Here is a 138,049-nt window from a genome sequence, read left to right as displayed (position 1 = left end):
TTTTTGGAGAAGAGACAGGGATCTTAATGTGGGCTGTCAAGTCAAGTATGGGCTAGAACTCTGGTGGACTTAGTGTCCACTAAGTGTCCACTTACTGCTGAGTTGTTTGGTGACATCAGAGACAAGTGGTCTATGACGATTGTTCCTGGTCCCCAATGAGCTCCATTGGTGTTTAGCGTTGGAAATCAAAGAGGGTCTTACAGAGTTAAAGAAAGCATATGCTGGTTATTGCTCACCCTCCTACTGTGACTACAGATAGAACACTATCTGGTGAGTAAGGGCAGTCTGCCACTCAGAAATGGGCTGAGATCCACTCTTACAATGAGTAAGAAAGGTGGGAAATTAGAGACAGACTTGGGCAAAAGTCCAATGAAACCATAGAAGCATGGCTTATCCGACTAGCAAAGGCGAGTGCTATGCAAATTCTGATGTAAGATGACAAGGAATGGAAGTCATTTGGGTGTTAACAACTGACCCCGTGCTCCAAGCCACTTTGGCCACAACCCTTCTGGTCAGTGAAGTGGATACGGAGGAGGAAAATATACGGACAAATCAGGGCTTGTTGCAGTGGGTCTTTACAGCTATAATGAAACCATGACCTGTCCAAGATAAATTCCTGTCCTCTGATAGGCACCCTTGGACAATAATGGGAGAGTCTATCACTTCCTTTTAGTCCCCTGTGACCTCAGTCTGGATTCATATAGAGATCATGCATGCCCAGATGATGAAACAGTCACCCAAAGTCAGACTGAACATTTGCTCGACACCAACAGCCTATGGCTGAAACCAAATCTTCTCTTGCTCTTCGGGGATGTCTCTGGGAAACTCTTCAGCTACCGCGCAATCATTTCCCCAGAATGGAAACCTTGGCAAAGGTCAAGGTAATGCACTACAGGCCAAGGTAGGGGAAGAAACCAGCCATAAGGCCGTGTGGGCTTGGCTACTATGCCAGGGGTCCCAAAAGAAGAAAGTGATAGTCTTTCCATGAAGAAAAATTGTCTCTTGTTATTGGGCTCTGGGAAGGCCATGGGGCTTAAGAGATTTGGGCTTTAACTGGGTTATTTTTGGCATTTCCTGGGGACCAAAAAGAGGAGCACCAAGAGAGCCCCAAACTCCTATAGAAGCATGGGGTTTGTTCTGTTTACTCTTTGACCCAACACTTTCAGCGCTACCCCTGAACCCCTTCAGAGAAAAACTGGACAAACTAGGTTAGAGGCCAAGGTCCCTCCATCCCCAGGGGAGACTAGAGGCCCTATGCAGTGTGCTGGGAACTAACAGCAACCATGGTTGCCAAACCTCAGCCCTCCTGAACACCGTGGCATAGGCCACTGGGATACTGGGATGTGCCCAGAGACATGGCTGAAAACTCACTCTTACTAGATTTGGAAATAGCTCTCAAATTGGACAACAGACTGAGGTAGTTTGGGGGTGGGACCTTTTAATTTTTTTTTTTTTTTTTTTTGGCCACACCATGTGGCATGTGGGATCTTAGTTCCCCGACCAGGGATTGAACCCATGCCCCATGCAGTGGAAGTGTAGAGTCCTAACCACTGGACTGCCAGGGAAGTCTCCAGGTGAGACTTTTTAAGCTAATACACACCCAAGTGGTTGTAAATAACATTGTTGAATGTATTGTGGGAATAGATGTTTGAAGTATGTTTAAGACTTCTTTTGATTGTAAGGGATGTTCCCAACGGAGAAGTGTCATGATTAGGATGGTGGTAATTAGGACAGGGACAACTGGTCACCTCTCCTGACCTAGCCAAGTGGTTACCAAGAAGCAGAGGGCTATGGATGGGGAAGTGGGGGGGGGTGCCACAGTCTTGATCAAGGAACTAGTGGATTTAGGGGTGCTCAAGGAAATGAGATCTTTTTTTTTATAAAGGAAATGTAATATTTAAATTAATTAATTTATTTATTTTTGGCTGCCTTGGGTCTTTGTTGCTGCACGTGGGCTTTCTCTAGCTGCGAAGAGCAGGGCTATTCTTCATTCTGGTGCACAGGCTTCTCATTGCGGTGGCTTCTCTTGTTGCAGAGCACGGGCTCTAGGCACGCGGGCTTCAGTAGTTGTGGCACTCGGGCTCAGTAGTTGTGACTCGCGGGCTCTAGAGCGCAGGCTCAGTAGTTGTGGCGCACGGGCTTAGTCGCTCCGCAGCATGTGGGATCCTCCCGGAGCAGGGCTCAAACCCGTGTTCCCTGCATTGGCAGGTGGATTCTTATCTACTGTGCCACCAGGGAAGCCCCACAAGGCCACTTCTCATCTGTCTTCCTAGTTTCAGTTAAGTGTAGTCCTTTCCACCTTGCCCCACCCTCCTCCCCCCCACTTAGAGTGTAGCTGCAGGTCATAAAATTGTCTGACTGCAGTTGAGTTGGCTTCTCAGCCACAGACAGACCTACCATCGTGCTGCCTGTCATCTGGTCCCTCTGGTTCAGTGCTGTCCTGTGACGAGGGAAAGCCGACACCATGCTGGTCTTGCATTTGCTGTCTGTGTGAGTAATAGCCGTCTGGATCCACTGGGGCTTGTCATCCTCTTACTGGCTGGGTCTCATGGAAGTGTGGTAGGCACACCTGGCAGCTGCACAGTGATTTGTGCAAAAGGATTTCTGGCCTTGTTAGCTACCAGGCTGCACTTAGGGAATGCTTGACCCCTTGACAGAGGGGAACGTTTTGGAGTGATGAGAAAGTGATATTTTGATCTGAGTGGTGATTATACTTGTATATCCATTTATATACATGAGCAGCACATTTAAGACTTGTGCCATATACTGTAAGTTGTATCTCAGTTAAAAAAAAAAAAAAGAACCACCAGAGAGGGCTTCCCTGGTGGCACAGTGGTTGGGAGTCCGCCTGCCAATGCAGGGGACACGGGTTCGATCCCTGGCCCGGAGAGATCCCACATTACGCGGAGCGGCTGGGCCTGTGCGCCACAGCTACTGAGCCTGCACTCTGGAGCCCATGCTCTGCAACAGGAGAGGCCATGACAATGAGAAGCCCGCGCACCACAAGGAAGGGTAACCCCCACTTGATGCAACTGGAGAAAGCCCGTGAGCAGCAACGAAGACCCAACACAGACAAAGATAAAAACAAATAAATAAATTATTAAAAAAAAAAAAAAAAAAAGAACCACCAGAGAATCAATAAGAGCTCTTGAAAATAAGATTATGATTGCCAAAATGGAAAATTCAGTAGACAGGTCGGAAGATAAATTTCCCAGAACACAGGACAAAACACAGAGACACAGAGGATGACGAACCCAGCCTAGGTCTACCACCTTAGTAACAAGCATGCTAGTTGGCAAATAAACCTAGAAAAATGTTTCTGATGGTGATAAAAGAAATGGGAGTTAAAACAATGAGATGGGTTTGTAAATCTGATTAATCAACCAAAAAGTTGCTTAAGCAATTTTCAACAGTTTGTAATTGACGGTGGAAACTGGCACAACCCTTTTGGGGAGCAACAGAATGCCAAGTATCATCAGTCATATCAGCCCTTAGCTTTGGCCCAGGTAACCTCACCGCTGAAAGTTTGTCCTAAGGTAATAGTTTAAAAAGAAGACATGTGGAATTCATGGAGATGTTCACTAGCGTGGTTTATTATGCTGCAAAATTATAAACAACCTGGATGTCCAGTAAAAGAACAAGCAAGAAAATTATAGGCCTTACAGGAGGCAAGCACGGAAAGGGGCCGTGATTAACGCACGGTACCAACAGGAGGCAGCACCCCTTTGCCTGAGGAGCGTAACTGCATCTAATTAAGGATACCTACACCAGAACCGGGAGGGAGCTGGAAAATGTACTTCACCGTTCGGTTGGTGAAATGGAGGAGGAATGTTTCTACTACTGCTAATTAATGAGCTTAACTCTAGGAAGACTCAGTAAAACCTCATGTTGCGCGCCCCTCCTCGCGGACCCGCAGCTCTCCCAGGCCGGGTCCGGGCTGCGGCTGCGGCTGCGCACTGCGGACCCTCTGCCGGCGGCTGGGGCCACGGCGCAGACCGCACCGGAAGCGCCGGGCCGGCCCGCCGGAGCTGAGATAGGGACGCTAGTGGCCCGACTCGCCCGGCTCGGCGGGGCGCACCGCAGGCGGAGGCGGGGCCGAGGCGAGGAGGCGGGGCTGGGGTGGCGCGGGGGCGCGGCGAGGCTGTCCCCGCCCCGCACGCCGCTCTGCCCGGCGGCCTCCAGCGTGGGGAACCGGCGCCGGCGGCCTGGCCTCTGTGGGAGCGACTGGTGGGCGGACGTCCGCCTTCGCCTGCGTCGCTGCCTCCGCGCGGGCAGCCCTACCCGGGGATGTGAGGGGCGCAGCTCGGCCGGCGGGGCCCGGAGCGGCGCGGAAGCCGGCCGCAGACGGTAACGCGCTGGGCGGGCGCGGGCAGGGCTCCGGTTGCCCCGGCCGAGGCCGGGCTTGAGCGGCAGGAGCGCGTGCGGCGCTTTGGAGTCGGAGGCGGTCCGAGCTCCCGCATGGGTCAGTTGCCGTTGCGGTCCCGGGGCCCGGCAGAGCCGGGGAGGGTCGAGGGCCGGGAGGGGGCTGGGCCGGCGAGCGGGCGAGTAGCCGAAGACCCGGCGGCAGGTGCCGGCCCCCCTCTGAGATCCAACTCTCTCTCCCCAGCTCCACCTACTTTGGCCTGGACTCAGCCTCCCAGGGCTAAAAATATTGCCCGGAGGCTCCTGAGCGGAATAAGATCGCGCTAAATAGGGCACAACCCTGCAGAGGCGACAGAGCTCCTCAGCCCGAGGGCTGGAGGAAGACTCCTGAGCTGCCGCTCCCGCCGCCGCTCAGCCGGCAGCTAGCTGTCTCCCTCCGCCCAGCAGGCAAGTGCGGGCCGCGGGCGGTGGCGGAGGACACTGATTCTCTGAAGTTGCCCCACAGCCGAACAGTTGTGCCTAGCTTTTCCCTACTCAGGTTATCTTTGACATCAATCACTGGTGGCTTCCAGGGGCCCCCTTAAATGCTCTGTAAGCAGAGGCTGAAAGTTACCCACTGCAGGAGTCAGAGCTAACAGGGAGAGGACTCTTTATGTTAGAAACATAAGCTGTGGCTTCTTTTTTTATTCATTCTGCATTTCTGAATAAGAGACCAGCTGTGCCAGTCACTGTTTCTGGTGAGTACCAGTCTGATGCAAGCGGGCAGGGAGAAAGGCTTTCTTGTTAGTCTCTTGGGGCTTTGTCTATATTCTTTAAATCAAAATAGATACCAGTATATTCCTCTGAAATTAGAGGCACATGGCCAGGGAGCTTGGACACCCACGTCCTTTAACTGGCTGTGTCTTTCTTGTAGGCAAGCTCTGTGGGCAGCTGGTTATAATCAGGAAGTTGTATGGCGAACTCAGGAGTCACAGCTGGGAAGTTTTGTTTTCCGGGCGTGTTTTTTAATAGCATCTGCCTGGGAGAGAGCATCATCTCCACCCTAGGGGCAAAGCTGCTACGAGGACCAGGCAGGACCGGCCTCACATGTGCCTCTTACTAGTGCTTTCTGTGTCTCAGCCAAGAGAATACGATCCAGGTTGGGTCAGGATCCATAGCCAGTGTCGGGATTCGGTGCTTAGAAGCTTTCTTTTCTTTGGTGTTCTTCGGGAGCAGCCCTCAGGAACTCCTTGGGGCATTTGGTGGAAAGGCCACCAAAGGGATTTTTGCCTGCTGGAGCTACATGTGGTGTCCCTCCGGCCAGGTGTGTGTGGAGGCCATTATGAAGCTGAAAAAGCAGGTGACAGTGTGTGGGGCTGCCATCTTCTGTGTGGCTGTCTTCTCACTCTACCTCATGCTGGATCGAGTGCAGCATGATCCCACCCGACACCAGAACGGTGGGAACTTCCCCCGGGTGAGTCATGCCTGATTGCTGATCTCTTCATACACAAATCATCTGGGATCGGGTTATTGCCCCAGCTGGAGAGTCATGTCAGCCCAGGGCAAGAACATTCCTTCCCAATAGGCAGATTTTCTAGAAACTCAAAGCTGAAAGCACTGATGGCAAAAAGAAAGGAGGGAGGGAAAATGGCAATATGTACTGCTGCTCCGTCCTCCTGAATTATTGGCAGACATTGCTAATGGATTGCAGCATCCCTTCCCACTAAGCCCCAGTGCAGTCCTTGTCAGCACAATGCTCCTGAGAGGCAACGCCAATTGTTGAGAATAGGCATGGGAGGTGAAATCTTTGCCATCCATAAGCTAGAGAGTGAGGTTACTCCCAACCCAAGTGGACTGCAGTCTTCAGTAGTGATTCACACCTCTTCCCTTATCTGACCAGAGCAATCCAGCCCTGTAGGCTCATGGTCCTGCCTTTGACTGGGGAGGGAAGGATCATAGTCAGGCCTCAGGTGGTGGGCCCCATGCAGAGATCCTTCTTGTGACATAAGGAGCTGGGAGTGATTGCTTTTTGGTTTTTTTGGCAGAGTCAGATTTCTGTGCTCCAGAACCGCATTGAACAGCTGGAGCAGCTGTTGGAGGAGAATCATGAGATCATCAGCCACATCAAGGACTCTGTGCTGGAGCTGACGGCCAACGTGGAGGGCCCACCTGCCCTGCTGCCGTACTATATGTCCAATGGCTCCTGGGTGGTACCACCAGAGCCCCGACCCAGCTTCTTCTCCATCTCCCCTCAAGACTGCCAATTTGCTTTGGGGGTCCGGGGCCAGAAACCAGAGCTGCAGGTAAGAGTCAGAGCTGGCAGGGACCCACAGTGGCCATGGCTGGGGCACTGAGCTGCTCTCCTGCCTGGCAGATGCTGACTGTATCAGAGGAGTTACCATTTGACAACGTGGATGGCGGCGTGTGGAAGCAAGGCTTTGAGATCTCTTATAGCCCGCACGACTGGGACACTGAAGACCTGCAGGTGTTTGTGGTCCCTCACTCTCACAATGACCCAGGTGAGGGCCCAGCAGACCCTGGGAGCCAGGGTGTGGAGTGGGCTTTCTTTTTTACTTCTTTAAATTTTTGTTGGAGTATAGTTGATTTAAAATGTTGTATTAGTTTCTGCTGTACAGCAAAGTGAATCAGTTATACGTACACACATATACATTCTCTTTTAGATTCTTTTCCCATATAGGTGTTCTCAGAGTATTGAGTAGAGTTCCGTGTGCTGTACAGCACGTCCTTATTAGTTATCTGTTTTATGTATAGTAGTGTGTATATGTCAGTCCCAATCTCCCAATTTATCCCTCCCCCCTCTCCCCCCGGTAACCATAAGTTTGTTTTCTATATCTGTGACTCTATTTCAGTTTTGTAAGTAAGTTCATTTGTACCATTTTTTTAGATTCCACATGTAAGTGATATCATATGGTATTTGTCTTTCTCTGTCTGACTTACTTCACTCAGTATGACAATCTCTAGGTCCATCCAAGTTGCTGCAAATGGGATTTCTTTTTTTATGGCTGAGTAATATTCCTTTGTATATATGTACCACATCTTCTTTATCCACTCCTCTGCTGATGGACATTTAGGTTGCTTCCATGTCTTGGCTATTGTGAATAGTGCTGCAGTGAACATTGGGGTGCATGTATCTTTTTGAATTATGGTTTTCCCCGGATATATGCCTGGGAGTGGGATTGCTGGATCATATGGTAGTTCTATATTTAGTGTGGTTTTTTTTGCGGTACGTGGGCCTCTCACTGTTGTGGCCTCTCCCGTTGCGGGGCACAGGCTCCGGACGCGCAGGCTCAGCGGCCATGGCTCACGGGCCCAGCCGCTCCACGGCATGTGGGATCTCCCCGGACCAGGGCACGAACCTGCGTCCCCTGCATCGGCAGGCGGACTCCCAACCACTGCGCCACCAGGGAAGCCCTATATTTAGTTTTTTAAGGCACCTCCATACTGTTCTCCATAATGGTTGTACCAGTTTACATTCCCACTAACAGTGTAGGAGAGTTCCCTTTTTTCCACACCCTCTCCAGCATTTATTATTTGTAGATTTTTTGATGATGGCCATTCTTACCGGTGTGAGGTGTTACCTCATTGTAGTTTTGATTTGCGTTTCTCTACTAATTAACGATGTCGAGCATCTTTCATGTGCTTTTTGGCCATCTGTATGTCTTCTTTGGAGAAATGGCTATTTAGGTCTTCCGCCCATTTTTTCATTGGGTTCTTTTTTGATATTGAGCTCCATGAGCTGTTTGTATATTTTGGAGATTAATCCTTTGTCCGTTGCTTCATTTGCAAATATTTTCTCCCATTCTGAGGGTTGTCTTTTCGTCTTGTTTATGGTTTCCTTTGCTGTGCAAAAGCTTTTAAGTTTAATTAGGTCCCATTTGTTTATTTTTACTTTCATTACTCTAAGAGGTGGATCAAAAAAGATATTGTTGTGATTTATGTCAGAGTGTTCTGCCTATGTTTTACTCTGAGAGTTTTATAGTATCCAGCCTTACATTTAGGTCTTTAATCCATTTTGAGTTTATTTTTGTGTATGGTATTAAGAGTGTTTTAATTTCATTCTTTTACATGTAGTTGTCCAGTTTTCCCAGCACCACTTATTGAAGGGACTGTCTTTTCTCCATTGTATATTCTTGCTTTCTTTGTCGTAGATTAGTTGACCATAGGTACATGGGTTTATCTTCGGACTTTCTATCCTGTTTTATTGATCTATATTTCTGGTTTTGTGCCAGTGCCATACTGTTTTGATTACTGTAGCTTTGTAATATAGTCAGAAGTCAGGGAGCCTGATTCCTCCAGGTCTGTTTTTCTTAAGATTGCTTTGTCTGGGGTGGGCTTCCTGATGGCAAAGGTAAGGGAGGGACAGTTGAAGAAGATGGTGGCATCCTCAGGGGACCCTATGTTGGCTTCCCAGGCTGGCTCAAGACCTTTGACAAGTACTACACAGAGCAGACACAGCACATTCTCAACAACATGGTGTCCAAGCTGCAAGAGGACCCCCGGCGGCGCTTCATCTGGGCGGAAGTCTCCTTCTTCGCCAAGTGGTGGGACAACATCAATGCCCAAAAGAGAGCAGCAGTACGAAGGCCAGTGCCAGTCGGGGAGGCAGGAGGGCTATCCTCTGGGCCCTAGGATGGGTGTGAAGTCCTCTCCTGGAGCTGCAGGTGCCAAGGTGTCAGGGAGAGGCAGGGGGAACCTTGGCAGAGATGAGGAGTGATGGTAGAGGGGCCAGGAATGAGAAGGCAAGAACTGATTTGAGGGTCACTAGTGTTAGGAGAAATCAAAGTCGTGTGAGCACAGGGAAGAGAAAGCATAGGGCCTGGCCCCTGGAAGCACAGAGATCCAGGAATAAGCAGAGCCAGGACAGCATGGAGGTTGGCTGGAGAGAGAGGAGGGCGCATGTCTGTTGTCTTGGTCCTGGGTTTGGGTGAACTGGCTCAGTGAGGCCAGTACACACAGGTCCTGGCATCTGGTTGGCAGGACTGAGCAGAGGGTCTCTGCCCCAGGCTGAGTGTGAGTCCTTAACTCCAGGCTGGTGGGAAACGGGCAGCTGGAGATTGCAACAGGAGGCTGGGTAATGCCGGATGAGGCCAACTCCCACTACTTTGCATTGGTTGACCAGCTCATTGAGGGACACCAGTGGCTGGAGAAAAACCTCGGTGAGTCCGGGCTCAGCAGTGGGAGTCTGCCCCCATAGCTGGGCCCAGAGGACAGCAGGGGGCTCTAAGGCACAAGGATTGGCAGGGAGTGCTTCTTTTCTAGGCTAATTCCACCAGCGTGGGTGTGGTGTGATGGCAAGACGGGCTCTGGGGCCCCTGTGCCGGGAGACCAGGCCCTGAGGCATTCAGGCCTCTGGCTTCCATGCCCCTGCCCAGGTGCAGCCCCGCGCTCAGGCTGGGCAGTGGACCCCTTTGGATACAGCCCCACCATGCCTTACCTGCTGCGCCGTGCCAACCTGACCAGCATGCTGATTCAGAGGGTACATTATGCTATCAAGAAGCACTTTGCTGCCACCCACAGCCTGGAGTTCATGTGGAGGCAGACCTGGGGTAAGGCCAGGTAGGGTGGAGGGGGGTCACAGCAGTGGTTCCCACTGGGAAAGGGCAGGGATATCAGAAATAAGACCCATCTGTCCTTTAGAGCAGACCAACAAACACTGGTGCAGACCGTCAGAAGCTCTCCCCTTCAGGTTAGGTGGGGATCACATTGATCTCTGGCCTCTGTGGAGCCTGCTGTCTGTCTCCTGGAGGAGCTATGGGCTCCAGAGCCCTCCCTGTGTCCTGACCATTGGCCTGCATGTCCTCTGCAGCCGAAAGTCTAGTTCACGCCTTTAGCTGGAGCAGATCCCCTCCCACCCCCGGCATCCCTGTGCCCAGCTCCAGGGGCTGACTGCTTGGTGTGTTTTTTATAGATTCGGACTCCAGCACAGACATCTTCTGCCACATGATGCCTTTCTACAGCTATGACGTCCCCCATACATGTGGCCCGGATCCCAAGATCTGCTGCCAGTTTGATTTCAAGCGCTTGCCTGGGGGGCGCATCAACTGCCCTTGGAAGGTGCCACCCCGGGCTATCACAGAGACAAATGTGGCCGAGAGGTACTTGCTCCCAGACCTGGACTAGGTGTGGTGGTGTCATTTTCACTCTGCAGAGGAGTCAGGAGACCTGGCTTCTGGTCTGGGCTCTGCTGCATGGGGGCTTCGGGTTCCACATTCATAAAATGGGGGTGGGCTCGGTTGGTGAGTTCAGGCCCACAGCCCTTGCAGTGACAGTTCCTTTACTGTGTTTTCCTGGAAAACTAGAGTGAGTGGCTCTAAGGAACCACCTTTTCCAGAATGTTTTTATTTTCCCAAATGAGTATGTTTTCCAGTGTCCTAACAAACTGTCGGAGCCAGTAGACTGACTGAGCCAAGTAATTCTCAGATTAGATCCAGTGCCTTACAACCTTCAGTCTGGTATGCCTGCATTAAGCTCGGGCCTCCTGCCTTGACTTGAAGTCACCCGGGATCCTCAGTGCTCTGTGCACCCAGAATCCCATTCAGATGCACATTCTGTCCCGCCCAACAGCCTCCAGCCTCTGAGAAAACAGACCTGTTCCCTTTGAGAGAATCCTTAGGGACCCCAAAAGATGTTGCTGAAATCAGCTCCCCTGGGAAAAGGTGGATTAAGAGAGAGCTAAACAATTGTTTAGCCAGAACTGGACTGGCCTTAAGAATATAACAAGTTGAACGGGTTTTCATGTTGCAATCCTCCGATTTCCATGATGTCCAAGAGGTGAAACATGTGACCAGAAGGGAAAGAAAGTGGTCTTTTGTTTCCAGAATCCAGAAATCTAAATGCTGATTCCAAGCAAGAATCTAGGGCTTTTAAGGCATGCTTTTTCTGAAAGCAGCAGCTGTGATCTACAGATGCCAGGCCAGGTTTACAGAGAGCAAGTCATGGGAGATAACCTCATTTTCTCCTTTAAATTTGTTTTATTTATTTTATTTTTGGCTGTGTTGGGTCTTCCTTGCTGTGCGCGGGCTTTTCTCTGGTTGTGGTGAGCAGGGGCTACTCTTCGTTGCGATGCGCGGGCTTTTCGCTGCGGTGACTTCTCTTGTCACAGAGCACGGGCTCTAGGTGTGCAGGCTTCAGTAGTTGTGGCTCACGGGCTCTAGAGCACAGGCTCAGTAGTTGTGGCGCACGGGCTTAGTTGCTCCACAGCATGTGGGATCTTCCCGGACCAGGGATTGAACCCGTGTCCCCTGCATTGGCAGGTGGATTCTTAACCACTGCGCCACCAGGGAAGCTCTCGTTTTCTCCTTTAAAGGGCTTACAAGGATGATAAATTAGGGGAAGGTGGTATTTGAGGAGTCCTTTCTTGAGAGCAAAGTGGAACAGAACAAGCTGCACCAGCATGGCTAAGTACATTAGTGGCTGGTTGAACTGTAACACCCATAACATGCCAATTACCAGGCTGGTCTAAAAAGAGAAAGAGGCTTTAATGCCACAGGTCTCTGTTTTTCTGTTGATTACATTAATGACTTGGATGAAAAAGGAAATAATAAATGTTTATGTAGAACAGTGCCAGGCACTGTTCTAAGTGTTTAACAAATATTAATTCACTCAGTTCATTGTAATTCTCATAATACTATGACAGTAGGTACTGATGTTTTTCTCATTTTATAGAAACTGAGGCCCAGAGAGGTTAAGTAAGTTGTCCAAGGTCACACAGCTAGTGCATACAGAGCTAGTGTTGGTGTAGTCCGGTCCCCAAGTCCAGGCTCTTCAGTCTAGGGCTGTGCTGCATCACTAACTGGTGGCAAACAAAGCTGGAGTGTCAGAGTCAGGATCCCAAAAGATCTCAGTAGGTTGGGACGTGGGTTGAACCTAACCAGATAAGATTAGATAAATGTAAGGTTCTACCCTTAGCTTCAGCAGACAGAATAGGAAAGTTCAGGATGAGAAAATATCTTGCTGGGCCGCATGCACAGAAAACATGATCACTGATGTCAGCATGGTGGGGTGACAGTGGGGGCCGCCAGACATGCCTGTATAAGCACACACGACAGCTCTGGCCAGACTAGGGGGTGTGGCCTGCCTTCCCCCGAACTCCCATATTCAGCGCTGGGCCCCGCACTCTGGGATCCTGGCAGACGGGCTACTCAAGAGAACTGCTGGTGACTGGATTCTCACCTGCTATGTAGGGACCAAATAGGGGGGCTGGGATTGCAGAGGCTGACGAGAAAGCACAGGGGAATGCTTACACATCTTGGATATGTCTGAGGGACCATGATGGGGAAGGAGGACTGGTTTGTTCTTTGTGGTATCCAAGGGCAGAACTGGGGCCAGGGAATTGAAGCCATGCATCAGGAAGAACTCTCTAGTTGTTTGGAGAACACTGGGCTCCCTGGGACTGGGTTTCACCCCATGAGGTATCTACCCCCAAGCCGAGTGACTCTGTGACGAGGATGTATCAGAGGGCTCCTCTCAGGCTGGCTCTGCTCAGGATCCTATAATGTGAGACTCCATGTGGGGCCCGTCCCCCTTCCCACCTGCAGGGCAGGCCTGCTCCTGGACCAGTACAGGAAGAAGTCCCGGCTCTTCCGAAGCAACGTCCTCCTGGTGCCGCTGGGCGATGACTTCCGATATGACAAGCCCCAGGAGTGGGATGCCCAGTTCTTCAACTACCAGCGGCTCTTCGACTTCCTTAACAGCAAGCCTGATCTCCACGTGCAGGTGTGAAGGGACACTCATCGGGGAGGGGGCCTCGGTGGTGCTGCAGCCCAGCCCTTCCTGTGAGGTTTCATGCTCCCCAATACTGCTCCAAAGCAGGGGTTCATTCCCAACTCTGGGCACGGTTTCCCTTTTATGTCACAGTTCTTTCCCAGGTTCCTCAGCTTCTCGAGGCCCAGAAGGTAGGACATGGTGACTACTCTCTGCATAGGCAAACATCCTTGCCCCTAGTCTCCACTGCAGCACTGGGGGGCTGCAATTCCCAGAAGACTCTGGAACTGATGGAAGCGGTTTTTGGTGGTCCCCACAGGCCCAGTTTGGCACCCTCTCCGACTATTTTGATGCTCTATATAAGAGGACAGGGGTGGAGCCAGGGGCCCAGCCTCCAGGGTTTCCTGTGCTGAGCGGGGATTTCTTCTCCTACGCGGACCGGGAGGACCATTACTGGACAGGCTATTACACTTCACGGCCTTTCTACAAGAGCTTGGACCGTGTCCTGGAAGCGCACCTGCGGTGAGACCTGCCCCCACTTCCAGGCTGGAGGGATAGAGTAAGCCTTTGAGGTTTAAGGAGGGGCTGGATTGGCTCAGAAGGGACTAGAAGGGCATGGAGACCAAGACAAGTGGAGAAAGGGTGAAAGAAAAAGGAATGGGTCTTGCAGAGTGAGGGTGGGCCCTAGGGAGCTGTATGGCAGGAGGCTGACTTCTCTCTCTGGGCAGGGGGGCAGAGATTCTGTACAGCCTGGCTGTGGCTCATGCCCGGCGCTCTGGAGTGGCCAGCCAGTACCCGCTCTCAAACTTTGCCCTTCTGACGGAAGCTCGGCGCACACTGGGACTCTTCCAGCACCACGACGCTATCACTGGCACTGCCAAGGAGGCAGTTGTTGTGGACTATGGGATCAGGTGGGAGCCCTCTCCTCTTCCCCATCAGCTCCACGCCTTGACCCGCTGTTCCAAAAGGGAGGATGCACTGGGCAGTCAGTGGACAGGCCTGCCAAGGGCTCGCCCTGTTGGCAGGTGGACAGTATCTCGGTGGTCACCTCTCCCATGGTCCCTCTCCTGCCCGCCCTCCCAGGCTTCTGCGCTCCCTTGTCAACCTGAAGCAGGTCATCATTAACGCAGCTCACTATCTGGTGCTGGGGGACAAGAAAAGCTACCACTTTGACCCTGAGTCACCCTTCCTGCAAATGGTGAGCCCCGCTCCCGCACCTGCTCAGGGGGACCCTCTGGTGTGCAGTCCTGTGCCGAGAACTGTGGTGCGAGGGCATTGTCCTTTTCCTTCCCGGTCCTGGAGTGAAAGCTCTGTGCCTGGCGCAGCTGCTGGTCCCCATCTGGGACACGTTTGCGGGGTGGGGGGAGGCAAGACTCCGAGTAGGCCAAGCCCCGTGATAGTTCTTTCTTCCCACCCACTTCATTCCAGGATGACACCCGCTTAAATCACGATGCCCTACCAGAGCGCACAGTGATCCAGCTGGATTCCTCACCCAGGTGAGCCGGGCTGGGCCAGGCGCAGAGGCAAAGCCCCTTCCTGGCTCTGGGCACCCTCCCACCCCCACCCTGCCGAACCACTGAGGGATTCTTGGCCTGGCCACTGTTCCTGCTTCCACTGCCGCCAGAGCAGTGGCCTCCTGGATGAGCCTTCTTTCTGCTCACAGGTACGTGGTGCTGTTCAACCCACTGGAGCAGGAACGGCTCAGCGTGGTGTCCCTTCTGGTCAGCTCACCCCGGGTGCGGGTCCTTACAGAGGAGGGTCAGCCCCTGGCTGTGCAGGTCAGCGCGCATTGGAGCTCTGCCACTGACATGGTCCCTGACGTCTACCAGGTGAGGCGGGGGCTTGGCAGGTGGGGCCCGGCCTTGGCCCTCTGTGCTGATCCTTGGCCCCTCTCCGGAGCCTCACACTGCCCATGGACACTGGCTTCCCACCCTCCTGCTTGCAGCCCTCTTACTCCCCAGGTTGGGGACCAGAGTCTTGGGGAGGGGGGTTGCCCAGAGGACAGTCACTCCTGGGCTTTGAGTCTGTCCTTGAAAGGAAGGGGAAGTTTGGTATAGTATGATAATAGTAAAAATGGCAGTTATGCTGCCCCATCGTTTGTTCATTCAACAAATATTTATTGAAAGCTTAACGTGTGTTTACCATCTCATAGTTTTCCAGATATCATTTGAGACTCATGAAAGTCTGACGAGGGGCAAGTAACATCACCTGTGCTTTGGGCAGAGGGCACCGAGGCCCCAGTGGGTGCAGGGACTTGCTCAGGCTCTCAGGGCCAGAACCCCAGGCATCCAAGACTGACACCCATGCCGTGGCCCACGCTTCCTCACCCTTCCCGTGCCCGCAGGTGTCTGTGCCCGTCCGCCTGCCGGCGCTGGGCCTGGGCGTGCTGCAGCTGCAGCTGGGTCTGGACGGGCCCCGCACCCTGCCCTCCTCCGTGCGTGTCTACCTGCATGGGCGGCAGCTGTCCGTCAGCAGGCACGAGGCGTTCCCTCTACGCGTCATTGACTCTGGCACCAGCGACTTCGCCCTCAGCAACCGCTATATGCAGGTCTGGTTCTCAGGCCTCACTGGGCTCCTCAAGGTAAAGTGCCAGGGGCTGGGAGCCGGAGGAGGGCGCGCATGTCGGGGGGGTCGTGCAAGCTGCCTCCGGACCATGAGTGCGCTGCCACCTGACTCATGGTGGACCCGGGAGCGGGCCGTCTGGGCCCTGAGCTGACAGCACAGGGAAGCAGGGCTGGGCTCCCTCCCGGGGGCGGGCCTGACACGCGGGTGTGGGGCCAGGGGTCAGGGCTGTGTCTCTCGGCAGAGCATCCGAAGGGTGGACGAGGAGCAGGAGCAACGGGTGGGCATGGAGTTCCTCATCTATGGCACCCGCTCGTCCAAAGACAAGAGTGGAGCCTACCTCTTCCTGCCTGATGGCGAGGCCAAGGTAACTAGAGGCACCTTGCAAACCCCAGCAGGCCCTGGAGGCCTCAGGAGCGGAGGGCAGGAAGAAGGGTACAGGCCTTCGTCCAGGGCGACCCTGCCTGCCAGGGTGCCTCGCCTGCACTGCCCCTGCGGGGAGTGGGAGACTGAGGAACGTTGCCTGGGAGCCTGGGCCCGGCTCGGCCAGGGGTCTCAGCCCAGAGCCTGCTGGAAACAAGTCCTCCTGCCTGACCGTGGGCCAGCATCTCCCTGCTTTGCTCTCTGTGCCGTGGGTTCAGCGGCCACCTGCTCTTTCCCCAGCCCTACATCCCCAAGGACCCTCCCGTGCTGCGCATCACGGAAGGCCCTTTCTTCTCAGAGGTGGTGGCCTACTATGAGCACGTTCACCAGGTAGTCCGGCTTTATAACCTGCCAGGTGAGCCCTGCAGACGAGGAAGGTAGGGAAGGAGGTGCGGGCTCCGTGGGCTGTGATGTGCTCGCTCTTCTGCCTGTTGTCTAGTCATGCATCTGTTCCCAACAGACGTATCATTTGAGATGGGTCTGATTCTTAACTCTCTTGGAGTAGAGCTTGGCCAGAAATGCTGGGAATTGCCTGGGGCTTGGGCACAGCCTCTCCCAGCCCAGTCTCCCAGGCTGTGGCTCACGCCGCTCAGCCTCTCCCTTTGTCCTGTGCCCAGGGGTGGAGGGGCTGTCTCTGGACGTGTCATCCCTGGTGGACATCCGGGACTGCGTCAACAAGGAGCTGGCCCTGCGCCTCCACACAGACATTGACAGCCAGGGCACCTTCTTCACGGACCTCAATGGCTTTCAGGTGATGCCTCAGGCCTGGGGCCCCAGAGACCCCATGGAACAGAACTTGGACTGTGTTTACTGCCTGCATCACAGGCCCTGGCAGGTGATCTGCTCTGACAGAGCAGGAGGAATAGGAGGCAAGACTGATCGGGGCCCAAATGGTGCGCGGATTCTCTTGATCTGCTGGCCTTGCCCCCGCAGGTGCAGCCCCGGCGGTATCGGAAGAAGCTGCCCCTGCAGGCCAACTTCTACCCCATGCCGGTCATGGCCTGCCTCCAGGACGCACAGAGCCGCCTCACACTGCACGCTGCCCAGGCCCTGGGCGTCTCCAGCCTCCACGATGGTGAGGGGAGCAGGCGCTGTTCGGGGGGAGAGGGCAAGCTCGAGAAGCCCATCCCCGCCACCGAGGCCTATCCTCTCTGTGGGCCTCTTCGTCCTTCCTGTCCATCAGTCACACACCAGCGGGAGATGAAAGGAAGGCAGACACATGCTGTCACCCTCTCCCCTGGTGGAGGCAGCTGTGGAGGTGACTGGGGGTGGGTGGCCTGTTGGATCCCCTCAAGAAGCATCAGGGTATTGAACGGTGATTCTTAGCTGAGGTGAGCAGCCACCTTCTCCTGACAGGGATGGCAGTAGGGACAGTTGGAAAAGTGTAGTCAGTGTTAAATGAAATATTTAGCGAAGGAGAAAGATACATCCTGCCTTCCTACCAATGGTCATTAAAAGAGAGAATGACAAAAAAAAAAAGAGAGAATGACATTCTTAAGAATCAAAACGAGGGCTTCCCTGGTGGTGCAGTGGTTAAGAATCCACCTGGCAATGCAGGGGACACGGGTTCGAGCCCCGGTCTGGGAAGATCCCACATGCTGCGGAGCAGCTAAGCCCGTGTGCTACAACTGCTGAGCCTGTGCTCTAGAGCCCGTGAGCCACGGCTACTGAGCCTGTGCTCTAGAGCCCGTGAGCCAGAACTGCTGAAGCCCGTGTGCACAGCTACTGAAGCCCGCGTGCCTGGAGCCCGTGCTCCCAACAAGAGAAGCCACCACAATGAGAAGCCCGCGCACCGCAACAAAGAGTAGCCCCCACTCGATGCAACTAGAGAAAACCCATGCGCAGCAACGAACACCCAACGCAGCCAAACATAAATAAATAAATTAAAAAAATAAAAAGAATCAAAACGAGGACATGAGGAGACTGACCTGGAGCTGGTCACACTGGGCCAGCCCAGGTGGCTCCCGTAGTCTCAGGGTAAAGTGAACAGTTTGCACTTAGTGGCCTCTGAGGCCTTCAGGTCATCTGTCCTTGGGGCAGAGCCTTTGTGCAGGACTGAGCCAAGAGTGCCCAGTCTAGGCTCTGCGGGGCCGGTGGCAAGCACAGTGGGGACCTGACTCCCTGCTGGAAGGCGTGAGGCTCTGCTGCCCCTTTGCCCAGTACCACTCTGGTTGTAAAACTCTTAACCCAGCCCAGCATCCTCCCTTGGTCTCTGCCCTTCTGGAAAACAGTGCGCTAACAGGCGATTGTTTTACATGCAAGGGGTCCATTTTAGGATTTCGTGTGCCTTTCTGTGGTTGCTCAGGGTAAAGACTGAGGAACTACGTAAGTCAGAATCTGGGCTGGGGTGATGGGAGTGCAGATAGAGCCGTCTGTACGGGCTCCTCTCAAGAGATTCTTGAAAAAAACATGCTGGGAAAAATCCTCATTCCAACATATGTCAGCTTTGAGTGAGCCCCTTCCCCAGGCATATTTTTATTTTATTTTATTTTTTAATTTGGCTGTGTTGGGTCTTCGTTGCTGCACGCGGGCTTTCTCTAGCTGCAGCTAGCAGGGGCTACTCTTCGTTGCGGTGCACGGGCTTCTTATTGGGTGGCTTCTCGTTGCAGAGCACGGGCTCTAGGCACGCCAGTTTCAGTAGTTGTGGCACACGGGCTCAGTAGTTGTGGCACACGGGCTCAGTAGCTCCGCAGCCTGTGGGACCTTCCTGGACCAGGGCTCAAACCCATGTCCCCTGCATTGGCAGGCAGATTCTTAACCACTGTGCCATGAGGAATGTCCCCTCAGACATATTTTTAAAAGAAAGGAAAGGTTGGGGACTTCCCTGGAGGTACAGTGGTTAAGACTCTGTGCTTCCAATGCAGGGGGCCTGGGTTCAATTCCTGGTGGAGTAACTAAGATCCCACATGCTGTGTGTGGTGCAGCCAAAAAAAAAAGCAAAGGATCCTCTGCTATCTCTCGTCTGCAGGGCAACCCCAAATAACACCTAATCTGAGCCTTTGCCTGATATGCCATCTGGCTGCCCTCTTGCTCCCTCCTTTTGACAGACGCGGCAGGCAGACCTGGAGTCTGCCCCCACGTAGAACCAGGGCCGGAAGCGTGTGTTCCAGTCACAACAAAATCCGCCCCACCTGAGAAAACCTGCCCCGGGTCAGGGCCTCTGCAGCAGCTGCTGATGGCTGTTGTGTTTGCTGTTCACTTTGTTGTATGTGGCCAGCCTAGAGACGGTTCTCTGCCTGGGCACCCGGGCCAGCCCCCACTCCTGAGCCGCGGAGCACGGGCAGTGAACTGCCAGGGTCACAGTCCTTCACTCAGCCCCTTCCAGCTCTAGGTTCCACGGTGGCTTTGTGCCCTGAGTGACTCAGCTTCCAGCCAGTTCCCTGGGCTCTTCCCTTGGGGCTTTGGTGGGCTGTTGCTTCTAGAGGTCGGTGTCTGCTTGGGGGTGAGACAGGCAGGCTGGGGGCTCACAGCTAACTTCCCTAGGCCAGCTGGAGGTGATCTTGGACCGGCGACTAATGCAGGACGACAACCGAGGCCTGGGCCAAGGGCTCAAGGACAACAAGAGAACCTGCAACCATTTCCGTCTCCTGTTGGAACGGCGAACCCTGGGCAGGGAGGTAAGTTCTGGGCCTCCCCCTAGGGAGCCAGGTCAGGCTAGGCCCCGTGGGTGGCCCTGGGGTTCCAGCCTAGGGCTTGGGGAGCGTACTAGAGGTGGGCAAGGGTAGCAAGAGTAGGGCCTGATTCCCGGGTTGGCGGGGAAGCGAGTCTGATGCTTTGCTGCTCCATCTCATGCAGCCTGGCACCTCCCTCTCCACGGCACCCTGTCGCCTGTGCCCTCCTTGTGCTCATCTCCCACCTTCCCACCCCCGCCCCTGTGTCCTCTAACCTGCTCTGCTCCTGCCCTGCTCATCTCATGGCTTTCTTTGCCCCCACCAGCCTGGCTTTTTCTCCAAACTGGCAGCCATGTTTAGGGGCTTGATCTTTCACAGCAGCAGGAACGGGCACCGAGAGGTAAGGGCCAGCAATGGGGTGTTGAACTAGTGTTAGTTATTTGGAGCTGGAGTTGGAGCTGGCGGATGGCAGAGCCCGCTGCTCCATCTCCCTGTCTGGGGCTCAGTCACTCACTCATCAAATAGCTGCTGGGCACCCGCTATGCTGTAAGGACTGAGAGGGCCGCAAATGCATAAGATACTGCCTCAGAGCTCTAGGAATTGACTCGTGAGTATGGGTGGGGGCCAAGTTATGTGTGTGAAAATATAAGGTCGAAAAGGGGTATGTCCACTGGTCCTGAGGAGTGAGAGAACATAGTAGGCCAAGGGGATCAAGGACAGCTTCCTGGAGGAGATGTCATCCACGCACGTCTTTGATGAATGGGGGTTTGCCCTACACACTTGAACCGAGGCACAGGGTGGGAGGCAGGAAGGAACGTGAATGGGAAGAGCCGTGAGTTCACTCAGCTAGACCAGAACCGCCTGTGCAGTGTGATAGCCACTAGCCACCTGTGGCCACTTAAACGTATTAAGACAAAACACAATAACCAATTTGATTCTTCATTCAAACTGGCCACATTTCAAGTGGCTCAGTGGCCACAAGTGGTTAGTAGCTGCTGTGCTAGTGCAGATATAGCATATTGCCTTGATTGCAGAAAGTTCTAGTGGCCAGTGCTAGGCTGCCATGGAGGTAGGTTGGGGCAGACTGTAGTGGGCCTTCAGTGCCTGGCGAAGAGTCTGGACTTCCTCCTGGAGGCCAGTGAGGGATCTGAGCTGGGAGAACACTGTTGGGACTTTGCCCTAAGCATGTCACTGCCACAGCAGGGACTCAGGGGGATCTTCAGGGAGACCGGAGGCAGGGGTGACAGCTTAAAGGCTGTTCAAGCAGGACATTTTGGTGGCTTGAAATGAGCCACGGGAGGGAGAAGCCGGCGATGGGCGTGAGGACGCTGCCAAGGTGGGAACGGAGATCGTGGCTGAGGGAAGTGCGAGATTCTGGACAGTAGGAAGGCGGGTGGTGCTAAGAGCAGAAATCCAGAATATGGAAGAGTAGCCGCCGTGGAGGAAAGTCCAGCTTAGGCCCGTGAGTGTGACGTCTAGGTCAGCCATCTAAGGAGTAGTCCTCAGTCAGCACAGCTGTGGGGACTGCCGGGCCCGAGCATCAGGGCTGGTGCTGTGGATACGGGGTCGAGCTTGAAGCTGCAGGGTTGCCCCAGAGACTTTCTCCATCAGAGGCCCATCCTCCATGGTGAAGCATCCGTCTGTCTGTCTTCCCTTCTTCTCGCTGCACTGAGAATCTCTATGTGACAGGAGATGTTGCTGATGGGAGTGTGTGACTCACGATGGTGTTGTGGGAGCAGAAAGCCTCCATAGTTAGAGGAGCGCTGGCCTGGTGAGGTAGCCCTTCCTAAGCTGTGTGAGGTGGGAAGTGACCGCATTTGAAGAGTCCTGGAGTCAGGCATCCCTTGTATCCAGACACATCAGGGAAGCTCTCTCCAAAGAAACGGACCTGGACGTGCTGTTACCCTCCTGCTCCCCCTGCTCCACTTCCTCACCCACGTCTCGGGCCAATCTTCCAGGTCCAAGATGGCCCCTCTACCAGCTACCCGTCCCTCCTCAGTCACCTGACTTCCATGTACCTGAACACCCCTGTGCTCGCCCTGCCCGTGGCCAAGAGGCAGCCCCCAGGCCCTGCTCTGTGCTCATTTCGTCCTCTGGCTTCCTCTCTGCCCTGTGACTTCCACCTGCTCAACCTGCGGACGCTCCAGGCAGAGGTGAGTGTCCGCTCAGTGCTGACCCTCGGGGCGGACCCTGCCCTCCTCGCCCAGATTCCTCCCCGTCCCAGCCCTGCCTGCCGGGCAGAGGCGCTGCTACACCTGTGAGCCCTGCAGAGACCCGCCCCCTCCCCGCTGCCCTGTGGTCTGTCACCAGGATGATAGCTTGCCCTCAGCCGAAACTGCGCTCCTCTTACACCGCAAGGGTTTTGACTGTGGCCTCGAGGCCAAGAACTTGGGCTTCAACTGCACCACAAGCCAAGGCAAGGTGAGCAGGGCCCAGGTGTGGGAAGGGAGAGGAGGGCAGGGAAACAGAGCACTGGGGATGGCAAGCTAAGAGCTTGGTGAGGCGGCAGTGAGGCTGAGCAGCAAGGCGGGAGGTGGCAGGGTTATTCTGGGGCTTTACGGAGAGCAAGGGAGAAGCTGTTGACATGTGTTTTCAAAGCCTCTGAGGCCTGGCAGGGGCCAGTTCAGACAAGGTGTCCAGGTGGAGAACTTCTGTTTCATGTGTACGGACCTCTATCAAACAAATGGAAACACCAGGAATTAAAAACTAAAAGCCATCATACTCTGTTCATTGTTTAAGCCAGCAAAGGCTGGCACTGATAAATGCCTCCGTGTGCTGGGCACCAGTGATTCAGAGGTGAATCAAGACATGATCCCTGCTGGGAGTTCCCTGGCGGTCCAGTGGTTAGGACTCAGTGACTTCACTGCCTTGGGCCAGGTTCAATCCCTGGTCGGGGAACTAGGATCCCGTAAACCGCATGGCACGGCCAAAAAAAAAAAAAAAGACATGGTCCCTCTCCTCAAAGAGCTCACAGCTCAGTGCAGCAGTTCCTACCCTAGGGTCTGTGGACAGGCTTCAAGGTTGCACAGGCTCACCTGTGTATGTAGGCACCTTGCTGCAGAGAGGCCCATAGCTTCTGTGAGATTCATACAAGTTACATAGAAGAAGAGCAGCAGCATCTGGTGTGTCAGCCCCCAGCACTGCCCTGTGCCTTCTCTCCTCCCCACAGGTGGCCCTGGGAAGCCTCTTCCGTGGCTTGGATGTGGTTTTCCTGCAGCCAACCTCCTTGACATTGCTGTACCCCTTGGCCTCGCCCTCCAACAGCACTGACATCTATTTGGAGCCCATGGAGATCGCCACCTTTCGCCTCCGCCTGGGCTAGGGCTTCTTGTGGCCTGAAGAGAAAGTTCATCCACAGAGACGGCCTTTTCACATAAGATCGGGTTGGACATGCCACCCTGGGTCTCCTGTCCTGATCTACCTCTCAGAACTGTGACAGACTGGGCTCTGCCCTCATTTTCTCTTTATCGTTGCTTCTGTGTTCGGGGGCAACCCACAGCCCAGTGTTGGGTGGTTAGGGCAGGCGCCAGTGAGTTGTAGGAGAGAAGGCCCTTGGTCAGAGTGGGTGGTGCCAGCCTCTGCTTTGGGTTGTGCGTGCCCACCTAGTTGGGTGCAGGCTCAAGCACCCATCCTTTCCCCTGAATGGGATGGAGGAGAAGCAGGGGAGCCTGAGTGGGTAATAGCCCAGCGTCAGGGTCACAGTAGTCAAGAGCTGGCTCTCGGGGAGTCCTGTGGTTGTGTAAGGGCTACATGTCCTGGTGTGACAGGCAGGAGCAGAGCACTGCCAGGAGGAGGGGGCTGGGGACCGCGAGTTAGCAGTGGGGTGGAGGAGTAGCAGGAATCGCTGCTTTCTGTGACGGCTCCACTCTTAGTGCTCCCTGACCCTCACGCCCTGGCCAGGCGCTGCAGTGTGGCAGGAAGGACTCATGAAGCCTGTCATGACCGGAGCTCATGGGACACTTCAGGTACCAAAACCCCATCTCAGACTGGGCACTTGGTCTGTGTGTTGATTTGTGGAATGGTGGCAGAGGCCACCCTACTTGACTCCTCTTTGGTTCCTGCACTCTGTACACCACTGTCCCGAAGAGCTGCTTCCCATCATGGGGGCGTTTGATCGGGCTTGTTTCCTTTCCCTGGAAAGAAAGTGAAGCCTCCAGCTTGCGGTGGGCAACTCGAGAAAGCTTTCGTCATCATTCCTACAGTCAGCCCTGAAGCTTCGCCTTGTTCATCCTTCCACAGAAGTATTCACTTCCTGGTGCGGGGACTAGGGAGATGTACACTAAATTAGGAGGCACCGTGGCTGCTCATTAGCCTTCACTGCAGCTTCGATTATTAGAAAAAAATTTATGATAGTCTCTAGAGATGCTGAAACCATATTTGGTAAAATTTAAAATCTATCCCTTATTAAACTCTTAGTAAGTTAAGATTACAAAGAAACATCCTAACCTAGATAAAGGTGTCTCTATCTGAAACCAACAGTCAGTGGCATTCTAAAGTGTCAGATACCACCGGCATTCCCAGTAAAGTCAGAAATGAGTCAAGGACATACTATTATTTAGCTGTGTTCTGGCACTACTAAACCCCTGCAGTGTGGCAGATGAGAGCGATGAGGGAGGGTTACAGAACGCCCAACCTGTACAATCCAGCAGGATCAGCTGAAGACCTTAACAGAGCAAACAAGGCACATCACGTTTCTATAAAGATTCTGGTTCTCTCCAGATCAGCTCATAAATTCAATGTATTCCAGTGAGATTGGATACTTTTTGGAATTTAATGGGTTCTAACGTTCATTTGGAAGACTAAGTGTGTGAGAATACCAAGAAAATTCTGAATGACAGTGAGTCCGGGGCGGTGGTGCTCAGGTGGGTAAAAGACACTTGTCCTACGAGATTTCCCAGGGTACTCTCGACCGACCATGAGTTCAGTCAGTGTGACCTGGAGTGGGATCAGACTGCTGGACCCAAAGGGAGAGCCTAGCATCAGACCCAGGTGTGAGGGGATTTGGTACAGGACCCAAGGAGTATTTTAAGTGGGAAAAAGATGGACTATTTAATAAAGAGTACTTTAAGATAACTGCCTATCTATTAAAGTAAGAGTTCTCTACCTCACAGTTTCCACAAAAATTAGCTCTAGAGAGAAAAAACAAAAATATTACAGAATTACTGAGGAAAATATAGGATATTTTTATACCTTTGGTGTGGGAAGGTCTTTTCTAAACAACATGAAACCTAAAAGATATAATAAGGGAGAAGATAAACAGATTTTACCACCAAAAATATATTGAAAGTTTGCATATGATGGAAACCACCAAGGTTAAAACACAAATGACAGATTTGGGAGAAAATATTTGCAGCACTTCAAAAATTGGTGAGTACAGTTACTTTAGGAGAATAGCTTGCTTTGGGCTCCTTGGAGCAAGTCACTGGGGCCTGCTAAGCAGCGACCTAAAGATTCAGCAGTGACCAGCTGAGTTCTTCCAGGTCATCCAAGGGCGTTGCTGCCGGCACCAGGCCAGGGCGCGTGGAATCCTGTCTACATCTTAGTGAAAGCATGAAGTTTATCAGTGTGAAGTGCTTAGCACAGTGCCTGGTACGTATAAGAGCTCAGTGAATATGAACTATAATCGTATTAGTAAAGGATTCTGAGCGGTTATACTATAGCAGGCGTTATTTGCAAGTATAATGTAATTTGTAATCAAATGATAAGGGAGAATCTGTGAACCCCCGAGGAAATTAGCAGAATAAAGGCTGTTCTCTCTGGAGGTCTTAGATGTGCAGTGAAGTTATTCATCTGCCAGGAACTGAAATGTTTACTCCTACACACTGGCCTTTTAGAACTCCGTAAGGCAGCATTGCTCAAGGTGTGGTCCAGAATCACCAGAATTCCTTGTTGAAAGTCCAGCTTCCTGGCCTGCCCTGACTGGGGCTCCTCCTTAAGCCCGCAGGCTGAAATGGGCATCTGTGCGGCAGAGCCACGGATCCCGGAGACCGACCTGTAACAAGAGCAAAACCCAAAGCCCTTCCTTAGTGCACGAGAGGAGAGACGGATCCCTCAGCAGAACCTATTGGACCAGTCTCTGGGAGGAGGGGCCAAAGAATCTGCATTCTTAACAAGCTCCCAGGTGAGTCTTCTGCACACGTAATTTGGAAAGGGGCCTACTATTTTAAGGCTAGCGGCAACACTTTCCCACGGGGCTCTGGCCCTGAGGCCTCACAGTTCTGAGGGTTACATCAAAACCAGAACGGGATCCCTTATATATACTTGAGAAAGTGTTTGCAGTTCAGGAAAGTGGATTACTTGTGCTTGATTGAAATTTTTTGAATATACTTTTCAGCTTCCATTTCTTAAAGGACATTCAATTTTACAGTTATTTAGATCCCATTTGTTGCAAGTATTATTGTCTTATGAACTCTGATAACTGTACCATCTCCATTCTGACAGACTTCCCTTTATGGTATCAAGTAGGAAAAAAGATATCTCTTTTGCCTTTTGTAGAAAAATGCACCTTTCCAGTTCAAAAGTGTTTAAAAATTAAATTATGTGTATATGTAATTCAGTTTATAAAATGTGATGTGCAGAAAACTACAGCCTTTGTAGAGACCATAGGCTAAAGTGTTGGTCTGTTTCTTAGATCAATGCCTGGAGTTAAGAATATAAGTAAATTAACCTATAAACCATACTCTGGAATTGGAAAGAACTTAAAAACCATTGTGTCAATGTAATTTGATAATCTGACACACACAATTTCTAATAAGCTATTTTTGAGTGTTTCTTAAAAAAAAAAAAAATCAACCAGGGACCTTAGGAGTAAGGGAGAACTCAGGCGGAAAGAGTGAGCCCAGGAGGCAGACACCCTTTTCCCCAAGAGGGCCTGCTTTCAATGCAAGATCCTCTGTTATGTAATACGGAATTTCTCTTCAATTACAAACATGTATGATGTCAGTTCTAGAAGGGCACATAGAGGCCATTTAGTCCAACCCTCTCATTTTACTAATGAGGAACTGAGACCCACAGAGGTTACATGAACTCACCTATGTCAGTGGCAAAGCCAATTAAATGTTCTTTCCAGTATGCAATCTCGATACAAGGTTATTGAACAAATCAATTTTCAGTGACATAAAACACATTAAAAAAAAAAAAAAGGAACCAGGACATAACAGAAGCAACTTCAGCCACTGGAAATGGATAGGATTCTGTTCCTCTCTGCAACTCTCCATCCATAGAATCATACTGTTTCCATGAAGAAGGGAGGGCTGTATGGCCAGCTGGAACCATGAAGAGAAAGGCAGACTCAAACTGTAAGAGCTGAGTCCCCCCAAGCAGAGTGGGCCAGGCCCACACAGTGCTCTGATTTGGCTTGCCTAGGGGATGGGTATGAGCTGTGTGGAGAGAGTGGCATCTTTACCTGAAATTGACCTGCTTACCACACTGTCTTGTCACTGTGGTTAGCTAATGACACTCATGCCCTCACAGAGAAAGGAGATCATAGTCTGGGTGGTAGGAATGAGGCTAACCATCCAAAAGAGATCTCTGAACTAAATTTTTGTTTCTCCGTAACAAAAATGCGTACAAACACTTCAAGGAGCAATTCTCGTAGAAAAAAAAATAAAGATAAATGAGAGACCAGATCCTTCACAGCAAACCTCAGTTTTACTTAGGGTCAGTGGGAAATCTTATTTGATGATAATAGTTGCCAGGACCAAGTGCTGCAGAGTGTCCATCCATTTTGGCTCCTGACTTAGACCTCCCTAGTTGAGAATAAATCTGGAAGGAAAGAACTCTGAAATTAGGTAGCCTAGGCACAGGAAGCCTATGTGGGGTTGGGGATGAGGCCTCCTTGGCATTTGGAACATGACAGGGATGAAGATGTAAGACACAGCATTGGGTGTGGAGGCCTGAGAAGCTCAGTAGGGGAAAGACAGGTTTTCTTGTCAGAATGCCTGGGGACTTGTATTCAAACTAGATGAGTAAGCACACCTGTACTGCTGCCCCCTCAACTCCTAATGCCTAAGAATGCTAAACAAAATATGAAACATGGAAAAGCAAGGGACTTCCCTGGTGGTCCAGTGGTTAAGACTCTGTGCTCCCAATGCAGGGGGCCTGGGTTTGATCCCTGGTTGGGGAACTGGATCCCCATCGCATGCCGCAACTAAGACCCGGAGCGGCCAAAATAAATATATATTTTTTTAAAATGTAAAAGCAATGGTCATACTCAAAACAAGAGGAAATCTCCTTTGACTAAGAATGGAGAGAAGAGCTACAGCCATGAACAGAAGACGAGGCCATGCAGCTCCAGAGAAATGGAGACCAGTTGAGGACAGATCCTCAGAGTGGCCAGGAATCTCTTTGTTGTCATTCTAATTCTAGGCTGGAAGTAAACCTTTTGATTCCCAGCCCAGCAAAAGCCAAACTAAGCATACAATTGTGAAGCCCCCTATAATCAGAGAGTTAGGGTAGTAAGGTATTAACATTAATTTCCTGATGTTGATGGTTGTAGTTTGGTTTATGCAGGAGAATTTCTTTGTCCAAATACTAAAGTACTTAGGGGTGATAGTCCATCAGGTCAGCAAGTTAATCTCAAATGGTTCAGGTGAAAAAGTTACTTATGTTGTACTTCCAACTTTTCCAAAAGTCTCTAATTATTTTTAAAAATTATTGAATTAAAAAAAAAATCCACTCTATTGGCTCAGATCAAACAGGTTATCTAGGGAGGCCAGACTCATAATCCAGATCCACTAGCCTCTTCAGATTTGATCTTTACTATGTCCAGCGTGGTTGGAGCTAACCTCAATTGTGGTCATTTTTGTCTGGTTAAAAAGGCCCAGCAGTGTGGCAAAAAGAGAGAGGGATTCTGGTCTTGTTGATCATTAACAAGTCTTCTCACCTCCGAGAGCTTCATATTTCATCTCAGTAAAATGAGAACAATAATCCCTACCCTGCCTATCTCATCTGGTTATTATAAAAAACAGATGAGGTAACACCTGTGAAAAGGTTTTGTAAAACATCAAGCACCTCATGACCACGAAGTGGCCTTTGACCTAACAACCTCCTCATCCTCACAGATGTACCCTTTTCAAGTGTGCTAATAGGCCTCAGCTGCTCAGCACCGACCAAAAAACCGATCAGTTGGGGATCCCTTCAGGCGGACACCTTGAAAAGCTCCGCCTCCTCGCCCAGATCCCGCCCACCGCCGGGCTCTAAGCGTGGGTCAGTTCCCGGGCCACTTCCCGAAGCGCCCGGAAGTTCCTGTCGCTTAGCAACCAAGGGAACCCGAAATGTGATGAAGGGGAAACTGGGGGTGGGATGCAAACTTCGGCAAGTTTCCGTTGCAACCCGGGGTTTGAGGGACCCGCGGTCCCCCACCGGCCCTATCGTGTTGCTTCTGGGGACTCTCCCGTGCTCAGCAAGAGCTGCCAGTAAGCAGGTTGGCACTCCTTTCCAATGTATCTGTCAACCCATCCAACTTTCTTAATGAGGAAGCCTGCCAATTTTTGAATACCTGTGTGTCAGGCACGTCACATAATCCAGCCCTGATAATTACACAACCTATCTTACTGATAAGGAAGCCAGTCTCCGAGGGGTTGAGGCCCTCAACCTGAGGGATCTGTCCCAGGGGCACACAGTTGGAACCCTGCCCTACTGAAGGGCAGGTATCCCCCCTCCCCCCATCGGTTCCCCAATGGGGAGGCTGGAGAAGGAGCAGCAGCAGCTCAAACCTTTATCCAAATGTTTTATTTTGCATAATGACTTTTGAACTAGCGTTTATATATAAGCCCAAGTCCCTGAGGGGCCAGAGATCCCACCATGCAATCAGACCCAAGGCCTGGAGAAGGGCAGTGAATGCATTAGAAATGGGTGGGGCGCATCATCCCACAATCTGGGGCTCAGCTTAGTTGGCAGATCTTCAGAGTGAGAAAGGACACGTGTATTTGGTCTCTAATACCTGGGCTGAGTGAACCAGGGAGGAAGCTCGGGAGGCACCGAAAGGCTGAAGTATGAATCTTCTCTGGCCTGGGCAAGGATGGAGTCTGTGCCACTGGATGGCTCCAAATACTGCTCAGAGTGTCAGCCCCCGCTCCTTAAACAGCTGCTTTAGGGCGTCTTCCAGCTGTTGGTTTGTCCCCTGAAGCCCCTTCACCACCTGTGCTGCCCACTCGAAGTATTCCTGGACTCGGTGTTCGGACCATCCTGCATAAGAATGGACAGGAAACTGCTCACGTTGACGTCCAGGAAGGCACTGGATTTTGCCCACTTCCTGGAGGGCTTGGTGCAGGGCTGTGAGATGAGTTCCTGATGGACGGATTTGTTCTGAAAACTTCCCCCTTGCCCAGCTACTGCATTTCTAGTGTATGAAAGAAGATCAGAGTGGTCTACTAAGATTAGTCTAGGGAATTAACAAGAACACCCGGGCTTTTTTTCAGGGGAAGTGACCAAGCTGTGCCTTCAGAAGGTGGATACCCCTCCCCTTGCCCTCAGAGCAGGTGGAGGAGCATACCCTCTGGGGTGCAGCGATTCAGGTCCCTCAGATTGTACAGTTTGTCTGCCAGCTTCACCAGTTTAGCCCCGGGGCTGCTGTGGGGTGCCTGCTCCACCTGCAGCCGCTTTCTCTCCAGCTTGGGCAGAGTCTTGTCATCTGTTACCTCCTCCACCAGACGCCGCACTTGTGCCCCGAAGTGCAGCTCCACCTCATCCAGGGTGGTGTCTGTGTCCTCCACCGTGTCATGGAGCAGGGCTGCCTGGGGACAGGCTCTCACTCAGTCCTGTGACGCCTGCCAAGGGGAACCCAGAGCTGAATGGGGCCCCTGACCCGCACCCCAGCCTCCTAGCAGAGGAGGAAAGTTACCTGTAACACCACAATGTCAGAGATTCCTGCCTCGTGGGTCAGGATACGAGCCACACCTGACGGGGCAAAGCAGGAAGTCAGACAGGAGGGAGTCCCAGGGCGGCGTGTTGTGGGTTTTGTAGAGCCAGATGTGGCCCCTCACTAGCTGGGTGACCTTGGGGAAGTCCTTTACTCTTTTTTGGATGTTCACTCTACAAAGGGAACAATCATGCCTACCGCCCCAGGTTGTGGTGCGTCACGAACAGTGCCTGGCACAAGGACTGGTACGGACTAGGTGCTCGATGAGGTGCACGCCCCCCGGTTCCCTTCCCGGTCCCCACCCCCTAGATGCTACAGCCGTTGCTCCCCTGGCGGCGCGCCCACCGATAGGGTGATTGATGTAGGGGGTCCCTTCGGGGTCCTTCCGCCGCTGCCATTGGTGCTTGCGAGCCGCGAAGTCAGCCGCCTCCAACAGCTGGGCCGCCTCGGAGCCCATCGCGCGGGTGGCGCGGGGACCTCGGTCCCAGGATCCCGGGGAGCGTGGACCGAGCTTCCACAGCGCCCCCTAGCGCCGCGGAGGCCTGAGGATTGTGGAGTCTGGCCCAGAAGAGTTTCTCTGGGGTTGACGTGAGGGCCCTGGGTGTGGGAAGCTGCCCTCAAGATCGCAGCCCCTGGTTAAGTGGGCTTTGCTGATGGTGCAAGAAGAATATGGCCTGGCTCTGGGAACCCACATCCTGGCGGAAGGAGGAAAATACACAAGACATAAGACAGCAGCCTCACAGTGTGTCCAGGGCAGGAAGGCACAGGGGACTGGTAACTTGGAGGAAGGGCAATTCACCTAGCCTCTGGACCAGAGACAGCTTCTCCCAGGAGGGTCCTCTCCCGCCATGGCAAAACAATTTTCAAGCTGTCAATGCTCTGAAAATTCTCAAAGCGCTCTAAAAATAGTTCTTGTGCTTCCCTGGTGGCCGCAGTTGTTAAGAATCTGCCTGCCAATGCAGGGGACATGGGTTCGAGCCCTGGTCCGGGAAGATCCCACATGCCGCGGAGCAACTAAAGCCCATGTGCCACAGCTGCTGAGCCTGCACTCTATAGTCTGCGAGCCACAACTACTGAGCCTGTGTGCTACAACTACTGAAGCCTGCGTTCCTAGAGCCTGTGCTCCGGAACAAGAGAAGCCACCGCAAGGAGAAGCCCATGCACTGCAACAAAGAGTAGCCCCCGCTTGCTGCAACTAAAGAAAGCCCGCGCGCAGCAACGAAGATCCAACGCAGCCAAAATTAAAATAAAATAAAATAAATAAATTTATAAAAATAGTTCTCCCTGCAAGAATGGCCTGGTTGCTATGGGCATGGGAGCCTCACCTTTGGGGCCAGAAGACCCTAGTGCTTAACCTTCTGGAAATTGGAGCCTGCACTGGGAGCCCTCCCTAACTGTTTCAGACTTAGGCTCCCAGGCAGCAGTGTTGTTTCTGCAGGAACTGTCTTCTTTGCTGTCAGGCGCTGGGAACAAAATCTGCATTTCTTTCTTGTGCCGTGAGGGTTCCTGCTTCAGTTCCCAGGCACTGCTGTGGGCCCCTTATGAGTGTTGTCACTGCTGTTCTGGGAGCATGACGTTGTTAGGCCTCAGTAGACACTGGAACAACACAACACTGCTGGCTGGTGGCCTCTGGCCTTCTCGAGAAATGCCCTGTCTCAGCAGACAGCATCTATGAAGTATGAGGTTTGGTAAGAGAGACCTGGAGACCCTGGAAGAGATTTTCTTGTGAAATGGGGTTGGCTGGTTGCTAAGTATACTCCAGTCAGATTGGTAGATTTTATACTTTGGTTGGTAGCTGGGGTCAATGAGGGCTCAGGGGAAAAGTTAATGAGAACACTCACACTTGCTTTTCAGCTAGTCTTGGTGGTTGCCATGACGCAGAAGTTAGAGAGGGAAGCTCCAAACGCTGGAACTGAGGTCTCTGGGGCCTGAAGTGGAACAATCAGAATTCCCATGGCTTCCACGGCAGCCTGAAAGTTTAGAGTGTATAGAGAGAAACATATTTGGTTCTTAATGCTTGTCTGTTCTTCAGGCTAGTGGCTCAACTTCTCTCTCATTCCTCATTCGGTGTTCTAGCCTTCTGAGCCTTTTCCCCTTCAGCTTAGAGAACCTTAGGCAGCCTGGAGCCACAATCCTCCCATTTTCCAATAGAAGATAGAAACTCAGTCACTTTCAGCTCTCTCTAGAGGTCTGTGACAGAGAAGCTTCAGGTTTGTGTTAATGGTGCTTTGGGGCTTTGATTTTATTTCCTTACTGCCTGCAGCCATGGCTTAGAAATAGAGATGTTGGGATTTCTAGGACCAGGGCTGAGGTGGAGGTGACCTCTCATGGGCTTCCAGAGGAGGCCAGGCCCTTTGCTGACAGGCCTGTCTGTGGGGTACTGCTGCTCTTCAGCTGGATGACGTTTGCCCAGCCGACCTCTCTCTCAGGTACAGCGTTCTCCTCTTCCCAGCCCCGCCTCCAGTACCCTACTCTTTTAGCAAGGTATAGGCTACTCTGGGGAGCTTGTGGGGAGGAAGGAAGCCTGCCCTTCTGATAATGGTTGATCCCTTTTATTCTCCAAAAGGGGTGGAGTGGGGTGTGGGTAGATCATTCCTGCCTGTCTCCAGCTCTCTTGCCCCTCCTTTCAGCTTTGGCCCACCATCCCCACTTGTGCCAGACCGCCTGGGATGCTGATGGCCATCACTACCCCGGTTTCTTCTGTCCTCGGCTCTCTGATACCCCGGAGGAAGCCTACTGCTGCCACCTGCAGGCTTTAGGGGGCTCCTGCTGCACTCGGTCTGAATTTGAGGCCTTGCACCAGGTCAATCTCTCTTGCCCTTCCGCCTCCTCACGTCTTCAGGTGAGAACTCCAACCCCAGAGCCACTGGCACACTGATGGGGTGTTCCAGTACCTGAGGCTCTGTTCCTAATTTCTGGAGTGGGAGGCTTGTAGCTTACAGACCAGTGGAGGGACAGATCTCAAACATAAAATCGCGTAAATACATGATTACAAACAAATCTGTGAAGGAAAAGTTCAGGGGGCTGTGAAAGCAGGTGACAGGAAGTCATTGTAGGTGTTGTGTGGTGGGTGGGGTGGGACGGGTGTCAATACTGAGAGGATCTTGTATTCTGGATTACACGTATTATAGTTGGGGTTTTCAATCCTGAATCTGTCCACAGATGGCTTCAGGGTACCTGTGAGCTCCTTGAATTTGTATTTTCAAATTCTACACTTTTCTGGGTAGGGAGTTCTGGGCTTTCTCCAGACTCTCAGGGGCTCTAACCCACAGGCTGCAGTAGCAAGAGCGCGGCTTGGGCCAGCATCCTGATACCCTCCCCTCTCCCATAGGGCCCCGGGCCCGCTTCTAGCACTGGGCCTTTACAGACTGCTGCTCGTGGCCCTGATGACTGCAGACCTCGTGCATTTCTGCCGCGGTCGGGGCCGGGGCCGAGATCTGGGCCGGGACCTGGGCCGGGACCAGACCTGAGCAGCCACGGGCGCCCCTCTCGGCCTTCCGCCGCGCGCCCCCTGCCGGTCTCAGCGGGAACAGACTAAGCGCGCCTGGGGCTTCTCTGCGCCTGCGGACCCGGGCCGAGCGCCCTGCCCCTCTTCCCGGCGTGCTCTCCCCTTGGCCCCGCCCCTTCTCTACCACCGCCTCTGACGCAAGACTGGGGCGGGGCAGCCGACAGCGGATTCCCGAGTCTAGACCCACCCCTCTCCACAGACTGCGCCTGCGCGCGCGCTTGGGACGTCCTCTGCGCGATGACCGTGAGTGGTCCAGGGACCCCCGAGCCCCGGCCCGCCGACCCCGGGGTGCGTACCCATCTCCCTGCGCCATCACCACTTCGCACCTGCTCTGACCATTCTCGGCCCTCCTCCCTCAATCTTGGCCCTCCATGGGACCCACCCGCGACCCCCAGGCTCCTCTGCCCCTAGCTCCCCGGCTCACCCTGAGCCCACCTCGGACGTTTCCACCCCTTCCCTCCACAGGCCAGCTCAGTGGAACAGTTGAGGAAGGATGGCAACGAGCTGTTCAAATGCGGGGACTACGAAGGCGCTTTGACGGCCTACACCCAAGCCCTGGGTCTGGGCGCAACGCCCCAGAACCAGGCCATTCTGCACCGGAACCGGGCCGCCTGCCACCTCAAGCTGGTGAGCGAGCCGGCTGCTCTTCCCCTGGCCTACCCGGACCCCTGTCGGCGCACCTCGCCGCTCCTTGGGCCCCGACTGGACATTCGCCTTCTCAGGCCACCCACACTTGTTACACGTCTTTTGGGTCTCTAGGTGGTGGGGGAACCTGGTGACTAAGGAAAACAACTTTGTTGCCCAGTTGTGCCCGAAAAAGGAGATGACCAGCCTCTCAGGCCTGTTCTTCTCTTACAGGAAGATTACGACAAAGCAGAAACCGAGGCATCCAAAGGTAGGGGAATGTGGCCCTTGTGTGGAGCTGTGGGACTTCTGGGATGGGCAAGGATTCTGGGACCACTGCACCGTCACTTTCTCCTCCTCCTTTCACCCCTGAAACACATCTGCCTTTTTTCTTTCCCACTTCCTGGGGCATTTCCTTTTCCGCAGCTACCCTCACCTTTTCTGAGGCTGAAGCCCCACATCCGTCCCCCCACCTTCCTCTGCCCCTCGAGATCTTTCCCTCCTGCTCTTGCCTGGAGATGGTGGCCTCATGGGTGCTGACAGAGCTCCTGTTTGTGCTCAGCCATTGAAAAGGACGGTGGGGATGTCAAAGCACTTTACCGACGGAGCCAAGCCCTAGAGAAGCTAGGCCGCCTCGACCAGGCTGTCCTTGACCTGCAGAGATGTGTGAGCCTGGAGCCCAAGAACAAAGTTTTCCAGGAGGCCCTGCGGAACATTGCGGGCCAGATTCAGGAGAAGGTGTGTGAGTAATTGAGAGAGCGAGGCATTGACCAGTGGTAGAAGGGCACTGATAAATGGATCTGGATCAAGTGTGTAAACACAGTTCTCTGGAAGGGGGATGCTGATGGCAAATGACCTTATAGAATGATGCTCAACCTTGCCAGTGGTTACGGAAAAGCAAATTAAAAGAACAGCAAGGTGCTGTTCTTTTTGGTGGTCTGTTTGGCAAACATTTAAAGTTTGTACACATTGCTAGAAGGAGGGAGACACTTTAAGGGGTGAGGTTGTGGGAGGACGTGGGCTCGTTCATGACAGCTGGAGGGGGTGTAAATTGGTACAGCTCCTTTGCAGAGTACTTTAGCATATTTTTGGAGTATAATTGCTTTACAATGCTGTGTTAGTTTATGCTTTATAACAAAGTGAATCAATTATACATATATTCCTATATCTCTTCCCTCTTGCGTCTCCCTAGCATATCTCTTAAATTTTTAAGTGAGCATGTCCTGTGATTCAGTATGTTTACTTCTTGCTATCTCCCCTAGAGAAGACTTGCCTGTGTACACAAGCAGGTGTGTGTATGTTTGTTTCAGCCTTGTTTGTAGTAATGAAAAATTGGAACTTGCCTAAATGCCCAGCAGTAGGGGAATGGCTAAATAAACTGAGCGACATCCTTACTACAGACTCCTATGCAGTAGTTACTAAGAATAGGCAGATCAACACATATGGACGTGGAAAGCTGACACTTAAGTGGAAAAAAAAGCAAAACATATAATAACGTATAGTATGATACCGTTTATGTTAAAATGATCCCCCCCCACCAAATGCACTCAAAATAATACCATGTTTTTTCCACGGGTACAGTTGGGTATGTAAACACAAAGAAAAATATTTTAAAAGACATGCATCAAAATGATGACTGTGACTGCTAGGGAAAGGAATAGGATCGAGAGGGCTTTTCAAAAGAGATTTTGCTTCATCTGGTTGTTTTTTTAAATAGACATTGTGTGATACACATTTAAAAATTAATTTAGGAGAAAATAATCTAAAGATTGTCATGAACTATTATCAAGCTTGAATTAGCCAGATAATTTGGTGTTAAAATTCTGACTCAGTGAAAGCAAGTAATACGATGGCAAACACCTTATCAAAAGGTTGAGACCTGGGAAAGCAGACTATTTTACTCTCAGTGTCAGCTCTGTCTGATCAGCTGGGGCTCCTTAGAATCCTGTGTTGAGAAGGATTAGGAAGCAGGTTGCCTGGGCCTAGGAGAACGTGTTGTGACATGAACCACGTCTGCCATGACTGCAGGAGGGGAAGCGGGGAGCGGCACACATGCTAGGCATGTGCTGCTATCCACGCCCAGGAACCTAGGGAGGGAGAGGGCCTAGGATGAGCTTGGTCATTCAGATTATTTTTAAACAAACATCAAAAAGAGAATCCTTGACTTAAAAGGCGTGTCAGCAGCTACCTCGTGACTTGCTGGCTCCCTTGCAGGAGGTATAAATGCTGGTTCAGCGCCACGGGCAGTGCACCCAGGCTGCCACAACGTACATGGCCCCCCTGGGAGTGGGTTGCCTCATGGCTAACAGGACGCCACCCCTTCTGAATGGCCCTGCCTTCAGCATCAGTGCTGCCCCCGCTGCCCAAGTGGGAAATAGCTCAGAGAAGAAAGCTGCGGGGAGTTTGGGAGAAGCTGCCAGGCAAGTCTCTTCCTGCCCAAGGTAGCTTGGTGCGAGGCCTAAGCCCAGGCATCCTTCTGTGCCTCCCAGAGTCAGGAGCCAGGCCCTGGGAGGAGCCAGAGAGAACAAAGAGGGAATGTGTTGTCTCCGGTCAAGAGAGGCAGTTCCTCCCATGCTTTGCTGATTTGTCGTAGGTGGGTTACATGTCTTCGACGGATTCCAAAGTGGAGCAGATGTTTCAGATATTATTGGACCCGCAAGAAAAAGGCACTGAGAAAAAGCAAAAGGTATGGAACTGTGTGAGTGGGAGCTGAACTCCCCCAGCGCTGCCCACCCGTCCCTGTATGCTGATGTTGGCCCTGGGAGCCCCTGCTGGCCTGGCCTGCTGCACGTCGCTCCTTAGATCGGGCAGCTGGGCTCACAGAGCCTGGGTGGGAGCTCAGAGGGCCTGGGGCCTAAGTGTGAGCGAGGGAGAGGGAACCAGTGTTCCCGAAGCACCTTGTTGGTGCTTAGGTCCTGTGCTAGGAGTTGGGTGTACAGAGGTGACTGAGGCACTATTTCTGCCCTTCAAGCTTTGCCAGGGACTCAGGACTCCATTTATTCTAACCCTCAATGCCAAGAGCAAGCTCTTTTCTCTACTTACAGAAGAGGAAGCTGAAGTTCACAGAGGTTAAGTTTATGGCCAAGGTCACTCAGCTGCTAAGTGGAAGCAGTGAGGTCCAGAGCTCAGGGCATCTACTTGCCCTGCCCCGTGCCGTGTACAGTGTTCATGTTATGTGCACTTCCTTTGACGCAGGCATCTCAGAACCTGGTGGTGCTGGCCCGGGAGGATGCTGGAGCTGAGAAGATCTTCCGGAGCAACGGCGTTCAGCTTTTGCAGCGCCTGCTGGACACAGGAGAGCCCGACCTGATGCTGGCAGCCCTGCGCACACTAGTCGGCATTTGCTCTGAACACCAGTCACGGGTGGGTGGGGCGAAGGGTCTAGTTACTGCCCCAGTCAGTCTGTCTGTCCATCTACTCTTCCACCTCTCATCTTATAAGGTAAAATATAAGGAGATATGTAACGAGAGGCAAAATTAAAATGACACAAAAAGACCAACGTGGTTTGGGACAAAGTGCGGCCAGGAAAGAGCGAAAGCAGCCCACTGACACCCTGAGCACTTTGTTTTTTCATTTATTTTATTTTTGGCTGCGTTGGGTCTTTGTTGCTGCGCATGGGCTTTCTCTAGGTGCGGCGAGCGGGGGCTACTCTTCATTGTGGTACACGGGCTTCTCATTGCAGTGGCTTCTCTTGTTGCGGAGCACGGACTCTAGGCGTGCGGGCTTCGGTAGTTGTGGCTCGTGGACTCTAGAGCTCAGGCTCAGTAGTTGTGGCGCACAAGCTTAACTGCTCTGCGGCATGTGGGATCTTCCCGGACCAGGGAACTCTCCTGCGGCAGATCGCAGAGACACCTGGTCATTGATCCCCTCATTGTCCGTGTGGTAAAAGCAAGCTGCACGGGAAGAACAGGGTACCTGTCCCTCCCTCACCATCAAGCTGGCATTTCCCTTGGACAGGGGTCCTCACAGTGCTTGATGTGGTCAGTGATGTGACCCACAGCATCTTTACCATCGAGACCAGGTATGTAGGGCAGGACCCTGAGATGGTTCTCAGTGTAGACTGTGGGTGTCCTACACAGAAGGTTCAACAAGAACAGCCCTGCCCCAGGCCAGTGTCACAAAGTCCATGCTCTGGCTCTTGCCTGAACTGACTGGACCTAGGGAACAGGGACTTGACCCTTGGTTGCTTTTAGAGGAGCCCACAGTTCCTAGATCAGGGGTGGAAATGTGAAACATTCTATGAGCACTTCAGGCCAAAATCGGGCTCTATTTCTGGGTCTCCCAGGACTAGGAACGGTGAAGCCACGTGAATTCCACCTGCCTCCTCTAGCCTTCCTGCCCATCCCTGTTGTGAATGAGGATGGACCCAAGTAGACCTTCGGGGTTTTTCCAGCTCAGAAATGGGCATAGAGGCCTTGTGGTTCGTTCCGTGTATGTCCACATCCCCAGGATGTAGACAGAACCTCAGGGTTGGTATCAGGGAGGAATGAGGTGTCCCTGGGCCAGGTAGTCAGGTAGCTTTGTCCAGGCTTATGTTTCTCCTTCCTGGGGAGACACGAACCAAAGCAGCTGCCTTCAGAGCCACAGTATTCCTTGTCTTTTCTGATTGGAGCCGAGGAGAGAGAGAGTGGGGGAATCCCCTGGAATGTTTCTTTAGGAAGCCCTTCCAACAAGATAATCCTGGCATTGCCCCGGCCTCACCCTCAGCAGGCCCACTTCGCTTTCATGGGGAGCTGCTCTTTCACCCACGTTTTCTCCCCTCTGGCCACCCTCTCTGACCCCCAGTTAGGGATCTCCACGGCTGCCCTTCACCAACTGGAAGCTCTGCCCACTTCTCTCCCACCCAGACAGTGGCGACCCTGAGTGTGCTGGGAACTCGGAGGGTGGTCTCCATCCTGGGCGTGGAAAACCAGGCCGTGTCCCTGGCTGCCTGCCACCTGTTGCAGGTTATGTTTGATGCCCTCAAGGAAGGCGTCAAGAAGGGCTTCCGTGGCAAAGAAGGCGCCATCATCGTGGGTGAGTGGAAGCAAGTCTATGTCCTGTGGTGTGGCTCTCGTGGAGAGGAAGGGGCTGAGCCAGCCAGGCCAGCTGCAGCCGCAGGTTGTTCAGGAATACGGCTTGTTGACAGTATCTTACTCGAGGTTCTAAGTAGCCAGGGCGCCTCGGGGAAGGCTGGAAACCAGTGCTCAGGCTGCAGGTCCCCTCTCTCTACTGGGGAAGTTGGGGCTAGGCCACTGGAGAGCCCACTAATGTCTTCTTGTTGCCAGATCCCGCCCGGGAGCTGAAGGTCCTCATCAGTAATCTCTTGGAGCTACTGACTGAGGTGGGGGTCTCAGGCCAAGGCCGAGACAGTGCCCTGACCCTCCTGATTAAAGTGGTGCCCCGAAAGTCTCCTAAGGACCCCAACAACAGCCTCACCCTCTGGGTTATCGACCAAGGTAGGTGATAGAGTCTTAAAAAGAGAGAGAAAGGGAATTCCCTGGTGGTCCAGCGGTTAGGACTCTGTGCTTTCACTGCCGAGGGCCTGCGTTTGATCCCTGCTCCGGGAGCTAAGATCCTGCAAGCCGTTGTGGCGTGGCATATAAGTAAATAAATAGGTAGGTAGATAGATAAATAAATACAGAGAGACAGAGAAAGATCAAGTGTGTGTTGCATCTTGCTCGGGTAGCTGGGCCTGCTCGTCTCCGGGAGGGACTGCACCCAGCGTGTGTCTGCACTGAGGTGCATGCGGCCTGCACTGTGCCCTTAGGGAACGTTGGCCCCTTCAGCCGCGTTCATGTGCACGCACATTGAGCGGGCCCACGAGCAGGTTAACAGGGAGGCCGGGTCAGCTTTCTGTGTCTGAAGTTTTTTCAATGAGTGTGTGTTACTTCTATATGCAGGGCGAATATTCTTCAAGTTTAATATATAAGTCCATACTGCTCTTTTCCCTTAAAAGGTAAATTAGGAAGGGTTGGCAAAGTCCCAGCCTGAGTACATCTGTCGGGTACTCATCTTTTCTTGTTATCCCAATTATCCTATGAGGCGTGGATGTTGTTTTCCCCTTCAGTTTTACAGATGAGGAACCTCCAGACCCTACAGCATTCACCCCCACGGGCAGCGCCTGCATGCAGACCTTACTTCTGAGGTCCTTGCCTGCCCCCACGCCTGCCCCCAGCCCACCGGCTTCTGTGAGCCTGTCTGCACTCTGACCTCGTGCCAGAGTGATCCTGCCTTTGCATGCATCTCCCAGGAAACCTCTTCCCTTTGCTTATAGGGGTTGGAACTCATGTTCTGCTGTCTAAATAGGGTGTCTTTTCAGGTCTGAAAAAGATTCTGGAAGTGGGGGGCTCCGTGCAGGACCCTCCCGGGGAGCTCACAGTGACAGCAAACAGCCGTATGAGCGCCTCCATTCTCCTCAGCAAGCTCTTCGATGACCTGAAGTGTGATGCCGAGAGGGAGAACTTCCACCGACTCTGTGAAAACTACATCAAGTAAGGGAAGCCTCCTATTGCCAGGGTTCCTGCGAGAGTTCTCACTCTTTGGGGAGGGACAGCAGTGAAAGGTTTCCCACAAGGAGAGCAGCCTTGAGGAAGACTAGCTGGGGCCAGACAGGGTGGTTCCAAGGGCCACATCTTGTTCCAGAGTGACCTCCCCAGGGACATTCTTTCTCAAATCAGTTCTCTAGTGCAACAGATGTCCTCAAGCACATAGCGTTCACTGAGCACTTACTGTGTGTCCGTTCTGACACAGCAGTGCAGCATGACAGTCCTTAAGGAGCTCACAGCTAGGAGAAGACAAGTCAGGAAATAAGCAGCACAAGTTCAGATCTTAGTGAGTGCAGGGAAGGAGACAACAGGGTGGTGTGAGTGAGAGTGACCTACATTAGGTGGCGTGTCATCAGGGGAGGCTCGAATGAAAGCCTCGATAAAGAACGCCAGCGACTGCCATCTAGAGGATGTCCTCGTCTTCCCATTGGCAGTTTTTCTTTTCTTCTTCTTCTTTTTTTGACTGCTCCATGCAGCTTATGGAATCTTAGTTCCCCGACCAGGGATCAAACCCGGGCCCCCTCGGCAGTGAAAGCCCAGAATCCTAACCACTGGACCACCAGGGAATGCCAGCAGCTTTTCTTGCTGTTGCTGCCCAAGTAGTGCAGATGCCCAGCCAGTGGAGGGGAAGGGAGGGAAGGAGAGTCCCCTTATGCTGGCTTTGATGTGACAGCTGCCACCCTGTACCCCTCAGGAGCTGGTTTGAGGGCCAAGGGCTGGCTGGGAAGCTGCGGGCCCTCCAGACGGTGTCCTGCCTCCTGCAGGGCCCGTGTGATGCCGGCAACCGGGCCCTGGAGCTGAGTGGCGTCATGGAGAGTGTGATCGCTCTATGTGCCTCGGAGCAGGAGCAGGAGCAGCTGGTGGCCGTGGAGGCCCTGATCCACGCGGCCGGCAAGGCCAGGCGGGCCTCGTTTATCACGGCCAATGGCGTCTCGCTGCTGAAGGACCTGTACAGGCGCGGCGAGAAGGACAGCATCCGCATCCGGGCGCTGGTGGTGAGACGGGTGGGCCTGGGCTGGGCAAGCGGGCAGCCAGGCAGGGGCCCCGGGCTGGCTGGTGTCTCAGGGTGCAGCATCAGCACACGCTGGGTGACAGTATGGGACGTGCAGGGCCTTGTCGAGGCCGGAGGCAGGGGCCCTGGCTCCTACTACCACAGGGCTCATGGTCGGGTCAGAGAGATGAGCCTCGTACAGAGAGGACACCTGAGAATGCAGGGCGGCCCGGGCTGCCCGCTGTGGGCAGTGGGAGCGGCTCCAGGAGGAGACGATGGAGGACACGCTGGGCAGGCAGGTCAGAGGGCTGTGTGGACAGGCTGGGCCAGCAGGCAGCCCCAGGAGCAGGTGGTGTGGGGACTGCCTGGCCTCCCTGAGCCTGTTGCAGCCCTGCACCTTGAGGAAGCTGGTCCTCCTCCTCGGAGCACTTAGTCCTGGGTTTCTCCATTCCGTGAGGATCCTGGCCTGGGCCAAGGTACCCATCTTCTCCCCACACGGATCTTAGCTCCATCTGTAAAGAGCTTCCTTCTATGACATGGAAAGGAACAGCAAATCCCAGTGTGATTGGGCGGGGTTGGGGCCCAGGCCAGCACGGTGGTCAATATGTCAGTTTCTACCAGATGCCATGTCACGTGGCCACCCCAGTAGGTGATTTTGCTGCCCAGTGCTCCAGGTGGTAACCTGGTGGCGGTGTGCATGGCCTCCAGAGAGCCTGGCAGAGTGCCCGGCGGGGAGCCCACGCCAGCTGTGGAGGAGCCCTGCTCTGCCTCCGTCCCTCGGCCAACAGCTGGTTCTCACCTCTTCCACCAGGGACTCTGTAAGCTCGGCTCGGCCGGGGGGACCGACTTTAGCATGAAGCAGTTTGCTGAAGGCTCCACGCTCAAACTGGCCAAGCAGTGTCGAAAGTGAGTCATTTAGCACTGTTGTGGCTCCCGGCCTGTCAGCCAGACCTCAAAAGAGGAGGGTGGGGCCTCCTCACTGCCCTGTCCTCCCCCAGGCAGACCCTCCTGCGCTGCTGCGTGAACTGCTTCTGTCTGTGGCGGGGATGCCCCAGCCCCTGGCTTTTCCCCCTTGGTCCTGGCGTACCCCTCCTGTCCCTCCACCTTTCTGATGGTCATCTGTGCCCTGCATGCCCCCAGGTGGCTGTGCAATGACCAGATCGATGCGGGCACTCGGCGCTGGGCGGTGGAGGGTCTGGCCTACCTTACCTTCGATGCCGATGTGAAGGAGGAGTTTGTGGAGGATGAGGCTGCGCTGAAGGCTCTGTTCCAGCTCAGCAAGGTAGCTCCATGGGTTCCTGCAGCCGTCCGGGGACACTGTCTAGGATTAGAGCTTACGGGGCTTTCTTGGCAGGTCTTGGCCAGTGGCTTTTGTGACCCCACAGAGAGGGGGGCTGGTAGCCCGAGTGGCCGCTCTGTGTGGCCTGGGTGTACTGGCCTGCACTAGCAGGGTCGGAAAGGACGATCTCTTAGGAGGAGTTGGGGTGGTCAAGTGTGTGAGCTCCTGAAGTCTGGGGCCACCCTCGGGCCTTGGCAGTGCCCAGATTCATCCTGGTGCCCACGTGGTCCAGCTGAGGGTAGAACTGGGAGCCTGGGCAGCGCTTATCCCGGTGCTGCTCTTCCCCCCGGGATGGCCGCTGATGGCCCCTCTGCCCCCGGCAGTCCGAGGAGAGGTCGGTGCTCTTTGCAGTGGCCTCGGCGCTGGTGAACTGCACCAATAGCTACGACTACGAGGAGCCGGACCCCAAGATGGTGGAGCTGGCCAAGTACGCCAAGCAGCACGTGCCCGAGCAGCACCCCAAGGTGAGGGGGCTGCTAGGAGGGGTTTGGGGGCCTCCGTGTCACTGGGGCCAGTTGACCCGCGACATCCACAGCAGATGAGCCTTCTGTTTAAGCGGGTTCCTTCCCTTTGTTTTCATGCTCATCATTTTGTGCCGTGAGGAGGGTTCCCCTTTCCCTGCCTGATCAGACGGGGCCCCTGTGCTCAGCTGCCTCCTCCCCCAGGACAAACCGAGTTTCGTGCGGGCTCGGGTTAAGAAGCTGCTGGCGGCTGGTGTGGTGTCGGCCATGACGTGCATGGTGAAGACCGAGAGCCCTGTGCTGACCAGTTCCTGCAGGGAGCTGCTCTCCAGGTGAGCCTGCCCCAGCTACACCAGACCTGCTGCAGCCCGTCAGCCTCCAGGCTGCTGATGGAACTACAGCGGGAGCAGGTCCTGGTGCCGTGGGCCCCTCAGAGCAGGGGGCCACCTGCATGGCGCCCTTCTTTTGCTGAGCCCAGGAGTGGAGGGTCTGCCTGCCAGAGCCAGCACAGCCTTCTCCCCACAGGGTCTTCCTGGCTTTGGTGGAGGAGTTCGAGGACCGCGGCACCGTGGTTGCTCAGGGAGGGGGCAAGGTAAGCGGGCTTACAGACTCCTTCTCGATGGCATATAAAACATCACTGAGTGGCTGCTACACCAGAGATCAGTGTTGGGTGTGGGACGGAGAAGTGTTATTAGCGACCAGCAGGAATGTCTTCCTGCTGAGTGAGAGATGCTGGGGGCCGGGGGGTGGTGGTGGGGCTCTTTAGAGCCCCGGACTTTGTGCCTATTAGGGTCCTGAGCTCTCCTCCTTTCCCTTGTGTCATTGACCTCCATGGCTCTGGTGCCGGGCACAATCCACATCTGTCCCTTAATAGTTGTTTCGGGAAGTGTTTGGGTAGCTTACTGGGAGGCCTCAGAGAGATGAGAGGGTGGGAGTGGGAGTATCATTGTCAAGCCTGGGGAGAGAATGGCGGGGAAAGGTGAGGGCAGCACAGTCAGGGCCTCAGAGCCTCGTGGTTTGGGCCTTATGTTCCCGGGCACATCTTGGACACTGATGGGCTTGTCCCTACAGGCTCTGCTCCCGCTGGCCCTGGAAGGCACTGACGTGGGGCAGACGAAGGCAGCCCAGGCTCTTGCCAAGCTCACCATCACCTCCAACCCAGAGATGACCTTTCCTGGTGAGCGGGTGCGTGTCTTTCTGCCCCAGCGCTGGCCTGTCCTCCACGCCCTCACAGGGCCCTGATGGCCTTTGACCCGAGCTGCGGCTCCTTCTTGGGGAAGTGTCAGCTTTGCTGAGCCCTGGGGGTGGGAAGGGCAGGCTTCTTTTTGGGGCTGGACTCCCTCCCATCTGCAGGGCCGGTGGGGTTGGGGGGGCTGGGGCGCATAGCCCTGACAGGTGGGTGCGTATCGCAGATCTACGAGGTGGTGCGGCCCCTCGTCTCTCTCCTGCACCTCAACTGCTCCGGCCTGCAGAACTTTGAGGCACTCATGGCTCTAACAAACCTGGCAGGGATCAGCGAGAGGCTCCGGTAAGGTCCCTTGGGATGTGGGGCCTGGGCAGGGCATCATGGTTTGGACCATCCCCAGGAAAGCACTTCACAGCGTGGAAAGCACTCCCCAGTCACTCACTTATTTGCTCCTCATGGTGACTCCTCTGTATCTTACAGCAGAGGAGACAGGCTGAGAGACGTGACTTGTGCAGTGTCCCGTGAGATAGCAAGGGACTGGGCGATGACAGCGCAGGCCCTGGAGTCAGGCTGCCTGGGTTCAAATCTTGGGTTCACTGTTTATTAGTGTATAACCTCACAAGTAACTTAATCCCTCTGTGCCTCAGTTTCCCCCTCTGTGAAATAGGATGGCTACAGTACCTAGCTCGTGGAGGAGCAGCGAGGAGGACTAAATGAGAAAATACGTGTAAAAGCATTTACTACATAGGTGCCTGGTTCCTGGCAATGTGCCCAAGCAGTACAGATTAGCTATTACTGCTGATTGTGACCTTGGGCCACTCAGTCTCCTCTTCTGCAAAATAGTAATAATGATAATCACACCTGCACCTTCACTGTAGGGCTGTAGCGCGGATTAAGTAAGGTAGTCCGAGTGCTGGGTCAGGGTGAGGGCTCGAAAGTTAGGTGTTAGCATTGCCATCATCACCACCTGGGTCTCCTAACTCCTACTTTAGAGCATTTCCCAAGGTCCTGTGCTATTTCCTAGGCCCAGTTAGAAGGCTGGAAACCACTGCCTGGTGGTTTCATCCCTGGTGCAGGAGGGTCTTTGGATATTGCCCAAGGAAATCCTTGGCCCCGGGTTTGATTGTGTGGGGAAACAGGGGTGGGGGTGATGGATGCCAGCGCTCTGGTGATGCCGACCCTCCACCCTTGGCCCCACAGGCAGAAGATCCTGAAGGAAAGGGCTGTGCCCATGATTGAGGGCTACATGTTTGAGGAGCATGAGATGATCCGCCGGGCAGCCACCGAGTGCATGTGTAACTTGGCCATGAGCACGGAGGTGAGGGTTGGTCCAGGAGGCGGTCATGGCAGGCAGGCACGCAGAAGTACCTGTCCCTGGCTGGCCTTTGCCCCAGCTAACCTGGTGCACTCCCCGCTTCCGGCCACAGGTGCAGGATCTCTTTGAAGCCACGGGCAGTGACCGGCTGAAGCTGCTGGTGCTGTACAGTGGAGAGGACGACGAGCTGCTACGGCGGGCAGCTGCTGGGGGCCTGGCCATGCTCACCTCCACGCGGCCCTCGCTCTGCAGCCGCATCCCCCAAGTGGTCAGTGCCCCTTTTGGGTGGGGCAGGGGAGGTGGGCCAGGAGCCCCCAGCCAGGGTGTGTGAGTGAGTGCCCTGCCAGGGTTCCCTGATGCTCGGTGGTCACGCTGCCCTGTTTCCTGCAGACCACACACTGGCTGGAGATCCTGCAGGCCCTGCTTCTGAGCCCCAACCAGGAGCTACAGCACCGGGGCGCTGTGGTGGTGTTGAACATGGTGGAGGCCTCGAGTGAGATTGCCAGCACCCTGATGGAGAGCGAGATGCTGGAGATCCTGTCAGTGCTGGCTAAGGGCAAGGAGAGCCCAGTCATGAGGGCTGCCGCCGCTTGTCTGGGGAAAGCAGTGGAATATGGGCTTATCAGACCCAGCCAGGATGGAAAGTGAGGACCTGCCTCTCACACACGCTACCTTTCGCAGCACAGGGAGCGAGGACAGACATGGCCTTGGCTGGTGGGTGCTGGGGTGTCTCCTGCCCAGCTGCCCTTTGATGTCCTCTGTTCTGAGTCAGGGGCCACGTTCACAGCTCTGCTCTGCCAGCACTGCCTCCAGCCTCACGCAGCAGGCAACTTTTCCTGTACTACTTAGCTGGGAACAGGGAAGGTGCGTCCTAACTCAGCCTGTGGATTTCCTGCACTGGGAAGGACCCAGCTGTGAGCCTCACCAGCTGTGAGCCTCACCTGAGCCTGCTGGCAGGACCACCCCTCATCCTCTAATAAAAAGTGTGTGGAACTTAAGTATGTGCCCAGTCAGTGGGCAGGGATGGCTGGCTGTGGGCCAGAGCGTGGAGCAGGATCTGGGCATGGCTGAGCGTGTGTGGGCAGCTTTTCAGCAGCACAGCCACCTCTGTGGAAGGAATCCAATGAATTCCCACCTCAGGGCCCGCTGAATTGCCTTTTAATCCTTGTAGAGGGCTAAAGGGTAAATGTAAGCAAATCAATAAAGTATCCAGTCGCATGGAAACACAAGCATTAGGCTTTTCAATACTTCTGCCTTTATTTATTTACGGCTGCTTTGGGGTCTTCCTTGCTGTGTAGGCTTTCTCTAGTTGTAGTGAACGAGGGCTAACGGGGGCTACTCTTCGTTGCGGGGGCTACTCTTCGTTGCGGTGCGCGGGCTTCTCATTGCGGTGGCTTTTCTTGTGTTGGAGCACAGGCTCCAGGCACGCGGGCTCAGTAGTTGTGACTCGGGGGCTGTAGAGCGCAGTCTTAGTAGTTGTGGCGCACGGGCTTAGTTGCTCCGCCGCATGTGGGATCTTCCTGGACCAGGGCTTGAACCCGCGTCCCCCTTATTGGCAGGTGGATTCTTTAACCACTGTGCCACCATGGAAGCCCACTTCTGCCTTTGTATTGAGAGTTTTCAGTGACCTCCAGTCAGGCAGAGCTCGGGATATGGGGGTGGGAAAGCCCTGAGGGAAGCTCCAGTAGCTGAGCGGGGTTGGAGGTAAGCTTGGACCGCTGCGGGCATCCCCACCTGCTTGGGCGGGTGGTCCCTTGAGAGCCTGCTTCCGCTCTCTGCAGAGCGGACTAAGCCCAGCTTGACTCTCATTGGCTTAACGGAGGTAAGTGACAGATCCCGAGCCAATGGAAGGTAAAAACTGCTCAGCACCCGCCTAATTCGGGTGATGCTTCTAGGGCCTCAGGCACGCGCGTGTCTAGTAGCTAGCTGCCGCCATCCCAGACAGAGAGGACTGACAGGCGGCGCCCGTCACTGGGGTCGCTTGTCGCCAACCCTTCTTTCTGATCGTCCCCGAAGTGTTTCTAATACTGACTCCGCGGCCCCGCGCGTGCCTGCGGAGGACGGGACCATCTGGCCCAACGAGCCCACGCCCACCGAAGGTTTCGCCTACTCCCCGCCGGAGGCCGCAGCGGCCTAGCGTAGGCCTTGGGACCGGTTTGATCGAGCTAGGACTGGACAGGCCGCGGCGGGGATCGCCGGAACCGAGGTGAGCTTGTCCCAAGGCTGTCCTCCCCGCGCGGTGACATCACCCCTCTCTGTGGTGATTGGCCCCGGGGAGGCGGCGGCAGCCAATGGGCGCCTCGCTCAGGGCGCGGCTCTTCAAACCTTTCCTTCTTTCGGCTGCCAGCCAGGTCCTGGGCTGGGTGGTGACTCGTTCCTGGGTGACCGCCCTGCGCCCCGGCCTTTCCTCCTCCCTCAAGACTGCCCATCGGAAGGAGCTGCCTGAGGGGGTGGAGGGCACAGGGTCAAGATTAAGGTCAGAGGCCTCCTAGGGCTGGGATTTGACCCAGAAGGGGTAGGAGCCCAGGCCCGGGTCAAGGAGAGACCCAGGACCTGACCTCACAGGCTTGAAAATGCCAATGAAATTCTGATCAAGCCGAACATGCTGTACGGAAAAAGTGGCCTTACCGTGCCACTCGACTGTGCGTTTGTCTCCCCATTTATGCGTGAGCTCCTTGGAAGTAGACATCGGTCCTTCTCAATGACTTAGCCTAAGGGATCAATAAATGCATGTGGAACGAATAAATGACTAGATAAGGTCCAGTTGAAATTGTGTTTATATAGGTCCCTGAAAATCCAGTGGTCATTTTTATTAATTCTAAATACTGGACTTAATAAGCTGATACCGTGTGCTTGCCATGGTAGGTGCCAACACTTGAACCCTTTATTTGCATCTGTTCCAAATAATTCTACAAGGTAGGTACAAACATCACCTCTCCTACTCCCCAGCTTTGTGAAACTGAAGAAATTGAATTGGATTGAGAGAGCTTAAGTAAACTGGCTGAGGACACAGGCACTGGTAGCTGCAGAGGCAAACATGTGAACCCTGGAACTGGTCCTAACCCGTACAAGGTCATTGTCTCTCAAATGCTCTGCCTTCCACTGGTGGGAAGAGCACTGTATGTGGAAATGATGAGCCTTGAGTTCAGCCTTCTGCCCCTCTCGGTCCTAAGCTATGTGATTGTGTAAGGGTTACTTTCTCTGGGAGTCTCCGCTGTCAAATGGGGGCAATTCTAGTTCCCAAGATTACATGGGATAATGTGCCTGGCATTGGGAATTTGGAGGGGGAGGGACTCAGATCCTAGTCCAACGCCTAAGAGAGAAGCCATTTAAATACCTCGTGACCAATCTGTGGGACAGCGAACTTGCTTGAGTCAAAAGGGAAGGCAGGAAAAGTGCCCCACTCTAGACAGCTCAGAATCTTCCTAAATCTGGCAGGACTTTAGCCAAGGCTCCCGCTCAGCGAATATTGGTGGAACGCACATCGTCTGCCTCTGTGGTTAGGAGGATGGCATTTCCCCCATTTTACAGGTGAGGCAGCTTCAGTGTACCGCAAGGGCTCATCTGGAAGAATCTCTTCGAGTTCTAGCCTTAACCCTCCGTCCCGCCGGCCGCCGCAGCCAGGTCGCAGCCAGCAGAGGGCGCTGCCGGGCATGGCCGAGGAGCGTCGCGGGGCCTGGTTCGGCTTCGGCTTCTGCGGCTTCGGGCAGGCGCTGGGCTCGGGGCGCGGGCGCCAGGTACACAGCCCCGAGCCTCTGAGGGCGCCAGGCGCGGGCCTCGATGTCCGCCGCGTGAGCGCGAGCTGGAGCTACACCGCCCTCGTGACCCGTGAGCACCTCCTTCCGGCCCCATCCCGACCCCAGCCCCGGGTGCGTGTCCCGCCCCCTCCCTAGCCAGCTCTCCGCCCCCCGCAGGTGGAGGAGGCCGGGTGGAGCTGTCTGGCTTCGCGGTCGGAGCGGCGGGCGGCTGCAGGGACGCGTGGGCGTCGGAGGAGCTCCTGGTGGTGCTGCGCGCGGGGCCGGGACCCGGGGCCGGGACGGAGCTGCAGGCCTGGACGCCTGGTTCGGCGCTGCGCGGGGAGCCCCTCTGGGCCCAGACCGTGCCGGAGGCCGAGCGGGAAGACGGACCGGGCGGCGATGAGACCCAGGCTGGGCCGCTGCCGCTGCTGCCCTGCGCTCGCGCCTACGTAAGCCCGCGGCCGCCCTTCTACCGGCCTCTGGCCCCGACACTGCGGGCGCGCCGGCTGGAGCTGGGCGCTGAGCACGCGTTGCTGCTGGACGCGGCGGGCCAGGTGTTCTCCTGGGGCGGGGGCAGGTGAGGTGGGCCGGCTGGGCTTTTGCGGCGGTGACGGGGTGGGGGTGGGGGGTGCGGGTACATGTGGCTCGGAGTGGGAGGTGAGCATACAGGGGGCAGGAGAGAGCGATTGGGGAGGGAAGGGGAGGGAAGGGGAAGGAGACCCCTTGGTGTAGTTGACTAGGGTCTCCCTTGCTCAGGCACGGACAGCTGGGCCACGGGACTCTGGAGGCAGAGCCGGAGCCGAGGCTGCTGCAGGCGCTGCAGGGCCTAACCATGGCTGAGGTGGCCGCAGGTGGCTGGCACTCTCTGTGTGTGAGTGGTGAGTGACCTAGTGCTTTTCCAAAACCAGCTCAAGGTCTCGTAGGCTCCAAACCTTTCTCCTCTCGCAAACTGATGGGTGCCCTAGCCTGGCCTCCTCCCAAGCTCCTCCCACATCAGCCAGCCCAGTCATTCATGACTCCCTAACGCCTCTCAGATTCAGCCCCTCTGCCGCCACCATCACCCACTCGCACCCGGACTGTCACAATTGTTTCCTGTCTTCTGTTACTGGTCTCACTACCCCTCCCCTCCGTCTGCCTCCAGCCAGGGCTGTCTTTCTAAAATACTCCCCAAGGGAGAATGAAGGGGTGAGGGGCAACCGAGCTAAGGAGAAAAAAAAGGCAGCAGTTGCCCGGGTGGCCGTGATGTGTGGCACACAGTGGACACTTGGATGCCCACCGGGAGGATGATGATGGTGAGTGTGAGCTCTGGTGGTGCCATGGCTGGTGACCCAGGACCAGAATGAGGAGTTTCACTTTAGATTGTGTTCACCACTCTGGCAGGTGATCCAGGTGTAGCTGATCTCTAGGCTGTTAGGTGCAGCTGGGAGCGAATGATCTTTCCAAGGATCTGCATTTGGGGCTCTGGCCTCCACTTATATCATTACCGACCAGGTCCTGATACGCAGCAAGCTAGACGCTGAGATGCCAAGTTTACAGCCAAGAAACACTTTGTTCACAAGGTAGCCAAGCGAGGAAATGGGAGAATAATAAGTCTCAGATCTGCCTCCCTGAAGGGAGTTGGGGTATTTATGGGATAAGCAGGGTGGTCTTAGGCATGGGGAAAGGTGATTGGAGGTAGGGAAGAAGGTGAGGTAATCAGTGTTCTGAGCAGGCATATCTGGGTCACATGCGTCTGCATATTCAAAATGGAGGCGCTTTGGGAATTCCCTGGCGGTCCAGTGGTTAGGACTCGGCGCTTTCACTTCAGGGGCCCTGGTTCAGTCCCTGGTTGGGGAACTAAGATCCCACAAGCCGCGCAGTGTAGCCAAAACAAAAAAGTGGAGGCGCTTAGCATGATCTGAGGGTGGAGTTTTCCAGCCCTCTGACATCAAAAGGCCATCCACTGGACGTCTGCACAGGCCCAGTTTTAGGGTCAGTGGCCCCAACTAGTCCCCAGCTGGCTTTCGCTGGGCAGGAGCTGACTCCACATTCCTGTGAAACAACTGAGTTGCATGAAGCTGGGAAGGTATGCAATTAAAGAGAAAAAAAGAAAAATAATGAAAGTGAACTTAATCAATGAAGGCACTTAACAAGCAAAGGGGTTTTAACAGGCTGTTCCCTCATCTGTTGTTCTGTAAGAGAAGTTCAAGAATTTCTGTTAGTTATCAGCTTCTGTTAACTCTATGGGGCATGGTTTCACCAAGGGTCTTTAAAAACTACCTATGCCTATACTGTCCTGTCCATATTCACATGTAATGGGCCTGGGTTGGCAGCCAGGCTTGAGAATGAGTGGGCTGGAGGGAAGAGAAGAGAGGGCTGGAAGGTGAGCCCAATGGGAAGTCTCGCACTAAGGTCCAAAAGGCATTTGAGGCCTTGGTGTCGCATGGTTGGAGCACGGATGCTTCGGACCAGACCTCCCAGGTTCAAATCATCACCCTGCCCCTCGTGATCTTGGGCAGAGCACCTAACCTCTCTGTGCCTCAAGTTTTCTCTTGAATAAAATGGGGATATTGTGCTTGAAACAGTGGCACAGAATAAGCACTTGATAAAAATTAGCCACTGCTGTTAGTGAATTTTTAGCATAGAGCTGTTGCTCCAATCACCCAACTCCAGTGTTGTGAGAGCTTCCAGAGGCCTCCGGGGGAGGGGGAGGGTGCAATGGGTAAAGGGGGTTGGCTGGCTGGTGACAGATGAAAACTAACCTCTTGGTGATAAGCACACTGTAGTGCATACAGAAGTCAAAATATAATGCTGTACACATGAAACTTATATAATGTTATAAACCAATACCACCTCAGTTAAAACAACAGTTTTTTAAAAGGCCTTCAGTAGGACCGGTGGCAGGTAGGGCTGATGAAAGGGGCCTGGGCTCAGTGGATGTGAAAAAAAGACCACTGGGGAACTTCCACATTTCCAAACTGCACGTGGGGGGAGTGGGGGGTGCAATTTAACAAAAAAGGAAAAAATGAAAGTGGAGAGGAAGAGCCAGCAAGAGACTTCCTTTAAGAATAGGGTGACCTGGGGCTTCCCTGGTGGCGCAGTGGTTGAGAGTCCGCCTGCCGATGCAGGGGACACGGGTTTGTGCCCCGGTCCGGGAAGATCCCACATGCCGCGGAGCGGCTGGGCCCGTGAACCACGGCCGCTGAGCCTGCGCGTCCGGAGCCTGTGCTCCTCAACGGGAGAGGCCACAACAGTGAGAGGCCCATGTACCGCAAAAAAAAAAAAAAAAAAAAAAAAAGAATAGGGTGACCTGAAGGCACTTAAGGGGGAAGGGGCCCTGTTGAGACAAGGAAACTGCTGGGCCCTGAGGAAAGCACTCTGCCTGGAGTGCTGACTTGGGCAGGGCAGGCAGGAGTTGTCTTTAGGGAACTAGTGGGGTGTAGTGGAGTCTGGATGGATGCACATGCTTAGGAGGTGGAGGGGGCAAACACAGTCTGTTAATGGGGCCCCTTTATCTCTCTTTCAGAGGCTGGGGATATTTATATCTGGGGCTGGAATGAATCAGGGCAGCTGGCCCTGCCCACCAGGAGCCTGGCAGAGGATGGAAAGACAACCGCAGAAGGTGAGAGTCAATTCTTTTTTTTGATATATTTTATTGAAGTATAGTTGATTTATGTTGTGTTAATTTCTGCTGTATGGCAAAATGATTCAGTTATACATATATGTATACATATTCTTTTCCATTATGGTTTATCACAGCATATTGAATACAGTTCCCTGTGCTACACAGTAGAACCTTGTTGTTTATCCATTTATATATAATAGTTGACATCTGCTAATCCCAAACTCCCAATCCATCCCTCCCCCACCCCCCCTCCTCCTTGGCAACCACAAGTCTGTTGGTGAGGGTCAATTCTTGATTTCCACACGTTTCTGTCATTCCTGACTCCTGGCCATATTGTTGGCCTGAGAGCTACAGTGCTCAAAAGGGTACGAGACATCCTTGGGACCCCAGGACACAATGAAGGACTCTGAGCCCCTTATGAGAGGGAGCATGGCAAGGCTGATGCCAGTGTCAGCACTACATGCCCCACAAACCTGTCAACTCCAGCACTTCCCAGGGAATGTGGGGTTGGGAGCGATGGCTCTGGAGCTAGAGCAAGTGTGTCAGCTGTTGTAGTGAGTGAGTCAGTATATGAATGAGGTTTAGATCAGCGCTCAGTGAGTGTTCAGCATCATTATCATCACCACTCTTATTACTTCTCTGAAGCCTCAGGACTGAATGAAGATGGTTCTGAAGTGAAGACAGTAGCCGGGGGTGAGGATGGAGCCCCCGCCCCCTTCATAGCTGTCCAGCCCTTCCCAGCTTTACTGGACCTCCCCCTGGGCTCAGATGCAGTCAAGGCCAGCTGTGGATCCCGGCACACAGCGGTGGTGACAAGTGAGTGGGGCTGGGTAGGCTGGTTCAGGATGGAGCGGGAGGTCCCTCCACCCCGCTCTCTAGCTGGTGGCTGCAGAAAAGGGTGTAGTCACCTAAAAAACTACCATTTTAATTAAGCATCTTTGACATGTACTGAGTAGCTGCCCCACTCAGTACACTCCCACGGGGCTTTAACAGTGGCTCCCCAGCCTGTCAGGCCCCGAAGGTTCTTCCTTCTGGAGGGGGGCTAGTGTTGCCAGCCTTTCATCTGACAGCAGGGCTGTCCTAAACTCAGCAGCTGTGAGTTGCAGGCCAATCAGTCCGCATATAGGGAGGTGAACTTTTTCAGTTTGGATCCTTTATCACCCCAAATGTGACTAGACAGTTGTTAAAAAGAGAGAGAGGATATGTTTTGCTATGCCAAGTAAGTCTCGTGGTGACCAGAACATGCTGGCAGGCCGAGCTGGACAAATGCGTAGTCAAAGAGCAGTGGTGTCAGCCCCTTACTGTCCTTTTGCTGTCCTTTGGTTGCAGGAACGGGGGAGCTCTACACCTGGGGCTGGGGTAAGTAAAAGGTTTGCTTTTGTGATGCTTAAACCAAGGGGAGGAAAGACCTGGGAGTAGAGGGCAGGTGACAACAGCCATGCAGAGAAGTGGAAGCAGGGGACTCGGCCTGACCATTGGGACTGAAAAGCTGTCTACTCCCTTCTCTGGAACAGATCTAGGCACACTAAGAGGGGCAGAGACCAGACAAGAGAGAAATAGGACAACATGTCAGTATTTCCCATCTACCTTTCTGAAAAGGTATTTGTCTTAAGGGAATATTTAGCCAGCAGTCATGAAACATCTTTTGGTCTGGCACTGGGTAGAGAAAAAGATAAAATAAAAATCTCTGCTCTGAACATCTGAGCTTAGGAGTGGGAAGCCTGGAGGAGCATCTTGCCTCTTGGGGACCTGTGGAATTGCCTGGTCCTGGAGGCTCTGTGGTGCTGGTCTCCTGAATTCACAGAGCAGACACCAGCAGACTGGTGGCTTAAGCCCAGCACTTCAGTCAATGGGCTGTTTTTCCTTCCTGGAGGGGAAAAGCCACAAGGCCCAGTGGAGAGGATGGCAAAGCAGCTCATTTCACTTTAGGTAAATATGGACAGCTTGGCCACAAAGACACGACCAGCTTGGATCGGCCCTGCCGTGTGAAGTACTTTGTAGATAAGCAACTCCAAGTAAGGACCGTGAGCTGTGGGCCCTGGAACACCTATGTGTATGCTGTGGAAAAAGAGAAGAGCTGACATGTATAGATAAGGGCATAAAATAAATGTAGAGTGAAAAATTATGAAGCTAACACCTGTGAAACTCCCCCCAATGGCAAGGAAAACCATTGCCAGTACCCCAGAGGCCCCACATTTGGCCTTCCCTATCACAGCCCTCTTGCTCCACCTTAGAGCAGGCAGCATCCTCAACTTTGTCTTCACATTAGAAACACCTGGAGGGAACTCCCTGGCGGTCCAGTGGTTAGGACTCTGCGCTTTCACTGCCTAGGGCACGGGTTCAATCCCCGGTCTGGGAACTAAGATCACACAAGCCGCGTGGCACAGTGTGGCCCAAAAAAAAAAAGGAAAAGAAAGAAACACTTGGAGATTTGAAACTGGATGCCTAAAGCCAGCATCGCAGACACAATGAAATCAGAACTTAGGGGTGTGGAACCTAGATGTGGGTAGATTTTTTAGGCTGCCCCACCCCCGGTGATTTGGAGGTAGTGCTAAGATTGGGAACCACTAGAGGTCATCTTCTTTTGTTGTTCATATACCTGTTTTCATTTTGACTCATACCATTCCTTGTATGCATCTTTATACAATATAATTTGTCTGCTTTTGAACTTTAGGTAAATAGAATCATTCTGTGTATGTTCTTTTGTGTCTTGTTTTTTCATCAGCATTGTATGATTCATCTGTGGTGTCGTGCAGTGGATTCATTTTTTATTGTTATATGGTATTCCATTGTATGAATTATACCTCAAGTTATATATTCTCTTACTGATAGTAATTTGTTTCTTTTTTCTTATTGAGTTAAAATACACATAACAAAAAGTTTACTATCTTAATCATTTTTAAGTGGCATTAAATACGTTCACATTGTTGTGTAGCCATCACCACCATCCATTCCCATCTCTTTTCATCTTGTAAATCTGAAACTCTACAGCTATTAAACAATAACTCCCTGTTCTCCCCAGCCCCTGGCAACCATCATTATACCTTGTGTCTGTCCTGTGCTCTTGACTACTCTACATACCTAATATAAGTGGAATCATACAGTATTTATCTTTTAATAAGATAAATATTGGCTTATTTCACTTAGCATAATGTTCTCAAGGTTCATCTATGTTATAGCATATTGCAGAATTTCCTTCCTTTTTAGGTCTGAATAATATTCCATTGTATGTATATACCACATTTTGTTTATCCATTCATTGGTTGATGGACACTTGGGTTGCTTTCATGTTTTAGCTATTGTGAATACTGCTCCTATGAACATGGGTTTACAAACATCTTTGAGACTCTGCTTTTAATTTTTTTGGATATATACCCTAAAGTGGAATTGCTGGGTCATATGGTAATTCTATTTTTATTTTTTGGGGAGCCTACATACTGTTTTCCACAGTGGCTTTCCCATTTTACAATCCCACCAATAGTGTACAAGTGTTCCAACTTCTCCACATCCTCACCGAACACTGTTTTCTGTTTTTTTGACAGTTACCATCCTGATAGGTGTGAGGTGGTATCTCATTGTAACTTTGATTTGCGTTTCCCTAATAATTAGTGATGTTAAGCATCTTTTCATGTGCTTATTGGCCATTCACATATCTTTTTTGGAGAAATGTCTATTCAAGTCCTTTGCCCATTTTTGAATCTGATTTTGTGTGTGTGTGTGTGTGTGTGTGTGTGTGTGTGTGTGTTGTTTTAGGAGTTCTCTATATATTCTAGATACTAATCCCTTATCAAATAAGTGATTTGGAAATATTTTCTCCCATTCTATTGGTTGCCTTTTTACTTTGTTGATACTGTCTCAATGTAAAAAGTTTAATTTTCATGAAGTCCAATTTGTCTATTTTTTCTTTTGTTGCCTATGCCTTTGTTGTCATATCTGAGAAATCATCACCAAATCCAGTGTCATGAAGCTTTTGTCCTATGTTCTTCCAAGAATTTTATTGTTTTAGGTTTTATATTTTGGTCCTTGATCCATTTTGAGTTACTTTTGTATATAGTGTTAGGTAAGAGTCCAACTTCATTCTTTTGCATGTGGTTATCCAGTTTTCCCAGTACCATTTGTTGAAAAGGCTGTCCTTTCCTCATTGAATGGCCTTGGCACCCTTCTCAAAAATCATTTGATTGTATATTCGAGGGTTTATTTCTGGGCTCTCTATTCTATTTCATTGATCTATATGTCTGTCTCTTTTTATGTCAATACTGTTGTGATTACTATAGCTTTGTATTAGGTTTTGAAACCAAGAAGTGTGATTCCTCCAGTTTTAGTCTTTTTCAAAATTGTTTTGTCTGTTGGGGTCCCTTGAGATCCCATATGAGTTTTAGTGTTTTTCTATTTCTGTGTAAAGGTCCTTGATATTTTAAGAATTGCACTGAATCTATAGATTGCTTTGGGTACTACTAACATTTTAACAATTTTTTTTTTAATTTATTTTTTTTGGCCACGTCAGGTCTCAGTTGAGGCACATGGGGTCTTCACTGAGGCGTGCGGTATCCTCCGTTGTGGCCCGGGCTCCTCATTGTGGCGCTCGGGCTTCTCTCTAGTTGCAGTGTGCGGGTTTTCTCTCTCTAGTTCTGGCATGCAGGCTCCAGAGCGCGTGGGCTCTGTAGTTTGCGGCACGTGGCCTGTCTTGTTGAGGCGCGTGAGCTCCGTGGTTGTGGTACACGGGTTTAGTTTCCCCGCGGCATGTGAGATCTTTGTTCCCTAACCAGGGATCGAACCTCTGTCCCCTGCATTGAAAGGCAGGTTCTTTACCACTGGACCACCAGGGAAATACACTTTTAACAACATTAAGTCTTCCAGTCCATGATCGTGGGATGTGTTTCCATTTATTTATGTCTATAATTTCTTTCAGGAGTGTTTTGTAGTTTTCATTGTACATGTCTTTCACCTCCTTGGTTAATTCCTAAGTATTTTATTCTTTTTGATGCTACTATATATGGAATCATTTTTTAAAATTAATTTATTTATTTTTGGCTGCGTTGGGTCCTTGCTGCACGCGGGCTTTCTCTAGTTTCGATGAGCCAGGGCTACTCTTCGTTGTAGTGCGCAGGTTTCTCATTGCAGTGGCTTCTCTTGTTGCGGAGCTCTAGGCACGCAGGTTTCAATAGTTGTGGCTTGCAGGCTCTAGAGCGCAGGCTCAGTAGTTGTGGCGCACGGGCTTAGTTGCTCCGCGGCATGTGGGATCTTCCCAGCCCAGGGCTCGAACCCAGGTCCCCTGCACTGGCAGGTGGATTCTTAACCACTGTGCCACCAGGGAAGCCCTGGAATCATTTTTATAATTTCCTTTTTGGATTATTCATTGTGTATAGAAATACAACTGATTTTTGTGTGTTGACTTTGTATCTTGCTACTTTGCTGAAGTCATTTATTAGTTCTAACAGCTTTTTTGTAGTCTTTAGGATTTTCTACATATAAGATCATTCATCTGTAGAGATACTTTTACTTCTTCCTTTCTAATTTGGATGCCTTTTATTTCTTTTATAACCTAATGGCTCTGACGAGAACTTCCATTACTATGTTGAATAAAAGTGGTGAAAGTGGGCATCCTTGCCTTGTTCCTGATCTTGGAGGAAAAGCCATTTAGTATTATGTTTGCTGTGGAATTTTCATATACGGATTTTATTGTGTGGAAGTAGTTCCCCTCTTTTCCTATTTTATTGAGTGTTTTTAATCATGAAAGGGTGCAGAATCTTGCTTTTTCTACATCAGTTGAGATGATCATGTGTTTTTTTTCCTTCCTTTTTTTGATGTAGCATGTTACATTGATCATCCTTGTATTCCAGGAATAAATCTTACTTGGTCATGATGTATAATCCTTTTCAAGTGTTGCTGAATTCTGTCTGCTAGTATTTTGCTGAAGGTATTTTTCATCTGTGTTCAAAAGGGATATTGGTCTATCGTTTTCCTGTAGTGTCTTCTGGATTTGGTATCAAAGTTTTGCTGGCCTCACAGAATGAGTTAGGAAGTGTTTCTTCCTCTGAAATATTTTGGAAAAATTTGAGAAGGATTGGTGTTAGTTCTTTAAATATTTGGTAGAATTCACAGTGAAGCCATTAGGTCCAAGGCTTTTCTTTCTTGGGAAATTTTTTTAAAAAATTGTTTATTTTTGGCTGTGTTGGGTCTTCATTGCTGCATGCGGGCTTTGTCTAGTTGCGGTGAGCAGGGGCTACTCTTTGTTGCGGTGCATGGGCTTCTCATTGTGGTAGTTTCATCTTGTTGCGGATCACGGGCTCTAGGCACGTGGGCTCGGTAGTTGTGGCTTGCAGGCTCTACAATGCCCGCTTAGCAGTTGTGGCGCATGGGCTTAGTTGCTCCGCGGCCTGTGGGATCTTCCCGGACCAGGGCTCAAACCCATGTCCCCTGCATTGGCAGGCAGATTCTTAATCACTGTGCCACCAGGGAAGCCCTTTCCTGGGAAATTGTTGAGTAGTGATTCAATCTCCTTACTAGTTATAGGTCTATGCAGATTGTTTATTTCTTTGTGATTTAGTCTTGATAGGTTTTGTGTTTCTAGGAACATGTCCATTTCACCCAGGTAATCTGATTTGTTGGTGTACAATTAATTGCTCATAGTACTCTTTTAAAAAAAATTTTTATTTATTTGGCTGCACCAGGTCATAGTTGCAGCATGTGGGATCTAGTTTGCTGACCAGGGATTGAACCCAGACCCCCTGCCCTGGGAGCAAGGAGTCCTAACTGCTGTACTACCAGGGAAGTCCCCATAGTACTCTTTTAAAACCCATTTTTCTTTCTGTAGAATTAGTAGCAATGTCCCTGCTTTCATTTTTTTTAATATACAAATTTGTTTATTTTTATTTTTGGCTGCGTTGGGTCTTCCATTACCACAAAGGGGCTTTCTCTATTTGAGGCAAGGGGGCTACTCTTTGTTGTGGTGGTGGGCTTCTCATTGCAGTGGCTTCTCTTGTTGGGGAGTAAAGGCTCTAGGTGCGCAGGCTTAGTTGCTCCATGGCATGTAGGATCTTCCTGGACTAGGGATCGAACCTGGGTCCCCTGCACTGGCAGACGGATTCTTAACCACTGCGGCACCAGGGAAGTCCTCTTGCTTTCATTTCTGATTTTAATGACTTGTGTCTTTTTTCCTTAGTCCATCTAGCTAAAATTTCATCCATTTCATTGATCTTTTTAAAGAACCAACTTTTGGTTTCACTGATTTTCTCTATTGTTTTTCTATACTGAATTTTTTATCTTTGCTGTAATCTTTATTTCCTTCCTTCTGCTAGCTTTTGGTTTAGTTTGTTCTTTTTCTAGTTTTTAAGTTGAAAGTTAGATGGCTGACAAGATCTTTCTTGTTTTTTTAACGTGAACATTTACAGCTATAATTTTCCCTTAGCACTGCTTTTGCTGCATCCCATAAGTTTTGGTATGCTTTGTCTTTTTCATTCATTCTAAGTATTTTCTAATTTCCCCTGTGATTTCCTCTTTGATCCACTGGTTATTTTAATTAATATTAAATATTAATATTTATATAAAATATAAATATTAATATAAAATAAATATTAAGCCCTGGCGAGCAGGGGCTACTCTTCATTGTGGTGTGTGCACTGCAGTGGCTTCTCTTTGTTGCAGAGCACAGGCTCTAGGTGCGTGGGCTTCAGTAGTTGTAGCACACAGGCTCAGTAGTTATGTATGGGCTGTAGAGCTCAGGCTCAGTAGTTGTGGCATACGGGCTTAGCTGCTCTGCGGCATGTGGGATCTTCCCAGACCAGGGCTTGAACCCATGTCCCCTGCATTGGCAGGTGGATTCTTCACCACTGCATCATCAGGGAAGTCCCCAGGACCATTATTTTCAAGTCTTTGTCTTATATAGCTGCCATTAAGTCTTTTTCAGGGACAAGATTCTGGTGATTTATTTTCTTTTGAATGGGCCATACTCTCATGTTTCTTTGCATGTCTTGTGACTTTTTTGTTGAATACTGGACATTTGAATCTGGTAATATGGTAACTCTGGGAATCAGATTCTCCCCCTTCCCCGGGGCTTGCCATTGTTTTGTTTTTCTGAATTGTCATAGGCTGTCTCTGTACCAAGGATCAGCCTGAGGTGTAAACATAATATCGTCTTTTCTGAGCCTTTCCTTAGGTATTGTGGTTACTTTCTAATTTTCCCCATATATACAGATACTTTTGAATGTCCTAGTCTTTAACATCTGACTCCCAAAAGGGAAAAAGTGAAAAATGAAGGGGGAACATAAAGACACTGATCTGTTAAATTTCCTGGAAGTCACCTGGGTGGGTTGCTAGTACCAGAGGGAGGAAAACAGTTCTCACAGAATGGTGGTTGTGGGTTACTGGCTACCTGGCGGCTCCCTGGAGGACCAGTGCAAGAGCTCACCTTTGTTTTGCCAGACTTAGTGTTCCCAGGGCTGGGCAACTTTTGCTGAAAGTATTTTAAGGCACAAGTATTGCCTGCAATAACCTGGGCAAGGGAAAGATCTGGGAAGAAAGAGGTTGGGAAAGGAGATGATAGGGAGAAAGGCCTTTTAAAAGGTCCCACAGTATACTGGGGAATCAAAACATAACACATGCCCAGGGCTGGATATTTGCTCAGAAATGCCTGAGAAAACAATAAGCTTTCATGTCTAGCATTCAGGCTGTACACAAGCAGGACTGAAAGCTAAGGCAGAGTTGTAAACAGCCTGGCTAAGCATTAAAGGCTTGCTCCAACACAAAGCCAATCATCTGTAAAGAGTGTATTTTTTTTTCCTCACTTTTCTTTTAATAAGTGAATTTTGCAAGGTTGCAGGATACAAGAGCAATATACAAAAATCAACTGCTATATGTAGCCAAGCAACAACCAGAAATTCTAATTTAAAAATACCATTTACAATAGCATCAAGAAACCTGAAATACTTAGGGATAAATCTGACAAAGATGTGAAAGATCTGTAAACATGACCTACAAAATACTGAGAGAAATTAAAGAAAACCTAAATAAATGGAGAGATATGCCTTGTTCGGGGGTTGTCAGTTCTCCCTCAGTTGGTCTACAGATTCAATGCAATGCCAATCAAAATCCTACCAGATTTTTGGGTAGAAATTGACAAGCTTTTTACCTAAAACTCATACAGAAATGCACAGTAACCAGAACAGACAAAATAATGTTTAAAAGCACCAAGTTGGAAAGCTAACATTACCTGATTTCAAGAATTCGTATAAATCCTCAGTAATTAAGACAGGGTGGTACTGTCATTTGGACAAATAGATCAGTGGAACAGAAATGTACAGTGGAGAAGGTTTAGCTTTTCAGCTAATGGTGCTGGACAACTGGCTACCTGTATGCAAAAAGAATGAACTTAAAGCCATACCTGGAGCAATACAGATAGATGACACACACAGAGCCAAAATGAATCAGATGTAAATGTAAAACAGAAAACTTTAAACTTCTAGGAGAAAACCTTTATCATCTGGGGTTAGGTAAAGATTTCTTAGAGCAACAGCAGTACAATCCAAAGAACAAATGGACTTCATCAAAATTAAACCTCTGCTCTTCAGTGACACTGTTAAAAGAATTAAAGCAGCCTGAAATATGTCAATTATACTTCAAGAAAACAAAAAGAAGCCACAGATGGGGACAAGATATTTGCAAAACAGACACCTGATAAAAGAACTTGTATGCAGGATATATAGAGAGCTCTCAAAACTCAACAATAAGAACATAGCTCTGGAATTCCCTGGCAGTCCAGTGGTTAGGACTCCACACTTCCACTGCTGAGGGCCTGGGTTCGATCCCTGGTTGAGGATCTAAGATCCCATAAGCCATGTGGGCACAGCCAAAAAAATAAAAAATACAATTCAATTTTTAAAATGGCCAAAAATAGTAAACAGGTACTTCGTCAAACAAGATAAGAATGATGGCAAAAAAGTATACAAAAAGATGTTAAACATCATTAGTCATTAGGGAAGTGAAAATTCCAACCACAATGAGATACCATTTCACAGCCACTAAAATGGCTAAAATTATAAAGACTGACCATACAAAGTGTTGGAAAAGATTGAAGAAATTGGAAACTTCAGGGACTTCCCTGGTGGCACAGTGGTTAAGAATCCACCTGCCAATGCAGGGGACATGGGTTCGATCCCTGATCTGGGAAGATCCCACATGCCATGGAGCAACTAAGCCTGTGAGCCACAGCTACTGAGCCTGCACTCTAGAGCCCACGAGCCACAACTACTGAGCCCACGTGCTGCAACTACTGAAGCCCACACACCTACAGCCCATGCTCCACAGCAAGAGAAGCCACCACAATGAGAAGGCCATGCACTGCAATGAAGAGTAGTCCCCATTCACAACTAGAGAAAGGCTGTGTACAGCAACAAGGACCCAACACAGCCAAAAATAAATGATTAAAAAAAAAAAAAGAAATTGGAACCCTTATACATTACTGATGAGAATATAAAATAGTCCAACTGCTTTGGAAAACCATTTGGCAGTTTTTTTTTAAAGTTAAACATACACCTACCATATGTATGATGCAGGCATTCCACTCTTAGGTATTTAGCCAAAAGAAAATATATCTCCATACAAAGACTTGTACATAGCAATGAAACCAGAAGTTTCCTAATAGTACCTCAGCCTCTTTTATTTTTTTCATTTTAACATCTTTATTGGAGTATAATTGCTCTACAATGGTATGTTAGTTTCAGCTTCACAACAAAAAGAATCAGTTATATATATACATATGTTCCCATATCTCTTCCCGCTTGCGTATCCCTCCCTCCCACCCTCCCTATCGCACCCCTCCAGGCGGTCACAAAGCACTGAGCTGATCTCCCTGTGCTATGCGGCTGCTTCCCACTAGCTATCTACCTTACGTTTGGTAGTGTATATATGTCCATGCCTCTCTCTCTGTCACAGTTTACCCTTCCCCCGCCCCATATCCTCAAGTCCATTCTCTAGTAAGTCTGTGTCTTTATTCCTGTTTCACCCCTAGGTTTTTCATGACATTTTTTTCCTTAAATTCCATATATATGTGTTAGCATATGGTATTTGTCTCTCTTTCTGACTTACTTCACTCTGTATGACAGACTCTAGGTCTATCCACCTCATTACAAATAGCTCAATTTCATTTCTTTTTATGGCTGAGTAATATTCCATTGTATATATGTGCCACATCTTCTTTATCCATTCATCCGATGATGGACACTTAGGTTGTTTCCATCTCCGGGCTATTGTATATAGAGCTGCAATGAACATTTTGGTACATGACTCTTTTTGAATTTTGGTTTTCTCAGGGTATATGCCCAGTAGTGGGATTGCTGCATCATATGGTAGTTCTATTTGTAGTTTTATAAGGAACCTCCATACCGTTCTCCATAGTGGCTGAACCAATCAATTCACATTCCCACCAGCAGTGCAAGAGTGTTCCCTTTTCTCCACACCCTCTCCAGCATTTATTGTTTCTAGATTTTTTGATGATGGCCATTCTGACTGGTGTGAGATGATATCTCATTGTAGTTTTGATTTGCATTTCTCTAATGATTAGTGATGTTGAGCATTCTTTCATGTGTTTGTTGGCAGTCTGTACTTCTTTGGAGAAATATCTATTTAGGTCTTCTGCCCATTTTTGGATTGTGTTGTTTGTTTTTTTGTTATTAAGCTGCATGAGCTGCTTATAGATTTTGGAGATTAATCCTTTGTCAGTTGCTTCATTTGCAAATATTTTCTCCCATTCTGAGGGTTGTCTTTTGGTCTTGTTTATGGTTTCCTTTGCTGCGCAAAAGCTTTTAAGTTTCATTAGGTCCCATTTGTTTATTTTTGTTTTTATTTCCATTTCTCTAGGAGGTGGGTCAAAAAGGAGCTTGCTGTGATTTATGTCATAGAGTGTCCTGCCTATGTTTTCCTCTAAGAGTTTGATAGTTTCTGGCCTTACATTTAGGTCTTTATTCCATTTTGAGCTTATTTTTGTGTATGGTGTTAGGGAGTGATCTAATCTCATACTTTTACATGTAGCTGTCCAGTTTTCCCAGCACCACTTATTGAAGAGGCTGTCCTTTCTCCACTGTACATTCCTGCCTCCTTTATCAAAGATTAGTTGACCATAGATGCGTGGGTTTATCTCTGGGCTTTCTATCCTGTTCCATTGATCTATATTTCTGTTTTTGTGCCAGTACCATACTGTCTTGATTACTGTAGCTTTGTAGTATAGTCTGAAGTCAGGAAGCCTGATTCCTCCAGCTCCGTTTTTCGTTCTCAAGACTGCTTTGGCTATTCGGGGTCTTTTGTGTTTCCATACAAATTGTGAAATTTTTTGTTCTAGTTCTGTGAAAAATGCCAGTGGTAGTTTGATAGGGATTGCAGTGAATATGTAGATTGCTTTGGGTAGTAGAGTCATTTTCACAATGTTGATTCTCCCAATCCAAGAACATGGTATATCTCCATCTGTTTGTATCATCTTTAATTTCTTTCATCAGTGTCTTATAATTTTCTGCATACAGGTCTTTTGTCTCCTTAGGTAGGTTTATTCCTAGATAGCTTATTCTTTTTGTTGCAATGGTAAATGGGAGTGTTTTCTTGATTTCACTTTCAGATTTTTCATCCTTAGTGTATAGGAATGCCAGAGATTTCTGTGCATTAATTTTGTATCCTGCTACTTTACCAAATTCATTGATTAGCTCTAGTAGTTTTCTGGTAGCATCTTTAGGATTCTCTATGTATAGTATCATGTCATCTGCAAATAGTGACAGCTTTACTTCTTTTCCGATTTGGATTCCTTTTATTTCCTTTTCTTCTCTGATTGCTGTGGCTAAAACTTCCAAAACTATGTTGAATAAGAGTGGTGAGAGTGGGCAACCTTGTCTTGTTCCTGATCTTAGTGGAAATGCTTTCAGTTTTTCACCATTGAGGACGATGTTGGCTGTGGGTTTCTCATATATGGCCTTTATTATGTTGAGGAAAGTTCCCTCTATGCCTACTTTCTGCAGGGTTTTTATCATAAATGGGTGTTGAATTTTGTCAAAAGCTTTCTCTGCATCTATTGAGATGATCATATGGTTTTTCTCCTTCAGTTTGTTAATATGGTGTATCACGTTGATTGATTTGCGTATATTGAAGAACCCTTGCATTCCTGGAATAAACCCCACTTGATCATGGTGTATGATCCGTTTAATGTGCTGTTGGATTCTGTTTACTAGTATTTTGTTGAGGATTTTTGCATCTATGTTCATCAGTGATATTGGCCTGTAGTTTTCTTTCTTTGTGACATCCTTGTCTGGTTTTGGTATCAGGGTGATGGTGGCCTTGTAGAATGAGTTGGGGAGTGTTCCTCCCTCGGCTATATTTTGGAAGACTTTGAGGATAGGTGATAGCTCTTCTCTAAATGTTTGATAGAATTCGCCTGTGAGGCCATCTAGTCCTGGGCTTTTGCTTGTTGGAAGATTTTTTAATCACAGTTTCAATTTCAGTGCTTGTGATTGGTCTGTTCATATTTTCTATTTCTTCCTGATTCAGTCTTGGCAGGTTGTGCCTTTCTAAGAATTTGTCCGTTTCTTCCAGGTTGTCCATTTTATTGGCATAGAGTTGCTTGTAGTAATCTCTCATGATCTTTTGTATTTCTGCAGTGTCAGTTGTTACTTCTCCTTTTTCATTTCTAATTCTATTGATTTGAGTCTTCTCCCTTTTTTTCTTGATGAGTCTGGCTAATGGTTTATCAATTTTGTTTATCCTTTCAGAGAACCAGCTTTTAGTTTTATTGATCTTTGCTATCGTTTCCTTCATTTCTTTTTCATTTATTTCTGATCTGATTTTTATGATTTCTTTCCTTCTGCTACCTTTGGGGTTTTTTTGTTCTTCTTTCTCTAATTGCTTTAGGTGCAAGGTTAGGTTTTTTATTCGAGATGTTTCCTGTTTCTTAAGGTAGGATTGTATTGCTATAAACTTCCCTCTTAGAACTGCTTTTGCTGCATCCCATAGATTTTGAGTCGTCATGTCTCCATTGTCATTTGTTTCTAGGTATTTTTTGATTTCCTCTTTGATTTCTTCAGTGATCACTTCATTATTAAGTAGTGTATTGTTTAGCCTCCATGTGTTTGTATTTTTTACAGATCTCTTCCTGTAATTGATACCTAGTCTCATAGTGTTGTGGTCAGAAAAGATACTTGATACAATTTCAATTTTCTTAAATTTACCAAGACTTGATTTGTGACCCAAGATATGATCTATCCTGGAGAATGTTCCATGAGCACTTGAGAAAAATGTGTATTCTGTTGTTTTTGGATGGAATGTCCTATAAATATCAATTAAGTCCATCTTGTTTAATGTATCATTTAAAGCTTGTGTTTCCTTATTTATTTTCATTTTGGATGATCTGTCCATTGGTGAAAGTGGGGTGTTAAAGTCCCCTATTATGAATGTGTTACTGTTGATTTCCCCTTTTATGGCTGTTAGTATTTGTCTTATGTATTGAGGTGCTCCTATGCTGGGTGCATAAATATTTACAAGTGTTATATCTTCTTCTTGGATCGATCCCTTGATCATTATGTAGTGTCCTCCTTTGTCTCTTCTAATAGTCTTTATTTTAGTCTATTTTGTCTGATATGAGAATTGCTACTCCAGCTTTCTTTTGCTTTCCATTTGCATGAAATACCTTTTTCCATCCCCTTACTTTCAGTCTGTATGTGTCTCTAGGTCTGAAGTGGGTCTCTTGTAGACAGCAAATATTATGTGTCTTGTTTTTGTATCCATTCAGCCAATCTGTGTCTTTTGGTGGGAGCATTTAGTCCATTTACATTTAAGGTAATTATTGATATGTATGTTCCCATTCCTATTTTCTTAATTATTTTGGGTTCGTTATTTTAGGTCTTTTCCTCCTCTTGTGTTTCTTGCCTAGAGAAGTTCCTTTAGCAATTGTTGTAGAGCTGGTTTGGTGGTGCTGAATTCTCTCAGCTTTTGTCTGTAAAGGTTTTAATTTCTCCATCAAATCTGAATGAGATCCTTGCTGGGTAGAGTAATCTTGGTTGCAGGTTTTTCTCCTTCATCACTTTCAATATGTCCTGCCACTCCCTTCTGGCTTGCAGAGTTTCTGCTGAAACATCAGCTGTCAACCTTATGGGGATTCCCTTGTGTGTTATTTGTTGTTTTTCCCGTGCTTTTAATATGCTTTCTTTGTATTTAATTTTTGACAGTTTGATTAATATGTGTCTTGGTGTATTTCTCCTTGGATTTATCCTGTATGGGACTCTCTGTGCTTCCTGGACTTGATTAACTATTTCCTTTCCCATATTAGGGAAGTTTTCAACTATAATCTCTTCAAATATTTTCTCAGTCCCTTTCTTTTTCTCTTCTTCTTCTGGAACCCCTAATTCGAATGTTGGTGCGTTTAATGTTGTCCCAGAGGTCTCTGAGACTGTCCTCAGTTCTTTTCATTCTTTTTTCTTTATTCTGCTCTGCATTAGTTACTTCCACTATTTTATCTTCCAGGTTACTTATCCGTTCTTCTGCCTCAGTTATTTTGCTATTGATCCCACCTAGAGTATTTTTCATTTCATTTATTGTGTTGTTCATCATTGTTTGTTTCACCTTTAGTTCTTCTAGGTCCTTGTTAAATGTTTCTTGCATTTTGTTTATTCTATTTCCAAGATTTTGGATCATCTTTACTATTATTCTGAATTCTTTTTCAGGTAGACTGCCTATTTCCTCTTCATTTGTTAGGTCTGGTGGGTTTATATCTTGCTCCTTCATCTGCTGTGTTTTTCTGTCTTTTCATTTTGCTTATCTTACTGTGTTTGGGGTCTCCTTTTTGCAGGCTGAAGGTTCGTAGTTCCTGTTGTTTTTAGTGTCTGTCCCCAGTGGCTAAGGTTGGTTCAGTGGGTTGTGTAGGCTTCCTGGTGGAGGGTACTAGTGCCTGTGTTCTGGTGGATGAGGCTGGATCTTGTCTTTCTGGTGGGCAGGTCCACGTCTGGTGGTGTGTTTTGGGGTGTCTGTAGACTTATTATGATTTTGGGCAGCCTCTCTGCTAATGGGTGGGGTTGTGTTCCTGTCTTGCTAGTTGTTTGGCATAGGATGTCCAGCACTGTAGCTTGCTGGTCGTTGAGTGAAGCTGGGTGCTGGCGTTGAGATGGAGATCTCTGGGAGATTTTCGCCGTTTGCTATTATGTGCAGCTGGGAGGCCTCTTGTGGACCAGTGTCCTGAAGTTGGCTCTCCCACCTCAGAGGCACAGCACTAACTCCTGGCTGCAGCACCAAGAGCCTTTCATCCACACGGCTCCTTAATTTGGGATGATTTGTTGTCTATTCAGGTATTCCACAGATGCAGGGTACATCAAGTTGATTGTGGAGCTTTAATCCGCTGCTTCTGAGGCTGCTGGGAGAGATTTCCCTTTTTCTTCTTTGTTCTCACAGCTCCCAGGGGCTCAGCTTTGGATTTGGCCCTGCCTGTGCGTGTAGGTCACCAGAGGGTGTCTGTTCTTTGCTCAGACAGGACGGGGTTAAAGGAGCCGCTGATTCGGAGGCTCTGGCTCACTCAGGCTGGGGGAGGGAGGGGCACGGAGTGCAGGGCAGGCCTGCGGCAGCAGAGGCTGGCATGACGTTGCACCAGCCTGAGGCGTGCCGTGCGTTCTCCTGGGGGAGTTGTCCCTGGATCCTGGGACCCTGGCAGTGGCGGGCTGCACAGGCTCCCTGGAAGGGGAGGTGTGGGTAGAGCCCTGTGCTTGCACACAGGCTTCTTGGTGGCGGCAGCAGCGGCCTTAGCGTCTCATGTCTGTCTCTGGGGTCCGCACTTTTAGCCGCGGCTCACGCCCATCTCTGGAGCGGAGCTCCTTTAAGCAGCGTTCTTAATCCCCTCTCCTCGCGCACCAGCAAATAAAGAGGGAAGAAAAAGTCTCTTTTCCCTGGACTCCCTCCTGGCTAGCCGCGGTGCACTAACGCCCTGCAGGCTGTGTTCACGCCGCCAACCCCAGTCCTCTCCCAGCACTCTGACTGAAGCCTGAGCCTCAGCTCCCAGCCCCACCTGCCCTGGCAGGTGAGCAGACAAGCCTCTCGGCAGTGCTGGTCGGCCCTGATCCTCTGTGCTGGAATCTCTCTGCTTTGCCCTCCACACCCCTGTTGCTGTGCTCTCCTCTGCGCTCCGCAGCTCCCTCCCTCTGCCACCTGCAGTCTCCGCCCGCGAAGGGGCTTCCTAGTGTGTGGCCACTTTTCCTCTTCACAGCTCCCTCCCGCTGGTGCAGGACCCATCCCTATCCTTTTGTCTCTGTTTATTTTTTTCTTTTGCCCTACCCAGGTACGTGGGGGGGTTTCTTGCCTTTTGGGAGGTCTGAGGTCTTCTGCCAGCGTTCAGTAGGTGTTCTGTAGGAGTTGTTCCACGTGTAGATGTATTTCTGGTGTATCTGTGGGGAGGAAGGTAATCTCTGTGTCTTACTCTTCTGCCATCTTCCCGGAAGTCCGTGAATTCCCTCAGCCTCTTTATACATCAGGATTTAGGCTTTTTATTCCTCTCAAAAAACCTTTTTTCTCAGAATAAGAGATGTTCTTAATTTAGAAACACTCAGAAGAATGTGAAAATCATACTCCCGACTAAAAATTTCTTGTATGTTCTTTCTTTTAGTCTTTTTTTCCACAGACAAAAACCAACCAAAAAGTGACATGGGGAACAACGAAAACACACACCGCAGTATATATCTTTGAAATATAAGTATACACATTTTAATTTATTTTTAAGAGTATTTATATTTTAAAATCAGGACATTTATACGTATGCCTAAACAGCATGGCTGACACAGACCAAATCCACACTGGTAAGCTTCCAAGAACCATTTACTGTGCTGACAGTAGTACTGGTGCAGGCAGACGGAGAATAAATAATAGTGCTTTGGGGAGCACAGTAGTGATTGATACATAGGGTAGGTAAAGAAGGAGCCTCATCGTGGACGCTACAGCATGTGGCTCCCAGTACTGATATGTGCAAAGTTCCAGATCGCCACGACAGAAACAGCCCAACCCATCCAAACAAACAGCCTCCCAACTTGGCTGGCAAGTGCAGAGGGTGGAGGAACTCAGGCACAGGGGGCACAGGGATGGGGAACTGGACCCAGAGAAAAACTGAAGAAGCAGAGTTCAGACAAGTACGTGTGTTCACACACATACCCCCACAGCAGTGGCCTATATAACAAAACTGTACACAATTTAACAAAGGTGCTCCCAGCCTCCCTGTCACCTCTTTGGCAGCGAGTCAGGCCATCCCAACTTCTGACACACAGACATCTTCATCAGGAGGAAGGCTGTCCTGTGTGGTGGGGACAGGCCTTTAGGTGAGAGCAAAGCTACTGAAGCTATAGCATTAACTGAATATCCCTAAACAAAAAAAGGTGTTAAATGCTAATTATAAGTGTACAAGCCCAAAACTGCTTCATGTCCCATACCCCAAGCTTGGGCATAGCCAATCATTTAACTACACAATGGTGAAGTAAAACAAGCCCTTGATCGTGCTTTAGCAAGTACAATTACGGGGTAGGGAAAGAAATTAGGTTCCATATGCTAAAATTTACGCTTACTGCTATGAACTATGTTTTAATGTATTTCTTGAGTCAAAATAAAACCAAGTGTCTAAGGACATACTAAGCTTATGATGGATTCTCATCTGTAACTCACTCACTTCTGTAAGTTAGGCCCATGGTAATGGAACCTGTCCAGGCTTTCAAGCGCATCTAAACTGAAGAAACATTAAAGCCACCCCTGTATAATTAGGCACAGGGCATAGGAAACCTCAGCTGGATGACTGATCAGGGCTTCTCAGGACTGGATGTTGGTTGAATTGAGGATTCGAGAAGTAGCATCAGATTTGGAAGCCTTTGAAAGTTCTCGCTGTTGAAAAATAAATAACATCAGTGGCGTTACTGTCCCCTCTCATGCATGCCCTGCCCTTGTAAGCACAGGTGAGTGTCAGCATACAGCCCAGCACAGGCTGTGTTAGGAACAAAAAGGGAGGGACTCTGAACACCTTAGTCACAGATTAAGCATGTGCACATATGCCCCTTGATTCCTTTCCTCAGCCAGTCCATTCTATTAAAACCTCACAGAAGAGAAATCCCTTATACTTCACAAAGTATTCTCTGAGTTGTCAAGCTAGGTAGGCAACAAGCTTTGGTCTTTTGAGCCCTTTAGGAAACAATGGGCCAGAACATATATCTACCAATCCCTGGGGCTGAGGGCCTTGTAACCTGCTGGTGATTTGATCTCATGCTGGAGCACATGGTATAGAAGCAGAAGACAGAGCACGAATGACCACTGAGAAAGGACAGATGTTAGTAGAGGTTAGTCTACTGGCTTCAGTGCTGCCTGGTGGAGTCTACCAGCCATAGCAACCAAAACCAGAAGAATCTCCCTCGGCCTAGCCAGAGAGAAACAGATATTTGTAAGCAGCAAGTGGATGAAGTGGGCTTGGCTGAGCAAACAAAAGAGAAAGCTGGACTCTGTCCAGCAATCAGCTAGCCAGAGTGACAAATACCCACCTTCTATAGGTAGAACCACCCCTGTCAAGTAACTTGACAAAAGTAAAAGAATATAAAGCTAGCTTCAGTGCTCAAAATGAACAATAGCCTTGGGCAGCCGTCACATTCTCCATCACTGCAGCAAGAGAGTCGATGCCCTATGCTTTAACTTAGTATCCCCCCACAAAGGTGAGGGGCAGGCTCACCTCTCAACAGCTAGATACTGAGGGAAGACAGAACACATTGTTAAGGAAAGCGCACTGCAGTTAAGTGTTGGTAAATGTGGAGTACGTTACTAGGAGCTGAAGAGCATTGTGGGAAAAAATTACTTTCTTCCAGTGCCTCATATATGCTTTAGCAGCTCAATGTGGTAGAAAATAGGCAAAGGCGAAGAAATGAGCATTGGCTAGCTCAGAGTAGACAGAAAGGTGGCAATTCAGCTCTGAGGGGTTAGTAAGACAGATACTCCAGGAAGTAATCAGCACGCAGGCCAAGAACCTCATAGGCAGCACACAGCTGGGGCTCCCCTCCCCACGTGGTGGGGCCTCTATTCCTTGCAGCACATTGGAGGCCTTTAATGTCACAACTGGGGAGGGTGAAAGTTTTCTGTTGTGAAATAACATGATAAAAAAACCTTGCCTGACTTTAGATGGGGCTGAGAATCCAATTCAAGTCTGAACAAGTTAATCGGCAGGTTAGTCAGTCTGTTGGGAACTTAAGCCAGATATTTATTATTTCTGAAGTCCGTATTAGGAATTCCTGCTTCCTTTGTTAAAAAAAGGTTTTATGATAGCACAGCTGAGATAATTGGTTAGTGTAGCCCTGTGCCCAGATGGGAATGAAGCCAGCAGATGACAGATCAGTCTGGAAAAGGGACATGGGACATGCAGGGGTTGCCATACAGACCTGAAGCCCAAGAGTGGAGCTGTCAGAGAGGGATGGATCCTTTTAAGAACAAAGAATTGAGACAATTACCAAGAACTCCACCAAGAGAGCACCAGGGCAGTGATGAGAAGGTTCACCTCCTGCAGCCAGGGAGTGGTATTTCTTAAGCAGAAGGATCCAGGTTAAATGTCTGCTTGCTGCTGCCATCTTTCTTCCTATACACCACCCTTAAACCACCCCCACCTCATGCCACAGTCAAGTCAGGAAAGGGATTCTCAGCCTCCAAAGAACTGTCCTAACTAATAGCCTGGGTGCCCTTGGGAAGATACCCACTCTGCCCCAACTGTGTGCTCCCCAGGGACTGGTAGATATTAGAAAAGGTGAATTACCGCAAACTCAGAATAGGTGCTGGCAACAGAATTAATGCTGAAGTTGCGCCGTGGGGGGGCCGAGGCAGGGTACCCACCGCTGAGGATGCTGCCATTGAGCTCCAGGTTCTCCTTGTTGGCTCCATGCTTGAGGCCACGTGGTGTTTTTTTCCCCGAACAGGTGGAAGTGGTGACTGGCTGTAGAGAAAAGAAAGATCGACCAATGTATCATCCTTATAATGACCACACACACAAATTATCAAAGGCTTATACCACCTTTATATTATTCGTGTGTCTGTAATCCTATACTTCTGGCTTTTTTTTTTTTTTTTTTTTTTTTTTTTTGCGGTACGCGGGCCTCTCACTGTTGTGGTCTCTCCCGTTGCAGAGCACAGGCTCTGGACGCGCAGGCTCAGCAGCCATGGCTCACGGGCCCAGCTGCTCCACGGCATGTGGGATCTTCCCGGACCGGGGCACAAACCCATGTCCCCTGCATCGGCAGGCGCACTCTCAACCACTGCACCACCAGGGAAGCCCTGGCTTATTTTATTTTTAAAATTTTTATCTTTTGGCCACGCCGTGTGGCATGCGGGATCTTATTCCCCAGCCAGGGATCAAACCCACGCTCCATGCATTGGAAGCATGGAGTCCCAACCACTGGACCACCAGGGAAGTCCCTACTTTTGGTTTAAAAACATACAAATTCTTAATGATCTGCAGAACCCTTATCTTGAGCATAGTCTGTAAAATACCGGAAAGACTGAACACATTTTAGCACACACTCCTCACTCCCTCCTTGGGTGAGAGTACCTATCTGCATCTAGTTGTCCAGTGTCACTGGGCTGGAACCCACATGCAAGGACCTCACTCAGTAGCAACTGAAGACCAGGCTTTGAACTGAGCCTATGGAGACTCTTCAGTTTCCCAGTCACATCCCAGTGCTTCCCGTGATACTGGACTGAGCTCAAAATGACCATTCTCTTCTCTCATTTAGTTTTTGACAGATTAGCTAGCTTACATCTGTCAACTTTCAGCATCTCAATGATAACCGAATCCAGGGATCTTAGAAAATGGAACAAGTTAGGTGGGGCCCTGTATGGCTGAACCATACTGACTCCTTTTTGTCAGCTCCATCTTAGGCCTACAGTCCCATCCCCTCCCCTTCCTGCATGACTGAGCTTCAGTTTACAAGGAATGAGGCCAAGCCAGTTAAGTTCCCTATCAACTTTGACCCTTGCCTTCATCTGATAAGAAAACTGGAAGAATGCCTTTAGCTGATGTAGATGATTAATGGTCTTGAGACCCTGGCAGGAGGAAAACCACCCAGTTCCTGTCACTACAGATGTGCTTCTCCCTAGTAGTCAGATTCTATTTTTAGCTTTGGCCCCCTTAAATCCCCTGGTATCTCTCTTGCGCTTGAATGCAGCTGCAAATGCCTCTGTGTCACTGTCTGCCCGATCCTGCCTGTATGCAAGTTACCCACAATAAACTTCATAATTGCACTTTATGAAGCTGCCTGCTTCGTTTTTAGGCCTCAAAGTTCCTTCTCAGTCCAGAGGACAGTATTCAATCTCTCCACCTCCCAGCAGTCCCTGGAGTACATAGGTTGGGGCAGTGTCAGGGATGTGCTTGTACAGAGAACATACTAACCTTGCTGCCAGAAGGTGGAAGGCGAGACATAGGGGAGCGGCAGACTGTCCCCGAAAAGACAGGCCGAATGCTGCTGTTGGCCGTAGCATTGGACACAGTGGTAGTGTTCAGCTAAGGAGAAAAACACAGATTATTTTTTTTTTGTGGTACATGGGCCTCTCACTGTTGTGGCCTCTCCCGTTGCAGAGCACAGGCTCCAGACACGCAGGCTCAGCGGCCATGGCTCACGGGCCCAGCCGCTCCGCAGCATGTGGGATCTTCCCGGACCGGGGCTTGAACCTTGCATCGGCAGGTGGACTCGCAACCACTGTGCCACCAGGGAAGCCCGAACATAGATTATTGATGTGAGATGACGTGCTTAGCAGCGCATCCCTACACTACAGAGAGTGAGGATGGGAAGCAGTCTAAGACAGTTTTCATGGTGAAGAGCTTTGAGGACACCTGTGAAAAGCGTTCAGTGTTCCATAAAATGGGACAACCATTTTGTTTCCAAAAGTTAAACAGACAACTATCATAAGATCCAGCCATATCATTCTTGGGTATTTACCCAAGAGAAATGAAAGCATATATCCATACAAAGACTTACATATAAATATTTATAGCAGCTTTATGTGTAGCAGCCAGATAACTAGAATTAAGCCAAATATCCATCAACACAGGCAACTAGATAAGCAAAGTGTGGTATATGCGTCCGATGGAATACTGTTTAACAATAAAAAGGGGTAACCTACTGATACATGCAACAACAGATGAAAAAAGTCAGACACAGAAGTACACATACTGTATGATTCTATTTATATAAAATGTTAGAAAATGCAAACTAATCAACAGTAACAGAACAAAGCTGCAGTTGCCAGGAGCTAGTGGGAAGTGGGTGGGGGGAGGGAAATGGGTGGTAAGGGAAGCAAAGAGAAAGCAAAGGGGCAAAAGGAAACTTTGGGTGTGATGGGTATGTTCATTGTCTTGATTGTGGTGAGGGTTTCACGGTACATACATATATCACAGCTTATTAACAGGTACACTTTAAATATTATGTGTCTACTTTATTCAATAAAGCTGTAAGCTTTTTCTTTAATTGGAAAAACTCTAGGTGGATTAAAAACCTTAAATGGGATAGCAAGACTATTCAATATTCAAATACAAGACACAAACTAGGAAATACAACACAGGAAAATATCTGTGTGCCTCAGGTCCTGGGTAGGTTATTTGCAAGTACAAGCCATTAAGAAAACAGGTTGAAAACATTTTTACTATATTGATATTAATAACTTTTTGTTCATCAACAAAACACCATAAAGAGTAAAAAGACAAGCTACAGGGACTTCCCTGGTGGCGCAGTGGTTAAGACTCTGAGCTACCAATGCAGGGGGCCTGGGTTCGATCCCTGGTTAGGGAACTAGATCCCACATGCATGCCACAACTAAGAGTTCGCATGCCAGAACTAAGGAGCCCACCTGCCATAACTAAGACCTGGCACAACCAAAAAAAAAAAGACAAGCTACAGAAGACACACACAAATGCTGGGAAAAGCTATTGTAACACAACTGACAAGGAAATAGCATCCAGAACATACAAAGAATTCCTATAAAATTTGCAAGAAAGAAACAAATGTTCCAACAGAAAAACTGTCAAAATCTTCTCAGAATAGGAAATCCAGAAGGCTAATGAACATGGCAAAAGGTTCAACTTCATTAGTAATTAGGAAAATGCAAACTAAAATTATGAGACATTACTTCACACCCATCAGATGGGCAAAAATTGTAACGTCTGAAAATATCACATGCTGGCAAAGATTGGAGCCAGCGTAGCACTTAGGCACTACCACTGGAAGCGTAAATTGTTATAACTGCTTTGGTATCACAGACTGAATGATCAGTGCAGCCAGCACTTGAGAAATGTTTGAATGCAGCACTCTTGAGATCATGGGCCATATCACTTAATCTTTGTGTTCTCAGCATCTAATAGAGAGATTCTCAAACTTTTAATGAAAACAAACGTTTCGGACTTCCCTGGTGGCACAGTGGTTAAGGATCTGCCTGCCAATGCAGGGGACATGGGTTCAATCCCTGGTCCGTGAAGATCCCACATGCCACAGACCAACTAAGCCCGTGTGCCACAACTACTGAGCCCATGTGCCGCAGCTACTGAAGCCTGCACGCCTAGAGCCCATGCTCTGCAACAAGAGAAGCCACCACAATGAGAAGCCCACGCACCGCAATAAAGAGTAGCCCCTGCTCACCGCAACTAGAGAAAGCCCATGTGCAGCAACAAAGACCCAACAGAGCCAAAAAAAACCCAAACCTTTTTTTTCCCAACCCTTTCTAGAATTTTATAACACGTATTTTTAAAATTTCGTCACATTATTTTCCTAATAAAAAATTAACTACCTAATATCAAATAGGGAACTAGTTTAGTAAATGACATTATGTCAAAAGAATAGACTATATAGCTAAGAATGAGCATGTTATTTGAAGAAAGTTTGATGCTATGAAAAAAAAATCACAACCAATACCAACTAGGGAAAAAGCAGAAATCAAAATTATATGTGATCTCTATTTTGTGAAAATACACTATTTTAAAAAGCTTTTTACAGAAGTAGGAAAAACACCAAACAGTCTCATTGGTTCTCCTGGAGTCACATTACAGGTGATTTTTAAAACATTTTATGTGTTATAAAATATGAGTTGCAAGGGAAAAGGAAAATAATGCTCCACTTCATTTATTAAAGAAACGGTTTTAAAAAAACAAAGGAAGAAAGAAGGAAGGAAGAACTCCCTGATTTCCTGCTCTAGAGATTAAGGAGTATTAGGTATCCCCCTTGCCAAGCATGAAAGTCTTCTTTCACATAGTGCCATGGTCACTTGTTGGAATTACAGAATGAACCTCTGAAGGTTCTCATCATTACAGAATGCTGGCAGCTGCTGGCTCCCGAGTTTAATCTGGGACTCATCAAAGCTGGTCACTCCTTGACTGTCACTGTCAAGTCCCTACTCAGGATTGAACTGCAGACTTGCATTCACACTGTCAAATGGACTCAACCTGGAAGGCTAGAAAAATTCTTTCCCATCTCTGCAGGACAGAAGGCAAGAGAGGGGCAGAGCCGTAGCCTCAAAAATGCCTCAGACATGGCAGTTCATGCAGCCTCGTGTTTATTACCTTGCGCACTTTGCCCGGCGTGCCAGGTGCCAGTCCTCGCCGCTTGTTGGGTGTTCGCGGAGTACTACCATAGAGCATCTCTGTCTCAGTTTGCTTCTTGTTCTTTAGTTGCTATGTGAAAGTCAGAAGCAAGAGTGACAAATCCCAGAAGGAGAACAGGTCTGGGATGGGGGCAGAGGCAGGGCCAGAAATCTAGCGCAAGTCTCTGCACCCAGAGCTAAAAAGAGCTGCCATGAGCTACTCCTTATTCAACCAACCTAGAGCCCTGGCAGAGACTCTGGGCTGCTCACTCATGCTATCTTCTCCTCCTCCCAAACTGGGTTCACTTACTCGTTCCTGCTTGGCTCTCTCTTTCTCCAGTCGGTGCATCTCCCACTGTTCTGTTACATACTCCATGAACTTCTGCCCATTCACCACAAATGCCTTTGAATGCTCCTGTTCCCACATTTCAATCCTTGCTTTCAACTCCTCTTCCAACTGAGACCAGAAACAAGGACATGTTAATTACTTCAAATTTTTGGTGTGAAGCCCAAAAGAAATGATTCTCCCGAAGAATGCCTCCTCCCTCCCCAAAGTATCATTAGCCTGACTTTAGGTAGCTGGACCCACGTGGGAACAGGTTGGAGCAGCCAGAAATCAGTCTTGGGATGGTTCATTCATAATACACATGAAGGTGGGAAAAGGCGAGAACCCAGAGCCTGACCACTACAGTTTTGGCGCCCGAAGTTGGAGGCAGCACTGGGGTAGACCAACAATGTTAAATACGCAGTGTACACTAGAGCGGCACTATCTGGGCTCCAATCTGGAATCTACCTCTTACTGACTGTGAACAGGTAGGCAAGTTACTTAAGTTGTCAGTGCCTCAGTTTCCTCATCTGTAAAAATGGAATTAATAATACCAACCTCTTAAGGATGTTGTGACAATTAATAAATGGAAAGTACTTTGAAACAGTATATGGCACTTAATTCAATAAGTGTTAACTATCATTATTATTATTAAAATAGAGAATAGTAATGAAGTCCAAAGCACTTTCTCAAAAGGTTACGGGCTGAATTATGTCCCCTGACAAATTCGTATGCTGAAGTCTTAATCCCCAGTACCTCAGAATGTGGCTTTATTGGGACACAGAGGTAATTAAGTTAAAATGAGGTCATTAGGGTGGGTCCTAATGCAACATGACTGGTAGCCGAATAAGAAAATGTGGACACGGACACACACAGAAGGAAGGCCACGTGCAGACACAGGGAGAAGACTACTATCTGGAGCCAGGACAGAGGCCGCGGAAGAAAGCAGCCCTGCTGACACCTGGGTCTCAGATTTTGAGCCTCCAGAATTGTAAGAAAGTGAATTTCTGTTGTTTAAACCACCCAGTCTCTGGTACTTTGTTATGGCAGCCCTAAAAAGCTAATAAAACTTGATATTCAGTTGCTTGTACTAGGTAGGCCCAGTATATACTTATTATCCTTTACCTAAGGAAAAACAATTCAAAGCAAGAGATATACAGAAAGTGAGGTATTTTGTAGCCAAGCACCAAAAACTCTTTCAGTAACAATATTACCTTAGGGAGTGTTTTTTGGAGCTTGGCTCGCTGCTTTTCTTCTTTTAGAAGATTTCCTCCACGATTTGTAAATCGACTTGGATCTGAAGCCTTTCTCTGTGAAAAATACATTTTAATTAGAGTGAACCCCGGACAGTCAGACCAGTCACTTCTGCTAAGAATCCTCACTCTCATAAACAGATACATATTTTTAGGGAGACTTCAGAGTTTTGCATTCCCATCCACTTTTAGCAGTGAGAAATCGTGGCTTTCTAAGGCAGGGAGTGGGGTGTGAACACTCTGAGGCATATGCAAGATCATACACTGGGGTACAGGAAAACTAGTGTTTCCTTTTTAGTCTAAAAAGTAAGACAGGCTTTAATGTTTAATGCATTTAATTTAAGGCTCCCTTCCTGGGTTCAGATGTCACCAACAGGAAATGGGGTATGCGGAAGGACAAGGGGGAGGTCTACACTCAGAGGGTTTGGTGGTAGTACCCCTACTTGCCCACTCACCTCCAGCATATTGAGACAATGCAGCTTAAATGTGCTCAGTTAAGGGGTTTATAGATAATCTGGTTTTTATTAAATTAACCCTCACAAAATGGACAAAAAATGTAAGGGTTCTTATTCTTTTTAACTTTTCTGTTTTTTGTTATTCTACAGTGTATACAGTCTATCAGAACAGTAATATAAGTGTATAATTTGTAAATGTAAATTAGGTGAATACACTAAAAAACGGGACAGATAATCAGAAAAGTTTAGAAACAATCTTGACAATTTGGGGGCCAAACTGATAAATTCTATTTCCTTTCCAGACTGCTTGATTATAAGCAATAACTAAAAGGAATGGTAATTAGTTTCTTATTTTTTCTTAAATACTAGCATGTAAACAAGGGTCGCTTATTTGGCTCTTTACTGTCTTTATGTGTGTGTGTGTGCGTGTGTGTGTGTGCACACTTTTTTTTTTTACACTGAAGTATAGTTGATTTCCAGTATAAGTCTCAGGTGTACAACACAGTGATTCACAATTTTTGAAGTTTATACTCCATTTATAGTTATTATAAAGTATTAGCTATATTCCATGCTGTACAATATATCCTCGTAGCTTATTTATTTTATACATAATAGTATGTACTTCTTAAACCCCTACCCCTTTATTGCCCCTCCCCCCTTCCCCCTCCCCTCTGGTAACCATTAGTCTGTTCTCTGTATCTGTGAGTCTGTTTCTTTTTTGTTATATTCACTAGTTTATTTTCTAGATTCCACCTATAAGTGGTATCATACAGTATTTGCCTTTCTCTGAGTTATTTCACTAAGCATAATACCCTATAGATCCATCCATGTTGTTGCAAAAGGCAAAATTTAATTCTTGTTTATGGCTGAGCTCTTTATTGACTTTTATTACTCCTTCTTGCTTTCAACCAGAAGTAAGAGGTAACTGAGGACTAGAACACTTGCTCTTAAACAGCTGTGAGCTCTCACAGTTTTTTCCACCTCTGAGTCCTAGTTTCTTGCCTGGAAACTTGAAGGAGTTAAACTCCGGATTCTCTAAAGGCCTGTTCAAGCTCTAATAGGACCAGTATGAACCTGAGAATGAGTCTCCTTGAATTTCGTGCCCAAGGTGCCTCACTTGCCTCGTCCTAGTCCCAGTTCTGAGCTCTAAAATGCTCTAAGGGAATCGACTCATGCTAAGTCTATCAAAACAAAAGGAATTCAGAGTACACAAATGTGCCCCAAATACCCAGGCAATTTTCTAATAACAAAAGTTGGAAGAGTACAGAATGTTAGTTGCCTGCCTCAACATCCATTTTTCTCTCCTTCCTAGGTAACAGAACCTGAATTTATCTGCGATAGTGATTCTCCCAGCCTCGCCAGTAGTTGGTGTGGCATTTAAGCAGAAGTGCTGTGAAAAGAGCCTGGGAAAACCTCTTAGAGGGGGTGGAGGGGCAATGCCTTCTGTGTTCCCTCCTCCACCACACTGCCTGAAACGCTATGGTGGGAGCTCTAGAACCACCCTGGACCGGAAGATAAGATCCACCCCTTAGTGGTAAAGGAGCTATGAGCTGGAGAAGCCTGGGACCCCCTGACTGTGGAATAGCCATACCTGCCTTGCACTGCCTATCTTTATACTTCCTTTATGCAAGAAACTTCAACCTTATTGCAGGCATTAATTTTGGGGTTTTCTCTTATATGTTTCTGCATATAAGCTTGACAAATACAGATGGGTTAGCAGTAGTTTACAGACTTAATGATAAAGATGGTATTAGAAACCTGGTCAAGAGCAAAGGAGACAGGCCTCTGAGGGGACGCTTTCTTAACACTTCACTGTACTCTAAGGAAAACAGACAAAAACTAAGGCAGTACCTCGAACTCTAAGAAAAGCTTCCAGCTTTCTTCCCACTTCTGGACACCTTCAAAGAGTTCTTTGTGAACCTCATAGTAGTTTCTTAACTGCACAATCTCGGCATCATGGAGCTGGAGCAGATTTTCTGTATAGTCCTCTGCAAGATATAGGCCCAGTAGTTTTAAAAAATCCCTCTAGTGTTTAGTATCCCAATTTACTAATCCCTCATCCCCCTAAAATGGAAACAGAATTTTCTTCCTTACAGTAAAAATGACACACAATTAAGTGTATGTTGTGGATAATAAAAGCCAGGTTTGTCCCAATCAGCCTGGTGGGACTAGAGACTAAGGGACTAGGGTGTGGACTAAAAGGACTAAGATTCTCAAAACTCTGTCATCTCTTGCCTTGTCTTAGGTTTCTTTCATATTCTTCCTTTCCACCCTGCCCAACAGAGGGCTGAGTCACAGAAAATGTCCAAAAATGTTGAATTTAGTAAAGATGGCTTCATCTTTATATTCAGTTCAGGTCAGACTAGAATTCCATTGGGCCCTGGGGTCATACCTCATGGGCTCAAATGTGGGCTCTGCCATTTACCTATTGTGTGTCTCTGGGTTAAGTTGTTCAACATTTATGTGCCTCAGTGTCCTCATCTCTTGACATGAGAATTAAGTCAGATAATCCTGTTAAGAGTCTGACATTGCGCCTGGCACAGAGTAAGCTCCTGCTAAACTTGAGCTTCACAACTACATGCTACAGAGATATTCTGCTTCAGAAACCAAGAGATCCCTTATTTCCCAATAGCATTTGCAAATGCTTATTTGAACGGGAATGGCAATTTATGCTGAATGGCCTGGAAAGGTAGCAATGTCTGTTCAGTAAAGGAAATACTTCCCAGTGAATGTCTGCACTTGTAAAAGACAAGTGAGCAGGCCACATGAAGAGCGACATTTCTGTACGAACCAGAATAGTAAGGGGCAAAAGCTTGTCTCTGCTCCTGGCTATAAAAACACTGGTCCCAGTACTGAGCCAGCTCCACTCGTATTGCCTCAATCACTTTCTTCATGTTTTGCATTTTCAGTTCTTCCAACCGATCCACTTCTAATTGCAGCTGAAACAAAGAGACCTGTTAAAAGTGCTTGTCATACTTGTATATTCACATAGGTTTGCAAAATATTTTCCCCCTTTTTAATAAAATTACAATACAAAACCACAGAGGTAAGTCAACACTTTTTATAACGATGATATCATAGGAGCCAGAAATCTAAGAAACATACGCGAAAGATAGAAGATGAGCAGGCTACTGCCACTCTTTTCTGACGCTTGTCTTAAAAACAGGCTCACTCAAGGCAGAGGCTGGTAAAGACATCAGACTTGACACCAAAATGCTGACCCAGCGCCCTTTGGGTTTCTTACCGCTTTCCGGACCTTGGCCTTTGACCCAGTCATAACTGTGGCCACAGCTTCTCTCTCTTCTGCAGGTATTTGCAACCTATCCCAGAGTTCTCGTATCTGAGCACGCAGCCCCTCACACACTGCTTCGTTTTGTGATTTTCGCATTTCCAGCTGTAGCAAGGAAAGCCAGTGGTTATAGCAAAGACAGCAGCACAGAGAAAACTGGCCCTCTGGCCTCCTACAGAGACACATCTGTACCCACATGGAGAAGAAGCACTTTTACAAGGCTGTGAAGAGGTGTGTTTTCATGACTTCTGAAAACAAACTGTAAGGCTGTCATTATGGTAGGATCTCAGACCCCAAGAATTAGGATTCAAATTTTTAATTTAAAAAAATTTGGGGGGGCTTCCCTGGTGGCGCAGTGGTTGAGAGTCCACCTGCCGATGCAAGGGACACGAGTTCGTGCCCCGGTCCAGGAAGATCCCACATGCCGCAGAGTGGCTAGGCCCATGAGCCATGGCCGCTGAGCCTGCGCGTCTGGAGCCTGCTCCGCAATGGGAGAGGCCACAACAGTGAGAGGCCCACGTACAGCAAAAAAAAAAAAAAAAAAAAAACTTTTTTCAATTGAACACTAAGCTAATTCAAATGACTATTATTATTTCATCCAAAACGTCAATTTCAGGGGATTTCCCTCATGGTCCAGTGGGTAAGACTCCCTGCTCCCAATGTAGGGGGCCAGGGTTCGATCCCTGGTCAGGAAACTAGATCCCGCATGCATGCCGCAACTAAGAGTCCGCATGCTGCAACTAAGGAATCCACAGGCCGCAACTAAAAAAGATCCTGTGTGCCACAACAAAGACCCAGCGCAGCCTAAATGAATGAATGAATAAATAAACATTAAAAAAAAACTCAATTTCACATTCTCAGAGCTATATATAAATTAAGGTTTTCGTTTAAAAAAAAATCAAGGTTGTGTTTCAAATAATACTATTATCTTTTTTTATTTGGCTGCATTGGGTCTTCATTGCTGCATGCAGGCTTTCTCTAGTTGCGCGGCTAGAGGGAGCTACTCTTCGTTGCAGCGTGAGGGCTTCTCATTGTGGTGGCTTCTCTTGTTGCGGAGCACTGTCTCTAGGCACGCAGGCTCAGTACTTGTGGCGCATGGGCTCAGTTGCTCCGCGGTACGAAGGATCTTCCCGGACCAGGGATTGAATCCGTGTCCCCAGCACTGGCAGGTGGATTCCTAACCACTGGACCACCAGGGAAGCCCTATCTCATTATCTTAAAGGAAAAAGCTGCAGTTTTCTCAGATTGCTGGATACTATGGAGATCCCAGGCCATAATTTGAGTAGACATTACCTGCTGTAGCAACTTCTGTAGTGTTGCAATATTTTCCAAAGATAAACAAAAGGCATCTTCATCTTCACAGACCACATCTCTTTCAAAGCTTGTGTCTGGTGTATGTTCTAATTCTTCCATACACAGTATGATCTGTCTCTTTATGTTGACGAACTCCTCATGCCTAGATGCCTATAAAAAAAAAAAAAAGATTACAAGATACCTAGAGGAAAGTCAAATGACTTTTAGGAACTATGAATGTAAGCACACCTTTGTTTCCCTCAGACTTGCCACGTGTTGTCTAAACTGGCTCAGCTCTTCTAAGCTGGGAACTGAGGTGCTGTCAATGTCATAGTGGGGCGTGCAAAGAATTTCACACAGTTCTTGATCTTGTTCTTGAAGTAGTTTCAGTTCTTGTTTTCTCTCCTTTTTCTGTTTTCTCATCAGTTCTACCTGAGTGCGCAAATCCTTTTCTAGCTGCAAGATGGTCGTCTCTCCTTCTTCCTGTATGAGACAATGTACTATTGTGTTAAGGTTCCAAGCGGATTTCTTCAAAGGAAGAGAAGACAACGAAAGAGGACTAGGATGACAGACTTTTAGTTAAACTTACAAATAAATCAACTTACAGCTAACAGAATATGGCACAAAGAGGGTCCCCTAACAAAGGTCCCCAGTAAGGAAAGGTACCAGGGCACTTTTACAAGAGGTAAAAATTGGTTGAAAAGCTTATTGTGAATTAGCTATAGGGTAGTATATTTAGCTCCTAACTAAATGTTTATCCCAATAATCCTAAACATCACTCAACCAATAAAAATCAATCTAGTACTCCTTGCTCTACTCCTAACTGATAAGCAGGAGAAAAAACAAGTGGCAGTTATATGTCCTATAAATTTTATTCAACATTGGTGAACTAAGAACTGTCATATAATTTAAGGGAGATGTACCACTGTATATCTAACTTCTCACCCAATTTCATATTGAAAATTTAAAAAAAAAGACTAAAGAAACCATTTGTCCAAAATCAATGATATTTATGCCATTTGTGTTGATTTCAGGAAGCTCTACTGATGTCACAGTCTGCCTGACTGTTCTTGGCTACCAGAAATGAATTAGCCTTAACCCTTTAGAGACAGTCTCCTCCTCCTAGGCTGACTCCACTGAGATACCCAGGCAGTTCTTTCTGTAACAGGGAGAGGGACCTGAGATACCCAGGCAGTTCTTTCTGTAACAGGGAGAGGGACCTGAGACCTTATTGGTACCACATTAGCCACTGTGTGCTGTCCTTGCACCCACATCTATTCTAATTACCTTCCCAATCTCCACGTTTGTCTTCATTTTTATGATCCCAACACTGTTTTTACCTGTTCTAACCAGGGATATGTTTTGGGGTCCCTCTGTCATTCATGTCATGCTTGCTGGTGTCCTCATTTAAGTCTGATTTGTGCTGGACCACAGGACAGCAACCTCTCAGCAAGGTACACAGATAAACATGGCATGCCCTGAATTTGACTATGCTCTCTTGATATTCCAGCTGTGGAGACATCTCTTCTCAAGTGGCCATTCTGGCTAGTTCAGTGATGTGTAGCTTTCGGGTATGAAAAAATCCACAGAGGCAGGTTTTTGGGGTAACTTTTCCTTATATCACTAGTCACTTTTGTATCCTAAGTAGTTCTCTTCATTTTCTTTCAAAGAAAGAATGGAATGATATCATCTATGCCTAGCTCAGAGTTTAAAAAAATTTTTGTGTGCTACAAATTGATAGTTAGAGGCTTGTTTTTGATTAAAACATTTCAACACTTAGCTGCTTCACCTCTCAACAGGGCAACTCTTCACGTAAGTGAAAACTGCTTTGCTGGAACCAAGTAACTAGGCAGCACATTTTTCCCGTTTCTCATGTCCAGTATCAGCCCTACAAGGAAACTTTCCACCTGTAGCCCCAAATCAAAGTTCTTCCCTAAATCTCAGACCCAGGCAGGATCCCCTGACACCCTGCCATGTACCTGAAATGGCTCGACATGTAGCTCACTGCACAGAGTGTTCAGCTCTTTTTGGCAGATGGCTATGCTTTTGATGAGCCTTTCCTTCAGGCTTTCCTCTTCAGCAATCATCATATCCAGGAGGTCCTACGAGAGATGAAACAGTCCCATAAAAGTTTTGGGTGTTTTCCCCATTGGCCTCAAACAACAAATAACACCAAAACCCTCATAATTTCAAATTTTAAAGGAAGGACTTAAACAAAACCAGGACTTCCCTGGCGGTCCAGTGGTTAAGATTCTGTGCTCCCAATGCAGGGGGCACAGGTTCAATCCCCGGTTGGGGAACTAGGATCCTATATGCTGCACGGCGCAGCCAAAACAAGCAAACAAACAAACAAAAAACCAGAAGGAGCCTGTGACATCCTAGTGTCACTTCTATATGCTATCTTAGATGAGACACCAACATCCTTACCCCTGTCCCACTACAAAGAGATCAGTATTACTCAACTCACCTTGATATGCTTCTTTACAACCTCAGTTCTTTGTAACCGCTGGTCCTCTGGAATCCCAATCAATTCCCATATTTCCCGAAGGTGATTCAGGGCTTTCTGGAGACATACTATGGACTCCTCTGCCAGCACCTCACTAAAAAGCAAAAGAGAACCAGCTACATGAGCCACTGCCTCCAGACTAAAAGCAGTATTTACAGAAACTAAACAAACTAGTTTCGCAGTGGGCTCAAGGCTAAAACAAACTGAAAACAAGCATTCAGCTTAACTCATCTTGAACACTCCCCTATCCTTCTGCCTCCAAACACCACAACACTGGCAAAGCAAAATCCAGTATCATATTATCAATTCAGTGTGGAAATTCAATCTTCTGAATAATACTCAGAATCTGGACTTTGATCAATGATTCTACCTATGGCAGTACAATACAGAATTTTAAATGCTTTTATTAAAGAAAAAACAAACAAAAATGTCAGGTCCTATAAAATAGCTGGCAATTTATTGCGATTTTGTTACTCATATTTTTCCCTTCCTGTTTTTCTAAGCTATAATTGACATATATAGCACTGTATAAGTTTAAGGTGTACAGCATAATGATTTGATTTACATACATCATGAAGTAATTATCACAATAAGTTTAGTAAACATCCATCATCTCATATAGGTACAAAATTAAAGAAATAGAAAAAAAATTTTTTTGCCTGTGATGAGAACTCATAGGGTTTACTCTCTTAACAACTTTCATAAATAACATACAGTGGTGCTGGGACTTCCCTGGTGGTCCAGTGGATAAGGCTCGGTGCTCCCAGTGCAGGGGGCCCAGGTCAGGGAACTAGATCCCAAGTGCATGCCGCAGCTAGGAGTCCACATGCTGCAACTAAAGATCCTGCATGCCTCAAGAAGACCCGGCGCAGCCATCCATAAATAAATTAAATAAATATTTTTAAAAATACAGTGGTGCTAATTATATTTATCATGTTCTATATTACATCTCTAGTACTTACTTATCTTAAAACTGATTCCTTATAACCTTTTGACTGCCCTCATCCAATTCCCCACCCCCAGCCTCTACCTAAGACTCTAATCTCTTTTTCTTTTTTTTTTTTTTTTTTTTTTTTTTTTAACGTCCAGAGTTTATAATTCAAGGGCCAGAGCTTTCTCCCAGACTCAAGTTTATAATTGCTCAATTGGCTGGTGAGGCCAGTAGGGATACTTCTTCTTATCTAATTTGGTGTCTGGGAAGACTTCATTCAAGTCCTCAATGGTCATCTGATCAAATGGAATGATGTTCTTCATCTTCTCCAGCTCTTTCTCGTATTCCTCAATCCTGGTCTTAGAGAGAGACAAAAACTCAGCACAAATCTTCACATCTTTTTCTTCTTCAGCATCCACCTGGGCAGTGTATTTATCCTCCGGCACAGGAACCTTCAGGGCATTAAACTTCTTCTCAAAGTCATCCACCAAGCCAGCCTTTGCCACACTGGCCTTGTAGTAAGCCCAGTCGATGGCAGGTGGCTTCTCAGGCAGAGCGGCCAACCTGGAGGTGAGGATCTCATTCCAGGATTTCAGGGAGTTAGCAACAGCCTTCTGGTTGGGGGGTATGATCTTCCCAAAAGCTACCCAGTCAATGGCTTTTAGAGTAAGTTTCCGTCCAGCCATCTAGAGATCCTTCACCGACCCCAGCGGCCCACAGTCCCTCTAATCTCTTTTTCTATGAGTTCGTTTTTGAAATATAACTGACCTATAACACTACGTTAGTTCGTGTTACAGAACACAGTGATTTGATGTTTCTATACATTTCAAACTGATCACAATAAGTCTAGCTATGATATGTCACCATACAAAGATATTACATAGTTATTGACTATATTCCCCACACTGTACATTTCATACCTGTGATGCATTTATTTTGCAACTGGAAGTTTGTATTTCTTAATCTGCCTCACCTATTTCTTTCCTCCCCCTACCCCCCCACCCCTCTTGGCAAATTCCTGTTTGTTCTCTGTATCTGTGTTTACATTTTATTATGTTTGTTCATTTATTTATCTTTTTAAATTCCACATATAAGTGAAATTACATGGTATTTGTCTATCTCTGTCTGATTTATTTCACTTAGCATAATGTCCTCTAAGTCCATCCATGTTGTCACAAATGGCAAGAATTCATTCTTTTTTTATGGCTGAGTAATATTTCAGTGTGTGTGTGCATGCACACACACATACATACATACAAACGCACACAAACATACACACATATTCTTTATCCATTCATCTACTGATGGGCACTTAGGTTGCTTCCATATCTTGGATGCTGCAATGAACATAGAGGTGCACATATCTTTTCGAATTAAGTGTTTTGTTTTCTTTGGATAAATACTCAGGAGTGGAATTGATAGATCATATGGTTGTTCTATTTCTAATTTTTTTTTTGCGGTATGCGGGCCTCTCACTGTTGTGGTCTCTCCCGTTGCGGAGCATAGGCTCTGGACGCGCAGGCTCAGCGGCCATGGCTCATGGGCCCAGCGGCTCCGCGGCATGTGGGATCTTCCCAGACCGGGGCACGAACCCGTGTCCCCTGCATCAGCAGGCGGACTCTCAACCACTGCGCTACCAGGGAAGCCCCCATTTCTAATTTTTTGAGGAATCTCCATACTGTTTTCCATAGTGGCTACTCCAATTTATATCCCCACCAACAGTGCACAAGCATTCCCTTTTCTCCACATCCTCACCAATACGCGTTATCTGTTGTCTTTAATAATAGTCATTCTGACAGTTGTGAGGTGATTATCTCATCGTCGTTTTGATTTGCATTTCCATTTTGATTAGTGATGTTAAGCATCTTTTCATGTGCCTGTTGACTATCTGTAAGTTTTCCTTGGAAAAATGTCTATTCAGATCCTCTGCTCATTTTTTAATCAGGTTGCTTGTTCTTCTCAATGTTGAGTTGTGTAAGTTCTCTGTATATTTTGGAATATTAACCCCTTCTCAGATATTTTCAAATATCTTCTCCCATTCAGTAGGTGGCCTTGTTGTTGTTCTTAAATTACAACTATTAATTTACAGAATGACTAAAAGTTAAAAAATAATCAGGTGTTGGTGAGTATACAGAAAAGCCAGAACTTTTGTATACTACTGCTTGGAGTGTGAATTGGTACAACCACTTTGTAAACTGTTGGCAGTATCTGCTAAAGCTGAACCCAGCAGTTCCATGTCTACATATGTAGAAATGCACACATATGTACCAAAGGTGTGTACCAGAATGATCAAAGCAGCACTACTCATAATATCATAAAGGTAGAAACAACCTAGATGTCCATCAACAGAATAGAGAAACAGTACATTCCTACAATGGAATAATACAGCAATGAATAAAAAAACACGGGTAAATCTCAGAAACATCATGTTGAACTATGCTAAATGAAAGAGGTCAAATGCAAAAAGACTACATACTATATGATTCTACCTTATGAAATTTTAGAAAAGGCAAAACTATAGTGAAAGAAAGCAAATGAACTGCCTGGAATCGGGGCAGGGGATCAACTGCAAAGGGGCATACGGCAACTATTTTTAGGGTGACAGAATGGTTCTAGATCTTAATGGTGATGGTGATTACATAACTATACACGGTGACCAAAATTCAAACTACGTGTAAAATGAGTCAATTTTACTGTATGTAAATTATACCTCAAATCTTAAAGAAAAAAAAAAGGGAGGTAAAAGAAACAACTAAGATGGAAAAACAGAACAAAAAGTTGGGGAAGAAGAGGAAAAACAGCCAGATAAGCAAGCATCTATCGCTACGTGATTCCAATTATACAAAGTTCAAAAACAGGCAGAACTAAGCTTTGCTTTGAGAAGTCAGGATAGTGGTTGTCATTGTCCTGGGAAGTGGTGACTTTTGGAGAGCACAAGGAGGGGTGTGCTGACTTTATGAAAATCCATCAAGTTTGCACTTGATCTGTGTGCATTTCATATATGTGCATTTCATATATATGTTACAATTACAAAAAGTTTATTTAAAAATTATTCACTGTTTATCTGAAGCACAAATTTAACTGTGTACCTTGTGTTTTATCTTTCAAAAAAAACTTTAGTTTTCTTTTTTTTTTTTGGCCTCACCGCACAACTTGTGAGATCTTAGCTCCCCGACCAGGGATGGAAACTGCGCCCTCAGCAATGAAAGTGCAGTCTTAACCACTGCCCGCCAGAGAATTCTCAAAAAACCTTTACTTTAAAAAGTTTGCTTAGTCTGCTTCACAAAGCATTTAAATAACAGAGATTTTCTCTACTTTCTTGGTACACCTGGATAACAAAGAGACCACTCTGGCACCAGAGACTAAACTCTGGATGTGCTTTTCTATCAGTCAGCCAGGAGGCCTCCAACAGGTCACTGAAGCTCTTTGTGTGCAAATGATGAGGATAGAGGCTCTCACTGGCCCCCTCTCTGTCGCAGCACATTCAGGGGTTCTGAATCACCAGCCTAGATCTCCAAGAACGTCAGTTTCTCCATAGGCTTTTTTTTTCTTTTCTGCTCACTTCTTCCTTCTTTCCTTCCTTCCTTCTCTCTCTCCCTCTCCCTCTCTCTCTCTATTTATGTTATTTTTGGCTGCATTGGGTCTTCATTGCTGCGTTGGCTTTCTCTAGTTGCGGTGAGCGGGGGCTACTCTTCGTTGTGATGTGCAGGCTTCTCATTGCAGTGGCTTCTCTTGTTGTGGAGCACAGGCTCTAGGGCACACGGATTTCAGTAGCTGTGGCACGTGGACTCAGTAGTTGTGGTGCATGGGCTTAGTTGCTCCACAGCATGTGGGATCCTCCTGGACTAGGGCTCAAACCCATGTCCGCTGCATTAGCAGGCGGATTCCCAACCTTGCACCACCAGGGAAGTCCTTCTTAGGTTTTAATATATTCACATCCAAGACATTTCTCTAGCCAAGAAATCCCAATTCAAAGGTTGCCTGTCCTAGTTCAAGAAAAGCTTCTTGCACAAATACCAGCTGCCTATACCAGATGGCCAATTATCAATACCCACATAAGGAAGAGTGTTTAAAAGAATTTACAGGGACTTCCCTGGTGGTCCAGTGGGTAAGACTTGGCACTCCCAGTGCAGGGGGCCCGGGTTTGATCCCTGGTCAGGGAACTAGATCCCACGTGCATGTCGCAAATAAGACCCGGTGCAGCCAAAAAATAATTATTAAAAAAAAAAAAAAAAGAAGAATTTACTGTACTCCATTTTAGAAATGTTAACAGGTATCAAGGTATTTAATATAATCTCAGTTAACTCAAGTTTAACTAAAGTGCTTCCTCAGACAAGTAATCCCTTTGCACTTCACTTTTAAGACAAAAGAACCCACAATTTTAGCATGCTAATTTTAGCATTTTATGTAAAATAACCAATATAAGATGGACTTCCCTGGTGGCGCAGTGGTTAAGACTCTGTGCTCCCAATGCAGGAGGCCCAGGTTGAATCCCTGGTCAGGGAACTAGATCCCACATGCATGCCACAACTAAGAGTTCGCATGCCACAACTAAGGAGCCCACCTGCTGCAACTAAGGAGCCAGTGAGCCACAACTAAGAAGCCAGCGAGCCGCGACTAAGGAGCCCATGTGCCACAACTAAGACCCAGTGCAACCAAATAAATAAACATTTTTTTAAAAATTAAAAAATAAAATAAAATAAAATAACCTACAAGAGGACTTCCCTGGCAGTCCAGTGGTTAAGACTCCGTGCTCCCAATGCAGGGGGCCCAGGCTGAATCCCTGGTCAGGGAACTAGATCTCACATGCATGCCACAACTAAGAGTTCTCATGCTACAACTAAGGAGCCCACCTGCTGCAACTAAGGAGCCAGCAAGCCACAACTAAGGAGCCCATATGCCACAACTAAGACAGTGTAAACAACCCAAATGGCCATCAACTAATGAACAGGTAAATATGATATACCTATACAATGGAATAATATTTGACAATAAACCTTGAAAACATGCCAAGTGAAAGAAGCCAGTCACAAAAGAGAACATATCATGATTCCATTTATGTGAAATATCCAGAATAGGCAAATCTATAGAGAAAGAAGTGGATTAGCAGTTGCCTAGGGCTGGGATTCAGGGGAGGGAGGTGGGTGGGAAAAGGGGATTGAACGCTTTTAAACGGATGATAAAAATGTTGACTGCAGTGATAGTTGCACAACTCTGAATATACTAAAAATATTAAATTGTGACATGTTAAATAGATGAATTGTATAGTATGAGGATTATATCTCAATAAAGCTGTTATTTTAAAAAATATGGCACATAATAGGAAGTTGTGAAATTTGTGACTTGAAAAACAGATGTGATTGCTAATTCATTGTCAAATTACTTTCTACAAAATAAAATGACATGAAATTGGGATAAAATTCATAGATCTCAAATTCAATTAAAACCAAAACAAACACCTATACAGCAGATGGACTGCTAAACTCCAGCAGATGGGCCTAAACACAATTTGTTATAATGAAAAAGTTAACCCTCCCTTGGAGCTGATTACTTTAACAAGTGTTTGGAATTACCAAATATTCTAGAAGCAGTTCTCATGACAGTATAATTTTCTTTTTTTGAATTTTATTTATTTTTTATACAGCAGTTATTAGTTATCTATCTTATTAGTTATCTGTTTGATACATATTAGTGTATATATGTCAAGCTCTTTGATACATATTAGTGTATATATGTCAATCCCAATCTCCCAATTCATCCCACCACCCCACCCCACCACCCCTGCTTTCCCCCCTTGGTGTCCATACGTTTGTTCTCTACATCTGTGTCTCTATTTCTGCCCTGCAAACCGGTTCATCTGTACCATTTTTCTAGGTTCCATATATATGCATTAATATATGATATTTGTTTTTCTCTTTCTGACTTACTTCACTCTGTATGACAGTCTCTAGATACATCCACGTCTCTACAAATGACCCAATTTCGTTCCTTCTTATGACTGAGTAATAGTCCATTGTATATATGTACCACATCTTCTTTATCCATTCGTCTGTTGATGGGCATTTAGGTTGCTTCCATGACCTGGCTATTTTAAATAGTACTGCAATGAACATTGGGGTGCATGTTTCTTTCTGAATTATGGTTTTCTCTGGATGTATGCCCAGTAGTGGGATTGCTGGGTCATATGGTAGCTCTATTTGTAGTTTTTTAAGGAATCTTCATACTGTTCTCCATAGTGGCTGTATCAATTTACATTCCCACCAACAGTGCAAGAGGGTTCCCTTTTCTCCACACCCTCTCCAGCATTTGCTGTTTGTAGATTTTCTGATGATGCCCATTCTAACTGGTGTGAGGTGATACCTCATTGTAGTTTTGATTTGCATTTCTGTAATAATTAGTGATGTTGAGCAGCTTTTTTTTTTTTTTTTTTTTTTGCAGTACACGGGTCTCTCACTGTTGTGGCCTCTCCCATTACAGAGCACAGGCTCTGGACGCACAGGCTCAGCGGCCATGGCTCACGGGCCCAGCCGCTCCGCGGCATGTGGGATCTTCCCGGACCGGGGCACGAACCCGTGTCCCCTGCATCGGCAGGCGGACTCTCAACCACTGTGCCACCAGGGAAGCCCTGTTAAGCAGCTTTTCATGTGCCTCTTGGCCATCTGTATGTCTTCTTTGGAGAAATGTCTATTTAGGTCTTCTGCCCATTTTTTGATTGGGTTGTTTGTTTTTTTAATATTGAGCTGCATGAGCTGTTTATATATTTTGGAAGACAGTAAAATTTTCAAAGAATTAAAAAACTCTTCACAACATTCCAATTATACGAGTTTAATTCTTATATCATTCTAACACCTCTTTCTTACATCCCTGCCACTACCCTTACTTTCAAAAGACTTCCCTGGTGGTCCAGTGAGTAAGACTCCACGCTCCCAGTGCAGAGGGGCTGGGTTCGATCCCTGGTCAGGGAACTAGATCCCACACGCATGCTGCCACTAAGAGTTCGCGTGTCGCAACTAAAGATCCCGTGTGCCGCAACTAAGATCTGGTGCGGCCTAAATAATATTAAGGGGAAAGAAAAAGAAAAAAAGACAGCCAGAATCTCACCCCTCCCCACTTCTGCCTTTACCTCCCTGGTCCAGGTCACCACTATCATCTCTTCATCTGTACCACTGCCCTGGTCTTTTAACTGGTCTCCCTGCTTCTGCCTTGGCCTCCTTAAGCTTATTGTGTGCACAGAAGCCACAAGCCTCCATGACCTCAAAATCCTCCAGTGATTCCTTATCTTAGAGGAAAAGCTTCTGCCTTTATAAAGGCCTCCAGAGCCCTTTAATCTACTCCAGTCACACTGGACTCCTTGCTCTTTCGGGAACCCACCGGGCACTATCCTACCTCAGGCACTGGCATTTGCTATTCCCTCAACCTAGACTGTCTTCCCCTAGGTGTCCCATGGCTTGCCCCTTGCCGCCTTTAGATCTTTTCTCAAAGATCACCTTCTCAGGGAGGCCTTTCCTGACCAATCTCTTTAACACTGCAACTCCCCTTTCCCACACCTTCAGTACTTATCCCCTTTCTCTGCTTGATTTCTCTCCATAGCACTTATTACCATTTAATGTAAAATTTGCTTACTTATTACCTTTTTATTTTGTTATTAAAATGTAACCTCTAAAGGGCAAGGATGTCAGTTGTGTTCACTGCTGAATCCCCAACACTTAGAATGGTGTCTTATATATAATAAACATTCAAGAAGAATTTTTGAACAAATAAAGATGTTTCAAAAAAGCTGTATGATCTTACGACACCTGAGTGCAGTCACTGTGAATAATAATTATCATGGTATACTACTCAATCTACAGATCTAATGTGATCCCTATCAAATTATCCAGGACATTTTTCACAGAAATAGAACAAATAATCCTAAAATTTATGTGGAACCATGAAAGACCCAGAATTGCCAAAGCAATCCTGAGGAAAAAGAACAAAGCAGGAGTTATAACCCTCCCAGACTTCAGACAATACTACAAAGCTACAGTAATCAAAACAGCATGGTACTGGCAAAAAAAAAGACATTTGGATAAATGGAACAGAATACAGTGCCCAGAGATAAACCCATACACCTATGGACAATTAATCTTTGACAAAGGAGGCAAGAATACACAATGGGGAAAAGACAGTCTCTTCAGCACGCAGTATTAGGAAAGCTGGACAGCTGCATGTAAATCAATGAAGTTAGAACACACCATCACACCACACACAAAAATAAACTCAAAATGGCTTAAAGACTTAAATATAAGTCATGACACCATAAAACTCCTAGATGAGAACATAAGCAAAACATTCTCCTACATAAATCGTACCACTGTTTTCTTAGGTCAGTCTCCCAAGGCAATAGAAATAAAAACAAAAATAAACAAATGGGACCTAATCAAACCTACAGGCTGTTGCACAGCAAAGGAAACCATAAAAAAATGAAAAGACAACCTACAGAATGGGAGAAAACATTTGCAAACGATGCGACAGGTAAGGGCTTCATCTCCAAAATATACCAACAGCTCATACAATTCAACAACAAAAAAACCAAACAACCCAATCGAAAAATGGGCAGAAGACCTTAATAGACATTTCTCCAAAGAAGACATACAGATGGCCAGCAGGCACGTGAAAAGATGCCTCAACATCACTAATTATTAGGAAAATGCAAATCAAAACTACAGTGAGGTACCACCTCACATTGGTCAGAATGGCCATCATAAAAAGTCTACAAATAACAAATGCTGGAGAGGGTGTGGAGAAAAGGGAAACCTCCTACACTATTGGTGGGAATGTAAGTTGGTGCAGCCACTATGGAAAACAGTGTGGAGGTTCCTCAAAAAACTAAAAACAGAGTTGCCATATGATCCAGCAATTCCACTCCTGGGGCATACACCCAGACTAACTATAATTTGAAAAATACATGCACCCCTATGTTCACAGCAGCACTACTTACAATAGCCAAGACATGGAAACAACCTAAATGTCCATTGACAGATGAATGGATAAAGAAGATGTGGGGCTTCCCTGGTGGTGCAGTGGTTAAGAATCCGCCTGCCAATGCAGGGGACACGGGTTCGATCCCTGGTCTGGGAAGATCCCACATGCCACGGAGCAACTAAGCCGGTATGCCACAACTACTGAGCCTGCGCTCTAAAGCCCGTGAGCCACAACTACTGAAGCCTGTGGGCCTGCAGCCGTGCTCCACAACAAGAAGACACCACCATGAGAAGCCCACACACCGCAACAAAGAGTAGCCCCTGCTCGCCACAACTAGAGAAAGCCCACGCGAAGCAACGAGGACCCAACATAGCCAAAAATAAATGAATAAAATTTGAAGATAATAATAAATAAATTAAATAGTGTTTAAAAAAAAGAATAGGGGCTTCCCTGGTGGTGCAGTGGTTGAGAGTCTGCCTGCCGATGCAGGGGACACGGGTTCGTGTCCCGGTCTGGGAAGATCCCACATGCCGCGGAGCAGCTGGGCCCGTGAGCCATGGCCGCTGAGCCTGCACATCCGGAGCCTGTGCTCCCTGACGGGAGAGGCCACGGGAGTAAGAGGCCCGCGTACCACAAAAAAAAGAAAAAAAAGAATATATATGTGTATAACTGAATCACTTTGCTGTACAGCATACATTAAACACAACATTGTAAATTTCAATAAGACTTTAAAAATAAATAAAAGCATAAAAAATGTTACAAAAATAATCATCATGGTACAATTATGTAGTGCCTTTCTAAACGGTTTCAGGTAATCCCCTAAAAGGTGCAAACTTGAGACTTTTTTCTTAATACATCACTGAAAAACTGAGGGTGCTTACAAGAATACCACCCAAGAATACAGAGGTTGAAAAGGGGGCCAATTTTTCCAGTCTCTTGAACTTAAGTCACTAGATTGGAAGATATCCCAAATGACCCTCTAAATGATTTCCTACCTTCTGGCAGCATTCTACTGATACACTGTCCTATTTTTTCCTAAATAGCCCTCCAGAGCAGCTTTGTTAAGCTCCTCTGTACAACCTGCTTCAGAAATCGATAGCCAATAGTCAATTCAGTGACCATTCTGGTAATCATGTTCCTCAGGCATACTTCTCACAGTCCTCTCTATTTATTTATTTATTTATTTTTATTTTTTTGCGATACGCGGGCCTCTCACTGTTGCGGCCTCTCCCGCTGCGGAGCACAGGCTCCGGACGCGCAGGCCCAGCGGCCATGGCCCACGGGCCCAGCCACTCAGCGGCACGCGGGATCCTCCCGGACCGGGGCACGAACCCGCGTCCCCTGCATCAGCAGGCGGACTCCCAACCACTGCGCCACCAGGGAAGCCCCCCAGTCCTCTCTAAATATGAATACCTGAAATCCAGATTACCTGAAAGTCTGGTTTTGTTAGTAGAGTAATTCCAGTTGCTCTTTTAAAGCCTAATTATATCTGTCAGCCTGGAACCAAAGTTAATTGATAACTTTTCCTCCCTCTTCATTTACTTTCTTGAAAGCAGTAGATGCCTGAACAATCCAAAAACTGTTAATGGACTTGGAGTAAGAGTTTCCTGTAAAATGTCATTTAAAATTTTACTAGTCCTCAAAATGCGTCATTAGCTGAAACGCACAGCAGCTTAAATGTGCTTTTATATAAGATATTTGTAATCCACAACCTTACACCTGAGATCTGTTTTTCCAATGGTACCAGTGATTTGTGCTACATTCCCATTCTCACGAGGGCAAGCATTTGAAAAAGAACGGTCGGAATTAGTAATCATGGAAAGAGGAAACTTACAAAGCCATACATCAATCAGTTTGACTAATAACTATAAATTAGTTAATAATGAATCATCACAATGCTTCACCCACTACTTATAGAAAATAAGGTTAACATCTGCATCGCTTTTAACACAAAAGTCCTATGCACCAGCATTATTTTTATTTTAGAGATGAGCAAACTGACATTCAACATTTTTGCCCAAAGTCATAGGCTGGTAGATGGCAGTGTGGTGCGTCTGGTCCCAATTTCAATTCGGACACTCCTTTCCCAGCACTGCCTGAGAAGTTGTTAAAACGACGGGAAAAAAATTCCTTTATCGGAGTTTTTCAACTTGCAAGAAAACCAAGCTATCTTTACAATTCAAGTAAAGTGTTAACACTGCAACCCAGATACATCGAAAAGCAACGATAAACTAAAAACTGCACGCCTTTATTTAAAGAAAAACTAGAAACACTGACCATAAAAGACTCAGGACTTAGAACAAGCCGTCGGTGCCAAGCAGCAGCACCTGAGATGCTTTGCTGGCGGAGAGGGTGGGGCTCGCGGACGCCAGCTCTGACCGCCCCGCACCGGGTGCGCCGCGGGCCCGCCTGGCCTCCCGCCGCTTCTCCCGGGAACCTGCGCTCGGCCCGCACCCGGGCGTCGGGGCCTGCGGGAGCCCGCGGCCCCGGGGAAGGCGCGCGTCAGGTCTGGCCTCCACCCCGCCAAGGGCCCGCGGCCCGTGCACCGGCTCGCCACTTCCCAACCGTGGCTGGCTTCTTCCAGCCTCACTCGGGCGCCGGTTAACGAGACACCCCGGCCCACGGCCTAAGGCGGCCTTTCGGACTCCGCCCAGCCCCGCCACCGCCCCGCACCCGGGACCGGCACCGATCCCTCCCACGCCCCCTCGACTCCCCCACAACCCGCACCTTCTCCTCATGGTGGACGCTCCAAGCGGGCGGGCGTCGAGGCCCCGACCCTCTCCACGCGGGCCCGAGCGCAGCAACCACCCGCAAGCACCGGCGGTCTCACTCCCGGTAGCCGTTCCGCGAGCCGTTAGGCCTGCGCAGAATTTCAAACCGAACCTTGAGGCGGAGGAGCGCCGCGATTGGTGCTGCGTCCCGTGGCTCCTCGCGAAGCTCCGCCTCGCCCCGCCCCCCGGCGCGCCGTGGCTAGGGGCGGGGACTCGCGCACTGGGCGTGGGAAGCGCTCGCGCGCCGGCGGGAGACCAAATCGCTGTGTGCGCGTGCGCGCGGCTCTCTTGCCTCGCTTTGCTGTAGCCGGGAGGGGACGTCCAAACCTTGCGAGACGGCAACCTCCTCGGAGTTCCGCCCGGCCCCGGCGCGGTTTTGATTCGAAGTGCACGTCGCCGCCCAGAGACCCCCCCCCCCCGTGTCCGGATCTCCCCGGCGTGGCGCGTAAACGGCCTTGCCGCCCTCAGCCGGAGGGGTGACATGAGAGAGATTAACAGAAAAGCCTGGCGCCGTAATTTGTTTCCCTTGCTCATTCAGGCAGCAAGGCTGGGGACCGAGCAGTTTCCCCAGATGTAGGAAACCATGACCTAAAGGGAAAGGGAAGGGACGGACACTGAACCCTGCTCACCGGCCTGGTACCTTTCTAGACGAGTGATCCCATTTAATCTCCCCAACCATCCCGCTAGGTATTATCGCCATTCTACAAAGGGAACTGTCTCAAAAAGGTCTGAGTGACTTGCCCAAGTAACGACTGGTAAATGAATGGAAATTACCTGGATTGTGGTTTTCTTTCAAATTACCTGGATTTATGTAATTGTAATATAAAAATTGAAAAACTCAAAATCGACAAAGTACTTTTGTATCCTTGCTACATGCCTTAATGCTTATATATCACTTTTTCCTTTTTTCATGGTTGTGTAATATATTGGCGTGTAGATTCATAATTCAACTACTTTGCCATCGATGGATATTTAGGTTGTACTTTGTACAAATAAATGTCTTCATACCTAAAACTTGACATTTTGCATTGTTTTCTTAGGGTTGGTTCCTAGAAGTGTAATTACTTTATGCTCCCTCTCCAGACAGGCTGTATTTATTAATTTGCCCTCACCACCAAGGAAGAGTACCCTCCTCACCCTCAGCAGTATGGAGTACTACTGTCCTTTTAAACCACTTTGCTAGGCAAAGTGGCATTTCCTTGTTTGATTCATACTTGCTTGATTATAGCTGAAATTGCACATTTTCCCCATGTGTATTGGTCAACTGTAACTTCTGTGAATTCTCTTCATTTGTCTTTTCCATGAAGGAAAAGTAAAGGATGCCTGTTTGCTTCACCTTCCGGACTGTGTTTTTCTCACTTTCGGAAAAACTTCATTGGTGCTTTCAACATCCTTTAACTCATGAGCAGCGTGCCAAACATCTGCACCACTAGTATGTGGCCTGCAGGCACCACTTTTTAAATTTACTTTGCACTCTTTGTTGATTAACCTGAGAGTTTTCCAGAAAGCTTCAAAAACTTGTGATCTTCAGACAGGTTCCCAGGGCCACGGTTGTAAGTATCCAGACATAAGACGATTTTGCTATAATGTGCTTTACACTGTAATTCTGAAGCTAACAAAGATCCCGTGGTCAACGATCATAGAACCGTTGGACAATATCAATTCAGAGCACATACTCAGCATGTAAAACACTCTGTAATGTGTATTAAAAAGGACCATTTTATATTTCTAGTGAACAGCACTGTTCTAGAATGCACTGCCACTGTTTATTCATTTGGGCATAGAACTTTTTCTGACTGCCAAATATTCTTTCTACAAACTAACAGCCCTGTCAGTAGTGTCTTTGATCTTGCACACTAGCTTGACGTAGCACTGTCAAGATTCTAGCTAGATACTTGAGGTACTGCATTTTCCTTGGAATTTGCACTCACAGCATTATCATTCTCCTATGGAAAGAATACTTTTGATGATCCAACACCACAGGTTTGGATCTTTCTTTTAAGAAGTGGCATGCAAGGCAGAAATAGAGACACAGATGTAGAGAACAAACGTATGGACACCGAGGGTGGGATGAATTGGGAGATCGGGACTGACATATATACACTAATATGTATAAAATAGGCAACTAATGAGAACCTGATGTATAGCACAGGGAACTCCGCTGTACAGTAGAAACTAAGACAACATTGTAAAACAACTATACCCCAATTAAAAAAAAAAACACGTGGCAGCACTGTGGATTGGGCAACAGATAGGAGGCAGAGCGTGGGAGGGACAGTTTTGCAAAAGCCCAGGCCAAAAACAAGTACCTCTGCCATGGGGATGGTGAGAAGATGAACCAGAAGCATTTAGAAATAATGGGTAAGGGGACCAGCTGAATGTGGGGGATAAAAAGAAAAAAATATGAGGTCAAAGATATAGTTTCTTTTTTTTCTTTTAATTTTTAAAATTTTATTTATTTATTTGGCTGCACTGGGTCTTAGTAGCAGCATGTGGGATCTTTGTTGCCGCATGTGGGATCTTTAGTTGTGGCATTCGAACTCTCAGTTGTGGCATGCATGTGGAATCCAGTTCCCTGACCAGGGATTGAACTCGGGTCCCCTGCATTGGGAGCATGGAGTCTTAACCACTGGACCACCAGGGAAGTCCCAAGGATATAATTTCTTGCATGAACAAAACTTGGGTAGATGATGAGAATGTCAATTAAGGAGACAGAGGAAGAGGAGCAGATTTAGGGATCCCAAGTGGGGACACGAGGTTCAGTGTGAGAGTTTATTTTAGACATGCTGACTGTGAACTGCCCATGGAACGACCAGGTTGTAAATAATCAAGTGAATCTCAGCAGTGAGATAAAAGTTTGGGATGGGCAAGTGGATAACAATAAAGGACAGAGACAGGAGATGCAACAAAGAAGGATACACAGAGAGAGAAACCAAAGGAGATGGAAGTGCAGCCTAGGAGAATGCAGGAGGACAAAGAAGTGTGTCATGGAAGCTGAATATGAGAATTACAAGAAGGTAAAGGGGATCATCAGTGAGATCAACTTAGAAGACGACCACTAATAGATGTGGTTAGTGTTCACAATTTTTAAAGGGTAAAGGGAAAGAAAGGTCACTAGAATCAGCACTTAGGAGGGCACTGGTAACCTTTATAGGAGCACAGTTTGCCAATGCCTGAAATTGCTCTAACAAGGGACATAATCTTCCATTCTGCAATAAGAAACAAAAGGCTTAAAATTCAAGCGACTCCTTAAGTTAAAACAATAGCAAGCTCATTTTTTCTAAAGTGTAATGAATCACAGAATTTTAGAATTGGAAGGGTGCAATCATCTAACTGGTACTGATCATCTAACTAATCCTCATTTTATGGTTGAGGAAAGTCCAGTACAGTGCAAGTTTCAAGGAAGAACCAGACCAGGCCCAGAGCCACTACCCAGTCCAGGCCGTAGAATACACGAAGCCCCTATGTAAAGCCCCCTCTGCTTCACCAGTATACATGGAAGTGCCTGTCTAGAACTAAACATAATATTGATACATTGAGAGTAGAGGCTTTATTTACAATGATACTCAAACAGGATTTAGCAAAAGATCCTCTTCCTCCTTATTTCATCAGCATGGGCTGTACTTCATAAACAAAAAAGAAATATCCTGGGGGCAGGAAGTGAACTCTCTCCTCAGATATGTTCTCTAAATCCAAATAAGTTCCCTGCTCCCCAGCTCTTAGAAGCATAGTTGGTAGACATTTTATTAGCAGCTGTGATTCAAACTCCTGCATCCCACTGCGGAACATGTCCAGGGAAGACATCAACACTGGCCGGGAAAAGTTCAGGCTTTCACCTCACTCATGGCCTCCATAAGGCGAACGCTGTTGGTGACTGCTGTCGTCAGAAAAATGAACCTGTACCCTAAAGAGTCAAAAGCAACACCATACATGACTGAGAGCAGATTTAAGCCCCCTAACACCAGCCATGTCAAGCCCCTCCAGTTCCACGGCCCTGGCTGGGTTAGAGCACCAGTTTATAGTCATAGATGCGTCAGTGCCATGCTCCTGGGCACAGCAACTTGCCATGCTTCGTGGAACTGGGCTTCCTGCTATTCAGCCCACAGCAAGATGGCAGCAAGTGGTACCCAGAGGCCATTAAAGAAGCCTTCTTGAGGGCTGCCCTTTGTCCCCCAGATCCCACGGAAGCCTGATCTCACCTTTCTCTCTGCCCAGGAACCGGAGGGCTGAGATCTCAGAGAATGTGCAACCACCCAAGAACACCACCAAGATGAGGCGCAGGGACTCACTGGAAGCCTTGTCTTCCTTGGTCATGTCTGCAAAGACCAGACCAGACTCAGCTCTTCACGGGCACTACTGGATGATGCATCCGGCCCTCCTCTCGTTTCACCCCGCCCCCACTGGGCAAGGCCACGCACCTGTGAATGCCAGCTCACTGCAGTTGAGAAGCCGCACGACTTCGTCCAGGCCCTGCCAGCTTTGCCGCTCCAGCACCTGGGAAGGCACAAGCGCTAGTTTCAAGTCTAGCAGCAGCCAGACTGTCACATTTCTTGCTAGTCATTCAGGTAGTTAAAAGTTGGGCCAGGCCAGGGACTAAGAGAAAGCAGAGAGCATGAAATATGAACAGGAGCGAGCCACTCTTTCTCACCTGCTCGATGATTCGGCAGCTGAGGGGCACGTAAGCACCACTGAACACATACGCCATGTCACGTGGCACTTTCAGATCATACTCGCCATCCACACGTGGGATCTAGAGGGCAAAGGGGACTGTATGAGGCAAGTGACCACTCAGCCCTCCAGTCCTTTACAGGGTCAGAGAAAAGTGGCATGCCCCTAAGAACAGTTCTTACTTCAACTAAAGTAAGAACCAGCAATAGCCTTGGAGGAAAAAGAAAAAAGAATCCATAACCAAAGATGAAAGCTGTTCAGTGCCTGCTGATCCTCTTGAATGCGTTTCCATGCTCGCTGGAAAGAGGGACCCCTTCTGACCCTTCAGCAACATGGGACATGTCTGTCACTGAAGCGGCACTTAGTGTATTCTCTGACATTGGTAGGTGTGAGTTACGTGTTCATTAAATGAATGAGCCTTTGTGTCTTGCCTCATTATTAAGCTCATGCTATAATGCTACCACACAAAAGGATCTTTATAAAAACAAAGTGACAGAGAGGTTTTTGTGGGTTCAAAGTACTTCACAAAGGACTGACCCCACTGCCTCCCTTGTCCACCCCTGTTCTACATACCAAATTCAGCTTCTTGCTGATGGCGCGGAAATTGCTCCTCTTGGCCAGAGAACTGAAGGCATCAGTAATCTTTCCTGGGCAAGAAATCTGCGCTGGTTTCATCTAAGGTTTATGGATTAATGATGCTGCCACAGGTGATACCACTCAGGAAATGACAGGACCCCCTCTTCTCAAACAGCAGGACCTATCACATCTGAAGATCCCCCTCAAAGCCATTCACCTACAGTTCCCTGGAACTGATTAAGACAATCACCACCCTTCTCCCACCCGCAGTCTTCCTCCTCCTACAGGGTACCAGCCCTCTACTAAATGCAATCTACAGGGTGATCCTAGTTTACTGGTTAAGTGTACGGCCTTTGGAGTTAAATCTGACTTACTAAGGGGCCCTGAAGAAGTCACTTAACCTCCCTAAGCCTCGGTTTCCTCATGTGTAAAATGGAGATAATAAAACTTACCACACAGAAACTTTGCGAGGATTAAATGAGAAAGTGTATCTAAAAGGCTTAGCACGTCAGTGTTCAATAACTGGAAGCTGCTCTTACAAGCAGCAGTAGTGGCAGTAAGGACAGTAACAGTAAGGAATCACTTTCTCCTTCCCCAGCTCATTCTCTCCCCACCAGGGTGCTCTGCCTATTGAGAGAACAGGCAACAACAGCCGAGGAGGGTGAAAGGGGTTACCTGTACTCCCTGCTCACCTGCAGCCTTGTCCGTCACCAACTTGCTCACTTTACTCTCCACAGCTGTGAGGGTGTCCCCCGGGGCCTGCTCCGTTAGGAGCCCAGCTCGCCGCAGATTGGAGAAGGTTAGCAGGTGCTCGGGGCCATAGCTCTGAAGAAAATGCAATTCAGCTCTCTACCGAGCATTCACCAAGGGCCTAGCACTGTTAGGTGATATGGAGGTGGGGGAGAGGATTATGCGCTCTGTGTCCTAAGCAGCGCACACTTGTTTGTGGGGAAGATTTTCATATCAGAAATCACCAAATGCCAAACAAAGAATAAAAGCAGCATGGAACAATTAAAGATCACAGAAAGCTGTCGATGTAAGGAGGTGGGGAAGGCTTCACAGAGGAGGTAGGACTTGAGAAGGACCTGGAAGGAAAGGTGTATTGACGCCTCGCAAGGTGCTAAATAAAGGGAGAATCCAGGAGTAAGAACTCACCACTGGGCCCAACAGCTGAATTGTTCAAATTCCCCCCGCATTGGCCACATAAGAGGGGAGGAGAGTGAAACAAGGGTAGTGGGAAGGGTCTCTGCGTGCTGAAAGGTGACCATCCCCACAACCTCTGAGAGGGAGGCCGCATGGGAACAGGAGGGTGATGGGGACAGGAAAGGGACTGTTTCTTCTTTTGCCTCTTTCGAAAATGTCCAATGACCTCCCTCCACCAAGTTCCCTCAAGAACACAGTCTCCTGGCCTTACCTGCAGATACTGGGTTTTCAGGGATCGGTAATCCTTGGGGATCAAACCTGAGGGTAAGGAAGATAAAGGTTCATGAGCCAGTTGAGATGCCCTAAAGTGTACAAACCAACAAACCAACCCTCGTCCCCCCAGCAAAAAAAAACCCTAGTGAGAAGGAAGGAGTCAGTACATAACGCTAACCTTGCATCCTATGCAGTTGGTTCTAAATTGACTCCTAAATTTAAGCTTGCTTTTTGAAAGATATAGCCTGGATCTGAGAGCTCCAAGGAAGAGCCCTGAGGAAGGGACACTGAAACGAAAGCTAATCTAATCCGTAGTGGGGGGTGGGATGTGCCAGGAGGGAGGACAAGGGCCTTCCTGTGCGTTTCTCCCTGGCTATGGGCCAGTTTTCTGGGGAACTGCTCAACAGCTAGTGGGGAATAGGAAAAGTGTTCAAATGAGTTCCCAAAGTGCAGCCTTAGATGTTTTTCTCCACAGAGGTAAGAAGAAATGGACTTCCAACTACAATAAAGGGGATTTAGAATAAGCAAATAACGTCTTTGGGTAGAAAGCAACCTTAAAGAATATTTGCCAACTGGAAGACTTCAACATTCAAAACAAGTTGCCACGAAAGGTTGCAGAATCTGAGCTTTTAAAATGTTTATGAAATTGGTTTTTCCTGGACTGTATCTTGATTATGAAATCTTGTTGTGGGTAGGAAGCCAGATGGAATGATGAGAGAAATGCCGTTCAGCTCTACCCCTTTGCAATCCTACGATGGGACAGGCCGTGTGCCGGGAGCATTGAGGAGGGTGGATGTGGTCCTGTTTAGGGCTGGAACAATAAATTACCTTATGACCTGGGGATGTTTCACCCAAAACAAAAGCTGCTTTATTTTACAGGGGAAAGAATCCACGAGATTACAGGGAACTATCCCTAAGGTACAGCTTTTCAATCTGGCATCTTTGGTCCCTGGGGCTCACCGTTCTCAGTGATGGACAAAAGGCACATGAGGCGAAGGCTTTCTATGGGTGACACCTGCACAGGAAGGAAGAGTCAAGGAGAATTCAAGTTTCATAACACACGCTCTCTCCTCTTGCTTCCACTTGAGCCCCACCTCTAAACGCTGTTCCCAATATCTCCCCCCTTCCCACCTCACCTGCCGGTCTATGTGCTCTTCAATGTAGTTGGTGCTCTCACGGATGCTGAAGCCCTCCAGCAGCGCTGCAAATAATCAGAGGAGAGCCTGTTACTGGGGGAGCGGCTCAGCTGTTGCCATCTATGCTAATGGGCGTCTTGTCTCCCCATCCCTTTCTTCATCCTTGGGGTGGGTTAAGGGGCCCCCAGGGCTTCTAGCAGGAACCAACATTCCACACAGCCAGCGTCGGCTGGAAAGAGCCAGAGAGCATCTTTTCAGGTCGGGCTTGGACTGGGAGCCACAGAAGCAGAAGCAGGAGAAGTAGCCAAGTCACCATGCTCAGTCTTGATGAGCTCCTGGAAGTCCTGCTTGGTTTTCTTCTTCATGATGGATTCACAGGCCCCGATATCTGCAGACAGGACAAAAGGGGAGCTGACATATTCCTGGTTCTGGAAGAATGCCTCTTTATTGTCCAGAAGAATAAGGACCTCTTAAGGCAAAGTGCAGGAGCATTTCTTCACACTTTAGACCAAAGAAGAGCACTATTTTCCAAATGAACAGGGATCTCCTCCCAGATCTCCTCTGCAGGGTTCCCCTTGCCCTACCCTCAAGCTGAAACCTACGGAGACTCAGCAGGCGGTGCTCTTGCTTCAGTCCCTTGAGCTCCTGGGACACGAAGTTCTTCATCTGCTTTATGTCCATGCCTCTCCGGCGCTGTGGGGACATTCCCATGAGGTCAGCCCCTCTGCCCTCAGATGTGAGCAAACACTACCCTCCCTCAGTTCCCACCCACTGTAGCATCAGAAGGGGAGCCAAAGGGCAGCAGCCTGGGGAGCCACTGAGGAAACAGACGGAGGACCCGGGCTGGGAGCCTCACGTCATACTGGGCCTGCAGGTTCCGGGCCTTCTGGCTCAAGAAGCCAAAGACATTGGAGAAGTGCTCGTTACGAATCTCATTAAACACCTGCAAGGGGAATGAGACAGGAACAAATTACTATACAGACGCATACCTTGTTCCTTCCTGCCTCATCAGGGTAACAACAGCACAGGGAGAGTGCTCAGCTATTCTAGCAGAAGTACAAAGGAAGCTGAGCTGGTATCAGTAAGGACATGTCAAATCCCTGCTATGTGCTCTGGGTTGTGCTCTTAACTGGCTGGGTGTCCCTCTCTCCTGGGGACTCGGCCTCTCCTCCCAGTGCCGGGGCCCACAGCCTCATGGTGGCAGTGGCCCTGGGGAAATCCTCTGCCGGAACCCATGTGCTCACCTTGTCCTCGGCGTTGAGCAGCACCTTCAGACTCTTGTCAGAGGATGTGACTTCTGGGCCAAAGTCGACACTCCCTTCGAGAGCAGAGGAAACAGCTATGAGGATCTCTGATGAGTCCTTCCTTCCCCTCTCTTTCCGGAACTGCCATTAAAGGTCCCCAAGGGACTTCCCTAGTGGTCCAGTGGTTAGGACTCTGAGCTTCCAATGCCAGGGGCCCAGGTTCCATCCCTGGTCAGGGAACTAAGATCCCCCAAGGAGTGTCGCCCAAAAAAAAGAAATAAAGATTTAAACGTTCCCCCAAACTATTTGGAAGGCAGCAGTTCACTCCAAGCCTGGGTCTCTCCCACAAGTCCTGCACCCTCACCGTGGGAAGCCCCAGGAGCTGAGGACCCCTCTGTCTCGCTAAGATGCCACTTACCACACTTGACGCGGAAGGTGTCATCCACCAGACCCTCGTAAACCACCTGGGAGCAAAGTGCCGTCACAAAGTCCACGTCTGAAACCGAGATCCCCGACCGTGAGGGTCTTCCCCGATGCAGCCTCCCACCCAGTTTGCTCAATATCCACTCAAGTGCCTTCCATGGGGCCCAAGTGCCCACGCCCCCAGTCAACGCTGGCATTCACAGCCTCAACTTGAGGATCCCAGCTGTGCCATCATCTTTCCCATATTCCCGTATCTTCTAGGGTCGACAGATGAGAGGAGTGCCGAGCATACTTCACCTCTGTCCAGGAGAAAGACATGTCCAATTTCTGGCCTTCGGCCCTTGGTTTCACCATCCTCCTCCTCTTCCAGTTTCCTCCACAATTCATGTGACATCTGTCAGGCCCCAAGACATTCGCAATCTTATGTCCAGGTCCCTTGTGCAGCCCCACACCTACAGAACCCAACCCCTTTCCATGTGATCCTTCTCCTTGACCCCAAGAGAGGAGCTAATTATTAACGATATTACCTCTTCTACTCCCACCTGTTCCTACCCCTCCCCATCCTGCCCCACACCAGTGAAGGAGTCTCTCCGCCCCCAAAGATTTAGGGATGCTACCTAGAGGTCCTGGGCCCTTGCCATTCTGTTAGCCACACAAGTTCTCCCCTCTGGGGACCTACTCTGGAGCAATGAAAGCAAGGTAAGGAATATACCTCACATCCCAGATGCCCATGAACAATCCTTGGTGCTTAGAAAACAAGTGAATAGGGGCTATCAGGACATAGAACTGCTCACCTTAGCACATCTGCCAATTCCATAGCAGTTAGGGAAGGGTCCATAGAGTGTGCTGAGGAGGTGCAAGGCCTGTGCCACAGTGTTGATCCAACACTGATCTCCTTCCTGCAGGGACCACACGGGCCACAAAGATATGGATCAACCCGACAGATCCATCTGGAAAGTGGATAGGCCTAGAAGCCCTGAGCAGAAAGGTAGGGTCTGGGCAACGCTTGCTAAAGTCCATTTTCATTGGCCCCAATGGAAGCCCCATGAACCTCAAGCAGTGGTATTCCGTCTCCAAATTACTATCACTCATGATAAATTATGAGTTGGATGAAGGTTGAATCCATATTTCTAGCCCACAGGACCCCATGTCTGTCCCGACTCCTTGATGCCAAGACCCAAGGGCCCTGCATTTACCAGGAAGTAGTCCCTGAAAAATTCTGGTAGTTCCATGCTCAACAGATCCACATCAAGAGGCAACAAAGAGAAGGCCCATTCGTCACAGCTCACATCTGTGGGTACAGAGAGCATCAGTCTCCCTGCCGTGGCTCCACGTTAAGAGGGAAGCTCCACTACAGCCGTGCAAAAACTCCTGAGTGCCTGCCACACGCCAGGTACTGCACTGAGCACGGGATGCTCAGAGGTGAATAAGATACAGTCTCTGCCCGGAAGGGGCTCACAGACTGATAAGGAAAGGAGACATGTACGTAACAGCCTGTAATACAGTGGGATCTCAGTGGTGTGTTTTCATTAGAGTGTCGACCAAAAGTGCTGATGAAACACTCCTTCATTTATGCATTATTGGACAAATACTGACGGAGAGCCACATATGTGTGGTGCTAGGCTAAATACTGGGGACATGGTGGTAAACAGAACGGACATGCTCCTGACCTCTGGAGCTGACAAGGTAGTGAAAGAGTACACACCAGACAAATCTAACTACAGTTATATGCTCCAAAGGAGTAAAACAGCAACCTATGAGTACAAATATTTCAGGGATCTAACCCCAACTACAGGCACAGGAAAGACTTCCCTAAAGAAGAGACATTTGGCTTAGAATTTGAGTATGATTTGGGTAGGTAAAAAGCTGTAGGGTGAGGAATGTTCTAGGCAACAAGAACAGGTGTGTGAAGTCCCCAGGGCTGGAGGGTAGTGAGTCAGGAGAGAGGAGTGGCACATGAGGAGGCTAAAGGGCCAGGAAGGGGCCAGACTGTAGAGGCACAGGAGGCCATACTGAGGATCCTGGGCTTTATTCTGAGCCACTGCAGGATTTCCAGTAGGGAGGACGGCGACCAGGTTTGTGTTGCACAGAGGATGGAGTGAGGAATGCACACAGGAGGGAAGACACGAGTTTTGCTTGTGGGAGTCTTGGGAGGTAAGAAGAGAGCATCGGTGATTTTCAACTATAGCCCCACTAGTATTCTAATTTGGGGTCTTCCTTCCCATTCTCAGTACCCTCTCCTCCTGCCAGGCCAACAGGAATGAGGCAGGGAAAAGAAGGAGATGGGTACAGGGAACAACCATCACGGCCTTCTTCCACACGTCCTCCCCCTCTCCACTCATATCCGACTCCTCTCACCTCCATAGATGCCCTCTTCCTCAAGCACCATCTCGCAAGCATAAAACTGAAAGAGAAAGGGGGGCTGATTAGTAACCCCCTTCTCCATTCTTTCCATTTCTCTGGAGTTCCTCTGTGGTCACTGATGAGGACCACACTTATTCTCTTTTTTTTTTTTTTTTTTTTTTATGCGGTACGCGGTCCTCCCACTATTGTGGCCTCTCCCGTTGCGGAGCACAGGCTCCGGACGTGCAGGCTCAACGGCCATGGCTCACAGGCCCAGCTGCTCCGCAGCTGGTGGGATCTTCCCGGACCGGGGCACGAACCCGTGTCCCCTGCATCGGCAGGCGGACTCCCAACCACTGTGCCACCAGGGAAGCCCAAGGACCACACTTATTGAACCCAGTGAAAAAGACAAAAGAACCCAGACTCTTAGATCTAGAAGGGACCACTGGAATCACTGGCCCAACGCTTTGTTTCCTTTTCAGCCATTTCATTCACTTATTAAGTCAATTGCTTTTTTCTCCCTGATTGACTAGAAAAGCTTTACAAAGGAGAAAGTATTAGCTGTCAGGGAAGGGTGGGTCCTGCCAGCAGAGACGGGAAGCAGGGCATGACAGTGCTATAGAAACAGAGGAGGAGGAGCAGGTGGAGGTAAAAAGCAATGGTGTGGAGAGAGCAGGGATGGAGTTCTGGTTAGGACATGTCCATGGGACCTCTGCAGACACCGAGGGAGGTCTGGACAGACAGCCTTGGGGGCTAAAGGCACATACACTGCATTTAAAGTGGACAGCTTGTCCAAAAGAACACACAGAGAGAAGAGAGCTTAGGATAGGACTCTAGGGAACCAAAATTAAAAGGGTGCACAGTCCAAGACCGGGCAGAGAAGACCGAGAAAGAATACATAGAGAGGTGAGACTAGGAGAAAACAGCACCCCTAAATAGCACCTCTAAAGACAGAGTTTCAAGGAAGAATGGGCAACAGTCTCAAGTGCCAGGGAAGTTAAGTAGGAAGAGCATGACATAGACATCACTGGATTTGACAACGGAGATCTTAGGCGACTAGATTAAAACATGAAGGTGGGGGCTTCCCTGGTGGCACAGTGGTTGAGAGTCCGCCTGCTGATGCAGGGGACACGGGTTCGTGCCCCGGTCCAGGAAGATCCCAACATGCCGCGGAGCAGCTGGGCCCGTGAGCCATGGCCGCTGAGCCTGCGCATCCGGAGCCTGTGCTCCACAACGGGAGAGGCCGCAACAGTGAGAGGCCCACGTACTGCAAAAAAAAGGTGAAGGTGGATGTGGGGAAGCAGAAGCAGTGGCAGCAGATAATTCTTCAGTCTGGCCACAAATTAAGGGAGAGTCACTGTCAGGGACAAGAGATGAGGAGAGAGAACTGTTTAGAAGGGATAGATATGGTTGAAGACATAAAAGAGTCTACTTGATGAAGCAAGAGAGTGGAGAAAGCAGGCAGGGATGGGGCCAAGAACACAGGTGAGCCTCCGCTCTTAGATGGGGAAAGGCCAGTGTCTCGTCCTCCTTTTTTATTTTTTTATTTTTTGTAAATTATTTTCTATTTTTTATTTTATGTTTTTTTGGCCATGCTGCATGGCTCATGGGGATCTTAGTTCCCCACCAGGGATTGAACCCACACCCTTGTCAGTGAAAGCACAGAGTGCTAACCACTGAACCACCAGGGAATTCCCTCATGCTCCTTTGAGACAGGTGGGAAAAGGGTGAAATATTTGGAGGTAATGAGGAAGAAAGTTGAGGGCACTTCTGTCTGATAATGATGATGACAATAATAATCGTGGCTGTGTATTATTTGTTTTACATGTACTAGGCATTGTTGTCAGTATTTTAAAAGCATTACCTCTCTTGATCCTCATAATTACTCTATGAGGTGTGGAAGATTAATGCTTGGTTCGCCTTATTTTACAGTTATACAGAAGAGTCCTATTCATCCCTCATTCATTTATGTCAGTAAAACTGAAATCCTATAGGCCTTTTTTTGGCCACGCCACACGGCATGCAGCATGTGGGATCTTAGCTCCCCTACCAGGGATCGAACCTGCGTTCCCTGCAGGGGAAGCAAGGAGTCTTAACCACTGGACCACCAGGGAAGTCCCTATGGACCTACTTTTAATGCTAACTAACTGAATTCCATAGCCCAGTTTGAAAACTGCCAATCTTCATAGTTAACAAAGGGAGTCTCAGTAAGAGAGACAGATTTCCTCTTCCCTACAGCTACTAAGGAAGACATCATCCTATGATGGAAAATTAGGTCAAAGAATTTGATCAGATAGGGTGTTAGAAAGAAAAAATTCATGAAAATATCAATTTTTCTTTTTCTGTGTGATATGGAGGCTTGTAGCATTATTTGAAACTGTTACCAACTCGTTCTATTCCCTGTTTAAACAAGTCTGTCCTTGGAAGTATAATTTGAAAAAAAGGTTCTTGTAAGACTCCAAAAACTAGAAATTACTGCTATAGCTCTTTTAATGACATTCAAAAGTATCCTGTAATTTTGATTGGTTATTTTACTCAATAATTTTCTTGCCCTAGTAATAATGTTATACTTGATATATTTGTATTCCTAAACAGGATAAATAGCTGTAAGACTGTGCCATTGGGAATTCCCTGGAGGTCCAGTGGTTGAGACTCTGTGCTCCCAATGCAGGGGGCCCGGGTTCGAGCCCTGGTCGGGGAACTGGATCCTACATGCATGCCCCAACTAAGACCCCACAGACCGCAACTAAAGATCCTGCATGCTGCAACTAAGACCCGGAGCAGCCAACTAAATAAATAAACATTTTTTTTAAAGAGGGACTTCCCTGGTGGTGCAGTGGTTAAGAATCCGCCTGCCAATGCAAGGGACACAGGTTCAATCCCTGGTCCAAGAAGATCCCACATGCCGTGGAGCAACTAAGCCTGTGTGCCACAACTACTGAGCCTGCGTTCTAGAGCCCGAGAGCCACAACTACTGAACCTGCATGCCGCAACCACTGAAGCCTGCACACCTAGAGCCTGTGCTCCACAATGAGAAGCCACCACAATGAGAAGCCCGAGCGCTGAAATGAACAGTAGCCCTCGCTCGCCGTAAGTAGAGAAAGCCACCGTGGAGCAATGAAGACCCAACGCAGCCAAAGAATAAATAAATAAATAAATAATTGAAAAGTAAATAAATAAAAAATAAAAGCATTACCTCTCTTGATCCTCATAATTCTATGAGGTGTGGAAGATTAATGCTATGTGCTCCTTATTTTATGGTTACACAGAAGAGTCCTATTCATCCCTCATTCATTTATGTCAGTAAAACTGAAATCCTACAGGGCTACTTCTTTTTTTTAATTTTTAAAAATTAATTAATTAATTTTATTAATTTATTTTTGGCTGTGTTGGGTCTTCGTTGCTGTGCGCGGGCTTTCTCTAGTTGTAGAAAGCAGTGGCTACTCTTTGTTGCGGTGAGTGGGCTTCTCATTGCGGTGGCTTCTCTTGTTGTGGAGCATGGGCTCTAGGCGCCTGGGCTTCAGTAGCTGTATCACGCAGGCTTCAGTAGTTGTGGCTCGTGGGCTCTAGAGCGCAGGCTCAGTAGTTGTGGTGCACAGACTTAGCTGCTCCGCAGCATATGGGATCTTCCCGAACCAGGGCTCGAACCCGTGTTCGCTGCATTGGCAGGTGGATTCTTAACCACTGCATCACCAGGGAAGTCCCTATAGGGCTACTTTTAATGCTAACTAATGGAACTCCATAGCCCAGTTTGAAAACTGCCAATCTTCATAATTAACAAAGGGAGTCTCAGGAAGAGAGAGAAAATTCCTCTTCCCTACAGCAACTAAGGAAGACACTGTCCTGTAATGGAAAATTAGGTCAAAAAATTTGATTAGATAGGGTGTTAGAAAAAAATTCATAAAAATATCAATTTTCTTTTTTTCTGTGTGATATGGAGGCTTGTAGCATTATTTGAAACTGTTACCAACTTGTTCTATTCCCTGTTTAAACAAATCTGTCCTTGGAAGTATAATTTGAAAAAAAGGGTTTTGTAAGACTCCAAAAACTAGAGATTACTGCTACAGCTCCTTTAATAACATTCAAAAGTAACCTCTAGGGCTTCCCTGGTGGCGCAGTGGTTGAGAGTCCACCTGCCGATGCAGGGGACACGGGTTTGTGCCCCGTTCCGGGAGAATCCCACATGCCGCGGAGTGGCTGGGCCCGTGAGCCATGGCCGCTGAGCCTGCGCATCCAGAGCCTGTGCTCCGTAGAGGGAGAGGCCACAGCAGTGAGAGGCCCTCGTACCGCAAAAAAAAAAAAAAAAAAAAAAGTAACCTATAATTCTGATCGATTATTTTACTCAATAATTTTCTTGCCCTGGTAATAATGCTACACTTGATATATTTGTTAAACAGGATTAATAGCTGTAAGACTGTGCTATCAATCTTCAAATGATCTTCAAAGGAAGATCATTGGTTCTTTCCTCTTATTCCTTTTAAACGATGAGAAAACAATATAAGCCTATGATTCCTCTAGACTTCTTAATAGAAACTGAAAGTCACCTCATTTAAAAGAGATAAGTACTATTATCAACTCCATTTTATAGATGAGAAAACTGAGACACAGAGCAGTTAAGTAACTTATCCAAGATCACACAGGTAATAGGTGCTAAAGCATGGATTCACAGCCAGACAGTTTGGCTTCAGTGTCTTTAGTCTTACCTACTGCTTCTATTTTCTTTAGAATTTTCTTGGGAAAATTGCAAAGAATAAATCCCTGTCCTTTCAACTTTAATTTCTACCTGCTCCAAGTGTGGCATGCACTACTTGGTATAACTGTATAGTCCTACGACGGGCAATGTATAGACCTGGTACATCATTCCTCCCAATCAATCAGGTTGAGGATGTACCTACAATGCACCCCGTTGATGTGGGGATGGCAGGGGAGCTTGATGGAATCGAGAAACAGAGATACTATGACAGATCACCTAACACTTACTGCAATTATTGAGGTAAAGATGGAAGAAACCTAGTATGGCTATGTTAATTCACTCTGTGACTGTGGGCTTCAGTTCCCTCAGCTGCTCCAAGCTTAGAGAACATTTTACTGCACCCTGTGTAAGAAAAACCTCTTCCAAAGTACACTGGCATGGTTCTGATAACCCGAGGGCAGCCCAGCCACATGCCTTCGATGAGCATGGGGCGGGGGGTGAAGATTTATTGTGTTTGTTATTAAAGGGATATAGGGAGAAAGTCATTGAAAAGCCATAACATTGTGCACCATTACTATATAGGAATTGGTGTTAGAAGGGATACATAGCAGGTTCTACTTCAAAAATGTCAATCTTTTCACTTAAAGAAATCTATGTAGAGGACATCTCTCACAACTGTACAATCTACATTCGGGGCAATTTGATGACAGACTCTCTGCTACCTTAATAAAAAGATGGTCACAGGTATTTTGCTCAGTCACCTATAATTTGCTTTGAGGGAGATACAGCTATATAGTGTTGGCCCCTTACCCCTTCCTAGTCCCCAATCCTGTTCTACCCGATGTCATTTCCACCAGGGTCCAAACTCACCTTCTGAGGACTAAAGATCACTTTGTATTTCCGAGTTCGGCCAGCCATTTTGTCAGCATTGACAAGATCTACAGACAGAAAGGATGCAACTCAAAAGCCATGGACCTTTGTTAGACTAGAAGTAAGGAAGCAGAGAGCCTCTACGAGGAGTATGGCCTACCCAAACAATTCTTTTCCTATTAAAGGGTTCTTATGGTCAGGGTCCTTAGACCTTCCCACCCTTTCCCAGGTCTTAGTTATAATGAACACCATGGCACACTCACTGGCAATGTACCGCATATTCTTGATGCGAGGTCGGACCAAGAAGCATAATCTATGGGAGAGAAGGGGGAAAAAAACCTCAGTGAAGAAAAATCATGAAGTTGGTGATAGCAGCTTAGAAGAAACTTAAACAATGCCAACTCTTTCACCATTTGCTACAGTTCTCACCGCAGCCAAAGCCCTGCCAGCTCTTTTGGCTCACCGCATACCAAACACACAAGACCCAGGACTTCCCTGGTGGCGCAGTGGATAAGACTCTGCGCTCCCAATGCAGGGGGCCCAGGTTCAATCCCTGGTCAGGGAACTAGATCTCACATGCATGCTGCAACTAAGAGTTAGCATGCCACAACTAAGGAGCTGGCAAGCCAAAACTAAGGAGCCCTGGAGCTGCAGCTAAGGAGCCCGCCTGCTGCAACTAAGAAGCCCACCTCCCGCAACTAAGACCTGGTGCAACCAAATAAATAAATAAAATTTTTTAAAAAATATGAGTATATAATTAAGAGTTTAAACACACACACACACACACACACACACACACACACACAAGACTCCCCTCGATAAAACAGGTATATCGTGGTGGGCTGGGGGCACTTAGCACTTATTGGCCTTATGGTGGACCCAGGAGTTCCTGCTCTCAAATAATTTACAGTCTATTGGGCAAAATAAGATGCACATATGTATGGAGTATATTAACAATCAAGTGTTAAAAAACAATACAAGAAAGTATATAAAATAGTGTTCTTCAAACTGGGGTTCATGGATGTATTCTCCATGTATCTAGGAGAATTATTTCCTCTAAGGGAGGGTATACATTGCTTAAGTTGAGAAGTATTAAAAATAAAAACAAACATCAGACAACAGGCAGGATGTGACTGTGTACCAGGTGAACAGGACAAACACTGAACCCCATGCAAATCTAGAGGAGGAGAAAATCACCCTGGAATGGCAACTGACAGCTGAGTGCAGGAGGTGGGGCTGGATTCTGAAGGCTGGATATTTGTCGCAAGAACAGTGAGGAGAGGAGAGAATTTCAGGCAGAGTGGGTGGAGTGGCCAAAAACACGGAGGTACGTGTGCAGAGCCTGGAAGCACGCAAAAGTGCGAGCTGAATAGTGGGGACATGAAAGAGACCAGGCTGGAAAGGGGGTGAGAGGCCTCCCTGGAGGCAGCCTTGGAATCTATGACAAACAATGAGGACCTCACTCGGTAAGTAAGGGAAGCCTTGAAGGTTCTTCAGGAGAGCCCAATGAAAATATTTTTGAAAGATTAATCAATCTGGTTAGAGATGGTAGATTGGGTTAAAGAGAGATGAGGACAAGGGAGGGAGAAACCGCAGAAAGGGAGACCAATTAAGAGGCTAAAGCATAACCTAAGGATGAATTTGTAAAAGAGGAGGGAAGCGAACCATGTCACAAACATCATGGTGCCAGATCTCGGCCAAGGACCAATCAAAGGCAAATGTGTAGGGACCTCCTCCAGCTTGAAGCCGAGACAGAGTCTCCCAGACACTCACTGTTCACTGGAGCTGAAGGCTGGCTTGTTCTCCACTTTGTACAGCTTGTCTACTTCATGTTGCTACAGAGAGAATCCAACAAAACAAGGGACATAAGTGTGCTTGGAAACCCAAAGCCTGATACAATGACAGGGGTCTTCTGGAAGGGCTTCCTCCTATTTACACTAATTCTAGCAGTCAAAGTACCTCCCTGACAACCATCCCACTGAACCTTCCTCAAACTGTCAATAGAAAACCCTAAAATAAAACAATTCAAAAACAATACAAAGAGTATCAATCCCCCCTTGTCACCGTAACTCTGCCATCCCCTATTTACTGTAACTCTGCCATCCCCTATTTACCCTATAAGGGTAGTCACTCTTCAGTAATATGTACTGTTCATCAAAAGAAAAACTGCTTAATAGGAAAGAAGGGCCTGATCCACGTGGAGAAAGGGGCAGGTACCTTTAGGATGGAGACATTGGCGATTCGATCCAACGGGCTCATGAGATCTGCCTCAATGAACAAGTCCTTTTTTCCTGGAAGCTGAAGGAGACACAGTATCTTGGGTTACTCTTGGGTCACACAAGCTCCCTCGGCTGACAGCTCATCCAGCCATCCATTTAATAGAAGCACAGTCTCTGAGTTGGAAGGGCACTAGACCTCATCTACCCCAGCACCTTATTATTTTTTTTTTTTTTGCTGTACGTGGGCCTCTCACTGCCGTGGCCTCTCTCGTTGCGGAGCACAGGCTCCGGACGCACAGGCCCAGCGGCCATGGCTCACGGGCCCAGGCGCTCTGCGGCATGTGGGATCCTCCTGGACCGGGGCACGAACCCGCGTCCCCTGCATCAGCAGGCGGACTCTCAACCACTGCGCCACCAGGGAAGCCCCCCCAGCACCTTATTAATTGCCTATATCCACAGCTGACATTTCTCTACATATTCACCTATTTTGTCTTCTCATTTTCTGTACCAGTGGAAAGATATTTCACCTTCTTTCTAAGGTTAAGTCCTTGCCACTCAACCCTCCTGCTCGCCTGTGACCTTGTTCTACATCATTGCTCCTCTACTCCACCGCCTCTTCCACTGTCTCCTGATAACCGAATCGATTTCCTGCTGAACGAAGCCAAACAAAACAAAACCACACCGTGTATCCTCCAGCCCCTCAACTAACTGCCAAATATCTCTTTAAATGGCATTTTTCTTCTAATTACAAAAATAACCTAATGTTCAAGGTGGAAAACTTAACCCAGGACAGTCCTCACCCTCACACCCACTCTCTCACGCCAAATCCCTGTCTTCTGGTTCCCGCTTCATCACTCCTGATGCTGCCCTTTCATCTGTCCAGAGGAAGGAGAGGTCACACTGAGCAGAAGAGAGGGGGAAGTCGTTGAAAGTTTCCTCTCAACTAGGCTTTGACAAATGGGTAGGATGTTGGCAGTGATAGATTGAGATGGCAATCTAGCAAAGGCCAGGGAAAGAGAACAGGCTGAACGGTAAGGGCAGAACAAGCAATTCAGTTTGCCTGATGGGTAAGGTACATGTAAGGCAGTGGTCCTCAACCAGGGCTGATTTTGCCCCCCAGGGGACATTTGGTAAAGTCTGGAGACATTTTGGGTTGTCCACCTTGGGGCAGGGGGTGTTACGGGCATCTAGTGGGTAGAGGTTAGGGATGCTGCTAAATATCCTACAATGCACAGGACAGTCCCACCACAAAGAATTAAGCAGCCCAAAATGTCCATAGCACCAAGGTTGAGAAATCTTGATGTAGGGGAATGGTGTGAAACAAGACTGAAATCTTTGACAGGAATTAGAGCATGAAGCGTCCTAAATGCCAAGTTAGGGAGTTTGGTGTTGATCCTCTACGGAACAAGGAAAAATAGAAAGCTTTTGTACACTGAAGCATCCAATCAGCTGGGAATTTTCATTAGGTAAATCTGGGAACTGTGGGTAAAATGGATTGGAGACATGAGAAACTAGAGGTAAGGACTACACTTATGTGGTTAATGCAACAGTCCAAGCAGCCCAAGGACTTCCCTGGCAGTCCAGTGGTTAAGACTCTGCGCTTCCACTGCAGGGGGTGAGGGTTTGATCCCTGGTCGGGGATGCGCGGCATGCCACGGGGTGCGGCAAGAAAACAAGAGACAAACAAGCAGCCCAAGCCTGTGGTAATGAATGAGGACCTGATTTAGGCTGCTGGCGATGTGAACAAAAATAGGTTTTTTAAGAGATACATGGAACATGTAATCGAATTTTTAAAAATACTTGAAAGAAATTAACAGTGTTAACAGTGCTTGTATCTGATGGTAGGGTGGTAAGTGATTTTTTTGTTCTTTACACTTTATCTTCTGCATTTTCTAGAATTTGTTAGTGCTATTTTATAATCACCATTTAAAAAGTCAGGTATAGGGCTTCCCTGGTGGCGCAGTGGTTGAGAGTCCACCTGCCGATGCAGGGGACCCGGGTTCGTGCCCGGTCTGGGAAGATCCCACATGCCGTGGAGCGGCTGGGCCCATGAGCCATGGCCGCTAAGCCTGCGCATCCGGAGCCTGTGCTCCGCAACGGGAGAGGCCACAACAGTGAGAGGCCCGCGTACCGCCAAAAAAAACAAAAAAAGTCAGGTGTAAGGAAATAAATATCCACAGGACTCAGCAACTGGTTTAGTTAAGTGTGAGGAGGGAAGAAGAGTCAAAGATGATTCTGAGGTTTCAAGCCTGAATAGCAGTGTCCATTAATAAGAATTAAGTCAGAGGAAGTTAGTTTGAAGAGGACATTACTGCACAGAAATCCACTCTGGCCACGTTAAGTCATCCTTGTGGGCAGCTCTTCCTCAGGTCATTCTATTTACAAGTTTCTATCCTTGGTCTCATTTACTCTCTTTCATGGGGATCTCACCTGAACTAGTGGTTCTAACTAGCATCTCTTTTCAATTCCTCAGACGTTTGTTGCGTGTCTTTCATGTGCCAAACATAGTGCTACCACTACAGGACATATTACAGAGAAATAAAATATGGTCCCACATCCCCTGAGGTTCTCCCAAGTCCCCATCTTTACCCTAGCTGCAATTCTACCTTTCTATCTTCTGATGTTACAAGCAGTATTTCCTCCTAGCATCTTAACTTCATCCTATCCGAACCCAAACTACTCAACTTCCCCCACCAAAACTGTTCCTCTTTCTAATTCTTTTTCTCATTTCTATTCAATGTTCATGCAACAAATATTTATTAAGCACATGCTAAGTGCCTGACTCTAAGCTAGGTACTCACTCGGTATACATGTTGAACAAAATAGGTATGTACCGGTCCTCAAGGACCTTCCAATCTAGTGGGGAATATGAACATTAAACAAGACTATATATGTAATCCATTAAAATTACAGTAATAGCATTACTTTCTTATTAGCTCAAGTTAAAAATGTCAAACTCAGCTTTGCTTCTCCCTTAACCTTTACGACCAATGAATGTCTTTGAGTCTTTGACTCAAAAAAACCCATCAATTCCTTTCATTTCCACTGCCACTAATTTTGCGTGGGCCTTTATTACTTCAGTCTGATCTATGGTCTCCTCACTGGCCTTCTTGTTTTGCCCATTTATCCAACTTCACAATGGCTATTAGAATCATCTTCAAGTATTGTTTCATGTCACATATTGGGGAAAATTTTTCAGTAGCTGCCTAATGCCTATTGTGTAACTTCTCATCCCTCTCTTCTCTGTATTACATGCCTGTCCTTCCCTGGTTCCTCAACTTTGCTCCTACCAGTCCATCTGCCTGGAACATCCTCTCCCATCTCCAAGGAAAATATGCTCATCTTCACACTCCAGCCCCTTGAAACTCCTAGATCACTCCAGCTAGAAATGATTGTTTCAGGCACCCTAGCTATCACTCTTTCACCACATGATACCCTGTGTGTGGTAATTTGTGTTTCATACTGCTCCCACTGGAACGTAAGAACCCTAAGGACAAAGTTGTCTTAACCATCTTTCCATCCCCAGTGATGCCTGGCACTAGTGGTGTCTCCCTTGTCTGTATGAAAAAAAAGCCGGGGGGGGGGGTGGATTTCCATTAACTCTCTGGCCAGATCGTCCCAAGTTTCCCTCCCTGAGTGCTTCATTTTGGACCTGCCACAGAAGCTCCAAGGACAATACCAAGGGCCAAGAGCAAGACCAAGGGAGCTCAGTAAGAAAGAACTATGCATCCAGCGAGTGCTGGCTGCTGATACAGTAAAGGCCCCCAGCGTGGCAGGCACTGACCTGCTCCAGCAGATAGATGAGCTGGTCTCGGGCCAGCCTCTTGAGCATGGAGAAGTCAGGCAGCTCTGGGGCATCCGGCCGATGGGGAAAAGCCATGGCAGCGGTCACCTGGGCCGCAGGGTGGAAGAAGAGGGACGCCCTCCGCTCTGAGAAGGCCGGCAGCACCCCAGGGTAAGCGCAGGATGGCTCTCCTTCAGGTAAGAGCACGGACTTCGAAAGAGCCCCCGAAGGGGCCCTCGCTCCTCGGCCACAATGGAGGAATGAATGGCCACCTCCTGGCCGGACAGCCGCAGCCTCGGGGGACCTCGCCTCAGGCTTGCAGCCACTTTGTCCCACCCCACCCCTCCCGGTCCACTCTGCCGGTCCGCAGGATCTCGGTCTACACCTGCAGAGATACCCGCCTCCTGCCAAAGAGAGGGACGACTTCCTAGACCTCCCGGAAGTCCCGTGCACTCTACCAGCGCTTAGCGTAACCGGAAAAGGACGGCGTCCTGGAAGGGACATTTGAAAACGAGCGGCAACGCGTCAAGGTTCAGTTTCATTCCTGACCAGAGGCGAGTGTTCCTGTGATAAAAGAATTATACCTTAAACTAACTTTGAGGGGTACACCCAATTCTCCTAGCTCACTCAAGCAAGCGATGGGCACTTGCTCGATTTTCAGAACTTGGTGAAATCGGCGAAACCAACTCGGAATCGGGAGGGCATTGATCACTGAGGATCTGGGCTGTCAATCAAATCTACTCCACAAATTTAGCTGCAGGCTGGGAGCTCTCTCGCTTCCGAACTGCGGGAGGCCAGACGTGTGGAGATGCGGGGCGGGTGTGAGGGGAGAGAAGAGGACCGCGTTAGTAGCCAATGGAAGCCAAGTCTCGCCAGCTGTGACCTTTCAATACGGAGTTTTGGCTCATTAATGAACTTCGTGGGAAAATGGGTAAATAAACTGTGGCATATTCATACAATAAAAATAACTGAATAAATGAAAGAAGCCAGACACGAGAGTGGCATCTGTATGCCATTTATATCAGGTTCTCGAACAGGAAAAACTATAGTGAAAAATTTCAGAAAAGTGATTGACTTTGGGGATGAAAATTGGGAAGAAAATAAGGGAATTTTCAGGGGTGATGGTAAAGATCTATATTTACCTTGTTAAAAAAAAAAAGCTTATGAGAGACATTATAATGGACAGATCCGGCTGACAATACCTAGACTCACTAATCAATCGTGACATCACATCATCATCTCCTGGTGAGATGCATGGGAAACACATGTTAAACCTGATCAAGCCTCAGGATCTAATTACCAGTTCATAGGAAATACAGAGGGTAGTGGAAACACGATAAAAGACATCAAAAGGATAAAATCAACCATGTCTAAAAAGCAGAAAATTATATGGGTCAAATAACCTGTCAAATGACAATGAGAAGAAAGTGGAAGGGGAAACTACTTTAGAATAAAAGACTTCTGGGACATAACAACACAATGCAATATTGCAATGTGTGGATTTTGTTTGGATCCTAATTCAAAGAAATCAACCAGAATATTATTAGGATATTAGCTGATAATAAGGAATTCCTAAAACTTTCAAGGTATAGTAATGGCTTATATGTCTATGTTAAAGAGGAGCCCCTATCTCTTTGAGACACAGACTGAAGTACTTACAGATGAAATAATATGATGTCTGGGATTTGCTTTAAAATAAGCCAAAGGGAGCTGTGGGGCAATGAAGAAAGATTGGCCATTTGTTAAATGTTGAAACTGGGTGATGGGTACACAGGGGTTCATTGCACTACAATATTCTACTTTTGAATGTTCGAAAACTTCTATAATAGAAGATTAAGCAACAAAACAAAACTTTTATGCTCACACTGGGCTTCAAGAGTTTGTTTAGTATTTTTTACTGAGCTTCCTCTCACCCCCTCCCCTTAGATCAAATCTCAGCGCTGCACAGACATGTAGAAGCTGCCCTTCACAGATGAGTGACATATACACCCTCCAGGTTGCAGGGATTTAAGTCCCTTCTGTTGTACAGTTTGCCAGCCTCTTGAGTTTGGCCCCAAGTTGCTGTGAGGTGCCCATTTCACCCACAGTTGCTTTTATTCCAGCTTGAGCAGTCTTGTTATCTGTTGCCTCCTCCACCAGATGCTGCACCTGCACCCCCAAATCTCCACCTCATCCAGTGTGATGTCAAAGTCCTTTGTTGTGTCATGAAACAGGACTGCCTGGGGATAGGGCACCATGGAGTCCTATGACTCCCACCCAATGGAACACAGGCTGAGTGAGTCCCCATTCACCTGTCCAGCCTCTCTGCTTGGGATGGGGCAGTGGGGGGCCGGGGAGAAGGGACAATTTCCCCAAACACCTCAATGACAGTGGGTTAGGATCTGAGACACTGTCAGCATAGAGCAGGAACAGGTCAACCTGCAGGAAGTTTAGGCTTTCTTGGCTGAGATCTGGATGCACAGGCTGGCAAAGGTAAAAGGCCGGGCTTTCTGCCATTGTGGATTGGCTGATTGGTGTAAGGTTTCCCAGCCATTTCTTCATTCACTCAACCAATATTGAAATCTATGTTGGGGGAATTCCCTGGCGGTACAGTGGTTAAGACTCTGCACTTCCACTACAGGGGACACAGGTTCAATCCCTGGTCGGGGAACTAAGATCCCGCCTGCTGCGTGGCACAGCCGAAAAAGAAAAGGGAGAAAGAAAGAAATCTATGTTGGGAGTGGAACTACAGCAATGAACACATACACGTCTCCTACCCTTATGGGATCTACCTTCTAATGGGGCAAGGTGGGTGATGACAAATAATGGATTAGTAATACATTTCAAATACTAGGGAAAATTAAACAGGGTGTGGTGATAGAACATGAAGGGAGCTGTTTTAGACTAGGGTGAAAAGGCCTATGAAAGTAACATTTGACCTGAGGCCTGAATGGCAAGGACCCAGCCAAGTGAAAATCTGGGGACAAAGAACTAGTAAGTGCAAAAGCCTTAGATTAGCATTTACAAGAATGGAAACAAAAGATTTAAGCTAGAGAGCATTAGGATGGTGCTGGATGAGGTAAATGGAAAACATATCCAAGCTAGCAATAAAAGCTTCTAATATTTCATAGTCCCCTGGGGAAAGGACACAAATGATTTGCAGGAGTTAGAAATGCATATTTAAGCAGTCAAATAGCATCTTGCTCCTCTAAGTTATTTTTTTAAAATAAATTTATTTATTTTTGGCTGCATTGAGTCTTCGTTGCTGCACGCAGGCTTTCTTTAGTTGCAGTGAGCGTGAGCTACTCTGCATTGCGGTACGCAGGCTTCTCATTGCAGTGGGTTCTCTCATTGCGGAGCACGGGCTCTAGGCACGCGGGCTCAGTAGTTGTGGTGCGTGGGCTCAGTCGTTGTGCTGCATGGGCTTAGTTGCTCTGCGGCTTGTGTGGGATCTTCCAGGACCAGGGATCGAACCCGTGGTCCCTGCATTGGCAGGCAGATTCTTAACCACTGCACCACCAGGGAAGTTCCTCCTCTAGGGTTCTAATGGCAAATTACCCTTTTAAAAATCGTAATTATATTGACGTTTTTATTATAAGTTACATGATAGTGACAGAGCAGTGAGAACAAGGGCCTTATCTGTCCACTGCTCTATTACCAGAAGCTGGATTCCCTAACTTTGACTGGCATGTGATAGGGCCTTGCCCATTTCTACTGAACAGATGCTCAAGTTAACAGTAATCAGTGATATAATTGCCATGAATGACATTTGCAATAGCAAGACACATGACCAGGCTGTCAGTGACGGTTGGAATATCAATGTTTTCATTAGGAAAACATCCTGCATGTATTTAAATTCTGAATAGCCAATTTTTGCTGGTAAATTGTTAAAATGAGACATTGTTGAGAACTGTCATTGGACTCCTATGTTGCTTGAATATGTCTCCATTAGTCTTTTGATAATCACTTTCTGATATTAATAAAGTATTCTAAAAGAATCAATGAATTAACAGAAATTATGCCAGGCAGTGATAGATTCCTGGAATTTTAGAAACCTTGAATTAGGAATCAGACCTAGGTTCAAGTCCCACTGCTGTCACTCACTTGCAGCTATGTGACCTTGGGCATATCCAAAAACCTTTGAGACCGTATTTGGGTTTTTTTTTCATGTATTTATTTACTTTCATTTATTTATTTGGTTTGCACCGGGTCTTAGTTGTGGCTCGCCGGCTCCTTAGTTGCGGCATGCGTGTGGGATCTAGTTCCCTGACCAGGGATGGAACCCCGGGCCCCCTGCATTGGGAGCACAGAGTCTTAACCACTGCGCCACCAGGGAAGTCCCAAGACCATATTTGTAAAAGGGATCTATTATCTATTCTTGCCTAAATCACAACACCCTTGTAAAAATCTGATTAAAGCTGTAAAATAAGATACTACTTAAGCTTTTGGAAGTGGCTGGAGGTTACGTTGAGAGCCTGTAGAGCCTTTGCCTGCTTTGCATGTTTTGTTTGGTCAAATCCCCACAGCCCCATTGTTTTAGAGCCCTAGCAACTAAAAGAGGAGCTGCTTTAGACTGGGTGTTTAGGGAAGGCCCAATGTCCAGTTTTTGGCTGTCAAAGTCCATCACTGAGCAGGGCTGATAGGCACAGAGCCCTTTATTAGGGATTCCTGTGGCCCCATCTCTCTCCCAATATTTAGACAAGGGACCCTTTGCCTCTTCCCTTCCCTTCACAGGTAAACCCTCCCAATCCCAGAGAGCATCAATCAACACAGACTGCTACATTTTACTTTATTTTGCACATAATGAAGATAACTAAGCAGTTCCAGAACTGTTAGTATTCATTAATCAAGAAGTAAATGAGGTGAGAAGACAAACTTTTAATTTCCTCCCAAACATACTGCAAGTATCACAGAAACTTGTAACAACACATGCAATACAGGCTGGTTTCAACATACAGAGAGCCCAAGCAAGAAGGGTGAGTCCTGAAGATCCATGTGGGTCATAGGAGGAGCAGTGCTCCAGGAGGCTGGAATCTACCCAGTCACTCACCCCGCTCCCACACAGAACTACCCTGTGAAGTTCTCTGCCCTTTGTCAGATTCAAATCCAAGAAGCTCTTTCATCCCACATTCCAGGCTCATCACTACCCCCCATTCCAAGGTGGTTAATCCACACACAGAAATCCAGGCAGAACCAAATATACTTGCCCAGCTGTGTTTCTTGTGGCATTTCCACAAGCCAGGCTCCAGCTCAAATTCTGTACAGGAAGTTCCCATTGCTGTCAAAGAACTCTCGTCCCCTCTGCACAACTTTGTTGCTAAAGTTCTGGTCACCTGGCTCCCCTGCCTTCAACTCTGCCAGCTTCTTGTCACTTGGCAATCCATCACTGTCAGTTCCTCTGGTGCCTCCACAGTCACTGGTGAACTTCTGCAGCTCTCTCGGATGACCTGGGGCTGCAGCAACAGGCACAAAGCTCTTCTCCTCCTCCAGGCCCTGGATTCCTTTATTCCTTTCCTTCTGTCTCCTTGGTGTATTTGTTCTGTGAGTGTTCAATTCTGTCACTTTCAAAGCTGTGCTGTGACCATGGCCTTTGGATGAGGCTTCATCCCCTGGCATCAGCAAAGAGCCTGATACAGAATGGCTTGCAGAAAGCGGTGCTGAGGTATCCCCAGAGCCTGGGACCTGCTGGAGTGAGCGGGCAAGCCCAATTTTCTTAAGGACTTTTTGATCCTGCTTCAGTTTCTGCTCCAATGTGGGCACAAACTTGCTTTTTAAAACCCTTCGGATCACATCAGTGCTGACATCAAAGCCTTCAGCCAATCTGGGAACTGACCAGGACTCTGCAAATTCCCTGTGTAAATACCTATTAAAAAAAGAAGCAGGTTTTCAATCTGTGAAGAAGTCTCCTATCAGAACAGTTAACTGATAATACCAGTGATAAATACATGAAAAGAAGAGGGCTTGGAAAAACTGCAAACGCAGTGTTTATCTTGTGCCACTAAATGGCTGCGGTCCATTCCTGTGTGCTAACAGCGACACCCAACTACTCTTAGTCATTTCATTTCATATCAACTGAATTCCTCTCTCACTGCACGGCAGGCCCCAGTTAGATCCTGGGGATGCATGATGAGTGTCTTTCCCTTCAAAGAGCATACAGTCTGGTGGTGGAGACAGATACAGTAACATACAAAAACACTATGAGAAATATCCCAGCAGAGGATGCTGTTAGAGCACCGGGGAGGAAGAGGCAGGGACAGGCTATCACCACATTTGCGGGGTGGCCCAGGAATGGCTTCAGGAAGTCCACGCTAGAGCTGGTCTGAAAAGATGAGTTGTCATAAGCTGGCAGAGGGAAGGAGAGGAAGAAAAGGTCAAAGGTACTGATGGTAGAGTGAGCAGCAGGTGGAACACGAAGAAGCACATCACCTTTGCTGGGAACAGCTCAGTCTGTGTGACGGGGCGGCAGGAGCAGGGTCATGTCACGCTCAGGGATTCCGGAGCCCATCCCAACGCAACAGTGAACCAAGGACGGCGTTTAAGGAGCAGAATGCCATGAGCAAATTTTCATTTTGAAGCTCAATCCAGTGGTAGTGAAAGACGGCAGTCATCAGTTAGATTCCCTGAACTATAACCTGCTTAATGAATAATAACCTGTAACCTGCCTTCACTGACCAAGCTTGCTTTAATTGTTCATGCAAACTGCATACCCTCCAAGCTTCACATAGCCTAGACAATGTATCACAAGACTCCTTTAACTGCCCCCTATAGATAACACCTCTGACCATGGGTCACTCTGGTAACAGTTGCTTAAGTTGTTGTTCAGGAACATGGGGCTAGTTTTGCCCAGTTCAAACTAGTTGAGACCACTGACCATTCAGCTGGGCCTGTACAAGTGTCCAATGGGTTACCTTTCAATGTCAAGGGCCAAAAACTCCATCCTCAGATCATGCTAATGCTGCCCACCATTTTCTGAACATGCATCCCATGAAGAACCAGGTAACTCAGATACCCCTGTGCAGAGCACCAATTACTTCATCTTTTTCTAACATTTAATCACCTTTCCCGAAGCCTCAGACCACCATGCTTCTTTACCCCATAAATATCCTAAGCCTCTTTCTTCAAGGAGGCAGATTTGAGACTTGTTCTCCCATCTCCTTGCTTGGCTGCCTATGAATAAACCCTTTCTCTGCTGCAAACCTCAGGGTCTTAGCAATGACTTGCTGTGCATCAGACAAATGAACCTGGTTCAGTAACAGTAGTTTCTCAGTGCAAGACTAGAGATGGAAAGATCAGGCAAGAGGCTGTCACAGTAATCCAGACAGTCTGAACTGAGACAGTGGCAATGAGAGCCGAGAAGGAAAGAGACTTGAGGAATATTTTAGGAAGGCCAAGTGGTTACACTTGGTAAGGAACTAAATACTGGGCAAAGAAATAGGCTAAGATTCAGCATCCTTTTTTTTTTAGTTAATTAATTAATTTTTGGCTGTGCTGGGTCTTTGTTGCTGCACAGGCTTTCTTTAGTTGCGGCGAGCGAGGCCACTCCTTATTGCAGTGCGTGGGCCTCTCATTGTGCTGGCCCCTCTTGTTGCAGAGCACAGGCTCCAGGAACGTGGGCTTCAGTAGTTGTGGCATGCGGGCTCAGCAGTTGTGGCTCACAGGCTCTAGAGCACAGGCTTGATATTTGTGGCACACAGGCTTTGTTGCTCTGCGGCGTGTGGGATCCTCCCGGACCAGGGCTCGAACCTGCATCCCCTGCATTGGCAGGTGGACTCCCAACCACTGCGCCACCAGGGAAGTCCCAAGATTCAGTATCTTTAGAGTGGGTGATTGGTGGGACCATTTGGGTTTATAGCAAAAATAGGAGAATGAAATTGTTAGGGAATAATGATGAATTCTATTCTGTACATGTTGAGTTTAAGGAACCTGTGTGACAGCCAAACAGCAACATCTAGTGCACAGCTGACTATATAGGGTTCAGAAGAAAAACATGGACTGGATATGATAGATCTGGAAGTCATAAGCCAATAGCAGGAGTGGTTGAAGCCATGCAAGTGGCTGGCATTAGGCAGGGAAATATGCAGAGTGAGATAAACGACCAAGGACACAACTCTAAAAACTACAATAATTAAGATACAGGAGGAAGACGGGGAGCCCACGGAGGAAACAGAAACCAGTCCTAGAAATAGAAGTGAGTGGTAGCCTGGGTCAAGGGAGAATTTCAAGAATGCAGACAAGGTCAAATGCTGCAGAAATGTTAGTCACGCTAAAGCCTTGAGTGTCAGTTATGCCTAGCACTGAGGAAGTCACTGGTAGATGTGTGGATAATAGTTTCATTGTTGTGATGAAACAAACAAAAATGAGGGTAGGGAGCCAGGGAGCCAGCAGGGAACTAAAGGAGGAGGGAGTGTAGTATAGCCTTGACAGTTGGGTTTCCTTTTCTTTGTAACCCAAGTGACTGACTTAAGCTTTGCTTGCCAAGGTATGCACTTCAAAGATGGCTATCTCCAATAAACACACTGCCAGCCACACAACTAGATAAAAAGCCAGGCTTCCCCCCACCCCTCCATTGAGGCACGTTTGTTTTAGAGATTATGGTTGGCTTCAATAACTAACCACTTGGGCCACTTGCTTTTTTTCTTCTTGCACTTTAAATTCCTGTTAAGGAACTTCCCTGGTGGTCCAGTGGCTAAGACTCCATGCTCCCAATGCAGGGGGCCCGGGTTTGATCCCTGGTCAGGAACTAGATCCCACATGCTGCAACTAAGAGTTTGCATGCTGCAACTAAAGATCCCGCATGCCGCAACAAAGACCTGGCACAGCCAAAATAAATAAATAATTTAAAATAAAATTAAAAAAAAAATTTTTAATTCCTGTTAAATTCACCAATAAAGAGTGAGCCCTCAAAACCCTAGGCCCCCACCCTCAACCCCAATAAAAGAAGAACCCCAGGCCCTTGCACCTCTACCCATGACCTTGCTGTGTGGCCTCAGGTGTGCCATATAATTTCCAGGTCCTGTAAATAATAACCCTCCCCCTCACCCCTCATCCCCCCACCACCCCCCTCCCGACCCGGCAGTTTTCTGATGGTTATTGCTGAAGGGCATCTTGCAGTCTTAAGAACCACAAGGGCTGGCTCAGCCACAACACTGGTTATTGACAGACTGAGACCGGCACACAACATGGACCACCTTAAGTTGACAGATGTAGGTCCCTGAGAAATTAGGTAGGGATTTGACCTAGAGCACCCAGAGGACTGGTCCTAGACAAGTGAAGGACTACCACTTCCCCAGAGATGTGAACAGAGTACACGATTGAGAGTGAAGGTAAGGAGGAGACCAAGAAGCTTTAAACAGTTCTTACCTAATAGCCTGTTTTTTCTCTGAAATAAAAGGATATTTATTGATCACAAAAGGGGAGGTGACAGGTGGGAAGATGGAAAGGTTGAAAAGGCTGGTGTTCAAGATAGGAGAGGAAGCTGACAGGAGAAAGCTGCTACAGGCTCATAAAATCTTGATCAGCTCTATAAAACCCCCTTTATTCTAAGTCTCAATTCCAGAGTTATTCTGATGGGAATGGAAAAAGGAACATGACCTACAAAGGACTATTTAGCAATATTTATCAAAATGCAAGTCCATTGGCCCTTCGGTTCAGTAGCAACCCTACTTCTAGGAAAGTATGTAACACATACGTTTATGTAACTGTAAAAACTTCTGGCAGATATTTAGAGTATACAAAGTTATGCACTGGAGCAAGTGAGTGGAAACAATTCAAGTGCCCACCATAAAAGACAGGTAAAATAAACTACAGTTTACTAAGCACCTACAGAAAAGAATGAGGAGCTCTCTCTTGGGAAGTGAAAAGAGCTTCAGAATATATTAAGCGAACAAAGCAAAGTACAGAACAGCATTTATAGTATTCTACTGTTTGTGATTATAGAAGTGAAAAAAAAATTCTGTATTCATACGTGCTTGCTTCTATTTGCATAAAGAAACCTAGAAAATGACCCAAAAACCTATTAAAAATAGTATCCATAGGAAACTAGGGGGGATTAACACCTCTCAATGCGTATGCCCTGTTATACTGTTCTAATTTTGAGCCATATGTATTATCTATTCAAAACGAAAAACTTAAAATTTAAAAAAGGATCTCTTTTCTAAGATACGGATCCTCTCTTCAGAGCAACGTAACCATGGAAGCTCCATCCCTGGTCCTTAGATCAAGAACGTCATGATCTACTTACTATACACGGGTTAAATGTTGTGACGCCTGTATTACTATTTTAAAATTTCGGCAAAAAACGAACCGTGTCATAACGTTAAAAACTATTACATCTAGACGGCGGGCTCATCGACGTTTACCTTATTACTTGACTTTTCTGTTAGAAATCTTGAAAGATAAAAAGCAAAAAATACAAAAACAACGTTCTAAGTTCTAAGCCCCAGTATCCTTCACTGCTCATCACAGGAGATCCTAACTGCCAACAGTCTTACCGGATCTGCTCCATGGCTTCCCACGTCAGGGTCCTGGGCGGGGAACCTGGCGCCTCCATTTGCTTCCGAATTTTCTGGAACCGGATAGCTTTTCTCTGTCGTTTCAGGGCGCTGGGAGAGAGAACCAATGGCAGAAACCATGCGTGGAAGCCAGATGGGTGGTTTGAGAGCCCTGGGCTAAGTCAGAGCGCCCAGCCCGCTTCTCTTTGCAAGGGCAACCTGGCCATGTCTGTCAGCCTAGACCTGCTCTGAACACCGCCCCAGAAATCTAACACCAAGAACAACAGTCCATAAGCTGTTGCCGAATTCTTTAAACGCGTGATGAAATACGTCCTTGGTGAAGGGACTCGTGGTCCCAAAGGAGCTAACAGCTGCCCCTGTGCCCCTGACAACGGGTGAGAAATAAGGACCGCCGCAGGACGCCCGGCGCCAAGGGGGCGCGGCCTGGGGCGCCCAGGCCCGAGGCCCTGCTTCAGGCTGAGGGCCCGGGAAGGAGCCGGTACCTCTCCACCTCCTGCAGCTCCCGCTCCTCCGGCTCCCAGTCGGAATCGGGGTCCGGCTCACGGCCGACAGATCCCGGGATCGCCACGCCTCGGGTAGCAAACCCACAGCGAGCGACCGCGGCACGGACACCCCCGCCCAGCAAGCAGTTCAGAGAAACCGCCATGTCGACGAGAAAAAGCCCTCTCCCACCCCCGCCACAGGGTAGCTCCTGAAGCCGGGGGGGCGGGACCGGAATTGGGCGGGAAGCAGAGGGGCTGGCGCGTCTTTTCCGCTTCCGTCTGAGGGCGTGACTTCTGGGCTTGAACTGCTTTGGCACCCGCCTTCACCCGTTGTAATTACAGAGCAGGCTTCTGGTTTTCATAAGTGCAATGGTGTCCACTTGTAAACTAGCACTCCAAGTTATCATAGTCTTTTAGGTTTCTGATTATAGAGTAGTATCTGTTAATTACAGAAAATTTAGAAGAACAAAAAGAATATAAAACCCTCTGATCTTACTGTGAAATAAGCATATTGGCTATGAGCATGGACTCTAGGGCAGGACTTACTGAGTTTGAACCCTGGCTTTGCCACTCATTACCTTGTTCTTTCTTTATTCCTTCCTTCCTTCTTTGCTTTAGATGAAAATGGGATCATATAACATTTTTAAATGGCTGCCTAGTATTCTGATTCTATGATTGTACTGTTGTTTTTTAAGTCCAGTAGTTTTCAACTTTTTTTTCATTGAAAGACATGTGCACAGTCCAGTCTTGTGGGAATACCTAGGGTATTTACAGTTATACTTCACCTTCATTCACACAGACATTTGAGTGCCTACTGTGTGCCAGGTCCTCAGGATATCATGGCAAATCAGATACACACTGGCCTGCATATCGCAATGCAAGTGGTGAAGAGTGATACTATTACAGGAATAATCCTCACTCTACTCAAGTTCATTTTTATTATTAACAAATTATAATTGAGTATCAGCAACACATTACCATGTTTGTAACCCATCTTACAATTAAAACAACAGTGGGTAAACAATACTGATTTAAACAATAACCTGTTATTGAATGACTAAACTGTTTTCTCTGTTTCATAATTATAAACCTCCTTAGGTAATGGTTTCTAGAGGAGCTTTGTTGAAAATAAAAAAAAAAAAAGAACAAAGCCCATAAAGTTCCTTACATGCTAATAGGAAATAGCTATAAAATGCATAAATAGCTGTAAAATGCATTGGTAAGTAGGATACAGACAGTGTGAAAGTTATGCTATTGTCTGGGTAAAGGGAGAAAACAATTTATATAAGTACATGTATATATGTGCATTAAATGTTTGTGAAAGTATACACATGACCCAGGGAACATTGATTGGCTCCAGGGAGGAAAACTGAGTAGCTGGAGGAGGGTAGGAGAGAGACTATTCACTGTGTCTTTGGAATTTGCATAGATAATGCATCACTTATCTATGATATGTGGTGTATTATCGATGCAAAAAAATGTTTTTAATAGCTAATCAACCCCAGACTGCCTTCTCCATCTAGAGAAGGACTTTTACTCTCAGGAAAGTAATAAGGTAAGTTACACAACTAAACACACGTCAAACACCTGAGGCCCCTGGCTTCTCTTGGCTGTTGGTGGCACTGGAAAAGCCGCTCCTTGACTCGCCACTTATCCTCTTCTGTCACCTTTCTTTTGTCACGCCCTGGAGGTTGACAAGGGTCATGGTATCACAGAGAAGTGCATCCTTCACTTCTCGATCAAGGTGTGAGTCGGTGGTGAAGCTTGGAGAGTAGTTTACCTGCTGGGAGGAGTCATTATCCATCCCCTTCCTAGACCACCTAAGCAAGTCATGATTCTTGCAGGCCCAGCTGGAGGTTCTAGGAGAGACATCCCCCTCCAGTGCCCGCCCCCCGCTTCGTGGCCTCAGCCAAGGAAGCTGGATGTTCTGACTGACTTCCAAGACCACAGGACTCTGCCACAGAGATCCCTCCAGTGCATAGGCTGGTGAGAGCAAATCAGACAGCCTGACTCTATAGCGATAGTGTCCTTAAAGGCAAGGCTTACATGAGGAACTTTTGGGATCCAAAACCTGGGTTCCTACAGTGGAGGCCAGAGACCACCAAGATTGGATTTAGCAGGTCAGAAGTGCAAATGTCTTACACCTTCTGCTAGATCCTATCCACCCTAGTGCCTCTGCATCCCCCATCCTGTGTTCCACCACTTGAATACACTCCTATCCCACGTGTCCTGTTCATGGGCGGACCTTGGTTTTGCAAAGCCCGGGAGATAATCCTCACCTCCAGCAGCCAGGGCTTCCGCTTGTGGTCCAGCAAGATGTCAAAACCGAGGATCTCAAAACAGGCACATGTACCTCCACTCAGATACTGGGGAAAACAGGTTCGGTAGCTGTGGCAAAGAACAGAATGTGCCGAGATGATGGCTTTGATGATGATGTCCTCAATATCTCCCCACAGCTCTCGGGGGTCGTAGCTGTGCTCTCACAGCCAGGCGTTGAGTGTTGACAGCTTCCTATGAGGCCCAGTGCTCAAA

General features: G+C 48.0%; 9 protein-coding genes across 13 annotated transcripts in view; 3 read left to right on the top strand and 6 right to left on the bottom strand.

The window, feature by feature from the left end:
* The first annotated feature begins 5,683 nt into the window (after nucleotides 1-5,683).
* On the top strand, nucleotides 5,684-24,071 carry MAN2A2 (mannosidase alpha class 2A member 2). Of its 2 annotated transcripts, XM_065870997.1 has the most exons (23): nucleotides 5,684-5,815; nucleotides 6,387-6,644; nucleotides 6,716-6,860; nucleotides 8,774-8,945; nucleotides 9,391-9,518; nucleotides 9,735-9,908; nucleotides 10,271-10,457; nucleotides 12,900-13,077; nucleotides 13,385-13,587; nucleotides 13,794-13,976; nucleotides 14,149-14,263; nucleotides 14,494-14,561; nucleotides 14,729-14,894; nucleotides 15,410-15,646; nucleotides 15,872-15,994; nucleotides 16,291-16,405; nucleotides 16,668-16,801; nucleotides 16,984-17,125; nucleotides 19,534-19,667; nucleotides 19,987-20,061; nucleotides 21,620-21,814; nucleotides 21,972-22,082; nucleotides 22,831-22,983. In XM_065870997.1, the coding sequence occupies exons 1-23, from the start codon at nucleotides 5,684-5,686 to the stop codon at nucleotides 22,981-22,983; spliced, it is 3,528 nt and encodes a 1,175-aa protein (XP_065727069.1). The 2 variants fall into 2 exon arrangements, with proteins under 2 accessions (XP_065727069.1, XP_065727070.1); XM_065870998.1 differs by lacking the exon at nucleotides 19,987-20,061 and having other exon boundaries at nucleotides 22,831-24,071.
* Nucleotides 24,072-29,149: 5,078 nt separating this feature from the next.
* HDDC3 (HD domain containing 3) lies at nucleotides 29,150-31,020 on the bottom strand. The gene is made up of 4 exons (XM_065872476.1): nucleotides 30,868-31,020; nucleotides 30,505-30,560; nucleotides 30,157-30,397; nucleotides 29,150-29,849 (listed from the first exon to the last, which is right to left on the bottom strand). The coding sequence occupies exons 1-4, from the start codon at nucleotides 30,977-30,979 to the stop codon at nucleotides 29,719-29,721; spliced, it is 540 nt and encodes a 179-aa protein (XP_065728548.1). The 5' UTR covers nucleotides 30,980-31,020; the 3' UTR covers nucleotides 29,150-29,718.
* Nucleotides 31,021-34,233: 3,213 nt separating this feature from the next.
* Nucleotides 34,234-47,468, top strand: UNC45A (unc-45 myosin chaperone A). Of its 2 annotated transcripts, none has more exons than XM_065871084.1 (20): nucleotides 34,234-34,273; nucleotides 34,496-34,657; nucleotides 34,889-34,925; nucleotides 35,217-35,392; nucleotides 37,248-37,340; nucleotides 37,850-38,017; nucleotides 39,502-39,670; nucleotides 39,922-40,092; nucleotides 40,956-41,127; nucleotides 41,876-42,176; nucleotides 42,984-43,078; nucleotides 43,313-43,454; nucleotides 43,835-43,975; nucleotides 44,177-44,304; nucleotides 44,498-44,564; nucleotides 45,044-45,157; nucleotides 45,385-45,500; nucleotides 46,359-46,476; nucleotides 46,586-46,741; nucleotides 46,864-47,468. In XM_065871084.1, the coding sequence occupies exons 1-20, from the start codon at nucleotides 34,268-34,270 to the stop codon at nucleotides 47,119-47,121; spliced, it is 2,790 nt and encodes a 929-aa protein (XP_065727156.1). In that variant the 5' UTR covers nucleotides 34,234-34,267; the 3' UTR covers nucleotides 47,122-47,468. The 2 variants fall into 2 exon arrangements, with proteins under 2 accessions (XP_065727156.1, XP_065727155.1); XM_065871083.1 differs by having other exon boundaries at nucleotides 34,268-34,318.
* A 2,658-nt stretch (nucleotides 47,469-50,126) lies between these two features.
* RCCD1 (RCC1 domain containing 1) lies at nucleotides 50,127-55,895 on the top strand. Its single transcript, XM_065872613.1, has 7 exons — nucleotides 50,127-50,301; nucleotides 50,388-50,787; nucleotides 50,967-51,088; nucleotides 53,716-53,811; nucleotides 54,460-54,630; nucleotides 55,144-55,173; nucleotides 55,744-55,895. The coding sequence occupies exons 1-7, from the start codon at nucleotides 50,127-50,129 to the stop codon at nucleotides 55,893-55,895; spliced, it is 1,146 nt and encodes a 381-aa protein (XP_065728685.1).
* Nucleotides 55,896-71,494: 15,599 nt separating this feature from the next.
* On the bottom strand, nucleotides 71,495-101,252 carry PRC1 (protein regulator of cytokinesis 1). Its single transcript, XM_065871820.1, has 14 exons — nucleotides 101,130-101,252; nucleotides 88,469-88,601; nucleotides 87,981-88,103; nucleotides 86,251-86,484; nucleotides 86,002-86,172; nucleotides 84,664-84,813; nucleotides 84,211-84,358; nucleotides 83,271-83,407; nucleotides 80,926-81,021; nucleotides 79,697-79,843; nucleotides 79,367-79,477; nucleotides 76,211-76,321; nucleotides 74,582-74,758; nucleotides 71,495-72,681 (listed from the first exon to the last, which is right to left on the bottom strand). Exons 1-14 carry the CDS (start codon nucleotides 101,138-101,140, stop codon nucleotides 72,610-72,612), a joined length of 1,821 nt encoding a protein of 606 aa, XP_065727892.1. The 5' UTR covers nucleotides 101,141-101,252; the 3' UTR covers nucleotides 71,495-72,609.
* On the bottom strand, nucleotides 89,597-90,124 carry LOC136119006 (ATP synthase subunit d, mitochondrial). 2 transcript variants are annotated; one of them, XM_065872393.1, is made up of 2 exons: nucleotides 89,900-90,124; nucleotides 89,639-89,827 (listed from the first exon to the last, which is right to left on the bottom strand). In XM_065872393.1, the coding sequence occupies exons 1-2, from the start codon at nucleotides 90,122-90,124 to the stop codon at nucleotides 89,639-89,641; spliced, it is 414 nt and encodes a 137-aa protein (XP_065728465.1). The 2 variants fall into 2 exon arrangements, with proteins under 2 accessions (XP_065728464.1, XP_065728465.1); XM_065872392.1 differs by having other exon boundaries at nucleotides 89,597-90,124.
* Nucleotides 101,253-104,705: 3,453 nt separating the features above from the next.
* Nucleotides 104,706-124,962, bottom strand: VPS33B (VPS33B late endosome and lysosome associated). Of its 2 annotated transcripts, XM_065901442.1 has the most exons (23): nucleotides 124,546-124,962; nucleotides 120,760-120,840; nucleotides 120,316-120,377; nucleotides 118,806-118,855; nucleotides 118,543-118,610; nucleotides 112,995-113,040; nucleotides 111,833-111,927; nucleotides 111,431-111,535; nucleotides 110,934-111,030; nucleotides 110,632-110,709; nucleotides 110,214-110,287; nucleotides 109,826-109,912; nucleotides 109,572-109,662; nucleotides 109,283-109,357; nucleotides 108,970-109,034; nucleotides 108,794-108,848; nucleotides 107,832-107,878; nucleotides 107,110-107,242; nucleotides 106,415-106,488; nucleotides 105,822-105,923; nucleotides 105,592-105,667; nucleotides 105,373-105,489; nucleotides 104,706-105,077 (listed from the first exon to the last, which is right to left on the bottom strand). In XM_065901442.1, the coding sequence occupies exons 1-23, from the start codon at nucleotides 124,639-124,641 to the stop codon at nucleotides 104,998-105,000; spliced, it is 1,854 nt and encodes a 617-aa protein (XP_065757514.1). In that variant the 5' UTR covers nucleotides 124,642-124,962; the 3' UTR covers nucleotides 104,706-104,997. The 2 variants fall into 2 exon arrangements, with proteins under 2 accessions (XP_065757514.1, XP_065757515.1); XM_065901443.1 differs by lacking the exon at nucleotides 120,760-120,840 and having other exon boundaries at nucleotides 104,998-105,077; nucleotides 124,546-124,641.
* A 4,812-nt stretch (nucleotides 124,963-129,774) lies between these two features.
* NGRN (neugrin, neurite outgrowth associated) lies at nucleotides 129,775-135,681 on the bottom strand. Its single transcript, XM_065872592.1, has 3 exons — nucleotides 135,518-135,681; nucleotides 135,015-135,125; nucleotides 129,775-130,387 (listed from the first exon to the last, which is right to left on the bottom strand). The coding sequence occupies exons 1-3, from the start codon at nucleotides 135,679-135,681 to the stop codon at nucleotides 129,775-129,777; spliced, it is 888 nt and encodes a 295-aa protein (XP_065728664.1).
* Nucleotides 135,682-137,085: 1,404 nt separating this feature from the next.
* Nucleotides 137,086-138,049, bottom strand: part of TTLL13 (tubulin tyrosine ligase like 13) — a 6,084-nt gene continuing 5,120 nt past the window's right edge. Inside the window, 3 exon segments of the mRNA XM_065871769.1 lie at nucleotides 137,086-137,198; nucleotides 137,201-137,297; nucleotides 137,797-138,028. Coding sequence (XP_065727841.1) covers nucleotides 137,086-137,198; nucleotides 137,201-137,297; nucleotides 137,797-138,028 — 442 coding nt within the window.

Source organism: Phocoena phocoena, chromosome 2 (assembly GCF_963924675.1).
Source record: "Phocoena phocoena chromosome 2, mPhoPho1.1, whole genome shotgun sequence".
In the NCBI taxonomy this organism is placed as follows: domain Eukaryota; kingdom Metazoa; phylum Chordata; class Mammalia; order Artiodactyla; family Phocoenidae; genus Phocoena; species Phocoena phocoena.
This window is presented reverse-complemented; position numbering and strand designations above follow the sequence as displayed.

Bases quoted from the DNA above. Each gene is read 5' to 3' on its own strand.
- VPS33B (XM_065901442.1), bottom strand. From the start codon at position 124,641: ATGGCTTTTCCCCATCGGCCGGATGCCCCAGAGCTGCCTGACTTCTCC. The intron at 113,041-118,542 runs GTGAGTTTGGAC...TTTCTCTTTCAG, and splicing joins TGATCTTTAGTCCTCAGAAG to TTTTATGCTTGCGAGATGGT. The intron at 111,031-111,430 runs GTGAGCAGTTCT...GGGGCCTGACAG, and splicing joins GAATTGGCAGATGTGCTAAG to ATGTCACATGAATTGTGGAG.
- RCCD1 (XM_065872613.1), top strand. From the start codon at position 50,127: ATGGCCGAGGAGCGTCGCGGGGCCTGGTTCGGCTTCGGCTTCTGCGGC. The intron at 50,302-50,387 runs GTGAGCACCTCC...CGCCCCCCGCAG, and splicing joins CTACACCGCCCTCGTGACCC to GTGGAGGAGGCCGGGTGGAG. The intron at 54,631-55,143 runs GTGAGTGGGGCT...CTTTGGTTGCAG, and splicing joins GCACACAGCGGTGGTGACAA to GAACGGGGGAGCTCTACACC.
- PRC1 (XM_065871820.1), bottom strand. The intron at 84,359-84,663 runs GTAAGAAACCCA...TCTTTGTTTCAG, and splicing joins AGGCCAAGGTCCGGAAAGCG to CTGCAATTAGAAGTGGATCG. The intron at 79,478-79,696 runs GTAAGTGAACCC...ACTTTCACATAG, and splicing joins AGAGAGCCAAGCAGGAACGA to CAACTAAAGAACAAGAAGCA.
- NGRN (XM_065872592.1), bottom strand. From the start codon at position 135,681: ATGGCGGTTTCTCTGAACTGCTTGCTGGGCGGGGGTGTCCGTGCCGCG. The intron at 135,126-135,517 runs GTACCGGCTCCT...TCTCTCTCCCAG, and splicing joins GAGCTGCAGGAGGTGGAGAG to CGCCCTGAAACGACAGAGAA. The intron at 130,388-135,014 runs GTAAGACTGTTG...TTTTTTTAATAG, and splicing joins GAAGCCATGGAGCAGATCCG to GTATTTACACAGGGAATTTG.
- LOC136119006 (XM_065872392.1), bottom strand. From the start codon at position 90,124: ATGGCTGGACGGAAACTTACTCTAAAAGCCATTGACTGGGTAGCTTTT.
- HDDC3 (XM_065872476.1), bottom strand. From the start codon at position 30,979: ATGGGCTCCGAGGCGGCCCAGCTGTTGGAGGCGGCTGACTTCGCGGCT. The intron at 30,561-30,867 runs GTGGGCGCGCCG...TTGCCCCGTCAG, and splicing joins CTACATCAATCACCCTATCG to GTGTGGCTCGTATCCTGACC. The intron at 29,850-30,156 runs GTATGCTCCTCC...ATTCTTATGCAG, and splicing joins GAATCGCTGCACCCCAGAGG to GATGGTCCGAACACCGAGTC.
- MAN2A2 (XM_065870997.1), top strand. From the start codon at position 5,684: ATGAAGCTGAAAAAGCAGGTGACAGTGTGTGGGGCTGCCATCTTCTGT. The intron at 13,977-14,148 runs GTGGGAGCCCTC...CCGCCCTCCCAG, and splicing joins GTTGTGGACTATGGGATCAG to GCTTCTGCGCTCCCTTGTCA. The intron at 22,083-22,830 runs GTGAGCAGGGCC...TCCTCCCCACAG, and splicing joins GCACCACAAGCCAAGGCAAG to GTGGCCCTGGGAAGCCTCTT.
- UNC45A (XM_065871083.1), top strand. From the start codon at position 34,268: ATGACCGTGAGTGGTCCAGGGACCCCCGAGCCCCGGCCCGCCGACCCC. The intron at 34,926-35,216 runs GTAGGGGAATGT...GTTTGTGCTCAG, and splicing joins AGAAACCGAGGCATCCAAAG to CCATTGAAAAGGACGGTGGG. The intron at 43,976-44,176 runs GTGAGGGGGCTG...CTCCTCCCCCAG, and splicing joins TGCCCGAGCAGCACCCCAAG to GACAAACCGAGTTTCGTGCG.